The following is a 144179-nucleotide window of genomic DNA, read 5'->3' on the forward strand; positions in this document are numbered from 1 at the left end:
ATCTGATATTTGTTAACTGCAGTGAGCGCAAATTTCCGTCACCTCGCGTAGTGTAAGAAATTCTGTTGGGAAATATTAATTGGTAGTATCGCGAAGGATGCTGTCCATTATCTCGATTGTCTAAAGTCAATGTTGTGCATCAACAAGGCAAAGTCGGTGTCTTGGTTTGTTTCTGATTACCTCATTAAGACTAAAGAATATAAGAGTGGGATAATGTAGAAATGCGTAATGCAAGCAGTCAGATATTTATACAGTGACTTTCTTCATTAATATTTGCCTGTGTAATGGGTGAATTTTTACTTGTGAACTGTTATGACTGCTTGCTTATAACAGACACAAGTTCTTCTTCAGTGTTTGAGAGCTTTAGAGCTGCCTATTGTTAAACATATGTACATAATTTCGTCAGTGTCATTCCAACAAATCTTATCGTACTTTAATGTCTGTTAGATATCAGTTTTGACAGCAGTTGGCCACAACAGTCAAGATTAGGTACATTGTGTATGATAACTTTATTGAGAGTGCATATCTATGTTTCATTTTGACAGTATTACACAAACTGCTAAGAAGTACTAACAGCACAACACTGCTAGTATGAACAACCGCGGTGAAACAAAAAACGAGCAAAAAAAAAACACGACAGCGACGAGAACTACCGAAGATCATATTGATGCGCTCTTGGTTGGTGTGGCGGGGGGTAGGTGTGGAGGGGGGTAAATGGTCGGGGCTTGTGCAAATGTCCGGGGCTGTCGCTAACGTTTCCTGCAAAACTGCAACGATATGTCATTTTGTTCCAAAGCTATTAACTATCAAAGAGTGTCAACATTTTTCTGTACCCCTGTGTATTAGTAAAAGGGACATCTGTCTGTGTTACAACTGGCCACTTCCTAACCAACCCTTCGACGTGGGCGGCGTCAACTCTGAATTTTCAACCCACCATTTTTATCGCATATTCGGAGTCTACGCCAAAAACTACCTACGGTTTACTGAAACCATTGTTTACATTCGTGGTAGATGGCGCTGTAATCGACAAATATCAAGTGTATATGTTCTTGCAATTACGAACCGACACATTTGATTCTACTGTTAATTTATGATTTAAATGTAAACCTTTGTGTTCTAACGTTTGGTACTGATATTCAAACTTTACTTTAGTGCTGCAAATGTGATTGTACAGTACATATAGTATGCTATACATTGACTTTTTGGCAAATAAGCTACTTGTATGGTAATGAAGTTTTCTGTTCCTTACGGCGTTGGTTGTGGTGAGCCACCAGACCATCGGAATGCCTGATTTCGCTCTCGAACCCCGTCATCAGGGTGACTGATTTCGATGTGTGTTTACATCCAGTCGCCGTAACTCTCGCGCTGGCCGCTACGCGTCTACCAGCGAAATGAAAACCACAACCGTTGTAAAAGAAAGGAAGATTGGGTTTGACGTCCCGTTGACATCGAGGTCATTAGAGACAGAGCACAGGCGCGGATTGTATCAAGGATCGGGAACGAAATCGGCCGTGCCTTTTCAAAGAACGCATCGCGGCATTTGCCTGGAGTGATTTAGGGAAATCAAGGAAAACCTAAATCTGGATGACGCGATGCGGGTTTGAACTGTCGTCCTCCCAAATGCGAGTCCAGTGTGCTAACCACTGCACCACTTCGCTCGGTACAATCGTTGTGATAAGGTAAAATTCCCATGAAGTGATAGTGACAGCCGCACCTGCCATGGATACTCACAGAAATGAAGCACCTCAGTAGTGAGAGGCAAGGGGACTCGCCGAAATCAATTATCCACATGAGACAAGAAAACTTATTACATGTCACATAGTTGTTTCTGGATCACGCTGAACGTAGTTTCTGACCAGACACTGAAACGGTAACATGTTATACTACACAGTCGAATTAGAAACATAACAGTAAATTTCGAACTTAAATGTCGAATTGTAGAACACATTTACATCATAAATGAAGTGTAGAATCAAATGCGTCGTTCTTGATTGCGAAAACAGGCACACCTGATATATGTCGATTACAGCGTCATTGTCCACGAATGGAAAACAATGGTTTGAGTAAACGGTCAACATTTTTTGGCGTAGAATGAGAAATGCGATAAAAATTGGGATTTCCCATTTGAAAATAAAAAATGTTGACCCTGCCCACGCAAGAGAGGTGTAGTACAGACAGATGTCTGCTTTACTAATATAATAACTTTCCACCTAGAACATCTACTTTTGTAAGATGCATCGTTTTCGAGATATTTAGTTGTCTCAAGTTAAAACTAACATCCTGTAGTTCCAAGTGTCAAATAAAAGGTCGTCGTGTCCAATCATTTCAAAAAGAACATGCATCTCTATCATTACAAATTTGCTGCTGGGCAAGAGTTAAAACGTCTAGTGAACTTTCCCGTGTTGAGTTCTGCCGGTGGTTTCTCAGCGAAGTGGAATCAAGACTTTCGGATTGTCAGTATTTCATAACTTCAGGTAAGGGTTGGTTCAACTTGTAAGGGTACATAAATAAATGTGTGACTTGGGCCTTCTGTCGGGTAGACCGTTCGCCGGGTACAAGTCTTTCGATTTGACGCCACTTCGGCGACTTGCGCGTCGGTGGGAACGAAATTATGATGATTAGGACAACACAACACCCAGTCCCTGAGCGGAGAAAATCTCCAACCCAGCCAGGAATCGAACCCGGGCCCTTAGGATTGACATTCTGTCGCGCTGGCCACTCAGTTACTGGGGGCGGACGAAGGGCACGTGAACCGACAGAACATTTATCATTATGCGTAAGAAAATATTCCTCAGACCTATTCCATAATGTTAAGATTGATGTTTGATGCATAATGTCTAATGTCTGCATCGGAACACGATTCTTTCACCAAACTGTTAATGTTGATCGTTAAGTCCAAGAACTGTTTAATCCATATGTCGATCAACTTACAGATGATGAATAACTTCATGAATATTTTCAGCTCGACAGAGCAACAGCACGCACCGCCTAGACAACAATCTCTCTCCCTGTGATTTTTGCCTGTGGGGCATATTGAAGGGTCATGTGCATCAAACAATCCACGCGCACTGGAAGAGCTACTGCAGAACAGTGAATACGCCATTGCTGGTATCCCTCAGACAGAGCTGTTATGAGTGTCTCACAGTTTGATAAATCAAGCAAAGCCCTGCATCGTCGTCAACGGTGGCCGTTTCCAGCATCTTCTGTGATGTTCATTAAAAATGGCCAATCTAGCGACATTTTTGCTGTAAACATTTCCTCCACGACGGTTTTATTTTACCTGCCCTGTACAGTAACTGTCTGAGAAATTTCTAGAGGTAAGTTGGGCATGGAAACTCTGCAATGTGGTGAGAAGTTTCAGTTGAACCTGTAGAAATTTCAACTGCGCTTGGTACCTAGAGTAAGTGGTCTACATTCTTTCACTTTTTTTTCATGACAGGAGTGAATGTGCCACTTTAGTCTGGCCTTGCGTTTCGCCTTGAAAACTTATTGCCTCATGCGGGACTCTGTTGCTTTCTTCAGTTTGTAATTTACGACAAACTGATAACATTTATCTCAGTACAAATGAAATTGTTTGGACACGTAATGTGTTATTAATTTCTTTATTAAAACCTGAGGTTAGTCCACTACAATGACCAAAACTAGTAGTGTTTCACTAGAGAGGGGACACACGCCTACTATGTGAGCAGTAGGGCTATGCTGACTTTTGCACATTGACACTGCCAGGAAATTCAAGAATGCAAGATGGCAGTACTAACCTAATTATGCTTGCAGGAAATTAAAAACAAAAAATACGAGAAAGCGGATCTATCTAACATGTACAAGCAGCGATTATGGTGCTATGTTCCGAAGTATCCATATGATCTGAAATTTGCATCATGTTCAAAAGTATATGAATGACTTTTAACATAAAAACCATGTGCATATATCGACAATACTACAATATTTCCATCTCAAAAAAAGTCAGCTTCACCTGAATTTCGCGTAACTTACAAGTTAAGCAGCATTTGTCAAAGAGCTTAGTTCGATTAATGGTCCACACTTGTTGTAAGACATGGTAGTTCCTAAAATTAAATACACATACACACACACACGCTCACACACACACATACATGCTTCTGAATTTTACACCGTGTTCAAAACTATCCAAACAACTTGTATTAGTTATCAAAAATATACAGTACGTATTTCTACGTCTAAAACCTATGTGAAAACACATCAGCAACACAGTGTTTATGTCAAATGTCACAACATTATTTGTATGTGTAAAACTTCTATCTCAGTATGTAAAGGGTGCAAATTACAGTATTTTCACATTTAAATTATTCTATAACTGTACAAAACACATGGTATCTGCTCAAATAACGTGCTAAGTAGGCATTCAACATTCCATCCTAAGCCTGAATGAGACTACGTACAAAAACAATCCTGAAGAAACACCCCTTTTTGAAACACCTCTTTAGGGGGGGGGGGGGGGGGGGGCAGACGATAACCACACACACAATGTTTATTTCAAATGTCACAATCTTATTTTCATGTTTAAATTGTCCATAAAAACACATAAATGCCTTAACTTAGAGCACTTCCATGTCTAAACTGTATGTGAAACTCTTATGTCGGGAACACACACAATATGAACGAATAACTAATCTAATATAATCTAAATACAATTGTATGGCTTCTGTAGCCAGATCTACTTAACATAAAATTTTTCTGTGTATGTAAAACATAGTAATGGAAAACCAATGTTTTGGCCATGGTTACAGTGGACTTCTTCTGGGTCTACTACACTCCTGGAAATTGAAATAAGAACACCGTGAATTCATTGTCCCAGGAAGGGGAAACTTTATTGACACATTCCTGGGGTCAGATACATCACATGATCACACTGACAGAACCACAGACACATAGACACAGGCAACAGAGCATGCACAATGTCGGCACTAGTACAGTGTATATCCACCTTCCGCAGCAATGCAGGCTGCTATTCTCCCATGGAGACGATCGTAGAGATGCTGGATGTAGTCCTGTGGAACGGCTTGCCATGCCATTTCCACCTGGCGCCTCAGTTGGACCAGCGTTCGTGCTGGACGTGCAGACCGCGTGAGACGCCGCTTCATCCAGTCCCAAACATGCTCAATGGGGGACAGATCCGGAGATCTTGCTGGCCAGGGTAGTTGACTTACACCTTCTAGAGCACGTTGGGTGGCACGGGATACATGTGGACGTGCATTGTCCTGTTGGAACAGCAAGTTCCCTTGCCGGTCTAGGAATGGTAGAACGATGGGTTCGATGACGGTTTGGATGTACCGTGCACTATTCAGTGTCCCCTCGACGATCACCAGTGGTGTACGGCCAGTGTAGGAGATCGCTCCCCACACCATGATGCCGGGTGTTGGCCCTGTGTGCCTCGGTCGTATGCAGTCCTGATTGTGGCGCTCACCTGCACGGCGCCAAACACGCATACGACCATCACTGGCACCAAGGCAGAAGCGACTCTCATCGCTGAAGACGACACGTCTCCATTCGTCCCTCCATTCACGCCTGTCGCGACACCACTGGAGGCGGGCTGCACGATGTTGGGGCGTGAGCGGAAGATGGCCTAACGGTGTGCGGGACCGTAGCCCAGCTTCATGGAGACGGTTGCGAATGGTCCTCGCCGATACCCCAGGAGCAACAGTGTCCCTAATTTGCTGGGAAGTGGCGGTGCGGTCCCCTACGGCACTGCGTAGGATCCTACGGTCTTGGCGTGCATCCGTGCGTCGCGGCGGTCCGGTCCCAGGTCGACGGGCACGTGCGCCTTCCGCCGACCACTGGCGACAACATCGATGTACTGTGGAGACCTCACGCCCCACGTGTTGAGCAATTCGGCGGTACGTCCACCCGGCCTCCCGCATGCCCACTATACGCCCTCGCTCAAAGTCCGTCAACTGCACATACGGTTCACGTCCACGCTGTCGCGGCATGCTACCAGTGTTAAAGACTGCGATGGAGCTCCGTATGCCACGGCAAACTGGCTGACACTGACGGCGGCGGTGCACAAATGCTGCGCAGCTAGCGCCATTCGACGGCCAACACCGCGGTTCCTGGTGTGTCCGCTGTGCCGTGCGTGTGATCATTGCTTGTACAGCCCTGTCGCAGTGTCCGGAGCAAGTATGGTGGGTCTGACACACCGGTGTCAATGTGTTCTTTTTTCCATTTCCAGGAGTGTATATGATGTGGTGCTGTACCCAGAAAACAGCACACATCACCTTTATGTCCAGGTCTACAATGATATCTGCATACCTAAAACGTCTGTCAAGATATGTAAAGAGTGTTGACATTTCGATCACAGTCTTACTTGAGGCTGTGTTACTCACAGTACAAAAGTCAAACTAGTAGCACCTGACATTTTAAAGAGTTTTTCAGCAAAGCTTCTCTTCAGCAAGCACCGTTTAGGGGGGGAAGAATGCATCATCTTCTATACTAGAAAAATGTAATCGATATTTAGTGACAGATTGATGCTGGTTTTTATTATGCCTGATGTAGGCGTATTCGACGTTACATACAAAAACAATCTTTCAAAGAAGGACGGCGCCAAGGCTCTCTTAACATTTACAGATTGAATTTCCTTTCCATAATCAACTACTATATAACATCAAATTTTAATACAAGGGTAAACACACAACATAGCCAAAGATAAACATAATGACCGAGCTTCATTTTGAGGGGAAGAAGGTGTTTTGATGAGACATTTTTTTTTTGTATCACTTAAATTGCATATTTTCGTAAGGTGCAAATATGACTTCATAATGCTCTGAATACAGGGTACAAACCCAGAACATGGGCAAGGAAATTGATGGACAAGGTTCAACACACACAGAGAGAAATTTGATACCACAAAAAAAGATCTTCGCACCACAAAACGTTACTGATCAAATGTGTAATGATTTTGACTGTATAATTATTTATCAAAGATTTAAAGATTTTGACTACAAAATATGTGCAGGTTGCTTATTGTACTACACAAGTACAATTTATTACGGATTTCTGAATGCAAATGAACATTGATCTTGCATCAAAATAATATTATTTATCAAAATACATAAGACCTTCGAGTGGAAAACACACTTGGTAGAATCATCATAGCCTGACTGTTCTGTAACATAAAACGGTTTCCATAATAGCGCTACTGACAAAAATTACAAGTTAAGCAGCACTTGGTGATGACTGAATTTCGGTATCAGTTCCACACTTTTTATGGCACAACGGACCCTTAAGTTAAATATTTCCACGTCTAAATTGTCTGTAATAATGCACACAGCTCACTTATTGTCATTACTGATATGACTTGCAGGTTAGATCTTTGTTACCACACTTTAATGAAAAGTTGTGCTTTTTTTACCAAAATAAGTAAAGATTTGGTCTATAGCATTAAAAAACGGTCTAACTGACAGGTTTAAATGCACTTTTTGATGAGAACAGTTAGACCGTTGTACCAAAGTAAACAATGTCATTCCCACTTCTAAATCGTCTGTTTTATTTGTCAGAAACTCATCTTAGTTTGACTAAAAGCAATATCTATGTTAGCTAAACATAGTACTGACCCTCTCATGTTAGGGTATTAATTTTATCTTGCGCTGCAAAACATTGTCATCATCAGCTGATAATGTTAACTTACACTATCGTTCAGTGGAAAGTACATGACACATCGATGAAATAGCATACTAAAAAGTAGTATATAAGAAATAACATTTGTTATGATTTCATTACCAACTTTCAAAGTCAAACAAACATTATAGCGACTTCATCCTAGGGTTCTAACTTTATCTTGCAATAGCAAATGTTTATCATCTTCTGCTGATAATGCTAATATATAATGCCACACAGTGGAGACTATATGACACTTCATCTCCCATACTCCGTCATTTTATGGCAAAATAATAACAAACTGTCCTGTACCTTATCATGTTATAGCAAAAATATAACAAATTGTTCCATGAATCGGTATGTTATAACAAAATCGTAACAAATCGTCCTATACAACTAAATGCTACAGCCAGACTGTAACAGATTCCCCCAGACATCATTATGATACAGCAAAATTATAACAAACTGCCTTATACATCACCTTGTTGCAGCGAAACTGTAAGCCTGTCCCATGCAAAATCATGTTAGAGCAAAATTGTAACCAACTGCCTTATACATCGATATCTTACAGTAAAATTTAATTGAATTGCCACATACATCGTCACATTACAGTAAAATTGTAAAACATTGCCCCCTATTACACTGAAATTATAATAAATTACCCTATTTTATGCTACAGCAAAATTGCAAGAAATTGTCCGATACATCGCCATGTTACAGTAAAACTGTAACATATTCTCCTTGCATGACCATATTACGAGAAATATAACAAACTGACCCAGATATTGCGAACACATGGGCAATAATGATGAACTGACAGGGTGACTACTGTTACTCCAAATGTAGGTGAGACAACGATGGTCAGTTGACAAGCTTGACATGATTACCAGAAATGCAATTGCGGCATTGATGGTCAATTGGCATATGGTGGCTACAATTACTCTGAATACAGTTGGAGTTGACAAAGTGACTGCCATTACCCTGAATAAAACTGGGGCAATTATAGTCAGTTGACATGGTTACTGCCATCACTCCTGGATACTTTTAGTTGGGATCATGATGATCAATTGATATGGTGGCTACCATTACTCTTGAAGACTTAATAATAGTACATGTACCATAACCCGACAGTGGGGCTCAGGAACTGGATCTCAAATAATAGTGTAACACCAGAAGCTGAAAGTCTGTGTGAAGTAACTTGACATAGGGTGTCAGCCACTGCATCTTAAAACTGCATTGTAGCACCAGAAAGTGACAGTGTATGTACCATTAAGTGATTCTAATTAAATTCAAATAATTCTGATAATTACTTCTTCATACATTGATGGAAAAAATCCCACCACCAAGAAATAATTAATGTAGAGTGATGAAATTGCGGGAATACATTTGTCTAGGTAATATATTTAAGTAATTAACATTGCAAGTTTACAGGTTAATGTATGAGCAAGAAAAGCCATTGGAAATGTGACATGCTGGTACATTAATAAACGGTGCAACCGCTAGAATGTTGAATGCAAGCATCCAAGTGTGCATGCATTGAGTTGCACAGGTGTCGGATGTCAGTTTGTGTGGTGGGGTTCTATGCCTATTGCGCTCGGTCACTCGATATATGGATAGTTAATGCTGGTTGTGGATGATGCTGGTGTTGTTGTCTGATGATGTCGAATAGGTGCTCAATTGAAGATGGATAAGGTAATTAAGCAGGCCAAGGCAACATGTCGACACTACGTAGAATATGTTGGGTTACAACAACGGTATGTGGGCGAGCGTTATCTTGTTGGAAAACACCCACTGGAATGGTGATCATTAACGGTGGCGCAACAGGTCAAATCACCAGACTGACGTAAAAATTTGCGGCCAAAATGCGTGGGATAACCACGAGAGTGCTCCCGCTGCCACACGAAATCGCACCCCAAACTATAATTCCAGATGTATGTCCAAGGTGTCTAGGCTGCTGGTAGGTTGGTTGCAGGCACTCGTCTGGCCTCCTCCTAACCAATACACAATCATCACTGGCACCAATGCAGAACCAGCTTTCATCAGGAAACACAACTGACTTCTACTCCATGTTCCAATTAGTTCTCGTGTGACACTACTGAAGTCGCAAACGGCGGTTGTTTGTGGCCAGTGGAATCCATGCTACAAGGTGTCTGGCTCGGAGCTATCCTTGAAGTAATCTATTTGTAACAGTTTTTTGTGACACTATGGTGCCAATGGTTGCCCAAATTGCTGCTGCATATGCAGTACAATGCGCTAGAGCCGTATGCCGAGCACAATGTCTTCCCTCTTGGTAGCGCGATGGGGGCGACCAGAACGCATTCTTCTTGCGGCCGTGCCTTCCCGTGACCACCGCTGCCAGCAAACATGTACAGAGGCTACATTCTTGCAGATCTTTCTTCAGTATTGCGGAAAGAACATCCAGCTTCTTGTAGCCCTATTACCTATACGAACTCGTTCAAACGCTCTTGAGCTATTGATAATGGCGTCTTCGTCGTCTTAAAGGCATTATTGAGTATCACCAACTCACTATATCTAATCTCAAAAGCTCACGATTGTTACAGTGTGTATTTAAAGCAAATCTAATTTGCATCCTCATGATGGCTCTGCTGGCGCCACTCTTATGCCACTCGCCCGAAATCTGAATAGTTTCATCCTTTAGCTGTAGAAACACGCTTATCAACTTTCGTTTATTTTGGACAGTGTTGGGATTTTCTTCCGTCGGTTTAAGATACCAAAATTAAGAGAAAGTGCACTGTAACCAAACTGGAATATGTTCATTAAAGAAATTGTCCATTCTCAACAGGTGTCTCATTAAGGGACAAAGGTGAACAAAATTACTTATAAAGTGCAATCCAGATGAATATACTTGCATAAGGAGATGCTTACTGAAGAGGGGAGAGTTCTCATTATGAATCGAAGTTTTGGATTAAACAAATTCAGTGCACAGTGCAAAAGGACGATGAAGCTTGAAACGTCCCCTTTGAACAATTTATACATGACTGTGCTTAAACTGACATACAATATTTTTAGCGCAACGCAATCTGACTTTCAAAAATCCCTACAAAAGAATGGCCCTGACTAACATTAACCTATACGTTTCACAAATCACTCACCTCACAAAAATCTTCGTTACTCGAACTACTGCAGTACAGCGAGCGCCACTACTGCCAGCTAAATAAAAGATTCAAACTACGGAAGGCACTGACTACTGATAGGCATAGTTAGCAAATGAAAGATTTTAATAGAGAACAAACAATGTATTTACCTTAATAGTCATAATATATATAGCAGTTCATGACAAATTTCAAAACTCCGCCATCTCTCTCCCCACATCCACCACTACTGGCGGCTCACCTCCAACTGCGCAACGCTACGCGCTGTTCACATCCAGCTGCCGCTGCCCAACACTACAATGGCAGACAACAATGCGAACTAGCCACAGACTGCACACAGCACAGCCAGTGATTTTCATACAGAGCGCTACGTAACGTTGCCAACAAGAAAACATAAACAGCCTACTTACAAGCTGCTCAGGATCATTTAATTTCTGACGATGAGTTTCGGATGCAATTTGCTATTTTTCACTTTAGAGTTTCTAGTTTTTTTCGTTCAAGTAATTACTTTCTTTGTAACATTATTCCTACATGACTCTGCCAAACAGCATCAGCATTTTTCTCTCTATGCGTATGAAATTTAGAAATCGCAGTTTCACAGTGGCCTTCTCACAGCTCAGCTAACCACCTTGCAAAATGAGAAAGATGGCCTTAAAATACGGGAAGAAATCAACAAATTCCTCCATTTCTTCTCATATTTTGTTGCTACATGTTGTTTCCAAGGCCTCAGCTTATTCTGTCTCTCACAAACATGTGACAGGCAAATATTGATAAGTTAGCTACAAATAACTACATGAAGTGAAGTACAAACTTGACACCTGCGATGACTGTAACTGGGTGTCCTAAGACTTGAGCTAATGCATACTGATTGTGTGCAAAAAGCAGAAGATAATAAAATTTGTGTTCATGTGTGTGTGTTTGTGTGTGTGTGTGTGTGTGTGTGTGTTTTTGAGAGAGTAGAAGAACATGTGGCACAGAATTCTACACGAAAAATATTTTTCTCCAGAACGTTTCAACTATACAAATACCATTATCCTCTTCCTATAATGTTCCTCCTATCACATGTAATTCACTGAACATAAATGAACCGAAGACATGCCAATAAAATATGCTCACACTTGTACAATATACCCATACATGCATGGTCTGATGTGGCAGAATACACCCCATGGGATGTATGGAGAGAGTTAGCTATACAGGCCAATTCAAAGTGAATATACCGATGACAAAGGCTGTAACTATTTAATGCATAGCGATACATCGATACGTTTTACAGAGAATGTAAAAGAAAGTTCAAAATTACTATCCTTGCGCAAGTGCAATGAATCGGAAAGCATGCACATTTTTAAATCAACGTTTTCCGTAAGTATTAGATTGGCCATATTGGACATGATGACAATGTGTTATGCTCTTGGCCACATAGATCTCTGGACTTGATGCTAACTGACGTTTTTTATATGAGGTTATGTGAAAGACCTTGTGTATGTGCCTCCTTGGCTAAAAGCAATTCTATATCTCAAAATGCACATTCTATTACACTTGCCGTCGTTGACTCCACATATGGTTTCAGAATGTATGGAGTGAAATAGATTATCATTTACATCTTGTCGATGTGATCAAGGGCACTCACAGAGAGCAGCTATAAAGTACGTAATTTTTTAACTTTCTTTCACATTTTCTGTAATTCTTATTTACGTATCGCTAGAAATTAAATAGTTTTAGCCCTTTCTAACCGCTATATTCGTTTTGGATTTCACTGCATTGTACACCCTTCTCCAGTTCTTTCCCTTATGCACCAGCGCCAGTAAGAGATATCTGCTCTCCACTATACTGCTGCAGTAGTCCAGATGCTAGACTTGTTATTGGAAGAAGCGAGATTCAACTTACCCTTTAGCTATCCACGTTTTGGTATCTAGTGCTATCCAGAGACCACTAAGCGAAAGCAGACGCAAGTCTTTCTACAGTGCCACAGTCGGTTTCTCTCCACACTTAAGTCCATGACTCTCTGATGCCCTCCACATAGACAGGATATTAAACCCTAAACTTTCCTACTTAGTTTCCTTCTACTCATTCTTTGCAGTTCCATATGACTGTGACACCTACATATCCTCTCTGTCAACAGCTTTCTCACCATCCTTAGCTTATGCAACTTTGCCACTGCTAGCAGCTTCTACCAAAGTTAACTCCAAAGAAACTAGACTAGTATCACAATATACAGTGGACAACAGAAATACGTCGGTCGCGAATACATTCATCACATTGCCATCATTGCCTTTTAAAATGTATGCAGCTCTTATACTAACATTCTTTGAAATGACGTGATTTAACCAAGAAATCATTTGGCTGTTGCTGGCCCACCCCATCCTAGGCTTGGGATGAAAAGTAACGAACACAAAAGAAAAACAGTCATCCGCCCTTTCCATTACACTGAGTGCTGGCACGGAGAAAAATGGTTCAAATGGCTCTGAGCACTATGGGACTTAACATCTGTGGTCATCAGTCCCCTAGAACTGCGAACTACTTACACCTAACTAACCTAAGGACATTATACACATCCATGCCCGAGGCAGGATTCGAACCTGCTACCGTAGCAGTCGCGCGGTTCCGGACTGAGCGCCTAGAACCGCTCGGCCACCACGGCCGGCTGGCACGGAGAGTACTGTGATGGCTACTCATTGCAAAACAGAGTATGCAAACAAAAAAGGGAGCGCAGTGGCTCCGGCACTGGCCTATCCTGGAAGTTCGAAGTTCAAATCCATGTCCGTTATTATAACGGTAGAGTTGCTCCTGGTCTCCCAATTCCGGCGACTGCTGGAATGGTTCTTTCGAAAAAGCTGGATTCTATTTCTTTCCCCACTCTTCTCAAATTCGAACGTGTGTAGTCCAGTCAATGAAGACCGAGAATGGTCGAATAGGGAAAAAGTATTTAGCCAGTGATAGCAGAGACAATAAAATCGCCATAGTCAAATACATATTGACCATGTTACACTTGCGGTGGGCTCTTGAGTGTGGTAGACAGTTTACAATTCCAGATGTTCAGCTTTTTTTTACGTAATGGCTCACTTAACAATTAATAATAAATATTCATTTAATAAACTGAAAATAACTCCACTATATCAACACGAGCTCAGAGAAGTTATTTTGTCTACTCATATAAGAGAACTGGACAAGAAATGCTGCGCAGGTTTAGTCTGCCTGTAAACTGAAAAGCGAGCACCTCTCGTAAGAGGGGGTGGGGGGGGGGGAGATATCTTTCCCGTAAGAACGCTGGAGCTGTCGTACAAGATGAATTGTAAAATTCGATTTCCCCTCTACCAGCGTAGCACTATGTGCTGAGATCTGTGTAGATTCTTTCCATAAGCGTTTCTTGCTTTGGTATTATTAGTAACTCATACGTATTCCGTGTAGTGTTACTGCACTTTGTGGAAAATAAACCACCCTTCCCCGGGCGTATCTACGTAGTGCATCGCCAGTGACTCATAAGGCGTGCTATGGAAGGGTTGGTACAGTTCTGCGAAACTCCCTGTAGTTGCTTCTTGTGGCGTAGTGCTTGCTCGCTCTTCAGTTTTCAGACCTATTAACGAGGGAAATGGGTGATCCACAATCCGGCGACCTCCCTCTCACCTCTTGTTTCTGCTCCTTCAGAAGACAATATATCCCGTGAAATGCCTCTACTACAATTAAGACATGGTACACATATTTAATATTTGCTTTTAATCCACTTCATTCAATAATAAACATTAATTCTTTACCATTAAAACACTATTTTTAATAGCCTGCGAGTTAATCCTAAACGACAAATTAGTCGGACAATTTCTGTAGGAAATTTAATGGAGTTTAATTTTGTACTATTTATAGAAACAGTAATTTTCGAATTATTTAAAGTAAACAAAAAAAGTCACCTTTAAACGCCCCCCCCCTCCGCCCTCACCCCTCGCTGGTCATAGCACACTGGTCAGAATTTTTAGTATGTTGTTCATGGCGTCCCACCCCACCACCGTACAAAAACTTGCAACTACCCTTTTCTCCCCATAATTTTACTTCGTTGACTAGACTTCTAAAGATCTTTTCTTCGACGGGAAGTTAAATCCTTATCGCCCATCCTTCACGTAACAAAAACTCGCCGTACTGTCGGAGTCGAGCAACGGTATTTATGCCTAGGCTAAGATACCGGCTACTTCAGCTTTTACTCAACTACCGACAGAAGGGTCAATGTGGAGGCTGGCCGGCTGGCCTCGCCCGTTCATCCTGTCAGTGGGCCCGAGCAGGCACACGGGGGCAAAGGCTTGCTGGTTATTGGGAGCTCCAACATTAGGCGGGTGATGGAGCCCCTTAGGGAAATCAGCGTACAGGGCTGGAAAGAATTCCAACGTGCACTCGGTTTGTCTGCCGGGGGGCCTCATCCAAGATGTGGAGGCGGCCTTGCCTGCGGTTATCGAGCGTACAGGGTGCAGTCGTCTGCAAGCAGTTGCTCACGTCGGCACCAATGATGCCTGTCACTTGGGTTCTGAGGCGATCCTCAGTTCGTACAGGCGGCTGGCGGATTTGGTGAAGATCGCTGGCCTTGCACGTGGGGTGCAAGCAGAGCTCTCTATTTGCAGCATTGTTCCCAGAGTGGATAGGGGTCCTTTGGTTTGGAGCCGAGTGGAGGGTCTCAGCCAGAGGCTTCGTCGACTCTGTGACCGTCTTGGCTGCAGATTTCTAGACTTGCGCTATTGGGTGGGGAATTGTCGGACGCCCCTAGATAGGTCACGGATGCACTACACAAAGTAAGCGGCTACTCGGGTAGCAGAGTACTTGTGGCGTGCACATGGGGTTTTTTTAGGCTAGGCAGTAGTGCGAGGTGTCCTGATGAACACTCACCAGTCGACATGCAGGCAGGGAAATCAGGACGTGCTCAGTGTAAAGACACTTCAGCTATCAAGATATTAGCAGTAAATTTTCAGAGTGTTCAGAATAAAGTTTCTTAATCTACTGCCCTCCAGGAAACGTGTGGCGCGCAAATTATTCTCGGGACTGAGACCTGGCTGAACCCTGAGATAGGAAGTTCTGAAATATTTAGTGAGGGTTGGAACGTGTATCGGAAAGACAGATTAGACACCGTAGGGGGTGGTGTCTTCATTGCAGTTGACAAAAATATTGTGTCTACTGAGGTCGAAGTAGAGCGTGATTGTGAAGTTATCTGGACACGTTTAACAGGGCTGGGAGAAATAAAGTTAATTGTTGGATGTTATTACCGGCCACCAGGTTCCACCGCGACAGTTCTAGAATCATTCAAAGGGAGTCTACACTCTGTATGGCAGAAGTACCCGGACCATGTTGTATTAGTCGGAGGCGACTTCAACCTACCTAGTATAGACTGGGATGTCTATGGATTCATTACAGGTGGTACAGACAAGCCGTCGTGTGAATTACTTTTGAAAACATTATCCGAAAACTGTCTCGAGCAGCTAAATCGACAGCCAACGCGTAATGGAAATATTTTAGATCTGGTAGCCATGAACAGACTAGCCCTCATCGACAGTATCAGTGTTGAGACAGGGATTAGTGATCATGATGTTGTCATTACGACTATGGTTACGAAAGTTAAAAAGTCGGTCAAGAAGGCTAGGAGAGTATTCTTACTAGAAAGAGTAGATAAGCAGTTGTTAGCATCCCACTTAGTAAATGAATCGACTTCATTTACTTCCGGTGCGATGGACGTGGAAGAATTATGGGCACATTTACACAAATCACGCATTGGAGAAGTATGTGCCGAAAAAGTGGATTACGGACGGAAAAGACCCACCGTGGTTTAGCAGCGCAATTCGGAGAATGCTCAGGAAGCAAAGACAGTTGCACTCGCGGTACAAGAAAGACCAGGAGAATGAGGACATGAAAAAGTAAGTAGAGATTCGTGCTGCTGTAAAAAGAGCTATGCGTGAAGTATACAACCACTACCACCGTGGTAGTGAAAGGAAATTCTGGTCTTACGTAAAATCGGTAAGCGGGTCGAAGGCTTCCATCCAGTCACTCACTGATCATTCTGGCCTGGCAACGGAAGACAGCAAAACGAAAGCTGAAATTTTAAATTAAAATCTTTCACGCACGAGGATCGTACAAACATACCGCCGTTTGTGTCTCGTACAGATTCCCGTGTGGAGGACATAGTGAAGCAGCTGAATGGGTTGAAAATAAATAAATCGCCAGGTCCTGATGGGATTCCAATTCGATTTTACAGAGAGTACTCTACTGCATTGGCTCCTTACTTAGCTTGCATTTATCACGAATGTCTTGCCTAACGTTAAGTCCCGAGCGACTGGAAAAAAGTGCAGGTGACACCTGTATTAAGAAGGGTAGAAGGACGGATCCTCAAAATTACAGACCAATATCCTTAACATCGGTTTGTTGCAGGATTCTCGAACATATTCTCAGTTCGAATATAATGAATTTCCTTGAGACAGAGAAGTTGCTGTCCATGCATCAGCACGGCTTTAGAAAGCATCGCTTCTGTGAAAGGCAACTCGTCCTTTTTTCACATGATATCTTGCGAACCATGGATGAAGGGTATCAGACGGATGCCGTATTCCTTGACTTCCGGAAAGCGTTTGACTCGGTGCCCCACTGCAGACTCCTAACTAAGGTAGGAGCATATGGGATTGGTTCCCAAATATGTGAGTGGCTCGTAGACTTCTTAAGTAACAGAACCCAGTACGTTGTCCTCGATGGTGAGTGTTCATCGGAGGTGAGGGTATCATCTGGAGTGCCCCAGGGAAGTGTGGTAGGTCCGCTGTTGTTTTCTATCTACATAAATGATCTTTTGGATAGGGTGGATAGCAATGTGCGGCTGTTTGCTGATGATGCTATGGTGTACGGGAAGGTGTCGTCGTTGAGTGACTGTAGGAGGATACAAAATGACTTGGACAGGATTTGTGATTGGTGTAAAGAATGGCAGCTAACTCTAAATATAGATAAATGTAAATTAATGCAGATGTATAGGAAAAAGAATCCCGTAATGTTTGAATACTCCATTAGTAGTGTAACGCTTGACACAGTTACGTCGATTAAATATTTGGGCGTAACATTGCAGAGCGATATGAAGTGGTACAAGCATGTAATGGCAGTTGTGGGGAAGGCGGATAGTCGTCTTCGGTTCATTGGTAGAATTTTGGGAAGATGTGGGTCATCTGTAAAGGAGACCGCTTATAAAACACTAATACGACCTATTCTTGAGTACTGCTCGAGTTTGGGATCCCTATCAGGTCGGCTTAACGGAGGACACAGAAGCAATTCAGAGGCGGGCTGCTAGATTTGTTACTGGTAGGTTTGATCATCACGCGAGTGTTACGGAAATGCTTCAGGAACTCGGGTGGGAGTCTCTGGAGGAAAGGAGACATTCTTTTCGTGAATAGCTACTGAGAAAATGTAGAGAACCAGCATTTGAGGCTGACTGCAGTACAATTTTACTGCCGCCAACTTATATTTCGCGGAAAGACCACAAAGATAAGATAAAAGAGATTAGGGTTCGTACAGAGGCATATAGGCAGTCATTTTTCCCTCGTTCTGTTTGGGAGTGAAACAGCGAGAGAAGATGCTAGTTGTGGTACGAGGTACCCTCCGCCACGCACCGTATGGTGGATTGCGGAGTATGTATGTAGATGTAGATGTAGAAGATGAACAAACGTGCGTATTTCGTCAATTAACTACGACTTCATATAGTCTCGGGAGTACCGCGTATTCGGCTCCAATCTCATTATGCAATTATTTTTCTTTTGTTGCCGTATATACAAATGTAGGCAACAGTCGACTTCAGATTCCCATCATCGTTCAGCTTCAACCGAAAAAAGGAAAAAAAAAACGAAACATTCCACAGATTACTCGCAGAGACGGCACTTGACGCACGTTCCTTCTTGAGAAGGTCAGAGTACTGCCTACCGTTATCTCCTGGCCGTAATATCTCTTACACTGACCGATGAGCCTAGTCATCAAAACAGTTACTCAATGGATTCTAAGCTGAATTGCCGATAACCAAGAGACTCGATCTTCAGGGATTCTCATTTGCGTTCTCGGAGTATCTTATAACATTTGCGTGTTATTTGAACCTACTGGTAACAAATCTAGCAGCCAGCCTCTGAACTGCGTAGATGTCTTCCTTTAATCGACTTGCTGCGAGCAGTCCTCAAGAATAGGTAGCACTAGTGCCATCTATGTGGTCTTCTTTGCATCTGAAACGCACTTCCCAAAAATACTCCCAATAAACCATTCACCTCCCCTACTACAGTCCTTACATGCTCGATCCATTTCATATTACTTTGCAATTCGCCTAGATATTGGGTCAAAGATCATACTATTAACGCTGCATTCGAACATTACTGATCTGTTTTTCCTAATCAACTGCAATAACTTACGCTTTCCTACATTTAGAGACAGCTGCCGATCGTCACACCACTAGAAACTTTATCTAACTCATCTGGTGCCCTCCTACAGTCACTCAACGACGACACCTTCAACTGCACCACAGCGCCATCAGGAAACAGTCGCAGATTACTGCCCACCCTATATGCTAGATCATTTACGTATGCAAAAAACAACAGCGGTCCGATCACGCTTCTCTTGAGTCACTCCTGACGATACCCTTGTCTCTGATGAACACTCGCCGCCGAGTACAAAGTACAGGGTTCTATCACTTAAGAGGTGTTCCTCCCACTCACGTATCTGGGAACCTAAACCGTACTCTCGTACCTTCGTTAAGAGTCTACAGTGGGACACCACCTTCAGAAATCTAGAAATATGGACTGTTCCTGTTGCCCTTCATCCATCATTACAGATTTAGGATGTTGTAGGCTGTGCAGACTGGTAAAATAGGGCAGGGGGGCAAACTGTGGCAGAACTAACACCAGACTTTAATTCTGGGCAGGGTAAAAGTGTGTCTGAACACACTGTGCAGTGAACTCTCTAACGATGAGCCCTCGTAACTGACGACCCATGCATGTGCCAATGTTTACACTGTAACATCAGCAACTACAGCTGAAATGGATATGTGACCATCACCAGTGGATGTTTGCACAGTGGCATAGTGTCACATAGTCTGATGAATCCTGATATCTTCTTCACCAAGCAAATGGGAGGGCACGAATCCGTTGTCTTCAAGGGAAACAGCTCCTTGATACCTGTACTGCGGAGCGAAGGTAATATGGTGGCGACTCCATTATGCTCTGGAGAGCATCACCTGGGCATCCATGGGTCCAGTGGAGCTCGTGCAAGGCATCATGACAGCCAAGTAGCATCCTACACATCCTACACATCTCTTCATGACGATCACATTTTCCAAAGGCATTGACCGGCTGATGTGGCCGAGCGGTTCTAGGCGTTTCAGTCCCGAACCACGCTGCTGCTACGGTCGCAGGTTCGAGCCCTGCCTCGGGCATGGATTTGTGTGATATCCTTAGGTTAATTAGGTTTAAGTAGTTCTAAGTTGAGGGGACTGATGGCCTCAGATGTTAAGTCCCATAGTGCTTAGAGCCATTTTGAACCATAGGCATTGGCATTTTTCAACAAGATAATGTTCCATGTCACAATGCCAGGAATGTAATGGTGTGGTTCGATTTGAGGAACACAGTGGTAAGTTCCAATTGATGTGCTGGCCCCCCAACTCGCCATATCTTGAAAGGTGGCTACACTGTGCCACTGCGCCAGAGAGTGCGCCAAAGAGTACTATTAAGCCGCCTCCACAGTGCTTGTTATGAGATTGTAGAAGTCAGTGGTTGTCGAGAGTTCATAGCAGTCAGTGCTAGCAGAGAGCTCGTAGAGGACAGTGCGTGTTAAGAGTTCGTGGCAGTCAGTGCTTGTGATGAGATTGTAGAAGTCAGTGCTAGCAGAGAGCTCGTAGAGGACAGTGTGTGTTAAGAGCTCGTGGTTGTCGTGAAGTCGGAGTAAGATGTTGTAGTAAAGAGTGTTGTTCCTTGTCTTATGCAGTGATTTGATGGGAGAGATAGCAGATGTTATTGTAATGAGTGCATTTCGTCAATATATATGAAGGTAAAATTTATAATGTTTTTTTTTATTAATTGTCTATCTGAAATAATGTGTCACTACAGGTTCAGTCAACAAAGCATCTGGCTTGTGTTCTTGGATTAGAGTGGAATTCTGGTTTTCTTGCGTAATTATAGTTTTCTAATTTTCTTTTGTCACGTCTGTATAGTTGGTATTTAAAAATTCTTGTCTTGTTGGAAAAGAACCGTGCCAGATGCATACGTTGAGTCACACTCCCACATACAGAACAGTTACTTTTGTGCTCATTGGTTTCGTAGATTTTTATAGTTGCTGGGGTCTTAATTAATTAACTGTGTTTACGAAAATTTTCTTACATTGTTCTTTGCAGTCAGATTGCGTAATAATACTAGTCAGGGCCAACCGATTACGAGACACTGCGTAATCGGACATACAGCTATTAAAAACTAAAAATCATTTTCAATTATATATTTAATTAAGCCCCCATGCAATCTGAACCCGATTGAACACATCTGTGATGTGATAGAACATGGTGTTGGGGCTCATCGTCCCCCCACCCCAGAATTTACTGAAAGTAGGTGACTTCGGTATGCAAATGTGGTGCCAACTCTCTCCAGCGACCTACCAAGGCCTCATTGCTCCCATGCCATGACATGTCGCCGCTGTAATCCGTGGCATAGATGGACATACTGGCTATTAGGTAGGTGGCCATGTTCTTCTGGCTGATCATTGTGTACCTTAGTCTGTTCTGCTAAGAAATTCGTGGGTGGAGTAGAAAGAGTTGGCCATCAACAAATCCTTTATGCTTCTCTTAGAATGAAATTTATTGGTAATTTTTATGGCTGCTGGAATGTTATTGAAAATGAGTGCGCTTACTAGGTGTAAAGGGGCTGCAGAGAGGACCCAGGTGAGGATACTCCACGTAAAACGACTGAGGCCAATTGTCTGTAATAACACACCTTATTACTTGGCAGCAATACACATAACACGTGACATACTTCAAAGACTCAAAATTAAATGACTCCAAAAACAGTCATGCAGCACCACTGTGCCACTCACCAAGGAGTTTCCCCTATGTTAGCTGATGCAGACGCTGCTGAGTCTCTGCAGAGCTCCCTACCCAGTAATGTGCATCGCTCAGGGGGAGAGGGATTTGGTTGATGACACTGCCATTGACCTACTCTTCACGCAAGCACGCATGAGCAACCATGCTTTGGCTGGATTTCTAAGATGGGCAGGGCTGTACCGTTTCTCAGCATATTGAGTGGTTGTTATTGGTCAGTAGACATGGTATTGTGGAAGTGAAGGAGAAACCATTGTGGTCGTCCTAAAGGGATTGCTGATTAGCATTGGAGTGGGGGTAGGGGTAGCTGTGACTGGTGGAGGTGCTGAAACTGTGGTTACAGGTGTAACCTGTTTCGTTTGGCAGTGCTGTGGCTATGGTTTTTCTTAGTGGCTGTGAGGGTGAAGATTCTGTCAGCTGACACAACCGATAATAAATGGTGTCTATGTTGACATCCTGTGGAAGTCTGTAATGGTGAGTGTGTATTTCCATAGGTGTGCCTTCATTACTCTGCCATTCATTGTGTTGTCCTTCCACTATGAGAATGTGAGTGATGAGTCTAACTGAGATCTCTTCAGGCTGAAATTGTTGCTTTTCTAATCATACTATAAATATATCATCATCCTGATCGATGTGAGTAATGTTTGTTTGTGTAGTTGGTGCTATTTACCATCACGCTGGAGGTATCCTCAGGACTCACACAGGTTTGAGTCTATTGACAGTAACATTCGTCGGTTTCCCCTGTAACTCGGTACCGATTGCACCAACTTCTGTAAACTTGTTGAAATCCCATCTAATCACTTTGTGTGGAACTGATTACGGTACTTGCAATGTCAGATGGAAAGTATGGACTCTCGTTACTACAGTACATAACCACAGTTCTTTAGGGCTCGATGGACGAAGATTTTATGTGAGCTGTGTGCTTTGAGGGGGGAGGGGGGGCAGCATATCTTGAGACGAGCAATTTGCTACTTCACCGTATAGATGAACATAGTGAGTTCCTTCTCTGTTGGAAGAAGGGATGGCTCTGTGAAGTCTGCCATTAGAGTTAGTGGTTCCCCGTAAAGGATTTCTGCTAGAGATGTGTGGAGATCATCTTTATAACGGAAAGCATGCATAAAATCACCCATGGTGGAGCTTGTGTCCACACCCCTCAATGTCACATGTCACATGAAGACCGTTTATAGTGTGCAGTGCCAGCACTCCACTAGTCAATTACTTGGAGTGTGGTAAGCTCGAAAGTGCTGAACAGTGCACAAATGACAAAGCTTGGTAAAAAAAGTGCTGATTCATATTGTCAGCCAGTTGTAATTAAGGCTGGCAAACCAAAACGGGAAATCCATAAATTGAACGGTTTTGCTGTTATTTCTATTGATGTAGCCATGATCCAGTGGGCTCCCTGTTGATTGCTCAAAAGATATAACAGAAACCATATGAGTCAGGAGGGGCCTGTCGAGGTCTACGTGGATATGCTGAAATTGGGCCTTAGAAATTGAGTAACAGGTTTGTTGCTGCTGTGTACGCCATCCTATTTTGGATTCTTATCTGTCAGTTGAAGCTTGTGTTCCAATTTTACAATCTTTTTTGACATTTAGGCAAATGAAGCAGTCTGTGACAAGTTTCATTGTTGTAAGGATCACCAGATGGGACAGCATATGTAGTTTATTGAAGAAGAGCCTCCACATGCTAAGATGTATTAGTGGTCGAAGACAGTCCTGTGAAACATCACACAGTACTTGTTTTGAGGAGCTGGGAACAGTGGGGCATTCTGTGAGGGAACTAGTTATGGTGTCATGTAAGACTTCACATCGATGAGTGTCCTTCTGCTAGTTTGTTGTAGCCAGTACGCACTGAGAGTGCATTGATCCTAAAGAGAGATAATCTGCTATGATGTTGTCAATACCATGAAGATGTGTTGTGAAACGTGCAACATAATCTAAACGGCGAAGCCGCTCTGGGTAACAATCTTTTACTGAATTGTGAATGGGATCTGCCAAAGGCTGTGATCAGTGTAGATGGTCAAAGGCCTGTCCTCCACATCGTCTTTAAAGTACCGTAATGCTTCGTACACCACCAAGAATTTCATGTCATAAGCCGACAGCTTATGCTGCGAGTCAGTCAACGTTTTGAAGAAGAAGGATGTGGTTATCGTGTTCGTGCTACTGACTTCTGGAGAACCATTCCAGTCGTGGAATTGCTCGTATCTGAAGTGATGGACGATTTTGCAGTTGCGGTCTGAGAAAGCCAATCTTTAATTTGCTCAAATGCCTGTTGCATTTGTGGAGTCGATTAAAATGTCTCTTTTGCCTGTTTTTTTGTTTGCTTGCTAATGCGTTTGTCAGTGTTATCTGGATGGCAGTTGCACAAGGTAGGTGTTCGTGGTAAAAATTTAACATGTCAAGGAATCAGCATGTTTCTTAAATGTGATGTGGCCATTGAGGTTGCCTGATGATCTCAGTCTTTTGTATTGTAAGCTGTATACCTTCACTGCTAACTGAATAACGAAGAAAGGCATCTACTTATTGTCACAGGTTGACATTTGTCATCATTGACTTCCAAGTTTATGTAAGGCATCAGAAACAAGTTTGAGATGCTCACTGCATTTGTTTTGAGGTGTAGAGAAGACTAAAATATCACCTAAGTAGGTGTAGCAAAAGGAAAACAGTAAAAGTAGTAGTCTATGAACCTTTACCAAGTCTGTACCGCATTTTCGTGTCCGTATAGCTTGTAACGGATTAATGAAGTCCAAAGGGTGTGATAATAGCTGTATGTGGTATGTCCCCTTCGTTCATGGGAATCTGTTAATAAGTCTTTTTGCAGACCAATACATTAAACACACGGATGCCTGCTAAATTATGAGTATATTCCTGAATATTCAGAACTGTGGGACAGTCAGGAATAGTGCAGGCGTTGAGAGCCTGATAGTCACGCACAGTCTATGTATTCCATCTTTAGGTACATGATACATGGGTAAGGCCCAAGGATTATCAGACTGTCTGATAACACCGGCTTTTAATAATTCATACATAGCCAAGGTGGCTGTGCAAAGCTTATCTGGGGCTAATCTACATGTCTTATGTCAGAGATGAGGGACTGCCATAGTGTTGATTTTATTAACGGTTCTGTCATGGAGAGCACGTTGTCTGAACTGCATAGCTGACTCTGTTGAGGCTGGGGAGACACAAAATAGCAGCATGGGTACCGGAAGAAGGATACACTGGGCTGACCTGTGGCAGTTCTGGTGTAGATGATGCAGGCTGCTTCGATGGTGCATGTCTGACTGTTGCCCACTACCCCATGCTCGCTGACTTGTTCAAGGTGGTAATGTTAGAAAGATGGGGTCGTTCTCTAGTGAGCTGCTCCAAGTATGCAAGAGAAGTTGTGAGCTCGTCTGTGGATGCACGATTTTCATCAAGCACAGTGTGTTTCTGTGCAGGCAAAGTGTTTCTTGTTTAATGTCAAGTACGGACTGAGGTGTTGCTACTTCAACATTGACGCCAGACAGTGTCGAAGTGTTTGCTGGTCCCGTTTGTGTGTGTCGACAGGAAGAAGAGTTAGTGAGTTGGAGTCCATGAAGTTGGAAGTATGGATGGCAGTAGACTGCCAAAGATTCCACTTCAAGAATGTCAGCTGCTATAATGCAGAAGAGTTCCATTTGCCAAATCTGGGAAGAGATGAAAATACTGTACTGTTGTGCAGTGTCTGCGTTGTATTATATAGTCCGAAATAATGTTCCTTCAGACAGGAACAGTTACTGCATTGACAGTCAACAGCCACATTTAAATTAAGAAATGATTCACAAATTGCGATTATGGTTTTACAGCAGCTGTAGAATAGTTAGGAAGAAATTAAAATCTTTGCTGAACTGGTACTTGAACCCGGATTTCCTGCTTGGCGAGAGCAGCTCTTTAACCCCTTTGACCGCATGGAGTGGCCGCGTGGTTTAAGGCGCCATGTCACGGACTGCACGGCCACTCCCCCCGGAGGTTCGAGTCCTCCCTCTGGCATGGGAGTGTGTGTTGTTCTTAGCATAATTTAGTGTAAGTAATGTGTAAGTGTAGGGACCGATGGCCTCAGCAGTTTGGTCCCTTAGGAATTCACACACATTTGAACATTTTAACCCCTTTGGCTATCCAACCACGCTTTCAAAAGTAGCCTAAATCTTCATTGCAAATCTCCATACTTGACCAAAGGAACATTGATTCAGACTATATAGTATAACACAGGCATTGCCCTACAGTACAGTATTTCAGAATCTTGGTAATATAGTTCGAGTTCTAGAGAATGTAGGCAACGGGAGAAATGGCGATTTGAGTCACTTCTGGAGGTGTGCTCAGATAGCTGAAGTGCTTAAATGACCACTTGTGACAAGTAGGAAATCTGTATTCGAGTCCCAGTATAGCACAGATTTTCATTTGTTCTCAACTGCAGTTGATATGGAACCATATCGCAGTTTGTAAAGTATTTCTTAAGATACGGAAATATCTTAGAAAGTCAGTCCCCAGTATGGGTTCCCTGACGTCAGCGATGAAAAACTGCCATGTCTTCCAAACCCAGCTCCAAGGTTCGAGATATGGTTACATATACTAAATTATGCGAACTTTTCACCACCGAGATTTTTGAAGGAAGATAAAAGTTTCTTCCAAAGGTGGTCTCTCACTTGGCATGGCGCTCACTTCAGTCCCAGTAACAACAAGAAAGTGTTGGTTGCGAATAAGATCCAGGACATAGAGTTACCGCCCTCACTTGGGGACATTGTACATCTGGATTGGCTCACGTGTTGAGTAGCTAAGCGACTTTTGGCAGTGAACGATCTGGAGCACCTTCTGCGGAGCGTTCTTTCTGTTTTAGTGATTGCAAGGTGCTGCGCGGTTGCATGTTTTACGGCCGAAATGCGCCTGAAACCAACAAAAGCGTGGCTGCATCTTGTTGTTGGCATCTGGGGTGTTTGTTATGACTGGCTGGAGGTCGCTGCCCATGTAGGTGCGAGTGATATCATCCTTGGCTGCAATCGTGCAGGCTCGGATCTACTTGTCTGCGTTATATCATCCTTCACGGACTGGTCCCTGAGCGAGGGGGGTGGGGGGTGGGGGTGGGGGTGGATGGGTGGGTGGGTGGGTAGGGGGGGGGGGGCACCTGGTCATTATTGTCTGCTGCATTAAAGCATTTTCGAATTTTCGATGTAACAGTCAGAAGTCTGTCTGCCAAAATTACTTCTCTTTCTAATGACTCTTGCTTATGTGAGATCATTTTATGTTCTGACTGAGGAGATAACTTCACTATCCATGATGTTCACAAGGTGTGATCTAGCATGAGTATGACGTCGATTAACATTTGAAGGCATCTCCAGAGATGGGAAGGTGTTTTGATTCCTAAATATCCATCATAAACAACTTGGCATTACTGCTGTTCCTCTGTTCTGCTGAGCTGTGGGAGGATTGCTGTCTTCACTATGTCATATTTGATGGAACCTAGGGGCGACAAAACAGTCACTAATAGTGTCAGGATGCTCAATTAGATGGCTCAGGAACGTGACAAACAAGGAACTGTCATAAGAAATTCCGTGGTTGTAGAGGATGCACTCGGTGAGAGCATACCACACAGCCAGTAGATCAGGGTGAAAGGGTGACAGTTTGGGCTGTGGACTGAGGTGAACAGTACTATTATCAGAATTCTGGTATGCATGTGGTATCACAGTTGGCAGGAGAACGACATGGGATGGCCATGAAGCAGAAGGGAGTCCTGTGTATGTGTTTGTCCATGGCCCACCTGGTGGTGCAAACGGATTCAGCAGAATTTAAGTGGCCCGGCGATAGAATCGAGGTAAATTCCTCTGTGTCTGTCTGTGATAGTTTGTTTAACAGCAGATTGTTCATATGCAAAAGAGATGCATTTGTTAACAAAGTCAACCAAAAGACTGGTAATCAGGACACATTGTGTGGATGCATGATGTGGCATTGTTGATAGCATCAGCACTTCACAAGAAAGTCGTATTTTCACATTTTAAAAAAGGCGAAGGTTGTTCCTGTTGAAACAAAGCACTAAACTGAACACTGCATAAGTCACTATTTGTATAAGTATTTCTCCAGACTAAAGTTGCAAAATGGTTCCACTGTGGTTGCATACAAGATGAAATTGAGAACACAGGACAATTTGTACTGTAGTAGGTGCGAACAATCGCTGCTGAGACATCAGTTGTAGAGTAGACCCAGGTGAGGATACTCCAGGTAAAAAGACTGAGACCGCAGGTACTTTATAGAGCACTTTATTGCTTGTCAGCAATACACAAAACGCAAGCACATACCATAAAGGCTCAGGTCGAACCTACACTAACGAAGGTGATAAAAGTCATGCGATACCTCCTAATGTCGTGTCAGAACTCCTTTTGCCTGGTGTAGTGAAGCAACTCGAATTGGCATGGACTCAAGGAGTCGTTGGAAGTCCTCTGCAGGAATACTGAGCTATGCTACCTCTACAGCCATCCATAACTGCGAAAGTGTTGCCAGTACAGGATTTTGTGCACGAACTGACTTCTCGATTATATCCCACAAATGTTCAGTGGGATTCATGACGGGCGATCCGGGTAGCCAAACTATTCACTCAAATTGCTCAGAATGTTCTTCAAACCAGTCGACCAACTGTGGCCCACTGACATGGCGCATTGTCATCCATAAAAATTCCATTTTTGTCTGGCAACATGAAGTCCATATACCATTGCAAAAGGTCTCCAAAAAGTTGAATATAACCAGTTCCAGTTAACAATCGGTTCAGTTGGGCCAGACAGCCCATTCCATTCCATGTAAGCACAACCTATGCCACTATGGAGCCACCACCAGCTTGCACAGTGACTTGTTGACAACTTGGGTTCATGGCTTCATGGGATCTGCACCACACTCAAACCCTACCATCAGCTCTTAACAGCTGATATCGAGTCTCGTCTGACCAGGATACACTTTTCTATTCATGTAGGGTCCAACATGTCATGTCCGGCCATCCTCATTAGGTTTTCAGTGATTTCCCTAAGTCACTTCAGGGAGGTGCCAGGATGGTACCTTTGAAAGTACATGGCCGACTTCCTCCCCTGTCCTTCCCTAATCCAATGGGACCAATGGCCTCGCTGTTTGGACCCCTCCCCAAACCAACCAATCACGGCCCTACCCATATGGTCACAACCCTAGGAAAATGCTTCAGGCGAAGTCGTGCTGTTAGCAAGGACACTCTGACGGTCATATTCTCCTATAGCCCATTAACGCCAAATTTCGCCACACTGTCCTAACGAATACGTTCGTAGTACGTTCCACATTGCTTTCTGCGGTTGTTTCACGCAGTGTTGATTGTCTGCTAGCACTGACAACTCTATGGAAACGCCGCTGTTCTTGGTCGTTAATCAAAGACCTTCGGCTACTGCATTGTCCATAGTGAGGGGTAATGTCTGTAATTTGGTATTTTCGGCACACTCTTGATACTGTGGATCTCAGAATATTGAATTCCCTAACTATTTTCGAAATGGAATGTCCCATGAGTGTAGCTCCAACTAACTTTCCGCGTTTAAAATCTGTAAATTACCGTCGTGCGGCCATAATTACGTCGGAAATCCTTTCATATTAATCAGCTGGGTACAAATGACAGCTCCGACAGTGCATTGCCCTTTTATACCTTGTGTTCGCGATTCTACCGCCATCTGTATGAATACATACAGCTACCCCCTGACTTTTGTCACCTCAGTGTACACCAAAGATAGTCCTGCGACATCACTCCGCCACTAAACATTGAGTTTTCCGTATGTTCGCAGATGCAGTCGTTGCCGAGGCACTACAGAGTCTACATGCGTCAGGCACGTAACTGAAAAGTATGATTCGTTTAAAGTAGCTTGTAATTTTCAAAAATTCCCTACTATTTTCGAGGCTGTTTTCATGGTACTTTAATTTCCGAAAATTAAACGAGAAAGTTGAAAATTGATAGGTGTATGTAAACATAAAAATGTTTTTAGCACCCTCATCCCCCGCCGTTTGCATCCGCGCCTGTCTCATCCCGCAGAATGACAGTAAAGCAACAGTGTTAATTGTTTTTCTTCCCAACAATGTCAATGTTTTGATTTGATGTACAGTGTTAACGCACCACGGTTTTCACTGTACGAGGTGCAATCATAAATTTGTTATCATCACCACAAAATTATAAAGTTATCTAATTAATTTTTTGTTTGGTAATAGGTACATGTCTGGAGTCTTGATAAAACATTGAAATATCCGCGCCGCAGCACGCTGCTAGAGCAACCAAAACAAAGTGACACAGCCCATGAAAAGAAAAAAATGGAGTTTCGAGCCTTAATTCATTTTCGACAGCTGCGGAAATGTTGTAGCTGTTTCAGGACAATCCTAAGGTCCAAAGCAGTCATCTAGATTAGCCTGCTATTGAATTCAACAACGTAGCTTAATGTCCATTGGCTCGTTGCTGTAGGAGTGATAGGACTGTATGTGTGTACACTTAAGTGCATGATTACTTGGGCCTATGTTACCTCCTACCATTACAGCTCATGGATAATGGCTTATGTCTATGTATTTAGTTCTACTTTTAAATTTCTCCTAGTTAGTTCACTTTTAACAACCTCGACAGTTCGTGTAGGCATTCAGCTGTCAAATATCTTGATAAATGTAAGGCCGTATTCGTGGGCTTGAAATTCACAGAAACCACATCTTGTCAAAGTTGCATTGAACATGTTGTTGAAAAGAAATTATATACTTGAACATAACAAAAAGGAAATAATTTCGTTTTAACTACACGTCGCAATTTTTTTTAGTAGAATGTACTGAGCTATCGTCCCATTGCCCCTGAGCTATCGTCCCATTGCCCCGCGGAAAATAATGTTCGTAAACTTTCGTGTCCTGCCATGCCATACATACAGACATATAAATTCAGTGTCATCTTGAAGAAAACTAGAACATCTAATGAATACTAGCTAGTAGCAAGTCTACGATCTGAATATAAGTGTACAACCCCCCCGCCCCCTTCCGGTCCTTGTTCGAATTTTGAGAATAGTATTTTTATTTTTTTTTTACACTGTTGAGAAAAATCTCGAGGTATACGGTGATCATTGCGTGGTTCATTCTACGTGAAAGTGATGGTTTACAGATGCCGCATGTGGGATACGTAATTAAGTAAATAATGTGAATACCGGGAAGAAATTAAACAGTAAACGAAACACAGATAATCTAGCAATGTTTCTGTCGGACATTATGTAAATGACTGAAGTTGTCAACTTTTCTACAGTCGTTATAAAAGTACGTTTTTAGCTGTCGACGGACATTTCTCTTACGTAAGTGGCAGTTCAGAGTCAGCACTAGTAATTATCGTATCTGTTGGTCATTGAGAAGCTATTAGAACTTCGCGCTCCAAAGGTCTTGGGCTGCCAACATCATAAATGTTAGCTCGTAGAATGCTTAGTTTCGACGGTGAGGGCATCATCGTAGTAGTAGCGTCTTACTGATATTTTGAAACGTTTCGAGTGTAAAAGTTTCTGATTGTACACAATAAAATGCTTAGTACGCGATTTGGAAAGAGTCACGAACGACAACAACAAATGAAAACCTTTGGTTTTTAAAGGGTTGTCAGCGTGCATCCTTGTTGGGGACGAGAAGTGCAAATCATATTAACAGAGAAGCGGTATGAGGGTGGGTGTAAGTGCAGGGAAAGGATTTAAGAGATAGTTTTTTCGAATGAGCCGAAAAGAATTTCGGGCGAGTTTTCTTCATGAGATGTGTAAAGTTAAAAAAGGGTCTTTTTTGTGAAAAAGTTCGGTGTTGAATTGTACCGGCAGTATTAAAATAACTTTTGGTTTAATTGATACTGGTGTAAATTTACTAATTATGAGTGACCGTAGCAGGAATTTATTTACGTACGAGACACTTGTCCATGCTATGGCAGGTGCAGCTGTAAGTATGAATATTTACACATCAGTGTTACAAATACAGTGGCAAAAAACTGTGTTATTGGCAGCTGTGTTTAACTGTGCCAAAATGCAAAGTGGAGAGGAACACAAACATCAAATAACAAATTTGGCAATATTTTATATACCGGTACAATTATAGAGTATGCAGTGGCCGGTAGCTGCCACTGCCGCAGGAAGTAGTGAATTTGTATAAGGAAAAACCACTGTTTGTATTCTGAGTTTTCGTTATTATAAACTAACAAATGGTGAATTGATATTATCGTGTGTCGAACAGTTTGTTGCTGCAACTTTTTTCCAAGTTAACGATTGAGTTTTTGAAATGAAGACCTAATCGTGGCATATTTAAGTTGCCGAAGTAGAAAGCCTCAGTTCCATACATCAGTTGCAAATCTAAAAGAAAACTACGAAATTGTAGTAGTATTGCACACACAAATAGATTTTCTTGCCCTTTGCTGTTGGTTCAAAGTAACTTTTAGTTTGTTGCTTGCCATTAACATTTTACTTGGTAGCATAGCCAAATAAATACTAGCCAATTACATTTCTGTTTCTGGTTTACAGGGCAGCGTTGTTGCGATGGGGACATTTTACCCATTGGACACAGTGAGAGCAAGGTTACAGTGTGAGTACACTTTGGCTACAGTATTTGGTGAGCATTAATGTGCTGGGTGTTTGACTGATAGATTTGTTTATTTCCAGTGGAGGACACACGAGAAGCAAAGAATACACTTTCTGTATTGCGTGAATTGGTAGCAGAAGAAGGCTTGTGAGTAAATTGTGCAATTTTGTAAACAGTTGAGATAACGATAAATAATATTCTACTCTTATTTCACTTTAATTGGATCAGTTACTGTAGTGCATCATTGTATCATTCAGTTGCATTGTATGCATGTTTCAGTTTCATGTCATATGGGTAAAAGATTTCACAAGCAGCAACATAGTTAGAAATACAGAAATTTCTTTGTTTATTTCCACTCACTTGTTTGTCAATATCATGTTGATGAAATTCTGCATTTTAAGATGTTGCCAGCATTCCATTTTGTTTTCAGATTTAAGGATAGCCAATATTGCCAGAAATCAATAGTCTAAATACAATATTTCTTGACCATAGACAGAAAATGTAGAAATAAATTTTTATAGATGATTGTTTTTGCATTTAAATACTGGATTATTATTATTTATTTATTTATTTTACAAATAACTTACAATTGTGCCACTGACTTCATTAAGAAATTTTGGAGGTAGCATGATAGCTTATGTCTTATTGTCACTAGATTATTCACCAATGGGCTGCTTAGTTTTTTGTTGACAGAAGTGACAATTTCAGGGACACATCTAATGTAATCAGCAGCGCCTTTCTGTGTGGCAGCCCTGGTTTCCAAACTCTCTATTGTAGTCGTTCCAAAGCTATTTGTAGTAGCACATATACAAAAGTGCACTCCACAAATGCATATCACAGTCATCCACTGGTAAAGTTTCACATTTAAATACTGGATTATTATTATTTATTTCTTTATTTTACAAATAACTTACAATTGTGCCACTGACTGACATATGTTGCAGTGGTAAATCATGTCCAGTAAGACCTTGTTAATTAATAAATGTGAAATTCCTGCACTTCCCACCATTGTGAAACATGAGAATTTCCTTCTGGAAAGTGGGAAGTAAGGAATTGGATGAAGTCTATGATCAAACACAGCCATTATTTAATTATTTTCTGAGAAACTAAAGACTTGTGAATATTATTATTACTGGTGCTGTATTATCTTTTTATGTGCTATTACATCGAACTGTGTGAATTCTCTTTAACATTATTCGTTTAGCAGACACATTTGCTATAAACCATAAACAATTATTTTTACGTGTTAAACATGTGGTAAAGCCTTGTTGCTCTACTTCATCAATAAATGTATATATTTCACATCTACATCTATACTCTGCAAACCACCGTGAGGTGCATGGGAGAGGGTATGTACTGTTATTAGGGTCTCTTCCTGTTCCATTAACGTATGGGGCACTGAAATAATGATTGTTTGAATGCCTCTGTGTGTGCCATGATTAGAATAATCTTATCCTCACAAACCCTATGTGAGTGATTTATAGGGGGTTGTAGTATATTCCTCGAGATAGACTTTTTTGGGATAGTTTACATCTATCTCCATAGTCTTCCAATTCAGTTCCTTCAGCATCTGTGACACTCTCCCACAGATCAGGTAGTTCACACGGTAGAGGTGTTGGCCAACTGTTGCAGGATGAACTAGGGTTAGGTTACTTGGTCACAACCTTTTTAAACCTAGAGTAGGTCTGGGTCAGGTGATGGAGGATGTATGAGGAGTAAGTAGGTTCACTTTGCAAAGACTTCACCCTAATTATTCAGTTGAGAGTGACCTGGTAAAGAAAGATAGCTTCAGCAATGAGACACACTGGTGTTGGGCTTATGTCTGTTCTGAGGTACCATGACCAGCCTCAATTAAACTCTTCTGCTAAGAGAGTTAATTTAGAGGTGGAATAGCTGCGTGGATGAGGTATGGGGTCTCATATCAGTGTGGTTCCTGTTGACTGTAACAGCAAATGGGACTATACTAGACATGGCCTTCATCCCAACAGGAAAGTGAAAGAAAAACTGTCTGGGCTAATAGCAAATAACTTGGGGGGGGGGGGGGGGGGCACTATCACAAGTAGTGAAGTACTAGTGGTTACAAGTGACAGAAAAGTTTTTTTTTTTTTTTTTTTTTTTCTTCAAAAGATGTTCCGATACAGTTTGAAAATGGCATTCACATTGATAAGTCAGTCAGTAAGCAAATTTTAATGTACACAATTCATGCAGACTGACTGTTATTGATTTATTGATACTAGTGATACTCAAAAATTGACAGGAAAATGAGTTTAATCCAGTTGTAATTCAGCCAGGGCAAAAAATCAGTTATCTTCATTGTATCAGAATATCCGAGGTCTAAGGGGTAAGCTTAATGAGTTGCTTATTTGTGTTGAAGAATTAGAGCTGAGCAAACCAGTTGATATAATCTGCCTCTCTAAACATCATGTGATCACTGGTATAGATACGTTAAATGTTACAGGATTCAAGTTAGCTTCTTATCTGTAGAGAAAATATGGAGAAAGGAGGGGTTGCCACATTTGTCAGAACCTGTTATGATTTCAAGGATATTGATATTAATAAATTTTGCTCAAAGCAGCACTTAGAAGCTTGTGCAACAGAATTACTATTTCATAATAAGTCCTTTATAATAGTAAGTATATACAGATCACGTTGTTGTTGTTGTTGTTGTGGTGGTGGTGGTGGTGGTGGTGGTGGTGGTGGTGGTCTTCAGTCCTGAGACTGGTTTGATGCAGCTCTCCATGCTACTCTATCTTGTGCAAGCCTCTTCATCTCCCAGTACCTATTGCAGCCTACATCCTTCTGAACCTGCTTAGTGTATTCAACTCTTGGTCTCCCTCTACAATTTTTACTCTCCACGCTGCCCTCCAGTACTAAATTGGTGATCCCTTGATGCCTCAGAACATGTCCTACCAACCGATCCCTTTTTCTAGTCAAGTTGTGTCACAGACTCCTCTTCTCCCCAATTCTATTCAATACCTCCTCATTAGTTATGTGATCTACCCATCTAATCTTCAGCATTCTTCTGTAGCACCACATTTTGAAAGCTTCTATTCTCTTCTTGTCTAAACTATTTATCGTCCATGTTTCACTTCCATACATGACTACACTCCATACAAATACTTTCAGAAACGACTTCCTGACACTTAAATCAATACTGGATGTTAACAAATTTCTCTTCTTCAGAAACGCTTTCCTTGCCATTGCCAGTCTACATTTTATATCCTCCCTACTTCGACCATCATCAGTTATTTTGCTCCCCAAATAGCAAAACTCCTTTACTACTTTAAGTGTCTCATTTCCTAATTTAATTCCCTCAGCATCACCTTACTTAATTAGACTACATTCCATTATCCTCGTTTTGCTTTTGTTGATGTTCATCTTATATCCTCCTTTCAAGTTACTGTCCATTCCATTCAACTGCTCTTCCAAGTCCTTTACTGTCTCTGACAGAATTACATTGTCATCGGCGAACCTCAAAGTTTTTATTTCTTCTCCATGGATTTTAATACCTACTCCAAACTTTTCTTTTGTTTCCTTTACTGCTTGCTCAATATACAGATTGAATAGCATCGGGGAGAGGCTACAACCCTGTCTCACTCCCTTCCCAACTACTGCTTCCCTTTCATGTCCCTCGACTCTTATAACTGCCATCAGGTTTCTGTACAAATTGTAAATAACCTTTTGCTCCCTGTATTTTACCCCTGCCACCTTCAGAATGTGAAAGAGAGTATTCCAGTCAACATTGTCAAAAGCTTTCTCTAAGTCTACAAATGCTAGAAACGTAGGTTTGCCTTTCCTTAATCTTTCTTCTAAGATAAGTCATAGGGTCAGTATTGCCTCACGTGTTCCAATATTTCTACGGAATCCAAACTGATCTTCCCCGAGGTCGGCTTCTACCAGTTTTTCCATTCGTCTGTAAAGAATTGGCATTAGTATTTTGTAGCTGTGACTTATTAAACTGATAATTCAGTAATTTTCACATCTGTCATCACCTGCTTTCTTTGGGATTGACGGATCACCTTAGGGAATTTTAATCTCTTCATAAAAAATCTGGAGTCTCTGTTGTCCCATCTCACAGTAAAAAGCAGTGGTTGCTGGTGATTTTAATGTGAATGTATTGAAAAGCTCTGTCAGTGAACAATTATTACAATCAGTAACACTATCATACGGTTTAGTTCCTACTGTGAACTTTGCAGCTAGGATATGTAAATGCTCTGAGACAGCTATTAATAATATCTTCATATACAAATCTTGGGGGGAAAAGACATATCACAAAACCAATAGTAAATCGGCTATCTGATCATGGCATGCAGCGTCTTGTGTTAAATGTTAAAACTTGTCAGGATACAAAAAATCTATTAAATCTGATTACATGAACATAATAAATCAGTCAAAAATTGAGGAATTCAGGAAACTACTCAACGACATCAACTGTATAGGTGTTTACAATACTTCTGACTCAAATGGAAAATGCAAAGTATTCAGTAATAAAGTTACTTTCAGTTTTGAAAATTGTTTTTCACTAAAGGTAACTCAAATCATGCAAGGAATAAAGATATCATGTGGGGCAAAAGGAGACTGTATCTACTATCTAGGAACAGCTCTGATGATAGCATTGTAATGCATTACAAAGAATACTGCAAAATATTGAAGCAAGTAATTCAGACATCGAAGCAGCTTTGTTACGAGAAAAAGATAATTGCATCAGGCAACAAAATGTATGGGATGTAGTGAAGACAGAGACAGGTGGAACCAAAAAGGAAGAGGAACAGATAGCTCTAAAAATAAAAAAATAAAATGAGACTTTGGTAACAAGTGCACATAGTGTTGCAAACTTTTTAAACAATTACTTAATTTCTGTTACTGACAGCTTGGGGTTAACAGGTTTGGTAAACAGTGCGATGGATTATCTGAGACCAGTCTTTAAAAATAACTTCAGTAAAATGTGAATGACACTCACGTCTCCCAAAGAATTAGCATCCATCGTAAAATCCTTGAAATCTAAGTATTCTAGTGAGTATGATAACATATCAACGAAGTTAATAAAAGAGTGCTCATGTGGGTTGAGTTCTACCTTAAGTTATTTGTGTAATCAATTTCTTATCAGCAGAACATTTCCAGACTGCCTAAAGTATGCCAAAGTTAAGGCTCTTTACAAGAAGGGGGATAAAAAGGTACCGTTACACTATCGACCAATTTGGCTTTTGCTGGCTTTCTCAAAAATATTATGTTCATGTGTCTCTGTAAGCATCTGACTACATATATATGTTGTCCAAGTCACAGTTTGTGTTTCTTAAGGGTTCTGATATAGAGGAACTATTTACACGTACAGTGAGAATGTACTTAATTCATTAGCTAATAAGTTGGAGGCTACTGACATTTTCTGTGACCTGTCAAAAACCTTTGACTGTGTGAACAACAGTATTCTCTTAAGTACATTGGAATGTTATGGTGCCACCAGCAATGCTGCAAAATGGTTTGAATCTTACGTAACAGGAGAACAGCAGCAGTCCTATTACACTTCCCTGGGGCACTCCTGTCGATACCCTTGTCTCTGACGAACACTCGCTGTCGAGGACAACTTTCCGGGTTCTATTGTTGAAGAAGTCTTCAAGCCACTCACATATCTGTGGACTTATTCCATATGCTTGTACTCATTAACAGCCGGCAGCAGGGCACCGTGTCAAATGTGTTCCAGAAATCTAGAAATATGGAATGTACCTGTTGCCCTTCCTCCATAGTTCTAAGTATACCGTGAGAAAAGGGCAAGCTGAGTTTCACATGAATGAAGCTTTCTAAAACCATACTGATTCATGGACATAAGCTGCTTAGCTTCAAGAAAGTTCATTATATTCCAGCTGAGATTGTGTTCAAGGATTCTGAGGCAAACAGAACTTAGGGATATTGGTCTGTAATTTTACAGGTCCGTTCTTTTACATTTCTTATATACTGGAGTCATCTGCGTTTTCTTCCAGTCCCTTGGGACTTTGTGCTTGGCAAGAGTGCCATGATAAATTCAAGGTAGGTAAGGGGCCAGTCCCACAGAGTACTCTTTGTAAAATGGAAACGGGATTCCATCTGGATCTGGTGAGTTATTTGTTTCCACATTTTTAGGTCACTTCTCTACACCAGGTATGGTTACTTCTATGTCGTCCATACGGGAGTGTGTCCAATGGTCAAATGACGGTGTGTTTGTACATTTCTTGTGCATGAATGAGTTCTTGAATGTGAAATTTAAAACATGGAAGCTTTAAACCCGTGTAGCGAATTTATATACAACTAGAATTTTCTCTGGTTCCCTGCCAGATCTTTTGCTAAGGTGTGACGGTAGTAGTTGTTGTATGCTTCGCACATAGACCTTTCCACAGACACACAAATCTCTACAAACCTTCACTTGTCATCATTTGTGTGTCCTCTTTTGAACCTAGAGTGCAACAGCCTCTGCTTTCTCAGCATCTTACAAATTTCTATATTAAACCATGGTGGACCTTTTCCATTCTTTATCCAGTTACTAGGCACGTAACTCTCCAGGCCATGATTTTCGATGTGGTTCAACTTTGCCCATAAATCCTCTGCATCCATCTTACAGGTACTAAGTGATGCCAATTCACTGTCTAAGTAAGATGTTAATAACTTATTATCTACTCTCTCTAGCAGTAAAACTCTCCAAGCCTGAAACTTCCTTGTAGATTAAAACTGTGTGCCAGACCGAGACTCGAACTCGGGACCTTTGCCTTTCGCGGGTAAGTGCTTTCAGTCCAGCACACAGTTTTGATCTGCAGGAAGTTTCATTTCAGCACATTCTCCGGTGCAGAGTGAAAATCTCATTCTGGCCCCCCTCTAGCCTATCAACTCTGGGAACGATGCTGCAAATTGTGAGCTCTCCTTGCACCCTGTAGGCGAGGCTTGCAGTCTTCACCACCTCCGCCAGCTACCTGTACGAACTGAGGATTGCGTCAGAACTCATGTATGACAGGTGGTGTTGGTGCCGATGTGAGGCACAACTTCAACACGACTGCACCTGCATGTTCAGTAGGCACCAACACATCTCAGATGAGGCCCCCTGGCAGACATATTGGCTTTCTTTCCAGCCCTGAACACTGTCTGCCTAAGGGGCTCTATAATGTGCCTAACCACCTGTTTTACCCAGAACTTACGGGTAGTCACTGTAGAGAGAATAGTTGAGTGTAGACTACTTTCAAGTCTAGGAGGATACGCTAGCAAAGCTGTTTTGAAGTCCTAAAAGAATGCTGTTACATATTGGTAGTAGTTTACTGATGCTAATTAGCTCAGTAACTGACAGAATAGGTTTTTTAATTAAAAATCTTTTTACTTTAACCACTGTATTGTGCCACAGTCCTAGGTTGTGTTCATTTTAAGGTTCAGAGCAAGTATATTGATAACTGATCATTGCTTGTATCTGGGCACCGTGCCCAGATTTACATCTTATTATCCAAAAACAGTAGTGAAGTGTATGGCAGAGAGAACTTTGCATCGTACCAGATGGAGGGGCTTCTTCTCCTTCCATTCACGAATAGAATGCAAGAAGAATGACGACTTAAATTCCTCTGGTTGTAGTATATCCCTATTTTTCTCACTTGAAAGAGGGCTATTCCATGTCTAGTGGTCTAATTTTGGAAAAAAGTTCCCACATGACCATCATGGACTTTGGATTTTGCTGGACTTTTGTATGAACATTCACACATGTTGCCAATGAATACTGGTAAAGATTTACTTTTGCCAATTTAATACTTGCAGAAATATAGTCATTTGTTTGCCCCATGTGCAGCTATCAACAGTGCACCTGTGAGTTCTCGCCAACTTTGAGACATGATACATAGGTTGGAACTTAGTGGCAACACTGCTCTGGAGACACTATGCAGTGGAATCTACTATTGTCACTGATAGCATACGTTGTTGACCTTACCTCAAAGCAAATGGACTCGCCTGTCCCACATCACCGATGAACAGAGTTGGATCAATATTGAATGTGCCAGAGGCCGTACAGCACAACAGTGTCATCAAGGTCTTCAAGAGGCATGCGGGGAATCGGCATTGCTGTACAGAACACTGGCATGTTGGGTAAAGGGTTCAACACAGGTTGGCAAACTGTGGCAGACATGCATTGGGCAGGTCGTCCTAGCGTCTCAAGAAGTGCATACTGTTGCCGCGTTAGTGGACAATGATCGACGCCATGTGATTCATGAGCTTGCCCACGAAACTGGATTATCGCATACGACTGTGCTTCGCATCCTGAAGAAATGCCTGGCATGTGAAAAATTACATCCCCATGGGTTCAGCATGACTTGATGGAAATGCATGAGTGGATGCATTACAACGCTGCTCAGGCGCACTTGGAGCACTATGAGTGTGAAGGAGAGGCTTTTTTATGCCATATCGTAACACTGGATGAGACATGGACCACATCGTACAATCCAAAACTGAAATGCCAATCCAACGAATGGCGTCATTACAAGTTGCCGCGAAAGTTGAAAGTGCGTAAGAGCCCCAGTATGGTGAAAGTTATGCTAATTCTCGTGTAAGAATGTGTCATGGTGTTATCCTAATGCATTACGTTCCTCCACGGCAGACCATCAGTGCACAGTATTACTGTTCATTTGTGGAGCACCACCTGTGACCAGCTTTGCGAAAGAAGTGTCGACACTTTCTGTGCAATCCACCCATCATTTTGCATGACATTGTGCGGGCGCATACAGCGCAAGCTGTGGCTGCTCTGTTCGGTCTATGGGATTGGAGAGTACTGTACCATCCACCTACTCCCCGGACTTGCGTCCTTGTGACTTTGATTTGATTCCAAAGATGAAGGAACCACTTCGTGGCATTAGTTTCAGAACTGTTCCAGAGATTAGACAGGCAGTAGACTGCTCCATTCGCACCATCAACAGAACAGGCTCTGCTAACAGTATAGTACTATGCCTTCCACATTGCTGGCAATAGGTTCTACACAATGCTGGTGACTACTTTGAAGGACAGTAACAGGTGCAAACATATAACACTTTTGTATCGGTTGTGAATAAATAGTTGCCACTATTTAAGTTCCAACCCTCATATATCCGGTAACACTTTCTGGAAAGAAACAAAACTAGTCAATCTTGTCCAACTTTTTGCTCTATTAAGTGAAATAATAACAAAAAAAAATTGCTCAGTGGTTTACATATGATTTGAAGCAAAGTTGATAAAAAAATAGATGCTCAAAAAATGTGAAGTTTAGCTTTTTATATCTCTGGGAGTAATGCAGGAAGCATCTGAAACTTTGCACAGAACAACTTGCCAAAACAGGGTCATAGAATATAAAATTTAGTTCTCCTAGTGCTTTCCAGTAGTTCATAAAATGAGGGCAAAGTTAACGATTTTTCTAAAACCACCAAAAATAGCTATTTTTTTACCCACTTTTACAAAAATATGTATTCTGCAAACTCATTTTAAATGTTTTAATTAAAATGACCATGTTCTTAACCACCTAACAAACTATATTTGGTTTTACACCTTGTTGGTCTTTTTTAGGGCCTTATATGCAAGCATATAAGGCCCTAAAAAAGAATGACAAGGTGAAGGAGCATTGCAAATGAGCCCGGTGGTACTCAAATTAAATCTGACATTGGTTATTATGTTCTACAATTGTTTAGTACTCCCTATAGAAGATAATATCAATAGTCTTGATGACTTGGAAATGAGCACGAGTCAGAAAAACTGCAAGTAAGTAGTCTTTATTGACATCTGTACATCATTCAGCTCAACAAAATCCATTGTATAAAAATAAATGAAATGGAATATGGAATCCAATAAAAAGAATAGTTTTCCCTTTTTTGTGGCTCTTATAATTTGAGGGACATCATCTGGCTGGTAGTATATGTTTCCTCATGACAGTCTACAGCAAATTAATGAACCAGTAAAAAATTCAAGTAGCTTAAGATAAACATAAGTTTAGGATCGTAAGAGAGACCTTTTCTAGAACTTAAAGCTATATTGACCTCCCCTGTGGGTCCGGGGTTTAGAATATGCCCAAGGTCGTAAGAGGCAACTAAAAGTAGTCTCACACTTTTCAGCCCTATGAGTTCAGGTTCCAGTGTATGGTTTGACCTTCCACTTTCAAAATTCTACAGAAGTGCGGACCATATGGGGAAGGATGCCTTAGGTGGTGCACGAGTGCCCTTAGATTCAATCTCCTGAATCACTTGTCGTGGCTTTGCATCTCCACCTGCGATTCAACTCTTTGGGCGAGGACACTTTCTGGGGTATGTCATCATCTTCCGTTGTCTCCTGGGTATGCCACCGTTTAACGTCCTGTCCGAATTTTAATACACTGGGCATTGATCTTGGCCTGCCATGTACTCTGGATGAAATTTTAGTGGATGACCCAGGAGCAGCTGCTCGCATTCTTAGTTTTATCCACTTGACAAACCTGTCTAAGGACATTTGATTATGCTGTTTTCTTTTAATCCCTTGTCTATTAATGTGCCTTTTATAGTGTTGTCCTATTTAGTTGCTTTTTTAACATTGTGCCTTGCAGTGCATTCATAATTTAGTCTGGGTGCTAATGACCACTGTAGTTGTGCACCCTAAAACCAAAAAACAGAACGTTGTCTCCTGTCCTCTTCCGCCCCCATGACAATATTGGATTTCTCTGCACCCAATATCCAGCTCAGTAGCCAGTCTGTTGTGGTGGGGCCATCATGTATCCATTTGGTGGTAGCCCCCTGACAACACATTGATCGCACTACTGATGCCTGAGCTGTAAACTCCCCCACATATGCCTAGGAGTAGATGCCTGTCTTCCTGGGGAATCAGGACTCCCATCAACGGCCATCATGCCAGTTGGCCTTTGCTGTGGCTGGGTGGCGCCCGTGGGGAGAGCCCGTGATCGGAGTGGGTGGCATCAGGGCAGACGACCTGCAATGAAGTGGACAAAGTCATCTCTTGCTGGTGACCGTATGGCACCAGTAGTCTCTAAGAAGGGCAAGATAGAATACAGTGCCAACAGGTATGACCCTAAATCGTTTCCCTCCATCAGTACACCATGGGAGGAACATAGAGCTACAGAACGGAGAGAGCCACATTCACCTTGGATTTTAGTCTGTAGAAGAACTGATGGGGACTCTTTTCTACCGACAAAGCCTCTGTTTTTTGTTTAGCACCTTGAGGATAAGTTTGGAGAAGTGACAGTGCTGTTCAAGATGTGAAGTGGCGCAGTCTTGAGTCACAGTATCCCCAGTCCAATCCCGAGTGTTACTCGTCTGTGACAAGCTGGGTGATATTCCTGTTTGTCACTCCCCATAAAAGCCTCAAAATGGTCCAGGGGATTATTTTCCATCATGACCTCCTCTTGCAGTCTGATGACGAGCTCTGTGCCAATTTAGAATGGCAGGTGTTCATTTCATCCGGCGCATTTACAGGGGACCCAAAAACAACAGGGTTGCTACCAGTGCCTTCATCTTGGCCTTGGAGGGTGATTTATTGCCTGAAAAGGTTTACCGCTGTGGCATTAAACCATACATCCCTCCCCCTACGCGGTGCTCTACGTGCTGGAAGTTTGGGCACATGTCTTCCCGCTGCACTTCCAGCGCCACATGTCGAGACTGCAGACGTCCGCTGCACCCAGATACTCCATGTGTGCCCCCTCCCACGTGCATCAACTGTGGAGAGCACCACTCCCCCTGCTCACTAGACTGCCCAGTACACCAAAAGGAGCAGAAAGTTATGGAATAAGAGACCCTGGACCAGTTGATTTACACAGAGGCTAAACGCAAATTTGGAAGATTACACCCCATTCGGTTGACATCGAAATACGCTGCAGCTACATCACTGTCACCATCGCCGTCCCAAGTGCCTGTGGTTCCCCACTCTGTGCCACGAATACATCTGCCCCCTTGGTGGTAAGGGGCAAATTTTCCTCCATTGCTCCCAAAGCAGCTACGTCGGTAGCAAGGCCCCCTCCAAACACATGGGACATTAGTCCCCTCTCCCCCCCCAGCCGGAGAAGCAACAGCCTCCTCCAGTTCCTCTTGTTTGGAAGGGATCTCTTGGGGCCCTCTCTTCCAAGGTCTCCTCTAATGCCATGGAGGACACTCGCCATGGCTCAAGGAGCCAAAAGCTGCTGGACGGAGAGCTTCATGGTCTTCCTCCGTGCCTGAAGCTGCTTCGGAGAAATCTTCCCAGCAAACCCCTAAAGTGAAGCGAGGGAGCAAGCAAACTAAGAAGAAGTCTGTTAAGAAACAGGACCCTCTGGTGGCCCTAAGAAAGAGGACCCTCTGGTGGCCCAACACCACCACTCCCTATTAGTTCTGCACCTGAGGATGCAGTGGAGATCTTAGCGTCCCCTGCAGACCCGGATGTCACTGATGCCTCATCCACCATAGAAATGGCTACAAGTACTCAATCGGTGGAAGCAGGTGAACCTGAGGCATAACCCACCTTTTTGCGCGCTTCATGCCTTCCCAGCCTCACGATAACTTCAGTCTCCAGTGGAATTGCGGTGGTTTTCACTACCACCTGGCTGATCTACAGCAACTATTAAGCTTTACACCTACTTTCGGCATTGCTCTCCAGGAAACCTGGTTCCCGGCAATGCGGACTCCTGCCCTTCGTGGCTGTAGGGGATGTTACAGTAACTGTAGCAACTATAATAGTGTGTCAGATGGAGTTTGTGTCTATGTCCTGAACTCAGTATGCAGTGAACCTGTGCCCATTCAAACCCCTCTTGAAGCTGTGGCTGTCAGGGTAAGGACGACGCAAGAAATAACTGTCAGCAACGTATATCTTCCTCCAGATGGTGCAGAACCCCTAAACCTTTCCTACTTTTGGGAGATATTAACGCTCATAACCTCTTGCCGGGTGGCACAGTTCTTACTGGCCGAGGCTGAGATGTCGAAAATGTAGTCGCAATTCGACCTCTGCCTCTTAAATACAGGTGGCCTCACATGTTTCTGTATGGCCCATATTCGGCCATTGATCCCATTGATCTCTCGGTTTGCAGTCCTGGCTTTCTCCCATCTATCCACTGGAGAGCACATGACGACCTGTGTTCCTGTCACCGTTGAATCTCCCCCACACGGTAACATCGATTTTGGTATTAGAGCAGGTAACTACAATGATCATTTCTGCGGCAGGTAACTACAATGATCATTTCTGCGGCGGAAAACGCAATCCCTCGTTCTTTAGGGTGCCCCTGGCAAAAGACAGTCCCTTGATGGTCGCCGGGAGTCGCTGAGGCAATTAAGGAGCGTCGGCGAGCTCTACAGCAGCATAAGCAGCACCCTTCCCTGGAGCACTTCATAGCCTTTAAACGGCTATTTGCCTGTGATCGCCAGCATATCAAAAGGCAGAAACAGGAGTGTTGCGAGAGGTATGTGTCAACCATTGGGTGCCATACGTCACCTTCTCAAGTCTGGGCAAAGATCAAACGAGTTTTTGGGTACCAGACCCCAACAGGAGTTCCCAGTGTTAACATAAACGGCGTGTTACCTACCGACGCAAATACGATTACTGAGCACTTTGCTCGCACTTCTGCATCGGAGAATTACCCCCCAGCCTTCCACACTCTCAAACGGCGGATGAAAGAGAAAGTCCTCTCGCTCACTACACGCTACAGTGAACCCTATAATGCCCCCTTTACAGAGTGGGAGCTCCTCAGTGCCCTTGCACATACCCCGTCACAGCTCCTGGACCTGGTCAGATCCACAGTCAGATGATTAAACATCTCTCTCCTGACTATAAGCAACATCTCCTCATGATGTTCAACCGGATCTGGTGCTTTGACATCTTTCCATCGCACTGGCGGGAGAGCACCATTATACTAGTGATCAAACATGGCAAATACCCACTTGATGTGGATAGCTATCAGCCAATCAGCCTTTCCAAAATTCTTTGTAAGCTGCTGGAACATACGGTGTGTCGGCGGTTGGGTTGGGTCCTGAAGTCATGTGGCCTACTGGCTCCGTGCCATGGCGGCTTCCGCCTGGGCCACTCTACCACTCATAATCTCATGTCCCTCGAGTCTGCCATCCAAATAGCCTTTTCCAGACACCAACACCTTGTGTGTTTTTTTTTTACTAAATCTGTATGACACTGCCTGGCATCATCATATCCTTGGCACAGTATCAGAGTGGGGTTTGTGAGGCCCACTCCCGATTTTTATCCAGAATTTACTGTCTCTTCGTACTTTCCATGTCCAGGTTGGTGCCTCCTGTAGTTCTCCCATATACAGGAGAATGGGCTCCCGCAGGGCTCTGTTTTGAGTGTATCTCTATTTTTAGTGGCTATTAACGGTTTAGTAGAAGCTGTAGGACCATCCGTCTCACCCTCTCTTTATGCTGACAACTTCTGCTGCTCCACCAGTACTGGTGTTGCTGAGTGGTGCCTACATGGAGCCATCCACAAGGCACAGTCGTGGGCTCTAGCCCATGGCTTTCAGTTTTTGTCAGCAAAGTCGTGTGTTATGCACTTCTGTCGGAGTCGTGCTGTTCGTCCGGAACCAGAACTTTACCTTACTGATAATCCCCTCATTGTAGTGAAGATGTATTGATTTTTATGACTAGTTTTCAACGCCCGATTGACTTGGGTTCCTCATCTTCGTCAGCTTAAGCGGAAGTGCTGGCAGCACCTCAAGCCCTCCGCTGCTTGAGCAACACCAACTGGGATGCAGATTGCTCTATGCTGCAGCAACTATACAGAGCCCTTGTACAATCCCACCTTGACTATGGGAGTGTGGTTTATGGTTCAGCGGCACCCTCAGCATAGCGTTTACTCTACCCAGTGCACCACTATGGCATTTAACTTTTGACGGGAGCTTTTAGGACGAGTCCAGTGACCAGCATCCTTGCGGAGACTGGAGTTCCTCCATTGCAGGTCAGGCGTGCACCACTGCTTGGCATTTATGTTGCACACATTCGTAGTTCCCCTGCGCATCCAAATTACTGTCTCCTTTTTTTCCCACCCAAGGTGGTTCATCCCCACATCGCCGGCTCAGGTCAGGGCTTACAATTGCACTTCACGTCCGATCCCTTCTATCTGAACTGGAGTCCTGGCCTTTACCACCTATACTTGAGGTCTAATCGCGTACACCTCCATGGTGTACACCTAGGCCGCAGCTTCACCTGGACCTTTCACATGGCCCAAAGGACTCGGTTCACTCCGCAGCTCTCCACTGTCGCTTCATTTCGATTCTTGACATGTACCGAGCCCATGAAGCGATGTACAACAACGGCTCGATGGCTGATGGTCACATCGGCTTCGCGTATGTCCATGGAGGACATACTGAACAGCATTCCTTGTCTAATGGCTGCAGTATTTTCACTGCAGAGCTGGTGGTTATATCTCTTGCTCTTGAGCACATCCGTTCGTGCCCTGGGGAGTCGTTTCTTCTGTGTACTGAGTCTTTGAGCAGCCTACAAGCTATCAACCAATGCTACCCTAGTCATCCTTTGGTAGCGACCATCCAGGAGCCCATGTATGCCCTGGAACAGTCTGGTCGTTCAGTGGTGTTTGTGTGGTCCCCAGGACACAGCAGAATCCCAGGCAACGAACTCGCTGACAGGCTGGCCAAACGGGCTACACGGAAACCGCTTATGGAGATCGGCATTCCAATAACTGACCTGCGTTCATTTTTGCGTCGCCAGGTTTTTCGCCTTTGGGAGACGGAAGGGCGTATTCTCGGTACGCACAACAAACTGCATGCCATTAAGGAGACTACGAATGTGCGGCAGTTCTCCATGCGGGCCTCTCGCAAGGACTCTGTGGTTTTCTGCTGGCTCCACATTGGCCACGCTTGGGCGACCCATGGCTACCTTCCGTGTTGTGAAGACCAGCCTCAGTGTCGATGCGGTGTCCAGTTGACAGTGGACCTTATTCTGGTGCACTGCCCCACTTTGACTGCCCTGCGACGAAATCTTCAATTACTGGACTCATTGCTGCTAATTTTATCTGACAATACCTCATCGGCTGATTTAGTTTTATGTTTTATTTGTGAGGGTAGGTTTTATCATTTGATCTTAATTTTAGCACATGTCCTTTGTCCCTCTGTGTCTTCCACTCTAGTGCTTTTAGGGTGGAGGTTTTAATGTGTTGCAGAGTGGCTTGCTTCTCCTTTTTATTCTCATGGTTAGCCAGCCATGGTAATCTGTTTTGTCATTTTAATCTCTTCTAACTGTGTCTTGCGTCTCTGTGGTTATCTTCTCCCCTTTTTTTCCTTTTAAGCGTTTGTTGCCCCTCAGTCATTCTTGTGGGTTTTCCTTTCTCTTCATTTTGTGTTGTCAGTCTTGCTTGTTTTATTCTCACGCTTGTGGCATTGTTTTATTCAGAACAAGGGACCGATGACCTAGCTGTTTGGTCCCTCCCCCCCTCTTTTAAACCAATCAACCAACCAACCTATATTGACCATTCACTCTTTTAAACCAAGCAACCAACCAACCTATAATGGCCATTCAGAAATATGAAAAGGTTCTCAAGTACCACTACCAGTCACGAAATTTGTTAACTACTAAATTATTTATTTAATGACATGTTTTGATGTGATACCTCATCGTCAGACTGTAGTGACATTACAAAAACATTAAACATAAGTGTATACAGATATCAAAGTTTCTTTACATGACTGCTGCAATCATCCTGTGAAGAGAAAGGAGGATAGTCTAGAAAGAGGCAATTTCACTCTGTATATTGGTCACCTCGAAACATGCCACTAAATAAATAATTTAGTAATCAGCAAATTTTCTGACTGGTAATGGTATTTGAAAAGCTTTGAAGACCTCTTCTAGATTTGGCCCCTAACATAGAAATGTATCATCGGCTCGGGATTCTGTGTAAAGAAATCCTTATAAGTTTTGGGAACATGTGGCAGAGAAACTCGCTCATGGCTGCTGTTGCACAGCTATCGTACATGGCTCCGGTGGCGTTGGTGGGGACGCTAATTTTTTTCACAAATTTTTATATCTACACTAATGTTCTGCCGTAATTGTAAACTATGTTAACACAAAGTATGCTATACCCTAAACAAGAATTAAAGTACCCATCACTCAATCGAAAGATATACTAATAAGCCTCCTATAACATGAATCCATTCCATAAAATGTCAGAAAGACTGCTGTGAACTTAACCAAAATTTTCACAATGTGACAGTAGTGTAAATCTGCAGGCTGTTTGTACAGTGTGTCATCAGCTGTTATGAAACAATTTTACTGCCACGATCTCTATTGGCTTGGCAATACACAGCTAAACTGTGAAGTTGATAACCTTTTGAGTCTGTGATTGTAGCAGAAAAACAGCCTGAAATATGTTACGATGAGTTGTGACACATGACAGCCTTTTTTTTTTTTTTTTTTTTTTTTTTTTTTTTTTTTTTTTTTTTTTTTTTTTTTTAGTTACTTAGACTTCATCTCAGGTCTAGTCGTAAAGACTTTTGATATTGCCCACCACAGAGAGTGCTAAACAATAATAGAAAATAATAAAAGATGTCGGATTTAATATGAGTGCCAGCAGAATGTGGGCCCATTTTAAACGAGTCTCCACTTTGTTTTAGGGCCTTATAAGCTTGCATTTCAAAACCAAATATAGTTTTAAGGTAGTTTAGAATATGGTTTTAGTAATGAAAATGGTTTGAAAGAGCTTATAGAAGTCACTTTTTCTGTAAAAGTGGGCCAAAAGTAGCTATTTTTGGCATTTCTTAGAAAAATCATCAACTTTCCCCTCGAATTGTAACCTATTAGAAGGCAGTAGGACAGTGAAATTTATTTGAAGACATTGCGTTGATGAGTTATTCTGTGCTATCTTTCAGGTTTATCCTGCAGTTACATTCATTGATATAAAAAGCTGAACATCACATTTTTTCAAGCGTCTATTGTTTTTTCAGCTGCAGAGGCCCATCATTAGGAGTGTTCAATGCACTATGTGTTCCGACACAATTGTACTCTGCCTAGCATTAAAGTTATTTCCACCATAGTTCGCTGCCTATCCTGTTTTACCAGTTTGCCCAGCCTGCAACGTCAACATCTGTAATGAGGTATGGCCGCCCAGTTCCATGATGTCTGGACTTTGTTTCAACTTGGTTTGGCCACAAGTTGAAGATACCCGTCACAGCAGTCCTCAACCACCCGAAAAGTTGAGCAGTTACCAAAATGCTTGTGCTGAGTCTCCAGGCCATCGCAATCAAATTCAGATAAATCATGCCTTCCCCATACTACACACAGACAGAATGCTCACTAATACTGCATGCCCCATGCGTGTGTCTGACTAGCAGTCATTCCTTGCCAGATGATGGTGCTATCGCTTAGATGGCTTTATATCGATAGTAGGTTGGTGGTTGTATTGCTCTGGTTGATCAATGTATGTCCGATATTTGACAACCTCTGTCTCTGATTATTTTTTATTAGGTTTATTATTCGTTATTGTGTGTACTGATCATTAAGAGCAAGTATCTTTTGATTCCTCCCTCAAAAGTGCAGTGTCTGTGAAAGAGTTACATTGTTGTTGTTGTTGTTGTGGTATTTGGTCCAAAGACTGGTTTGATGCTGCTCTTCATGTGTCTATCCTGTGTGATACTGTTCATCACTGAATAACTAGTGCAATCTATATCCGTTTGAATCTGCTTATTGTAATCATGCATAGGTCTCTCTCTAAAAAATTTTAGCCTTAGACTTACATGCAGTACCAAATTAACAGTTCCTTGATAACTTGACCAGTTCCTTCTTTGAGTCAAGCTGTACTATAAATTTATTTTCTCCCCTATTCATGTTGGTACCTACTCATCAGTTATTTGATCTACCTGTTCCGTCCTCAGTATTAAGAGTATTACACAAATTGTAAAAATGCATATAACTGAAGTGAATTAACGGTAAAGGAAAGATAGGGGTAAAGTCAGGTATAGACATAAATAGAAATGACAAAATTGCATTCAAAATATGAGGTTCCTTGATCTGACATAAGAGGAGAAAGAATTGCAGGAAATAATGTTGGTTTAAGGGATTAACCCATTATATCCCAGAATTACTTTTTTTTTTAGATTTTGATAAAATTTAACATCCACCACCCACATGGGTTAATTATCACATTATGAATGTTAATTTGTGATGGTAGCCTTAAATTCATAATTTTTTTACATATGATATATCATACGATGGGCAGTAAGGGGTAGAATTCCTTACACAATTTTATGACAAGTAATATGCTGAATTTTTCGTGATTATCATTCATTACATTAATAAATGAATAAAAAGTACAATAATAATTTCCAGGTATTGTAATGTTCATTGTATTTATATTTTAAAGTTACATTATTTATTTATACATTAAATATACATGGCAAAATCATATAGTAGAATCAACAAAATAACTGTACTGCATTACATGAAAAAAGTAAGACATTACAATAATAAAGGACAAATGGCAAAAATTATAGTTTATTGGACAACTTAGTCTTCTTAGTGCCAGTGATACTAAATGAAACTCCACTTTGGATGGAGTCCCACATCGAATTTTACACAGTGAAATTTTGTGCATTTACCACATTGCCCACATCTTCTTTGTGTGTTGTGCTCATCAATCATGTGTCCAGCATTATCAAATCTTATGTCTTCTTGCACCTGTGACAGAAATCTTGGCCTCACACCTTTTGACTTTTCAATGTTGGGTGAAGTCAGAATTGAAAATACAATATGTCTGGTAAATTACATGAAGCTTGCATTATTTAGCTGCCAGTATAGGATCCACATATTCACAACAGCACCATTTAGGAGGAACCTGATCATTGGCCAGTACCACTTTCGTGATCTTATACGAATGCAATATAGACTTCGTAGATTGTCAAAAAGATCTACCCCTCCTATGAGGTGATTATATTCCTGTACGAGGGAAGACTGTAGTATGAAAACCTTCTTTCTTGAGTCTCTATTCCACCTCAAGCATTAACTTTAACCTAATATACCTTCATCCAGTGCATTTGTCCCCAGAGTCACTTGACTATTGTCGTTCCATCTTACAAGTGTGATAGAATTTTCTGTATCACATAACACATGAATAGCGTCTTCTTTATATCTGGCATGTGTGCCTTCTCCAAGTGGTCATTTCTCAGGGTTCGTATGCATTTGGTTCCATTTGAAGTAAGAGATTCAAGTAGGGGCACGTTAAAGTAATTATCAATGTACACTGTGCTGTTCTGATGAATGTAGTCCACAAAGAGCTTTTGAACTACAGAATGTCCCATTGGCTTATGGGGATCTCTTTGACTTGTTCCAACATATGGCTCACTTTAGATGACCTATCCATTAGATGTAGCTAAACACCCCATTTGAAACCATAGCAAATTGGTTTGCCTCTTACAAACTGTTTCACAAAGTGGTGGCCATAATAAGGCTCAAAGGCCTCATCCAAGGAGAAGTTGACCCTAGAGACTCTATGATGTCTTGAAATTTCTTGTTTAGATGTGAAATTAATGGCCAAACCTTATAAATTTTTTCTTCTTTTTCGGTGCTGTCATTATCATTGTCATCGAAGAATCTGTGAATTTTGTCAAAAGTATTTCTGGAGATAGAATTCGAAACAAGGACATTGTTTGTGTCAGGTATGGTCTCCCAGTACATATGTCTATGCATGACAATACAATCTCCAGATAACAGCAAAATAGCAATGTATTTGTAGATATCATGATTAGATTAGATTAGATTTACTTTCATTCCAATTGATCCGTAGTGAGGAGGTCCTCCTGGATGTGGAACATGTCAGAAAAACAACAATACATGACAAATATTTACAACTAAAACAAATAAGCTAATGTACCATTCCACAGGTCCCAAGTGGAATGATCGTCATTTTTAATGAACACTAAGAGTCATTTTACAAATACTAATGCACTGAATTTAAAATAAAAAACGTTTTTTATTTATTTATAAGGTAATAAACATGTAATACAACTACTGTAATACTTATTTACAATGAACACATTACTGCACTGAAATGGTGCAGAAGTTAGATTATACTTACACACACACACACACACACACACACACACACACACACACACACAAATTTTCAGTGAACACATTACTGCACTGAAATTGTGCAGAAGTTATGTTGTACTTATATACAAATCAGTTGGTTTTACTAAGAAATTCATCAATGGAGTAGAAGGAGTTGGCCACCAATAAATCCTTTAGGCTTCTCTTAAACTGAATTTCATTGGTTGTTAAGCTTTTTATGGCTGCTGGCAAGTTATTGAAAATGTGTGTTCCTGAATAATGCACACCTTTTTGTACAAGACTAAGTGACTTTAAATTCTTGTGAAGATTATTCTTATTTCTAGTATTGACTTATTTGTATGTTGTGTCCCTTTTGAGCAGCATATTTTACTGTCTCTCTCATCAGAATCTCAACCAAATCAGCATCAAAAACTCTACGAAAAAGATCTATTGGAGTCAAGTTTGATGTGTGGAGATGTATTACATCAGGTGTAGGATCACGAGATACCTCAAATTTTTGTGAAGAGTCTAGTCTTTCTTCTATCCAGTGTCTTGCTTTCCTAACTCAAAACCGTGATCGTTATTTGAAACAGCAGGTATTTTTCTCTTGGGTGGATACAGATGTAACATTTTCAACAAGGCTGTCAGTATTTACTGATCTTATCTCTGCAATGTGTCCCAGAACCTTCTTAACCTTCTTCTCTAAACCAGCAACAGTGGCAGGTTGTCTTTATGCGTCACTACCTGCATCATCTTTATCAGTCCTCGCCAACATTCGGCAGAACAAGTACAAATTCAAGCTCCTGACATGTATCAAATGTGTCAGACAAAGTTTCATCATCTTCTTCTGTGGAGAACAGGATATTTAGAACCTCTTCGTAGTCCCTAGCTCCTTTTCCATATTATATCTGAAATAAATCAGACCAACTGCCCACCCCACTGTATGATATTTCATACATAAAGATATAAGCTAGTACCACAACAAAGCAATTCCAATTTGTCTTGTATATTGCATTTAAGTATTCAAATTACTAATCTGTAATAATATGAGCAAAATTATGAACCTGGACATCATAATTTTATTATTATGAGGGTGATCCCAAAAGTAAGGTCTCCTATTTTTTATAAGTACATAGACCTGTTTATTTCTACAATGGTTTACATCAATTTACAGCTTGAACATTTAGCTATTTTTCAACATAATCACCAATTCTGTCAATGCATTTTTGTAGACGCTGTGGCAGTTTTCATATGCCCCTACCATACCAGCTCGCCGCCATGCTGTTCAGAAAGTTATGAACCTCTTCTTTCACCTTGTCATCAGAGCTGAATCACTGGGACCACAAATAACCCTGACGGGTACTGTGAGACTCTGAAAAAACTCAAACACGCAATTCAGAACCGGAGAAGAGGAATGTTGAGCAAGGGTGTACACATTCTCCGTGACAACGCTCGCGCACACATCGCTCGGCAAACTGTTGCTCTCCTGCAACAGTTTCAGTGGAACATAATCACCCACCTAACTTATGGTTCTGACTTCTTGGCGCCCCATGACTATCATCTGTTCCGTAGGTTAAAAGAACATTTGGCCGGAAAGAGATTCAGCTCTGACAATGAGGTGAAAGAAGAGGTTCATAACTTTCTGAACAGCATGGCGATGAGCTGGTATGACATGAGCATACAAAAACTGCCACAACGTCTAAAAAAATGCATCAACAGAAATGGTGATTATGTAGAAAAATAGCTAAATGTTCAAGCTGTAAACTGAAACTGTACATGACAGGAGCAACAGTATACTGTAGGTGATGGGAGTAAGGTAGTGGAATGAGGCAGGGAGGGTGAGGGATAGCAGAGTAGGGGTGGGGGAAGGCCTTGTGTTGCATGTGAGAATGTGCAGGAACTTGTTGGGAGCAGGGTAGAACTGCTAGGTGCACACGAGAAGTTTGGGGGATTGGTGAGGGAGGGAGTAAGGGGAGTGGAAAAGGAGAGCAGTAGAGAAGGGACTAGTGGTGCATTGGTGAAATAGAAGACCATTTAGTGCTAAAGTGTGAGCAGGGAAGCGTATTGGTGGCTTGAGGATATGGACCAGTGAAGTTTTAGGCCAGAGGATTTAAGACAATGTAGGATATACTGCATGGAGAGTTCCCGCATGCATAATTCAGGAAATCTGGTGGTGGTAGGAAGTATCCAGATGGTACAGACTGTGAAGCAGTCACTGACGTGAAACACATGGTGTTGGGCAGCATGTTCAGCAACTGGGTAGTCCAGCTGTCTCTTGGCCAGTTTGCAAGTGGCCATTCATGCTGACAGACATCTAGTTAGTCATGATGCTCATGTAGAAAGCAGTGTTTGCAGAAAAAATTCACAACTGAAGCCATGTTTTAGGATCCAAGACCCTTTTTTGTTACAATAAGTAGACAAACACAGTCTGGATCACAACTTCTTATTTACCAAGACTGTGCTGCTGACCATCTTCAGGTCTAGATTGGAACAGAAAGGCAATAACAATAATGCTTTTACAGAAATATGATCTTACGAGCAGTTGTCTCATGGATAGTACAAATGGCCATAAAATATTGCGAACTCACACATACTTGGCACCGCAAATTGCAGTTTGTGAACATAGTGTGAAATGAACGTGAAACACCATGATGTGATGGGAAGAAAATTTTTTGTGTAGTCATGGGATGTGCGTAAATCATAGATGAGTACCTTAAAATAATATAAAACTATTTATCCTTATGTAATGAAATTAAAAAACAATCAAACTTAAAGGACACGTTAATGTAGTATGCTTCTACATCTACGTGATTACTCTGCAATTCACGGTTGAGTGCTTGGCAGAGGATTCATCAAACCATATTTAAGCTGTTTCCCTACCATTCCACTCTTGAATGGTGCAAGGGGAAATCGAGCACTTAAATATTTCTGTATGAGCTCTGATTTCTCTTATTTTATCATGATGATTCTTTCTCCCTATTTTGCAATGATGCAAAAGGAGCTGCCTTTCTTTGAACTTTTTCGGTGTCTTCTGTCAGTCCCATCTGATAAGGATCTCATACCACACAGCAATAGTCCAGAAGAGGGCAGACAAGTAAGGCATAAACAGTCACTTCAGTAGACCTGTTTCACTTTCTAAGTGCTCTTCCATTAAATTGCAACCTTTGTTTTACTTTACCCACAACAATGTGTAAGTGATCTTTCCAATTTAAGTTATTTGTATTTGCAATCCCTAAGTACTTTGTTGAATTTACAACCTTTAGACTTGCGTGATTTATCGTGTAACCAAAATTTTGTGATTTCTTTTAGAACTCGTGTGGATGATTTCACGCTTCTTATGATTTACAATCAGTTGTCACATTTTGCATCATATGGGTATCTTATCTAGATCATTTTGCAGTTGGTTTTGATCATCAGATGACTTAATTAGATGACAAATGGTAGCATCACCTGAAAACAGTCTGAAAGGGCTGCTCAGATTGTCTCCTATATTATTTATGGGGAACAGGAATATCAGAGGGCTTATAACACTATTTTGGGGAATGCCAGATAATTCTTTTGTTTTACTTGATGACTTACCGTTGGTTACTATTTCAGCAGGAGTTATTCATTACACAATAGCAGATTAAAAGAAATGTAAGCATACTGACAGGACACAGTGCATCGAAGATTTTAGTTCTTGTTTACATATTTAAAAAAAAAATTAAAAAGCCAGTGCAGAATTACCGAACACAACCTAAGATTTTATTTCATAATTAGACTCCTTTTTGTTCCCCGTTTTTTAAATTAAAGTGAGAACTCTCAGGCTGTTTCTATTTCTGTCCATTAAAATGAAGTCTCAGATAAATTTTGGCAATTTTGCATTGATTTTTTAAATTTTTTAAAAATTGTATAAACAAGAACAAAAATGCAGTGTCCTGTGAGTATTTTTATAACATTTGTTTTTGATCTACTGTTGTGTAACATACCATTCCAGGCGAAATTTGCTACATTAACATGTCCATTAAGTCTGATTATGTATTAATTTTTTATATAATTTCCTATTAAGAAATCGTTTTACACTGTTTTAATGTAATCAGCAATGACTTATGCACATGTCATGTGATATAAAATTTTTCTACGCACCACATCATTGTTTTTTATGTTTGTTTTACACAATGTTGATAAGCTGCACTTTGCAGGACAATCAGGTGAAGCGAATGAGGGAGAATCTGTTGAGGTTCTGGAGGAACTTGGAATGTGTAAAAGACAGCTACCATTTCCTGCAGCGACTCTCCACAGTGCCTGTTCCTTTACCACATGGTGCCTTACTCGTCACTGTTGATACCACCTCCCTCTACTCTAACTTCCCCATGTACATGACCTTGCTGCTGTTGCACACTGTCTTTCCCAACACCCTGCTCACTCCAAACCTACAACCTCCTTCCTGGTCACCATGACCAACTGTATCTCGTCCACAATTACTTCTTAGAAGGCATCACCTAACAAACAGATCCATGGTATTCTAATGAGCATTCACGTAGCACCATCCTATGCCGACCTATTCATGGACCAGCTAGAGGAATCCTTACTAACCACCCAAAATCCCAAACTCCTCACTGTATTCAGATTCATTGAAGACATCCTCGTGATTTGGAGGGGGGATGGGGATACCATATCATCCAGTCATCTGGTCCTCCTCAACCGAATAAGTGCCTTTCTCAACATTGAAATCCAGCTCAAAGTTGGCTGTGTGAGTACCTCTGTCCATATCAAACCTACCAACTACCAACAATACCTCCACTTCAACAGCTGCCACCCATTCAGCACCAAGTACTCCCTTCCATAAAGACTAGCAACCTGTGGTCATCGCATCTGCAGAGATGAACAGTCCCTCTCCAAATATACCAAGGCTCTCACTGATACCTTCACAGACATAAATTACCCTTCCAAATGTACAGAAACAGATTTCCTGTGTTGTGGCTGTCCAGTCATCTAGAATCTCTCACATACCCACCATCCAGATACAAAGGAGCACTCTTCTAATTTCTCACTGCCACCCAAGACTGGAGCAACGGAATCACATTTTGTATCAGCATGTCAACTACCTCTCCTTGTGCCCTAAAATGAGGAATATTGTATCCGTTATCCTTCCCACCCCTCCCACAGTGGTCTTCCACTGCTCTTCAAACCTATGGAATACCCTTGGCTGTCCCTGTTCTGACCCTGCTCCCATTTCCTTGCTCCGTATCACTGCAATAGACCTCTAGATGCAAGACCTGTCAAATACATTCTGTCAGCACCACCTACTCCAGTCTGGCCACAGGTGTCTCCTATCACATCAGAGGAAGGGCTACCTGTGAAAGCAGCCCTGTGATGTACAAACTAAGTTACAGCTAATGTGTGGCTTTCTACGTGGGCATTGCAACATGCTGTCTGGCCACGTGGATGACCAGCAACAAACTGGTGCCAAGAGAAGGTGGACCACCTAGTTGCTGAACATTCTGCCCAGTACCATGTGCTTCACTTCAGTGATTGCTTCAGAGTTTCCACCATCTGGATAAATCCTACCATAACCAGCTTTTCTGAATTGCGCAAGTGGTTATTATCCATGCTATATACCTTATGTTCCCATACCCTCCTCCGACTGAATCTTGTAGCCCTATTCTGTCTCCACTGCATCATTGTATAGCAGTCTATTCATTGTGTCTGTCCGCATCTCAGTGTCTCATCTATATCGTGAGCAGCAATCTACACTTTTCATAATATTGTAATTTCATTCTTAATGTTCCATTGTTCAACAATATTTGGCCAAACTGAAAATTCCTGTCCCCTTCTGTTTCCCCATTTTCTCACACAATGAAAGTATTATCTTCGCATAGCATATTGTTCACACTAGACTGTTCTGTTTATGTATTTCAGTGACAAATTGGTTTGGCTGGTAAAACTATGTACCTGTGACACAGAAGTAAAAATAATTTCCTGTTTGTAACGAATAGTCTTGTTCGTTATTGTTAGCATGCAATGCTACATCATCCACAACAAATCATAAGAATATTTCAAAATAATGTTCAAAATTGTATGGTAATAAGTGTTATAACGTCAACCTTTCAAAGTTCATTAAATAATTCTTGAATAGTAAGTAAAAAGAAATTCAAGTGAGAAATGTAGGAAGGAAATTTTAATATGAGGACTGGCTGCGGGAATGAGTGGCGAAGGAAGAGGTTTATAGAATACTGTGGCTCAACAGCAGAGATTCAAATTTCAGTGTCCTGCTACTAACTGTTGTTAGTAGAAATCTAAATTTTGAATCTTGAGTCTTCCACCCTCTTAACTACTCATCATGTGTTGCACAGTGTCTGTCTAACTAGAATTTGCTTTGGCTTTTACTTCCTGCAGCAAGTGCTGCCGCAAGGCCATGCCCACTTTGCCGTCCTATCAGTGCCTGCGACGGCCCTTTAAAGCCAGCAGTGCAGCAGCTCTGCAGTTAGTCATTGGATTGTATTGAGATCTCACTACACTTTGTTGTCTTGGTCTGAATTCGCTATGTCTTATGTTTCAATCTTGGTTGACTTGCTGGACCTGTTATTCTTCTGTATCAGTCTTACACAGTATCAATACTTTTAATTTCCATTATGATAAAACCAATCAAAACAGTAGGAAAAATTATTCAGAAAAATAGGCAACAAATAGTAACTGCTCTAACTGTGTTAGATTTTGCACATGACTGGCAAAAGTAAAGAAACTACCTCTCATATCGGTATAAGAGCATAAAGTCATAGTCAGTGTGACATTTGATTGCCGGTGATTTTGAAGGCCTGCCGGAAGGTATGGAACTTGATGACAGCCGCTAGACGGTGCTGCTTCATGTGTGGGAATCAGTGTCCCTGCAGCAAGGGCTGCCACAAGGCCATGCCCACTCTGCCATCCTATCAGTGCCTGCGACGGCCCTTTAAAGCCAGCAGTGCAGCAGCTCCGCAGTTAGTCGTGATTTCCCTGTGTATTGTATTGATCTCGCTACACCTTGTTGTCTTGGTCTGAATTCGCTATGTCTTATGTTTCAATCTTGGTTGACTTGCTGTACCTGGTATTCTTCTGTACCACCTCTGTCGTGTGTCTTCCTCTTGTTGTTGTCCACCTATTTACTCTCCAGTGACTCTGTGATGTCCTTGGCCAGTCAGCCAGTCTCCACCGATTCTTGACTCATTCCCAGCCTAGTTTGATTCTGGTCAGTACAGTATCTCTCAACAGTTTGTGTATTACTGCATCATCACAAAGTATCTGAATATGTCAAATACTCAGAGGGACTGTAATACATGTTATGTTACTTTGTGAACTTTAATATTGCACATGCAGTAACATCTGGTGCCCTTGTGGTCTGTCTGTCTGGGTAAGCATAGCTTGTGATGTATCAGCGCAACAAGAAGTGATGAAGAATGGAAAGTGTTTCAGGTTGTCTTTATTGGGGAAGCAACAAAGATCTGTGGGAAGACAAGCACTAGAGTGAGAGAACAGGGAACACCGTTGTGGAACAAAAGGGTAAAGAATGAAATACATGTGAGAAACCAAAGTAAAAAATATGAGAGAGAGAGAGAGAGAGAGAGAGAGAGAGAGAGAGAGAGAGAGAGAGAGAGTGGGGGGGGGGGGGGGGGGGGGGGTGTTAGAGGAGTGTAGGGATGACGAAGACATCAAAAATTGATCCAAGAATACAGACAGCAAAAACTAACTGTAAAACAAGTAGTAACTGAGGAGGAAAACAAATATTGGTAGTAATTTACAGATGCCCAAAGAAGACTACTGTAGCAATAAGAAACTTCTGTATAAAGAAATAACGAATAAAAGGAAATGCTAAGACACCATAAAAGTTATCGAGGGAGGTCTAGTTAGAGACACGGCAGGTATTCAATTAATAATGGAGATTTATTTCAGCAAACCCTCGTATGAAGGCATGAAAGCAGCTTGAATGATAATGAGATGCAGACTGAGTATTATGAGAAGAATGGAAGTGACAAAGAAGAATCATGACTAAGTTGGTTGGAAGCAGTGGAAGCTCTGAAAAGCATGAACATAAAAAGTCTAGAGGAGTTGGTGAATTAAAGGCAGTTATGATCAAGGCGGCAGAAACATACTTGATCCATTGGCTGTCCAGACTGTTAAACACAATCTGGAGGTAGAATAAGATCCCTGAGAGAGAATCAGATCTGATGTTTGGACTAAATGTGTGACTATACCATTGTTCAAAAAAGGTAATAGGAAACTACCTCAATATTACAGAGGTGTAACAATGCTTTCACAGGGATAAAAAATTTTGGAGAAGGTCTAGAAAACATACTTTGAAGGATAATTGAAATTCTCCTGGCAGAAGAACAGCAAGAGTTTAAGAAAAGCAGGAGTACAATAGAACTGATCTTTCTGACGGGAACACTATTTGCCATGCGGTTTGGCCATGTGGTTAGAGGTGCCATGTCACAAATTGCGCGACTGCTCCCGCCGGAGGTCCGAGTCCTCCCTCGGGTATTGGTGTGTGTGTGTGTGTGTGTGTGTGTGTGTGTGTGTGTGTGTGTGTGTGTGTGTTTTGTCCTTAGCATAAGTTAGTTTAAGTAGTGCGCAAGTCTAGGGACCGATGACCTCAGCAGTTTGGTTCTTGGGTATTCACACACATTTGAATATTTTTTGAACACTACTCAAAAAGTATCTGAAAAAAAGAAGCATCATGCTATTCTTCTTAGACATCAAGAAAGCCTGCAACATTGTTCCGAGATCCAAATCTTGGAATGTATTTATAGAAGAAATGTACTTAATCCACTGATTGAGAAGGTGAAGATGCTCTGCGGAAGAGGTCAGTTGTAGAGTAGGAAGCGGAGAGTGAACATATAATGAAAAGGAATAAGGAGTGCTATGTATCTGAATCGAAAGCAATTGTTTTCACTGAAAATGTTATGACCCGGGGATATAAAACGAAGTCCGAGAAAAACTGAGTATATAGAACAATTACTTTTGAGGATTTTGCTCTGTCAGTGAATTGAAGAACAGCTATGAAGGTAAGTAGACAAGGACAACCTGAGTTTCCAATATTTGGGCATTGTGACAGATTGTAAAAACTTAACTTGAAGTAAAGTTCTAATCTCCACAAATAAAGCTGTCCAGTTTTACAATCAAATAATCAAGTCTGGACTTTTTTCTTTGGGGATGCATTAAAGATGTCTATCGTGATATTCCAACAACTCCAGAGGACATGCAGGAATGTATTGTGCTTGCTTGTAATTCTCCGCAGCAGGCAGCACTGGAAGTAGTAAATAATTCTTTCATTCGACGAGTGCACCGTGTATTGGTGTCCAGTGTCACCACTTTTAGCACCTTTGCATGTTCTACTTCTGGGCAATGGTACAGGAGAGTCAAAGTCAATGTCATGTTATGTTTTTACTTGGTTTTAATTTGTTTTCTGACAACTCTAGCAAGTGGACGAGTTTGTGATCCCGGGCACAAAGTCAGTATGTGTTATGTAATTAATAATGTTGTGTTTCAGTGAATGGTACACTGTGATACATTTTTGAATAGGTCTTTAGGGGAGGAAATGAAATACTGAATAAAAAATACAGGGTGCCATTTAAAAAAGTCATACCGCTGTTCATATCTTTGTAAAAAGACAAAGCTAAAACAAAGGCAATCATGCTGATTAATGTCCCCCTGACGGCTAATAAACATTTGCTTGAAATATTTTGTAATTTGCTCTGGACTAACAGTTATTTAGGGTGGTCAAGATAAATGGGACACCCTATGTATAAGACCATGACAATAATTTTCTTACAGATATCACCAGGGATTTGATAGAATGTGCTTCCTTAAGTTCCTGATTTTTATGGGTAGTTTGGAGGTTGTTTGTTTATGACAGTTTAAACTGGTTTAGTTGAGTGTTTATCATGTTCAATTTTTATCCTCTTAGATCAAGCCAAAATTCTAAGCTGTTTAGGGTGCTGGTGACTCAGGATAATTCGTTCTTTGGTTTTGCTTTCCAATTAGGAAGATATCATCTACAAATGAAACAGAGTAGAAAGCAATATTCAGGAGTAAATTATTTATAGAGGATGTCCCAGGATGAATGGTCAGTATTGGAGGATATGACAGACATAATCATTCAAAGCAAAACGGATGCTGTAAAATATATACCTTAAGAGCTGTGAGTATCTGTTCACCTTCAATAGTGTGATACTAATCTCTTCCACTGCAATCTCTTTGCTTTTCATATTTTGTAAGGTGGTAGTATGTGTTGTTGTTGTAGTCTTCAGTCCTGAGACTGGTTTGATGCAGCTTTCCATGATGCTACCCTAACCTGTGCAAGCTTCATCATCTCCCAGTACTTACTGCAACCTACACCCTTCTGACTCTGCTTAGTGTATTCATCTCTTGATCTCCCTCTACGATTTTTACCCTCCATGCTGCCCTCCAATGCTAAATTTGTGATCCCTTGATGCCCCAGAACATGTCCTACCAACCGGTCCCTTCTTCTTGTCAAGTTGTGCCACAAACTCCTCTTCTCCCCAGTGTATGGTAGTATGAACTGAAAAAAAAAGTTCAGTAAATATGGGCACTGAAGTGCTTACCTTGAGAGCTGTGAACACTCGTTCATATTCGCAACTGTGAAATACATCTCTTCTACTGAGCAAGTGCTCATAGATCGTAACATTTTGCCATCCACACGTCTCATACAAATTAATTCGCCTGGCGCCGGCAGCGCTAATTTGGATTACTTGGCTTGTTGCCAGCATTCTTGACATTATCAGGAGATTATAAATTGTTAAGTGTTACTAATCTCATCCTTAGTTCTCATAAGTTCTCAACCCTGTTTCCCCACTTTTGTGGAATTTGGAAGATACACATACGTAAATATATATACAAAATTTGTTTGTTTCAAATATTTGTTTATTTAAACTTTTTGGAAAAATAATCAATTACGAATTGCACTTTGAAAAGCCAGTCGGAATTATCTGGCTTATTGTTGTTGTCGGAAAAATGTAAAAATGATGATATTTGCGTAAATCGGTTGTGGGACATCGATTTGCAAAATATCCGTGTGTCTATCAACAGATTCATTGACCAATAATCATCGATCCTTGCCTCCTTTTAGAATTCTCATAAGGATAGCAAGCCCAAACCATTTATTATTGGGCCTCGGTAAATCAAAGTCTGACCACTGTGAACTGTCTTCTTCATCTGATTCATTCGAATCAGTTGGCAACCGTAGAGTTCGCCGAATTCTTCTTGGATAAATTTCACTATCTTCTGAGGCTTCTGCTTCACTTTCATTTTTTCTATATCCAATGTCTTCTTCCCAATCGGCCAAGTCGTCCGGAACATCAGACAAGATGTCCACACATTCATCATAAATAATCGTATCGTCTCTTTCGTCTGCCATGATGAAACGGCACAAGTACTTATAAAAACAAAAAACTTGTTCACATGTGTAACTTACTGTTACCCAAAAAGACACCAACAGAATGCAAAAGATACCAAAGTGCTGTCGTTGGCCACTGCGCGATACTATGCTCACAACACCACTCTGGTGTCACCATCCACTGAGCGATACCATGCACGTGACACCACTGTTGTGTCACCGGCTGTTGACCGCTATTTCGCATGCAGCACCACTATGGTGTCGCTGGATGGCAGTGTTAAGATATGCATTTTAAACCCAATGTATACTAGGCTTTGTACTTTGAATGATAATTCTTGTCAAATCCCTTCGTATTGACCATTCCTCCTGGGACACTGTGTATAAAATAAAAACAGGATTGGGCCTAAAATAGAACCTGTGAGATTCTCTGAGAAATAATTTTCCAGTCTGAGAGCAGGATTTTTTCCCTGTGAAATATGATTTGAACCACTTGGCAGCACAACCCCATGATGCTACATGTTTCTCATGTGTGTCGAAGTAGTATGTGGTCACTGGGCCGAAGACTTGCTATCCAGAAGCTTTCTTCATCTTCCTTTGAAACTTTTTTGATTAATGGATTTAGCACGGAATACTTCAGAGCATTTGGGAAGCATTCTTTTTCGAGTAACTGATTTAATTATTGTGAATCAATGTCCCAATATCATATTAGAATCATTTTTAATTACTCCAGTTTGATTTCTTGTTACACTCAGTTGATTTCTTGTTACACTCAGTTGAATTTTATTTTTTAAAGATAATGTTACCTCCCCTATATACTTAGCTGTAATTATATGTTCAGAATTTAAAACTGCTCATCCTGTTTATTTCTATGGTTCAGAATGAATTTTAGTGCAGTATTTCATGTGCCTTCATCATGCTTCTAAATGTAGTTTCATATCATTTGACATGATTTATAAAGTTTACATCTGTATTGCTTTCCATTTAATTGTCTAACATTTTTAAAAAAAATTCATTTGGTACTTTTATAGCAGCCTTAGCCCATTTCCATATGATTACAGTTTTTTATGGTAGACTCTTAAGAGGAAGTATTAGTGTAAAATATGTGAAAAAATTCAATACATTGTCATAATTTTTAGAACTGTGACACAGTGATTCACTGGCTAATTTACTTCTTCCTGTCTCAACCGAAAAAAATCACATTTTTGTTGCTAAAATGCCATTTGATACATTTTTCCTAGTGCCTGGATAATTTATTTTTGGTAATTCCAGAAACAAAGCATAGTGGCCACAATTTCCGTGTCAAAACAGTACTATCTTGTAAAGGCAAAAATGTAATTTACAGGATGTTAACCTGTATCAGATGAAGTATGCTCATTCTGTGAAGTTTTAAGTCAAAGCCATTATATTTTTAAAGCTTATAGCTTCTCCTGTATTCGTTACATCTTTCCCAGAGCTTCAGTCGACAACCACTTGCCCAAAGTTTTTCAGTTCATTCAAAATGAAGTGAATTATGCGGAGAATTGTTTAAAATTTCAATTGATCCTATTGTGAACTATTTCTATAATGGGTATGATTTTCTTTTTTTATGTGGAAAATGGTAGTGTAAGTGCAGCAGGTGAAGAGATAGTACATTTGCTTGGTAATGACTGATCAGTAGCTGTAGATTGAAGAAAAATTGGTGTTTGATCATTGTGTTTATATTAAACATATCTTTCAGACCTCTTTTTTATTATTAGTAACCCCTATTACTATCTGATTAATAAGAATACACACCTTCCTATTACTTTTATGTTGTGTCGTTATTAGTCATCGTATTTGTGTATGGTACTTTGTTTAGCTGTACGTTGTATCGTGGCATGGTTCCTGTCTTGGAGAGCCTGTGTGCCTCAAATTTTGTGTATTTTTACACATTCCATGGCCTTAAGGGAACAAAAGTTCATCCTGTACAGCACAGTGCGGTGAGAGACTTGCTTCTTGGATCCGTAGCTGGTGAGTAAATAACTAGTGATGTTCATACTGGTGTGGTGGGTTCACTAATACTTTTATCTGCAGTAGTGAAATGTGAATACATTTGTGTTAATGTCTTTATCAATAAATATATCATTCCTGTTGTCCATATTTTTATTGACAGTTTTGCTAAGCCCAAGTGCTTACCGAAATTGGAAAACTGTAGGACCCAGTAGTTTCTCCTAGTTTCTGTGGGCTGTTCTGTTGATTGTTACTTGTTTTTGATGCCATTTGACACAGGGATTTAAAAAATGGTAACTTTACACATACTCAGCATACTATAGTCTGTATTTTCCCAACAGAATGCTAAAAAAAAATATTAAAAAAATAGATGTTTATAGACAGCCACAGAGAAGGGAAGTCAGAGCTGAAATAACTGAAAAACACACTTGCGAGTCTTTGATGCTGAAGGAACTTGTATCATTTGTCAGCCAATGCAACACTTAGTGTAGTTGTTGGTAGTGGGGAGGAAATCTACACTCAGTGCTTTGTTCCTGCATAACGTCAAATTGAGGGATATCAGAGAGGTGTTGAGGTTCCTTATGTTTCTTATTCATTTCCAGATATGACACATCAGTTCATAGAAATGGTTAGGCTTAACAGGTCCACTTGGAGTACATACATTTATGTAAATAATCTCAAGAGACGTTTCACAGGAATTCTAAAATTCAAAGAATGTCCCTACAATTCCATCACATTTATTGTAACTATTTCTCATTAAAATATAAAAATTAAAAATAGTGTACTAATAAGTGATCTGTTGGGAATGAAATAGCACTCGAAAACTGTGCAGAAAGAAGCTGAATTGTAATCTGAGGGATAGTCACTGCTCAGTTGTGGAATTTCACCACAGAAAATGTTTAAGAGTGCTGAGGGATGTCTTCAGACAGGTTAAAACTGTGCATTTTACCAGGAGAATAGGGCACTCTTGGATACAAATGTCACTCTATAGTCTTTTGTGATGAAAGCAGTTTTCTGCACCACACAAGAGTGCTTTGTACTGGCACTTTTTTTGTTTCAAAAAGTGTTTGTTTTATTTAGAGCAAAATGTATTATAAATATCCCAGTAGATGGCACTTTCTTTGCAAATGAAATTTCCTGTTTTGTTCTGTACTAGCTGGCACCACACCTTTTTGTTTTATATGTTGGTATTGGAAACAGGGAACTGTGCTCAAGAAAATGAATTACCAGATATACTATTTCTTCTGAAGTACATTTTGGGCATAGTTGCAATATTTTTCAGCGAATGTAAAATGAATTTCTCTGGAATGAATTTTATAACAACTTCAACTTGTATAGACAACTTCTGCATTGCTGTTCATCGGGATGGTAGGGCCCTCTCCTCAGTTCAGACCTAATAAATATGTAGGCTCATGGCTCTTCCAAGTTCATTATTCTGCAGTTGATATCAGAAGCAAGAAGTGGTCTAGAAACAACGAATGTACATCAGAGGACTGTGGAAGCTGCTAGAATAACATCTTCTTTGTGGGTACCAGCACCTTTTTCCCACAAAAAAGCACTGTATAAAAATATTAAGAATGGAAAGATTATGGACAAAATAACACGTTTCTGCTGCAGAGAACTGAAACTGGCGATTCACCAGATTCCTGAAAAGTACACAATGATTACTTCCTGTCAATAGCTAACTAGTTAAGTCCAAATTTTGCTAGTACAGATAAGTGTGTAACAATTTTCAGAGTCCAGACAGATTAAAATAGCCAATGGGTAAACCACCTTATAAAAAATGCAGAAAGTAGATAGTTAAGAACAAGTTTTGTATTATGAGCATATTTGGAGTTTTTGTGAAGGCCTTTTGTAAAAGAATAGTATTAATTTTCAGAAACAATTTATCACACTTGCTACGTAGTTTCAGGAAAAGATTGCTTACGGAAAATGCTATTTATTACTTTGTATATGATGTACTTATAGGAACAACCAAGCATTTGAGGACAATGAGCATAATCAAGGAGAAATTACAAAAAGGAATTAAAGTTCAGGGAAGAGAAATAAAAGCTTCAGGATTTGCCGATGGCATTGCAATTCTGCCAGAGATGGCAAAGGACTGGGAAGAGCAGTTGGTCAAAGCAGGTGGTGTCTCGAAAAGAGATTATTACACTGAACTGTAAAATGAGGTGAATCAAATTTTCAACATGTGGATATCTGAGTGTGGCATCTTAACAAGAACACCGCAGTTGACAAATGTCAATTCTTGACCAATTTGTCTATAACAGTGGCATATCTGAGTGCGAGATACCAACAAATGGCACTGTAAGGAGACAGTAACTATGTGCTGGACTTACGAAGTAAATGCATCAGTACTAAAACTTCTACTGGCATCAGGTACTTCCTGTGTGTAATTGGTAAGTTGTAATATTACTACTTGCATAGGAACATCTTGAGTGCTACTGTTTAATTTTTGTTCTTTGTTAATACTGCTTTGATGGTATGCGTAACTATCCCTATCTCTAGAACATCTAACAGTGATGTAGAACAGCACTGGTCAAATGAAAATGAAGGAATGGACAAGGAGAAGAATGAAAATGGCCAAGAATTCAATAAAAACAATTTCACCTTAGTGAAATTTCCTATGAAAAGATGATTTGGTTTTTTATTGGTAAAGAGATAGCCCATAATATTAAAAATGTTGTGCCAGAAAATTGGTGAAGTGCATATATATTTGAAGGGATAGATGATCATGATATTGAGTAAATATCTTTCATGTTGATAGTTTCACAGAATTACTGAGACTGAAATTTGTATTTTAGCTTTTTTTCAATGCAAGTGTCTTTATAATAGGAATGTAGAATTTAATGTATCTATGTAAACTTGTTTGTGTTAGGAAATGGAATATGTTGTTGTGAGTACACCAATATTTTGTTTTTAAATTCAAGAGAGTGATCAGACTCACTACATTTTTGCTGTACGATATAAATGAGTGATTGGATTTATCCCACTTCGTGAGGTGAATGCAATCAACAATCAAATTAAAATAATAAGTGCATTTATGAATTATAAATAAATTAATATGTGAATATACCATCTTCAAGGTTGTACAGTTAAAACTTCAAATTGGCATTAAAAAACTGCACTTCTTGATCAGATTCACCTCAGTTTATGGAACATAAACAAAAATAAAACAATGGTAATGGTGTGTAAGCGAATTAAATCGGGTGATGGTGATGGTATTGGATCAAGAAATGGTGCACCAAAAGTAGTTGAGGAGTTTTGCTACTTAGGCAGTAAAATAACTAATCAATGACTGAAGAAAAAGTAATTAAAATGTAGGTACGCAGTAGCAAGAAAAAAATTTATGAAAAATAGAAGTTTTTCAACAAAATGTAAAGTTAAGTGTTAGGAAGTCTTGTCTAAAGGTTCTTATCTGGGATGTAGCCTCATATTATAGGTAGTCAATACAGGCAAGAGGAGAAATGAAACTTAAACATGTTGTTACAGGGGAATGCTGAACATTAGATGGGTAAGTCGAGTAACTACTGAAAGGACACTGCATGGAATTGGGGAGAAAGAGCTTTAGGGCACACTTGAAAAGAAATAATTTGAGATTTTGGAGGACAAATTATCGGGCATTGAGGTATATTTAATATGGTAACAGAGGAAAATTGGGAAAGGGTAGGGCATGGGCGGGGGGGGGGGGGGGGGGGGGATGAAAGGGAGGTGAAAATTGTAGAGGGAGACCAAGTCCTAACTGTAGTGTGAAATACAAATAAAACAGTTTTCCGAATCATTCACTTATTTATCTTGCCACTACACGTTTTGGTGGTTCACACAATCAGCTTCAGGTTGAGAATCGTTTAATTACATCACTGATTTTAGTGAAGAGCACAGGTGCCTCTTCACAATAGCCAACCAAGGGCACTGTAGGTTATGTTGCATCTTTTGTTGATGGTAAAAGTTGTCTCTTGGAGAAAGCACTTCAGTTAAAGAACATGAGTTTGTAACATTAAATTGTACTTACAGGAACAAGAGGGTTGTAATTTGTCTCCATAATGCTACTTATTGTATATCTTCTTCACTACACAATTTCAGTGGGCAGCAATTTATTTAAACACTGCCATTCATTTCCCAATAAGTTCAACCTGCAATATATATGCTTGATTTATTGTAATCTTTTTTTGTATACATAAGCATTTAATAAAATAATAGAATTGTGCAGATGTCCATTTTCTGTTGCAGCCAATTCATACATTTAATGCAAAGAAAAATATTTATGTTGATAGCTGTATAATATAATAATTGAATTGTAATGTAGAGTATTGAATAACCAAGTTCCAGCTATTGCACTTTCAGTCAGGTTTGTATCCACTATAAGACAGTATATATGTAATATGTACGAGGTGTGATCAAAAAGTAATGAGGTTTTTGTTTCTTAAAGGATCTTAATTTATACACTAATATCAACTTTCTCTCCTTCAAGGTAATCCCCATCAGATATAATACACTTGTGTCAGCACTTTTTCCCATCTTGCAGGCCACTGCTGGAACTCACTTTTCATTGTGGTGTTCAGCTCCTTCAGCAAATCAGCATCTCATCAGTGGTGGCAAAACGACATACTTTTATGGTTCTCTTCTGCCTCAGTAACAGAAAGAAGGGTAGGAATACAGTTGTTGAGGTAATTTAGTGGTTTTATATTTTGCCGAAAAAATAAATAAATAACGAGCAAGTGAGATGTGAGTGGGAGTATTATCATGACGCAATTTCAATGAGTGGTTTTGCCACAATTGCAATCATTTTCTTCAGATTGCCACATGCAAACAGTGCATAAGTTCCAGATAGTGTTCTTTATTGACCATATGACCACAAGGCATGAACTCACAATGCACTACCCCATTATAACTGAAGAAAACATTGCGAAGAACCTTCACATGTGATTGAACTTGTTGGATTATTTTGGCCTCAGCTCTTCATGCAGGTTCCATTGGGATGATTGGGCCTTGGTTTCTACATCATATCTGTATAGCCATATTTTGCCAACTGTTTATAATCTTCTTTAGAAGTACTGGGTCGTTGACTTCAGTCAGCAATTCCTGAGCAGCATCTACGTGATGTATGTTTTGGTCAAAATTCAACGATTTCAGAACAAACTTTGCTGCTAAACATTTCATGCCCAAAACATGTGAAAAAATTGCTTGGTATGAGCCAGAGGATACGTCAACATCATCAGCACCCTCTCTGATGGTGATTTGGCAATTTTCCAGAACTATTTTCTTTAGTTGTTCCATTTTGTCATCAACAATTGACGTGATAGGGCATCCAGGGTGGTCGTCATCGTCAGTGTCTTTTTGACCCTCTTTGAAACGTGTATACCACTTCTGAACTCTTGTGTTACTTGTAGTAGATTCATCAAATGCCGCAGTCAACATTTGCAGATGTGGTGCTCAAGTTAATGTAAATTCTTTGATCCATCTTTTTCGAAAGTAAAAATTTGCTGAACACTTGAAAACCCACGTAACCTTTTCAGGTGTCAACAATAAACCAAATATTCAAAAGAGCTAAAAATACAAACATACATCAGGAACATGTGTACCAACAAGATAAAAAAAAATGAAAATTCAATGTATAAAGCCCACAAAATGAAAAAATTCCCATTACTTTTTGATCACACCCAGTACATCATCTTTGGAGTAACAGTGTATACGCAAAGTAAAGTGAAGAGGACATAAAAGAAATATCAGTATTCAGACTTCTCACTACTCTGCTGTCCCTGTAAGTACAATTTACTATCAAATTCGTGTTCTTTAACTTTAAAAGTGCCTTCTCTAAAAGTAAATTTTTACCATCAGCAAAAGATGCAACATAACCTACACTGCCCTTGGTCTGCTGTTGTGAAAAGCATCTGTGCCCTTCAGTAAAATTAATTATGTAATTAAACGATTCCCAACCTGAAATTGATTGTGTGAACCATCAAAAAGTGTAGTGGAATAATAAATAAGTGATTGACACAGAAAACTAATTTGTTTGTAGGTATCAATTGTTGCAACCCTCATAATTCCATCCTTTGTGAATGAAATAACCGTCTGTAGTAACAAAGTTTAAGTGGATGGAAGGTTGCCCGTATTTACACAGAGATAAAGATATTTGGATAAGACAGACTAGCATGGAGAGCTGCATCAAACCAGTCTTCAGACTGAAGACCACAGACCATAATCTTTGATTTAACAAAGTTTAGATTGTGTTATGTTACATAAGCAAAAAAAGAATGTTTTGAATTTGGCTGGGAACGGGAAGCTCATCACTGGTTCCCATTCTTATCTATAAAACAGTGGTGCTTCGATGGAGACATGTATCATATTTTTGATTACCACTAAGTGTCTTCAGAATTACACTATTTTAACTGGAGCGTGTACACTTCATAATTGGTTATTATCACATGCATATTGCATAATCGTTGTTTTTTAACTTGTAATGTAGTAAGCTATTATAAAACTGGTACTATTTAAGGAAAGTTGCTGTAGACATGTATATTAAGTTTTCCCTTATAATCATTTGATAGTTTCTTTCCTCCCTGTCTTGTGATAACTTCTTTCCTCCAACTTTTCCCTTTTTTCTGACAAAATGGGGTAACTTCTTGATCCAGATTTGGTTGTTTTTGTCAGCTGTGTAATGTGTGTATGTGAGGAGAGGGGGGGGGGAGGGGGGGTTGCGCTGGCGGGCGGGCTGGCTGGCTTGTGTGCACTCCATACAAATACGAGGGTGGTTTGAAAAGTTCTCAGAACAGAATAGAAAAAAAGGACTTACATCACTGAAACTTTCTTTATTTTTCAATGTAGTCTCCTCATAGATTGATGCACTTGGTCCAACGATGTTCCAGTGCCTTGATCCCATCTCGAAAATGAGTTTCCTCCAGACCTGCAAAATAGTTGTCATCTCCGGCTATCAATTCTTCGTTTGAAGTGAATCTTTGTCCACCAAGAAAAATTTTCAGTTTTCGGAAGAAATGGAAGTCTGACAGAGCCATATCAGGTGAATAAGGCGGGTGTGGCAACAATTCATACCTTAGTTTGTGTAATTTTGCCATGGCAAAAGCACATGTATGCAGGCACACGTCAAGAGTTGCGGCACCCATCTTGCAGGTAATTTTTTCGTTTCTAATTCTTCAGTTAAAATGTGATATACCCTTTCAGATGACGTCTGACAAGCGTGAGCAGTTTCACGCACTTTCAATTGGCGATCCTTGGCATCAATTTTGTGCACTTCTGCAATGATTTCTGGAGTAGTGACACATCTTGGTTGACCATTGCGCGGATCATCGTATAAGCTCTCCCAACAAAATATAAATTCCTGTCCACTTGGCAACAGTCGAATATGAAGGAGCAGAGTCCCCAGTGTATTCTGGAAACCACCATGAATGTCTTTTGATTTCGTACCTTTCTTTACGAAGTGCTTAATCACTGCTCGAATCTCAATTTTTTTCGATCTTTGCAAGTCACTATGTGGGAACAACAACAGAGCCACGTCACCGTCACAGTTCTCTTCCAAGAGCACTGATGTGGCACATGTTTACAGGCAACAGTTCAATGAATATCACGTGAACAACACATTGCGCTAGTGCTGACCTCTAGTGGTGATACCAAGAACGTTCCAAACCACCCTCATAGTTTTTCCACTTTTATCTATGTGTAATTCCTGTTCCTCTGTAATCAATTACAGTTTTCTATGTGAATGCTCTTAAACAATTTCCTAAATGCTTTTCAGGTGTTGTTAATGTTCTTCTGACAACTCCATTATGGGTTGTTAACACACGACTGAAAATGAAAGGTGTACAGCCAAAGAAGTCACATGAAAGTAACGGTGTTGAATACACTGGCCTCATTGGTGAGTAGACAGATGTATCATAATTTTGTGAAATTAGTCAGTGATTAGGCTATTTGCCATAGTTTGTGTTTAAATTTTGCTGCATGTTCACATGAAGATAAGTAAATGTGATTGGTTTGCAAATGGGTGTGTGTGTGTGTGTGTGTGTGTGTGTGTGTGTGTGTGTGTGTGTGTGTGTGTGTGGAGAGGGGGGGGGGGTTGTGGAATATTAGTTTTTGTGAGGCAGAATATGCTTTTTAGGCCAGGCAAAACATATGGAGCGTAAAAGTACATTCTGTTTTTGTGGTTAGTTGAATGATCCACCACTAGGTAGACTATTGCACGTTTGATGGAAGAATGCCTTGCTGAAATAGAGATACTTTATCAGTTCAGAAGATTGCTGGAAAGTATACTGAAATTAGTTAACAGTAAAACATCTAAGTCTTTGTATTTGGTGACAGCTGAATTGCTAATTATTATTTTTTTTTTTTTTTTTTTTTTTTTTTTTTTTTTTTTTTTTTTTTTTTCATCAGGCTGAATTGCAAGAATCAGTGTTGCTACAGTATCATTGGCAGCATTCTTACATCAGATAACTTTTCTTGAGGCAGAGCTGCCAGTGTTGTGAACAATTTTGACAGTATTGATGAAAGAAAGATGAGCTGTACAGATTTACTCACTGTTCTGCTGCATTTTGTTGGCATTCTCCAGTAGTTCAGTGTTGCATTAACAAATTCATGTCGGAGATGGTCCAGATGACCAGTATAATGGTCACAGGTTAATGTTTTATCATTTGCTAGGTAATCATTAAGAATAATTCCTTTCATATTTCAGAAACTTTTGTCATCTTCCTGGCAAATAAAATCTGCTTCAGGGTCATTCCATGAAAAGTGAAGATTTTGTTATGTCTAGGTTGCATATTTCAACCTTTGCTATGTAAGGTCTATTAGGATTTTTCTTTTTAATGTTAATACTTCAGTGTAATTTTTAGAAATATTATCTTTCTGTTGATGAGGAATACCTACAGTGGACCCAGTGTTGATTTGTGTGTTCTGTTTTGTGTAAATGTTCTTCAGTGCTTTTGTCATTAATGGCGATGAGTGTTTATTTTCTCTTGGTGACCATTTTACCCTTTTAAATGTGCTGATGTACTGCATATAAGTTTTTAAGAGTCTAGTTGCCATTGTTCAAATTGTTCTACAGTGTTCAGGTAAGTATTTTTTAATTGTATGTGTAATTAGATTGCACTCCCGCAGCAACCACTTGAAAATGGCTAAATTGGAACTGTGCGAAATAAATATATTCAGAGTTACAGGTAAAAACATTATCATTTAATCCAGTGAATCTGTGAAACCAGTTCAAAAGAAATTAACTTATCACCACCACATTTTCCAAGCCAGACCTTTTCATCTTTCCATTGTACAGAGACACTGATTCTTTTGTAAACCCTTATCGCCAGTTTTGTAAAGGCCTCATTGCTACTGCTGAGGAGGCCGAGTTGCCGCTGTTACAGTAGGCCGAGATTGTGAAATGGCTTCTGGTACAGTACACCACTATTACACAGCTATGTCTGGGTCAGGTAACAGGATAGGAGAATGAAGGTTCTACAACACTCCAACAAATTAGTAACGTAGTCTCAGAAATGAGTTAAAAGTTTTACTTTTCTTTGTGACTAGTTGATTATTGAAGTCTGTAACACTGCTTGTGATGTAACACTAAAAAGGCCCTCAATGGCCGAGTGAAAATAATCGTAGGTAAACTTCACAGTACATAGTAATTGCAATTACAACTACTGTCTGTCCGATTCTAAGAGTTCAGTAAATAACATTCCCTGTCAAAGTCAGCCCTGGACGATGATATATAACCAAGTGGGAGAGAGCTGCTCTTCTATCTTCTGAGTAGGCTTCTGTCTGTTGCCGTCCAGTCATTGGCAGATTGTACTCAGCCAGCAATTGGCTGAGGCAAAGTCGATATCTTCATCCCCAGCGCCACCCGTGGTGCTGATGGAACTCACGCAAGTGGCGAGTCTCTATGGCATTGGCACCTGCTTGCATCATTGCGCCTGTGGTGCTCTTGCCCTGGCTGTGTCTCGTTCAGATGACACAGAAAATTCCATTGCACTTCATTCAAATACTCCAGAGATCAATACGCTTCTTATCCACCATCTCGTGTCTTGGTAAAACTTTTTGGCATTGAGAGTAGCATACCTTCCATGCTGTGTCTCATGTGTCCCACAACAAGGAAAACATAAAATCCCTGTTCTAAAAGCAATATTTCTCTGTAATGTATGAGGCATAATAAGTGTAAATCTGTTTTTTTAAGAAATTAATTATCTGGAGCCAAAATACAGAGTAGTTACACATGAGGAAAAAAACAGGTGTAATGTTCTTTGTTGGTTATTAATTAAGTTACAAAAACACATTGATTCTAATTAATTATTGTATGAATCTGTGGTGTCGCTAGTTCGTATCGACCATGAAACTTAATATCTGTGAATTCTAAGTGCTCTGTCGACCCTCTATCTTAACTTTACTTTAGTCAGTTCTTTGTTACACTTCATTCTGTACGGACGCAGTTTCAAGTGTAAATATATACGAGCTAAGACACATATGGGAATTAAGTTTCCTATATCCCGATTATCAGTCTCGTTGCCATAGTGGTGACCCCGCAGTTCGTTCTTGTTTCGCATCTTCCGCGCCAGTGTTTATGCAACAGGTTACATGCACTACACAATAACCACACCAAACAATGCCTTGTTTGAAGATGTGGTAGCACAACTCCGCTCACAGAGTTTCGTCGTTTCTTTGCCAACGGCGTATTCATCATTTAATCATTTACGCACAGTGATTCACGTTCTCCACCAACGCCATGTGCTAACCTCATTAGTTTTCAATGGTCGACAACTATGCTGTTAGAGCGAACAATGGACTCAGGCTTCGTGTCAGTGGATTATGCCCATCCAACAGTGAATTGTGAACTGAACAATATTTCGAATTGTGTCTCTTCAAATTGAGTGTTTCAGGAACAAAGTGATCTCCATTCAAACACGTGTTTAGCCACCCACTGGCATGCTACATCAGTTACTGTCGGGCAGTGTGCAACGCCGCCATTACTACAACCCGTGCTGGATCCGTTCCGTGCACATGGTGTTCCAGTTGTGTCCAATTTACATGCACAATTCAGTGTTTCACTTAACATGGACCCCTTACCTCACCTCAGTGGTCCGCCACATACACTACAGGCATGTTACGCATCAGATAGTTTCCACATGGGTGGCATTCTCAACCCCCCACCCCCACACTCCCCCCTCACTTGCGGTGGGTCCTCGTTTCCGGTCGCTCAACCACCTGCAGCTCCCACAGTACGGCCTGTGTCTGCCACGCCGGTTTCTCGCCTTGTTCCGGAAGCGGGTCGTTTCCATCCAGCACTCGTCACTCATGGTCCAGTTTCCGGGCCCTCCTTGTGTGCCATCTGCCCATTTCCACGGTATGTTTTCGTGACACACAGTCAACTATACCAGCTGCCGCAACTACACATTCACTCGCCTGGTTTAAATCCAGGCCTACTGCGCCAGTCTCTGACTTAACCTCAGATCAGCCGCTTCCCCAGGACACACCGAAGCCGCCATTGTCACCCCCTCCTGGCCGCTTGCCGAAGCTACCGCCCTTATATGAGGAGAACCCGGCATTGTGGGTCGCGCTCATCAAACATCTGTTCAAGTTACATCATGTGTCTGATGAAAACTCAAAGATTCTCTGCCTCGTCGCACACCTCCACGACCACTCAGATTTGATTTGTGACCTGCTCCTTTCGCCGCCGCCTGCTGCACCAAAATATGAGTTCGCAAAGAAGACTATAATGGAACGACTTGCCTGCTCGCCACAAGAGTTAATAATCAAGATTCTCTACGAGGAGCATCTGGGGGAATGCACCCCCTCACAATTCTGGCGTTGTCTTCGATTGCTTGTGAACGAGCATACCATGCCTGATGCCACACTATGGGCTGTGTAGTCTGCCAAACTGTCTACCGATCTACAGATCCATCAGTTACCACTCTCGTTAGAGTCCATCGGCTCCTGCCTATGCATTGCTGACCAGTTGTATTCACTGCTGTGGCAACATCAGCCAGTTCATTCCACACTGTTCATCGGCACAGCCACCCCCACGTACTGGCCTTCGGCTGGCAGAGGCAGGGCTTGCTCCGCCATCACCTCGTCTACTTCTCCTGGCAGCGTCTCTCCGCTGTCCGAGCACTCCAGGATCGCCCATGCACCTTACGTACTGGTCTATTTACCAGAACAAATCAACGAGGACAAGCCGCTCCCGCTGTCGTAGTCTCCACCTCCTCCTCACCCAGCTCACCCTTTCTGCTGAAGTGTTCAGCGACGATGCGAAGAAGTGCAGGTTGCCATGCCAACACCCAAATGCTGACCGCAGGAACTAAGAGACGCTGAGTCCTACGGGGAACCTAACGGGCGTCCTCTTACATTACACTCCGTTCACTCGTCCACCCGGTCGAGTGATTGTCTCTATGTGACTGACATTGCATCAGGTCTAGCTTTTCTGGTCGACACTGGTGTTGATGTGTCGATCATACCTACTTTGATGGCTCCACCCTCTTCTTCACAGACAGTCACTTCTACGAGCTGTCAACTCAACAATGTTACCTACCTCGGGCTCAGTAAAGGTACGGTGACCCCATCTCCTTCTCTACGTTTTCCGTGGAAGTTCTAATTTGCCGACATCAATGAACTGATCCTCTGTATGGATTTTGTTCTCATTACGAACTATCTCTGAATGTCATACAGGATTCAGTGCTCCATCATCTTACGAACACTCACATACCGTGCACCCGCACCTATGTCCAACTCTCTATTTCCACCGCAACATACGATATACGCGAATGCTGTGCCCTCGTGGGTAACATTGTGACCTGCATTACTGATCTACTGTCAGAATATGACTCGGCGACGCAACTCCACCAGGACAATGAGAAGTTGACACAACGCATCACATCCACTGACAGCGAGCTCATCGCGGCTCGTACCTCACTTCTGCAACTGCAGTCCACGGCACAGCCACCTAAACAAAGTTGCTCAGCCAAGCCTAGCTTGAACTCTCACCAGGTTAGTCCACAAACTTTACTTGCGTGTGAATTTCCAATCCCCCCATCGCGCTCACCTCATCCAGTGCCATGTGTTTCAAACAGTGCAGCTAATGACAGTCGTGCACGTTGTGACCAGGCCCACCTCTCTGACAGCTACCGTGCGTGTTGATAAAAACTCCCCCTCTCTCACTAACCGGCCACATGACCCAGCGGTCACTGTGGCCCCATGTGCGACGCCAGCGCTGCTCTCGCCCATGCCGGTTGTCCAGTGCAAGGTTAACAGCGGACAGTTGCTGCCCGTTCCCCTTCACTCGGCGCTGAGCATGCATGCACCCCCTCCACACAAGCGCATGCCATGCTCCTGTAAGAGACATGTGACTTTTGTGCTACCTTTCCCCACTTACACCATCGGCTATACCTCGTCACACCCTACTCGTCCGAAGACTCGGTGCCAGGGCATTAACCAATCTTATGTGCAGTTCTCAGTTTCTTCCGTCACAGACTGAATGACACTCTAGATAGTTACCACTGCCAGCCCTCCTATTAGGCGTAAGGTCCGACGCCTCAACCCTATCAAGTTGCACGTGGCCCGGCAGCAAATTAATAAACTTTTGGCGACAGGTATTCTGCAACCTTCAGACAGGAACTGGTCTTCACCAATCCACCTCGTCCCCAAACACGATGGATCTTTTCGAATGTGCAGCGATTACAGACGCTTAAACGCTTGTACCATCGTGGACAATTGCCCAATGCCGAACATCAATGACTTCACTCACGTTATCGGGTGCCACAATTTTCAGTGTTATTGAATTTAAACGCACCTACCACCAGATTCCTGTAGTGCCGGAAGACATTCCTAAGACGGTTATTGTCGCGCCGCTCAGTTTATTCCAATACCACTTCATACCATTCGGCCTAAAGAACGCAGCGCAAAAGTGGCAATGTTTCATTGAATCTATCTTGCGACAGTTTGAGTTTTGCTTTGCTTATCTGGACGACATTCTTGTTTTCAGCAGCTCAGTGGAGGAACTTGAAAATCGTCTGTCTACAGTCCTCCAGACCTTGAACTCCAATGGTGTTAAGGTCAACAAAGACAAGTTTCAGTTGCACCAGGCATCAGTCTCCTTCCTAGGTTACACCGTCTCCGCTGATGGTATACAGCCTCCCAGATCTCGTGTGCAGGCTATCACGTCTCTGCTGCCACTGGCTACTTACAAAGAGTTATGCTGTTTCCTCGGCACCATCAATTACAATCGTCGCCTTCTGCCGCCGCACTTCAGGCACCCCTGATGGATGCGCTATCAGGCAAACAAACTTTTGGTATCAAACCCATCTCTTGGACTGCTCTGATTCTAGAGGCCTTCAAGGCTCTGAAGACTTCTTTTGCTCGTGCTGTGACACTCACTCCCCCCTACCGCTCGGCCAAGTTATTCATCACTACAGACGCCAGCGACATCGCGTTGGGGGCAATGTTGCAACAACGCAAGGGCGACACGGTTTCTTCCCTTCATTTCTTGAAACTATGTATGGCTCAGAGAAAATATTCTGCTTTCGATAAAGAGCTCCTTGCTGTTTATGAGGCAATCAAACATTTCCACCCCGATGTCGAGGGACATTCATTTTTCGTCCTCACTAATCACAAACCACTGGCACAAGCGTTCTGAAACCCACCTGAGGACCCACCCCCTCATTGTTACCGCCTCCTTGACCTGGTTTGTCAATTCACAATGGACTTCCGTTACATCAAGGGTGCAGATGACATCGCTGCGGATTTCTTCTCGCGGATCTGCTGTTTCCTGCATCGTTGATGTTTCCGATCTGGTCTCCCTCCAAGCTTCTGACGAAGCTTCTCAGGCTCTTCTACGAGACCCACAAACATCACTTGTTTTCACAAAGGCTAAATTTCCTGGCGTTTCCGACGAGGTGTGATGTGATTCTTCGACTGGCACCCTACGCCCTATGCTTCCACCTGGGCTGAGCCGACAGGTTTTTGATGCCCTGCATAACATAGCCCACCCGGGCATTCAAGCCGCCACACATCTCATGTCAGAACGTTTTGTTTGGAAGAATATCAAATGGGACGGTCAAACCTGGGTACGCAGCTGCGTCACTTGCTAGCGCAACAAGATCATTCGCCAACCTGCCCGCCTCTTGGCAAGTTCTACTTTCCCACAGGACGATTCCGTCACGTACATATTGATCTGATCAGGCCTCTTCCTCCTTTGGAGAGCCATAGATATGTCTTATCAACTATCAAACGTTTGTCTCGCTGGGTCGAGGCTGTCCCTCTCCCTAACATTACTGCTGAGACAGTAGCCAAGGCTTTAATTGGCTCGTGGATTGCTCATTTCGGGTGCCCGACCACTATCACCACCAATCAGGGTCAACAGTTCGAATCCTCCCTTTTCACCTTCCTCTGCAATATCTGCGGTATTAAAAAAGTACACACTACCGCCAATCAGCCACAAAGCAATGGGTTGATGGAGGGATGGCACCACACCCTCAAGATGGCCCTTCGATGTCACGATTGTCTCTGGTCGGAAGCTCTCCCATGGGGGCTACTTGGTCTATGCTCGACCTATAAACCTGACCTACAGGGGACTATATCCGAATTTGTTTTCGGCGAGAATCCGGCCCTACCAGGGGAACTTACTCTTTCCCCAGGTTAGCGAGGATCTTCCCCCCCCTCGCCAGATTTCATTAGCTGGATGCGCACGCATTTTCAACAAATGCTTTTGCACCTGCCCATCAGTTTCTCACCACCCGAGACTTACGTTCCCACCACACTCTCCAACTGCTCCCATGTCATGCTGTGTGATGATGCGGTTAGGCAGCCTCTTCAACCTCCTTATCTTGGCCACTACAACATCCTGTGCCTGGGGGACATGACTTTTGATATCATGATTAAAGACCGCACACAGACAGTTTCTCTGCATCACCTGTAACCGGCTTTCGTTGACCCTGATGGTCTCACACTGCCGTTGTCGGACTCTGCAGACGATCCATCCTTGATCGCGCGCACACCTCTTCCGCCGAAGACTGTTCACCACCATTCGCTGGTTTCCCGACCTCGCCCCCTGTTTCACCTTGCGCAGGTTTCGCGCACTCATCTCCAATGTCAGAGACACACACACACACACACACACACACACACCCCTCCTATCAGTTTGTCCTGCAATGTGCTGCCGCACCAAGTGAACGACGTTTCTGTAGTGACGTTCAACAACTGAGGGCTCATTCTTTTGACAGATACTGTGGCCCCCACCATCGGACGGTCCCTTACACATCAATATTGCACACAACCTCACACTCCCATGCGCGAGTGTGACCGAGCATATCTACGTGCTTTCATTTCTGCAGATGGCTCAATCCGCTTATGGGCCCCACACGCCTCCACCGCACCATCGAACACCTCACGCACTTACTCCTGGGCCGGCCGCCATCTCATCTGGCCTCGGTGGTTGACTGACTATGGAGTGGACCTGCCTCTTGCCACTTTGCCAGCACAACCCACCTCGTTAGAGATGGAAGTAGTTGTGGTGTGCTTGCCTACACATACGATTTCCATGTAGGCCCACACGCAATCACCCTTGGACATCTGTAGTTCTTCGTACCGCGGGTGGGGGGGGGGGGGGCGGCGGCTGTGTGGCAGGGGGGGGGCTGTGTGGCATCGATAGTTCGTATCGACCACGAAACTTTATATCTGTGAACTCTAAGTGCTATGTCGAACCTCCATCTTAACTTTACTTTAGTCAGTTCTTTGTTATGCTTCATTCTGTACACACGCAGTGTCAAGTGTAAATATGTATGAGCTATGAATATAATAGAGGGAAACATTCCACGTGGGAAAAATATATCTAAAAACAAAGATGATGAGACTTACCAAACAAAAGCGCTGGCAGGTCAATAGACACACAAACATACACACAAAATTCAAGCTTTCGCAACAAACGGTTGCTTCATCAGGAAAGAGGGAAGGAGAGGGAAAGACGAAAGGATGTGCGTTTTAAGGGAGAGGGTAAGGAGTCATTCCAATCCCAGGAGCGGAAAGACTTACCTAAGGGGGGGGAAAAAGGACAGGTATACACTCGCGCGCGCACACACACACATATCCATCCGCACATACACACATACAAGCAGACATTTGTAAAGGCCTTTACAAATGTCTGCTTGTGTCTGTGCGGATGTGTGTGTGTGTGTGTGTGTGTGTGTGTGTGTGTGTGTGTGTGAGCGCGCGCGCGCGCGTGCGCGAGTGTATACCTGTCCTTTTTCCCCCCTAAGGTAAGTCTTTCCACTCCCGGGATTGGAGTGACTCCTTACCCTCTCCCTTAAAACCTACATCCTTTCGTCTTTCCCTCTCCTTCCCTCTTTCCTGATGAAGCAACCGTTTGTTGCGAAAGCTTGAATTTTGTGTGTATGTTTGTGTTTGTTTGTGTGTCTATCGACCTGCCAGCGCTTTTGTTTGGTAAGTCTCATCATCTTTGTTTTTAGATATATGGATGAGCTATGACATATATGGGAATTAAGTTTTCTATATCCTGATTACCAATCCCGTTCCCATAAACCCCTTGCAACTGGTCATTGGACTGGAAATAATTTTCATTATTAGAGGTGGAAAATTTATATGGACCACCTAGTATATTACACCACTCACACAGGATTATAACAGTAAAAGGACCTATACTTTACCAAACCTGTGAAATTCCTTTCACTATGTAGGCTATAAATTTCTAAATAAAAATTCATCTGTGGAGCAAAAGAAGCAGTCCAGAATATTGAGTTTCTTCATAAGTTTAATTTAGTAGTTCATCAAAGATCTTACATTAAATAACTAAAGACCAAAGATTTTGGAAAACTTTCTAAGCTTAAGCTAGTTTCCATGAAGAAAAATTAGATCATTTTCACTCTAGGTAGTGAACAACCATTTAATACCATATCATTAGTAAGTAAAACATATTACAAGTCAATAAACAAGTATTAATTTGGCTGTTAACATATTTGGATCATAGGAAATTTCATGGAACAACACAGATTTTAAAATAACAAATAAGTCAATCCACTTAAGAAATCATTAATTTAATGATAAGCTATGCATCAGACGTGCATGAAGGAAAAATGTTTTCGTGCGCGCGCGCACACACACACACACACACACACACACACACACACACACACACACACACACACACACACACAGAGAGAGAGAGAGAGAGAGAGAGAGAGAGAGAGAGAGAGAGAGAGAGAGAGAGAGATCAGTTCTTCTAGAGGTGGTGTGTTAAACAGTATGGACTTCTTAATTGTTGTGAAGTTAGTTTGGATAAGTTGGTGATGACTTATCTACATTGTTCTTGTTCATCATGAGTTATCTGTATCATATAGAGCAGTACTAACTATTTTTTTCTGTTTATATAGATGGCCTCATGAGAGTAGCTCGCAATGAAGGTCTGGGGTCGTTATGGAGTGGTACTCTGCCTTCATTATTACTTGTTGTGAACCCTGCTCTTCAGTTTATGGTGTACGAGTCATTGAAGAGGCACATGAGAGCTGTGTACGGACCAACAGAAACAAGTGGTTGGGTCTATTTTCTTATGGGAGCAGTGGCAAAAGCTGTAGCTACAATATTGACTTACCCACTTCAGATTGTGCAGACGAAACTTAGGGTAAAGTGTTAATATTGTTATTAGAATAATAATAATTATTATTATAAAACAGGTTAACAAGTAAAAAGTTTCTGATGGTACTGAACCATAGTCATACAGTATTTTTTGAAAGAACACACCGCCATTTGGCTTAATATTACTGCGTTTTTCTTCTGTACAATCTAGATTATGGCTCTTATGCCACTGTTGAGTACAGTGCTAAAAGTTCTTAGACCATTAACATGTCATATCTGGTACAATGAAATCAGTTGGCTTTGGGCTGACTTTACAAGATATTACTTGTTAACGGTCTAAGAACTTTTAGCTTTGTACTCGATAATGGCATAAAAGCCGAAATCTAGATTGTACAGAAGAAAAATTCAGTAATTTACTGTCAAATGGTGGTGTATTCTTTCGAAAACAAATGGTTACTAAGACAATATTTTTCATATTTTCTAGATATTTTCCATAAATAGTCTTGAACCAATTAAAATTATCTGACTGTAACATGCATAATTTAAAAATATTAGAATCAGAGCATTAAGAATCTGCCATCTGTGTCTTTTGAAACATTTTAAGGAAATACCATTCTGCTAGACATTGGGACACACAGTAAACCAAGGAGATAAATTTGTTAATACTGCACCATATGTGGTTTGTAGAACATATCCTGAAACATAACTTTTAATCAGCTTGTTTGCCATTACACACTGCTGACAATTAGTTATACATTAGTGAGAGGATGTGGAAGTGGGAGTAATAGATGAATACTACTAGCAGCTGATTGACAAGATTGTAATAAATTGAATGTCAGCTTCAATCTTTGTGTAACTTGAAACCTCTGATCCTGTTTGAGTTTTTTCCACCATTTTTATTTCAATAGAATCTGTAATTATTCTGAGCCAGATATTTGGACAATGTGCCATGATAGCAGCTTCATATTTCGTATTGATACTTCAGGCATTTTTCCTTGACATTCAGTTTGTTCGGCCATTTCAGTTGGATATGCTGTTGATTTTCTTTGCACCTCTTCTCAGTTGTGCTGAACTCTTTCATACCTGATGTCCCACAATGGCATGGAATGTGCTATGAGCCTGGTTTTCGGGTCTCTAGATCATTCTTAATGTAATGTCACAATACATTCATTTCAGTGGGAGTGAAATGAATGAACAAGGACAGAGGTCTAAGGTTCGGCACTAAATTTACTAATATGTCATTGGTCAATTCATCCTGAAGACATCAACAAAATGAGCATCTCACAGAAAAATGGCTCTGGCAGGAGAAAGCAAATGTGGATCAAAGGACAGACAGGGTACTGGAATCAGACTTGGCTGTCAGTAAGGGTGTGACCTCAATATCGCCTCACATATGGTCATAGTTTAGGCAGCAAGGCTGAATAAGACTAGTTTCAGGAGTGCCTGAAGAAGATTGGGCCACTCAAAGAAATATTATGCACATAAAGTAATCAGTTCTATTAGAGATCTGAAAACACCAACAGTCACAACACAAAAACTTTTGGAAATTGGTACATTGCCATTATCCATCTGAGCAGCTGCCTTTACAGGATTAAAGTGCAGTTGTCCAACTTGTAATGCAGTACTCTTCTATGATTCAGGCTTTCTCCTCTGAGAGATGCGGCAGTTGACAGTTTTGGTGTATAGTTAATTCCCATCATCGCTTATCCTGCATTGTGTTTCTTTCCCTAAAATTCTTCGTTTTTTTTTCCTATCAAATTGTGAAAGAGTTTGTGTCTCACTTATTTTGTTCTTTCCCCTCTCTATGCTAGTAAAGAAAATCTGAGGCCAATTACCTTTACTTTGTGTGACATCTGAATGCTACACCGCCTTGCTTCCAGATTTTGCTGTGTGTCCTCTCATTCTCATATCTACTATCTAAAATCGTGTTGTAGCACTACAATGATCATAATGTTTTAAAGGTTAAACAGTTATACTGACTAAAAATAATTAGCTATAAATATCCCTTCTGCTTACTACGTTTATTATTTTCTCATCCAGATCTTAATTTCTGAAGTCAGATGTATTTCCAGACCCTATGTGTAGGTTAATTACTGCTGCACTTACTACCTTATTATTCATGGTAGTGGTTGGTAGAAAGTCATTGTAGGGATCGGCAACAGTTATGAATCATTTATGCAAATCTAACTATCTAGATTACACTTCATTTATCCATGTAGATTACATATTTCAGCAGACTGCACTTGTCAGATCAACACACAAGGGAAAAATAAATACAATGTATCAAGTCAAATAGTACTTTAATGTACAATGTGTAAGTTCATGCTGGCAATTTTTACCTTGTGTTTTGATCCAATGATATCAGTAGGCTGAAATGGATAATCTGTGTGGATAAATAAAGTATGATCCAGACAGATATTTTTGTGTAAGCTATTATTCTTTATAATACTAACTTTTTTCTGTACCTTATTCATAGCAGCTTGGTGAATATCCACTTCTTTCCTTTCCATCATTTTTGATCTAACATTACTAAATATATGGCGTGGTGTGTGACAGGCTGCACACTACAGGGTCCTTAACACTGTCATTGTTTGGCCCTAGGACTTTTTCTGTATCTTATTGTTTCTTTCACGTCTGGCAACAATCATGATTTGAAGTCTAGATTATAGTGTAAGACTGCCTGTAACCTAGTTCAGAGGTTGGAGAAATGCAAAAGTAACACACGTCCAATAGGGCCACGTCTAGTAAAGCACTATGATGTTTGAACCAACCTTCAGTTGGAGGACAGCTTCAGCTTTATTACCCATATATTTTATTTGTATTACTTGGCATTTTTCTGATCAGTGTACCTAATTTGTCTAGCTTTTTAGTATTCTCAGTTGTATATTTGCCCTATGTTATTAAATCTTGTTAAACTGAAACGAAACGAGGTAAATGTTTGTTTCTGTGGTTCTTTCTTTCTCTAGGACTGGGGATAGAGTGATCAACAATAAAATAGTTTATTAATAACTGTACTGGTCAACTTCAATCCCCCCTCCCACTTCACCAGTAATTATTAGCCTTTTATCAGTTTCCTTAGATAAGTAGACTGTTTGCGGAGTTTGCACAGTAATGTTAGAATCGTTTAAATTTTTCTTATTGCAGATATCTGAAGCTAGATGATGGATTAAATAAATTTTAGTATGCAAGTGATACAGTATACTAAATCATTGGAATCTGGCCACTGTGTGCTGCTCCTTGCCACCAAGGCAAATACATTCCAATCTCCTCTTAAGTGATTTAGGGAAACTGTGGGCCAGACAAGGATTCCTATGCTGGGATGGCCACTTAAATAACATCAAAATGATTTCCTGTCACATTTTTGTCCAGTAAGAACGAGTGCCTTGTCTTTCAAAATTTGTTTTCACATGCAGAGTAGAAAATTCAATTTGTATTTGTCTGCAATTAAAAATGTAGAATCATTTGTAATAAAGTGTAAACTGTTCACCAGATCATCATTTGCAGTAGTGTGTTCATGCCCAACAGTTGCACCTGTTGTTGCACAAATTCTAAAAGATGATGTATTTTCAGAGTTGTATAGCACTAAAGTTCCACAATCTGATCAGTGGATTATTGAATATTACGACAAAGCTGATTTGTGAGCTCTGATGCTGAATGGCATTCCAAATAAGATTGCAATCAGAATATCTTGGGGATGAAGATATTATTCAAAATTCCTCAGGCCAATACAGCTTATTCTGTTCTTGTGCTTAGATGATTCTTACCCCCAGTAAGAAAGTAATTAGCTGTAAATAGATATGGGTGGTCAGAAATAATAGTGACAATGCTTACATCAACCATAGGTCTCAGGAAAACTTAAGTGACTATCCCGTTAAGAATGTCTGCATAGTTGTCTGCCTGACAGGTGTATAGAAAATAGTCTGTTGGAGTTTATTTATTGTTGTTTATTTGAAAATTTACTTGTAGTAAGAAACTAGCCTTTCCTTTGTTCTGATACTTCAAAGAAGAGTGTGACTGGGCAGCAGGAAATGTTGAAGTTTGAAAAAAATTGTGATTGCAGTGGCTCTTCAAAGGAATTCACTTTTTTTTTTAAATTTCATTTTGCAGCATGGGCACAATTTCAAAGATTTGACTTCTGATGCTGGGATGATTGAAATGACTTTATACTTACTCAGGTAAGAATTATGCTTCTTGTTACCACAGTTAATGCAACTCTACTGTCCTATGCTCCTATATAAGAACTGAGAACAGCCAAGAAAGAGACTTCAAAGGTGCTCTGGAAGCAATATTGTCAGCAATTTCAAATGAGTTATGAAATGTGAATAGTAAACTGTTTGGAGCTGAAAACACATCATACCGAACATATGACTAGATAGGATGCTGATGCACATTTCTGTGACTTTAATAAATTAAAAGCAGTAATATTTAAGAAGCTTTAATTTGGTAACTTGGTGGGGATTTTTTGGAACTTGATATTTCTGTGGTGTATGGAATGGGAAAAGTGACTATATGACTTTCAGTCTACACTATTCAAGGAGCAAGGTGGTGGTTGAAATTGGCATGCAGCCTTCTCAAGGATATAAAACATTAATCATCTGATCATTCAAATATCATTACCTCTTGTACTTCTCACTTGTAATGTATCAATATTACAAAGCCAATAGAGCAGTAGTTCCAGCAAGTGATCAGCCTTTTTCCCCCAAATAATGTTATTGAAACATCGTTGAAATGTTTTACAGAATTGCACTTGCCCAGAGATAAATTCAAACACATTTTCTTGGACAGTTCAACTGTTATTTTTCGGTGTATTTAGTATTCTTTATGTAGCAAATTATCTAAAAGTTTGTGTTACACTGGTTTGTGGTATTATTGTCACTAAACAGTTAGCTGTAGCATGCACAATGTACACAATGAAACAAATACTGTAACAGAAACTTTATTTTACAATACCAGAAGTAATTTTCTTAATTAAAAAAGTGTGTGTGTGTGTGTGTGTGTGTGTGTGTGTGTGTATATCCTTAATAAAAGTCCTCAATCTTTCCTCTCCCACATCCACACCGGCTGTTCAAAGCATCCTCCTACAGGCCAACTGCAAATTATAACAGCATGCCACCCTTCACCTCAAAAAACTATCCAATCTCCTGGTTTCCCACCTCCGGAAAGGCAACTCACTCACCCTTCACAACCTTTCCAGCAAACCTCAACCTCCTCTCATTGCACACAAACCCAGTCTCTCCCATCTACTCAATCTCCCACTTCCAGCTCCACTCCCTCCAAAACCTCAAAATTCCAATCAACACAATCTGGAACCACAACACCCTAATTCAGTAGTTAACCTTTCCTCCAAACCTCTCTCCCAATCCAAACCTCTGTCCTATCCAAAGGCCTCACCTTCAGCCCCACTCCCAGATTCAACCAAACAGCCCTCGTCAAAGATTTACTGTCCTACACTCGTAGTCTCTGCTGGAAGTATCACTTTGCCACGAAGAAAAATGATCCTAATCCTACTCCTAATGATCCAACTCCCCAAGACACTATCCAAATTGAACCCTGCCTGGAACAGTTCCGTCCTCCGTCACAGCGGGACCCACCTCCTCTTCCTCAAAATCACCCTCTCCAACCTTCCAGGAATTTCTGACTTTCAGCCTTGCCTCTCAATCCTTCTTAAAAAACTTTAATCCTACTCCCAACATCACCACTGCTGAAGCCCAGGCTATCCATGATCTGAAGGCTGACCGGTCCATCGTCATCCTTCTGGCGGACAAGGGTTCCACGACCGTGGTACTTGATCGTCGGGAGTATGTGGCTGAGGGACTGCGTCAGCTTTCAGACAACACCACGTACAAAGTTTGCCAAGGTAATCCCATTCCTGATGTCCAGGCGGAGCTGTGTGTGTGCGCGCGAGTGTATACCCGTCCTTTTTTCCCCCTAAGGTAAGTCTTTCCGCTCCCGGGATTGGAATGACTCCTTACCCTCTCCCTTAAAACTCTAATCCTTTCGTCTTTCCCTCTCCTTCCCTCTTTCCTGACGAAGCAACCGTTGGTTGCGAAAGCTAGAATTTTGTGTGTATGTTTGTGTGTCTATCGACGTGCCAGCGCTTTCGTTTGGTAAGTCACATAATCTTTGTTTATATATATATATAGGAAAACATTACACGTAGGAAATATATATCTAAAAACAAAGATGATGTGACTTACCAAATGAAAGTGCTGGCAGGTCGACAGACACACAAACATACACACAAAATTCAAGCTTTCGCAACAAACTGTTGCATCATCAGGAAAGAGGGAAGGAGAGGGAAAGACGAAAGGAAGTGGGTTTTAAGGGAGAGGGTAAGGAGTCATTCCAATCCCGGGAGCGGAAAGACTTACCTTAGGGGGAAAAAAGGACGGGTATACACTTGCTCGCGCGCGCGCGCGCGCCCACACATATATACAGACACAAGTGAGGCACATTTTACAGCATTGTTACTAATGTCTCTTTCCACTGTTTATCTTTTGGTAGGAAACATGGGGTTGGTGGACTCTTCAAGGGAATGGAATCTAAACTGCTTCAGACTGTTTTAACTGCTGCACTTATGTTTGCAACATATGAGAAGATTGCAGCATTTGTCTTCAAGTTGATGTTAAGTCATCAACAAACAGTAATTAAGAGAAATCATTAGGAAAATGGTTTATAAAGAGTAGAATTCGGTGTAGATACTAGTCTGTCTTACCTAAGAATACCAAAGGCCAGTAATCTTTAGAATGAATAACACTCAAAGAGTAGGCATTTCACGTAAGACATCCTCTTGTATGTATGACAGTGCTAAGCAGTCTTTATTTCTTTTGGTGGTGTATGAGTGTAGTGATCAGAAAAGTATTTGTGACACTTGCCAATGAAATTGTAATGATTTATATTTCTTATAGATAATATTGTGATCATTGAAAGTTGCAGTATTTCCATGTCATTAGCTCTCTTATTGTTTGTGCCATACTGTGTTTTTGTCTCTGTCTTTTCACTGCACACTCTTACTGTATGTCATACAATTCTCTTGCCTATCTGTTCACTGGAGGATTTTGTATTGGTTATATTAATTTTGTATATGAATTTCCTTTTTACCTCTGTCATTAAGAGAAATCAAAGAAAGTAGAACGTCCTCTTCTGTCGAAAATTAAGTATTATTCTCACAAGTACAACCCAGTAGCATAGACATGAGATCATTTTCAAGAAGTGCGTTACAAAAAACAAGAAAATGTCAGAGATAAAGTTATAAAAATGATTAACATGAAATTAATTCCTCAGTAATGACAAATACTAAGGTTAACCTCGTTAGTGTTCTCCATGTCTGTGTTGGCCAAATCAGACTAGGGGTGTTTCATTTCTCATTCTACACTGCAGTGCAGAATATTGCTGTTGATTTTGTTAGAATAATACATGCATTCCCTACACATGAAATGGAGGTAAAAATCCAAAATGTCAAATGTTCATTCACTTACTTGCAGAAAAAAAAAAAAAAAAAAAAAAAAAAAACTAATGTGGTAGACGGAGAGCTTGGAGCTATGTAGTTAACAAGGAAGGCTTCAAAGATCTGAAGGGACTTGCTGATGCCATAAGTAGAATATTTGTGATGGGGAACAGAGATTGAGGTGAAGCCTGTGTAATTCAACATTTTGTTATTTCCAGTGACACTTGAAGCTCACACAAACCATATAATTAACCATTCAACATGCCCTGCATCATACATTTTAATGCCTGCCAAAGTTTCATCTCTGTATAATCATTCCATAATAGATGAAAAGTTGGTATTTGTGTCTCTATTACAGATATATAATCTATTTTTAGCATAAATGTGCACTAATGTACATTCAGAACCACTCATTCTTAAAAAGCCACATTATATATAGCAATGCTTCCTCCTTACAGCAGATGAAGATTGCTCTCTAAAAAATTCCCATTCCCACTGGTATTTCAGATGCTTTATGTGATCAAAACTACCTTGGTTTTTACTCCTCAAATTGAATGTGTAATCTATTACTGAAAAAGAAAAGTGACTGTGAGTCATTGAAGTACTGGCTGTCTGTCTTACAGCTTATTGCTCCAGATTTAGCACTGCCCTTTGTGGTGATTTGTGGGTACTACTATTTTTATGTGGAAATTTAAGAAATATTGTTACTACTCGATTGACGACTTATTACATGAATATTCTCTGGTGGTCTCAGGGAAACAAAATGGAAATTCAACACAACATTATACAGAACAGCACAAAAGTCATTTCATATATGACAAAGTAGGAAATAGTTTAACATTTTTAAGCCTATAGTTATTTCTTCTCATCAGTATGCACACCTTCGGAATCAGTCTGAAATTCCAAAAGTAATTCTCAGTGTTACGTAAAAATTATTTCCTTCCTTATTTTATCAATGAGAGGCAACTCTTGTGCCACTAAGTATGTCACTATGATTCATCACATTAGTATAACTCTTATATTGAACATATGTTAGTTTCACAAGGTCTTATTAGTTTCCATATTTCGAAACTGGAACATTGTGAAACCAGATGTATATTTTAATCTTTTTGTGTCATGGTACATATTAAATAAGGAATATAACAGTTCTCTGTGTTTAGTATTGACACTGGATCAAAAATAATGAATATGTAAGACAATACTGCTTTTAGTAGATTAAGTTTTTTATATTTCCTTATATTACAGTGATGAAAGAAGCTACTATTTAATGTCAGCTAAATAGAGGGTGGACTGTATCTTGTGTAACTTAAAACTATCCCTGTAAAAGCATTATTGTATGTATTGAACCTTTGCAGACATCCATTTATTTTGTCTCTGTTTAATTAGGAGACTATAAAACTGTGATTGTGTTGCCATTGAGCATATTTCTGTGATTTTTACTTTGCTTTAATTTACTGTAATTAAAAATATTTGTGAATAATGTTTCATGTAATAATTATCTCACCATATCACACTACAGCTGCAGAAAAAACAGCAGCCGACACTCTGCCATGTATAAATATTTTTTTGTACAGATAAATTTGTTCATTAAAATATTTGTTCCTTGAAACCAATAATCTCACAGTGCGTCCTAGACTCGGATGATATATTACACAATCAGCAACAACTAAATGATGGAGGGGGGTAAAGAGAATCTGCTTCCCAGAGACACAGTAAGTCTACACAGGATATTTACTCTATATGAAGGAAGGTGGTTCAATTAATGCACTAAACTCACTCGCTCAAGACCAGGGTTCAAGATTCCACAGGTTTGCTGAGATTTCCCTAAATCAATAAAAGTGGCTGCAGGGATGCTGGTTTTCAAAAGTACATTTCTCTTCAGCCTTGTCCTATTAAGAGTTTCTGCCCATTCTTGTCAATAAAATGTTAATCTTCCTTCCAAATTACTAAGCAGAAATTGGTCCAAATGACATCAATGTTAAGAGGTTCTGACCAGACATACCATTCATATTTTGGAGAGTAAAATGACACGGGACTGGTGTTATGCCTTACATATGACAAGGTTAGATACAGCATTTCTGTTTATAAGGTATAATACAAGGTGTAAAACTTTGCTTCTGGCGTTTGCGGATAGGTGGCGACAACGGTAAGTAGTGGTCGAAAGAAACAGATTGCAGATGTCAGGCAGTTTGCTTGGACCTCGGTCAACATAACCTCATTCAAACATTAGTTGATTTGTGTCTGCATCATGAAGTTGTTCTTGACTGAAAATGTCAGGTTACGAGCCTAATTTTTGTTATTTGCGAGAGGTAGTACTGTGCTGTTTCAATATGGAGAAAATAGCGATTGAGTCTCATCGAATGCTCTCAAGTATGGTAAGGACGCTATTAGTGAAAGTGTGTGTCGTGAGTGGTTTCAACGTCGTAGACTGGCACTGTGGTGGAAGAGAGAATGTTTTCGAAGATGCAGAATTGGAGACATTGCTGAGTGAAGACTCGCATCATACTCAATAAGAATTGACACAATTAGTGGGAGTGACACAGCAAGCCATTTAAAAATGTCTTGAGGCTATGGGCATGATTAAGAAAGCAGGAACTTGGGTTCCGTGTGAGCTGAAACCAAGAGACGTTGAACGGCGTTTGCGTGTTTGTGAACAGTTGCTTCAGAGGAAAAAATGGAAGGGATTTCTGCATTGCATTGTGACTGGGGACGAAAAATGGGTTCACTACGACAACCCCAAATGCAAATGTCGTATCGGCCGCTGCACAGCAGCCGTCAACTCGGCGCGGCACACAGCGAGTACCGCTGGCGCCGCACACGATGTCAACAACTGGTGCAAGTGAACGGGTCGTCGCGGGGTTAGCGGCAGCGTACACACCACTATCGATACAGATTACCCTGGCAGCGCTGCCCTTGCCACCAGAGTGAGCAACCATATAAGAGCGCCATCTACCAACACTCTGATTGGCTGGACCTGTGGATTTAAGCGAGCTCCCTGAGCCCATTTAACCAGTTCAATCTTTGCCGATGACTGTGTTACTAGCCGGCTGCTGGATTCACGACAGTCGAACCATACTGTGGCCTCCCTGGCTGGAAACTTGTGACGCGTCGGTATCGACTGGTTGGCAGTGGTTTGGACTTCTATTCTCTACTAGTGACTCTGATTTCTCCTTGGTGCTACAGCCAGCGAAGTGTTGTGTAGTCGAACTTAAGTTTTGTTTTGAGTGACAGAAGGTCAAATAAATTTGGTTATCATGGAATATTTGTTGTGTTATAGTGCAGACATAACAGCAAAAAATCTCGGGGATAGCCCGGTCATGCTTCCACGTCAACGGCCAAACTGAATATTCATGGCTCGAAGATCACGCTCTGCATTTGGTGGGACCTGCTTGGCGTCGTGTACTATGAGGTGTTAAAACCAAGTGAAACAATCACAGGTGCTCGTTATCGAATGCAATTATTGTGTTTGAGCAGAGCATTAAAAGACAAATGGCCGCAATACAGCGAGAGCCATGATAAAGTGATTTTGCAGCACAAAACACTCAACCTCACATTGCAAAAGAGGTCGAAACGTATTTGGAAACATTTAAATGGGAAGTCCCACCCCACCCATCATATTCTCCAGACATTGCTCCCTCTGCCTAACACCTGTTTAGATCAATGACACACTGCCTGACTGACCAACACTTCCAACCTCATGAAGAAGTCACAAATTGGATCGCTTCAAAAGATGAACAATTTTGGATTCGCACACTGCCCGAAAGATGGGAGAAAGTAGTGGCCAACAATGGAAAATACTTTGCACTAAAAACAATAATCCAAAGGGTTTACAATCTTTCTTGACAAATGAATTTGTATTATTATTATTATTATTATTATTATTATTATTATTATTATTTTACAAATGAATCCAGAAATAAATGTAATAAACAGTAGTATTAAATTGTGTAATTAAAAATAGAAATTTTAAGTGTGCTAAATATTTTGTAATTGCAAATATTTAAAGTACATATCGATTGTAACAACCAAAATAAAGTAATTCCTTTTTATAGATTTTGGCTTGAAAAATAACACATTGTGTATAAAATTATATGAAATTTTTCAGATAAACAGCTGGGACAATATTGACCTGTCTAAAATTTGAAAACTATTTCTGGTATCTACTACTTCTGTTCAGGAAAGGTAATGCTAGAGGAGGATGCCCCTTTACAATATCCCCCTCACAAAATTTGGAAACAATGTGTTTACAACATTTTGTGAACGACTATAAGGTGTATGAAATGATGCCAATGGATAGAATACCAATGTATTGAAGTATCCGATTATAACATAGTACAGGAAACGTAACATATGAGAACATGGTATTCAGATCTGCAGAACATTGTCACAAGACAAATGATAGAAAGTCAAAACTACAACACTAAACTATATGAATTAGTCCAGAGACAATGTAAATTAGTAAAATTACAAATTGCAAGTTTACATCTATAAAGTCACAATTTCAAAATCTTCAAAAAGAGAGAGAGAGAGAAAATTTAGGGTCTAAGTGTATGATTAAGTGAGCTGACTCGAAAAACTCAAGACAGGTACAGACCAGAAGAATATATTTAGTCGTGAGTACGAATATAGGATATGTTGACTCGTGGAAAGGAGAAAATAATGAAAAAAATATTAGGACCTAAGCTTAAATGATGTGGGGACCAACCCAAGAATCTAAACCACACCAGCATTCACTAGCAAAAATGTTTCGACACAACAAAATGAATAAAGTTCATAATCATATAACAGTAAGTTATGTGATACAATATTGCAGTACTCACAAGGGGAAGGCCTCAGACACAGCCAACCGATTCGGCAGGTCGCTTGTGTACAATCTAAAATGAAGGACTCTTAAGATATTTTGGGTCGACACCCCCGCGTTTTTGAGAAAATCACTCCTAAAGGTTATGACGAGCGATCGACTCAAAATTGGCGGGATCGATAGATAATTGTAAATAGAGCATTTTTCATCATCAGGTATGGGGTCCGAAAAAGCAGGCTTTTCCAGATATCGAGGTAAGAAACTTTTATAACAGCCGCTTCTGTACCCACATGGTCAATGCTTTTCGCTGACAGCACCGATAGCGCAATGGCCAAGGTAAAGGGCTGCGAATCTCGAAGAAACATAGTGGATATTATCATTTTGGTTTGTATTTTTCCATATCTCAATTGATATGGATAGGAGGGTTAATAAGGTGGGCAAATAAATTTCTCAAATCTCTTGGGATAGTAAACAACTAAAATGTTACTCCAGGTCACTTTACAATGGCTCTTCCAGTCACTGTTACGTGTCCTCACTTTTCTTCGAACAACTAGATGGATGGTACTTGTCATATAAACATTCCAAACAAATATACTCATGGCACCAAGAGCATCTAATGAATGCAATCTTTCGACAGCTACACTGTTCCTTCTCTATGATATGACGAAGAGGCAACGGGGACAACATAACTCTCCCCGCATGCATTCTATCCCATGCCTCGCTGTAAACAAGCGTCGCACGGTTGGCTATCTGTGATCCCTCATGAGGAAGTGGCAGCACTTTTACTCGAAGTTGTTTTCATGTTACAAGGCTTAAAAGTTTGATACTTTAGTAACTCACGCGTTTGGGAAATTAGTTTGCCTTCCTTATTATCATCATTCCTTATTGATTTACTTACACTATTAACCCTCCTATCCCTATCAATTGAGATATGGAGGCTCTGGCTCTGAGCACTATGGGACTTAACAGCTGTGGTCATCAGTCCCCTAGAACTTAGAACTACTTAAACCTAACTAACCTAAGGACATCACACACATCCATGCCCGAGGCAGGATTCGAACCTGCGACCGTATCAGCCGCGCGGTTCCGGACTGCGCGCCTAGAACCGCGAGACCACCGCGGCCGGCTTGAGATATGGAAAAATACAAACGAAAACAATAACATCCACTAGGTTTCTTCAGGATTCGAACCCGGGTTTTCCCATTCCCAGCCAGTTAACTTTTTTGTTTGTTTTTTTTTTGCATTTTGTTCATTATTGATCGTTGTGGACATCGCAAGACATCCTGTTCAAGTTCGGTGGTTGATCCTTCCACTCAGTTTTGTTATTACAGAGGCCAACTGGCTCTCTGAGCGAACACGCTGAGCTACCGTGCCGGCTTACCTAGGCCGCTGCGCTATCGGCACTGTTTATGAGAGGCGTTAACCATGTGGTTACAGAAGCGGCAGTTGTAAAAGTTTCTCACCTCGATTTCTGGAAAAGTCTGCGTTTTCGGACCGCATACCTGATGATGAAAAATACTCTATTTACAATTATCTATCGATCCCGCCAATTTTGAGTCGATCGCTCGTCATAACCTTTCGGCGTGATTTTCTCAAAAACGCAGGGGTGTCGACCCAAAATATCTTAGATTCCTTCATTTTAGGTTGTACACAAGCGACCTACTAAATCTGAGCCGAATCGGTTGGCCGTCTCTGAGGCCTTCTTCTTGTCAGGATAAATACAGGTAATCAGAGTCATAAATAGCTTTGAATGGGGACATAATTGAGTAACTTGAAGACCAAATCCAGTGTGTGGAATCAGAAATGTATACATCTTTTATACTGTCTATACTTGTAAATGTCTTCCACACTATTTGCTAATAGTTCATACAAACTAACCTACATACATAGAAGATTCATTTACAGTTGATAAAAAAAATACATATTGTTTTAAAGTTACATAATGTACTGGGAAGTTAATCCCCATACTGGAAAAAAACGAACATTTATGTGGAATAACACTGTCCATAGCAGTGACTTCTTTTCTGAACAAATAGTTCCAGGAATTCTTCATATAGTATAATTTCTTGACTAACAATTTACAAATTTCAGACACAACACATTTAGTTGACAGATGTACATAACCCAGCACCTCTGATCTCTTGTAAGTCGACTGCACCAGCAAGGGTGCAGCCATACAGGAGTGTGGGGAGTGGACCACCCACATCTTTCGGTTTCCTCCCTTGATTTCTCATCACATGCTCCAACGGGTAGGTTACTTCCTGTCTAGCATTCACATTAAATCCTGCAATATTTTTCTGTGTATAAGTATGCTGTTCAATACTTCCTTCATATCACACAGCATATGCTTTGCCTATTTGTATTGAAAAAACAAATATACAGGGTTTACGTCACAATGGATTAAAAAGTGTTCACATATGAAACTGATAAACAGAGCTAATGCAATGAAAAAGTGAACTATTAAGGTGATACACACAGATATACTAAGATATTATTCCTAATTTTTAACAGTATAAAATGAGTCTTCACTCAAAATTGTAAGAGGGTCTACTCATATAGTATCATGGCATATATGTATCAAATTCTAAAGCACAAATCCATTACAAAACATAATTATATAGTTGTCTGAACCTGCAAATATAGTATGGCATAGATTTAAAGTCATTCAGTGGATAAGACAGAACTTCAGAAATCACATTTTACATACTACATTCCTGACAAACATAGTGTATATTTTCTTCCAGGTTAGGGATCATCATGCATCCATGATCAAAGGTCTTGTCTTCTATACTAAGAGTTAACAGCACTTGAGATTTCACGAACTTGCATTGCTTGCCTGTAGCTCCTCTTATATTTACACCTACAATGGGCATTTCCACAAAATTCTTACTATACTTGATCTTGTCCCTAAATTGTTCAGATACACCACAACTTGTGCTATCTGTATCAATCAAACAGTTACCTCCCCACTGATCAGCTTTAATTTTAATGTAAGGTTGCCCAAAATCTAAAACATCTTTTCTGTTGTCAGATACTTCCTGCAAAAGATCACTTTCAATTTCATCAAATGCTACATCCACACTGTCTTTACAGGGTTTTATCAACTTTACTGGCACCGTTGCGTTACGTTGTTTACTCATGTTGTCAGGTAAACATTGAACACTATGAATGGATTCCATGGCACAACTAACATCACTTGTTACAGAAGGAACACTAAACACATTATTGTCAAAATTACGGATACAAATTCTGACTAACCACAGATAAGTTATTCCAGAATGCACATTTATCTATGTCATCATCAATCTCGTACCAGACAATTTCAAAAAGTTTTCAGCTTTATTCTCTAGGCACACAGGTAACTCACCTTTACTGTTTGGATCATTATTCTGCATGACCTTAATGAAAAACTGTTTTGACTAGACTGGTATTCCATGACTCTCACTTATATCATCATATGCATAAAAAATATCACTTAATTCAGATCCAATACAGTCATCACCTGATTACATACATCAATAACACTGTTTGCCAACCAAGAGAAGAAATCATTAGTACATACTACTTCAAAATTCTCACTACTTTCATATTTTGGTTTGTGATTAGCACGTACATCCCCATAATTAAACAGAATCCCAAAACTTTTGATCAAAACATAAATGAGAACTCTTATATTCCTTCTGTTCAATTTCAGATACATGTGCCATATCATTAACCCTATCATTATTGTCTAATTGCAAATGTAACTTGGGGGTTTTGTGCTCATTACGTTTCTCTCCCCAAAACTGTGGACCTCCATTGAGGCAAACTGCAGTTTCCAGATTTGTTACTTCTATGATTGTTTCTTCTATTAAAATGCCCATGGTTATCCCCATTATTCCTATTCCGCTGCTGATCAAAATGTGTGCCTCTATTGGCACTTTGATCCTGATAGAAGTTACCATTATCTCTGTTTCTGCAATTACTCCCATTGTTTTTCCTATCATTTCAATTATTATGATACACACTTCTTCCTAATGCCCTATCCAGCATTGTAAAAAGTGTTTAAGACAATTGTCAGGTCCTTGTACTAGATCGCACTACAATCTTTCTGGTTATCTCCTTTTAAGTGGCATCAATCGAGGTGATTTTGTCAAATGGTTTGTCAAGGTGTGATATTTTTTAAGTTGGCTCTTAAAAATTCTTTCAAAGTGCCATCCCTATTCCTGTAATTAGGACCATTCAAAAATGCACTTTTGATACTCTCCTGTTCAGCTTTGGAACAAAATTTATTTAAAAAACTTTTCTCGAAACTGATAAGTTTCCCACTGACTTAAATTTAAGTTTACCCGTGACAGAGCTTCACCTTCAAGACATCTTTTAACAAATTTAATGTGTTGATTGTCATTCATATCTGACACAAAACTATCTCCACAGAGGTGCAGAAAATCCACTGGATGTAAATTTTCTGATGGGAAACTTTTGATAGGAGTGTTGGACCGTGCAATATCACTGTTTGCAAACAGACTTTGGCTCATAAATTTCCTGAACTGCTGAATTTTTTTTTTTTTTTTATCTAAAACAGTTACATTAGTTTGCATATTGTTTTCAACATTTAAATTTTTTTGGTTTAAACTGGTGAATTTTGTTCCTTTTTTTCCGCTACAGCCTTCTGTTCAACTCTTACATCATCAACATTCTTTGATTGTCTCGCTGTCTCAACTTCCAACTCATTTTCCAAAACAATAAATTTATTTTCTAAAACATCAACTTTTTCATTCACACTTTTTAACCTCTCAGACAACCTATTTTTTAGTGCTGAAACTTTATTGTTAAATTAGTCCATCTGATCTTGCACTTTGTCTAATTTGCTATTGTTATCTGTCTTAATTTCTTCTATTTTTGCTAAAATTAACTGCAAAAATATCAGCTTTTACTGTTTCTTTACTGACTACGATTTTACTCGGCTCAGACATGTCCTGACTGGATCCTACAGTTTTCATTTCTACATCACAACCCTCATCCCTATTCATTTTGTTAACAAGCACATGAGTCCACAAACAAGTTAACTTCACAGATAGTTTGTACTTATCTTTTATTTTTGATGTCACTGGTTGTACTTGTAAAGTCTTCTTTCATTTGACCCAGTTTGTCATTATTGGTAGTACATCATCACTGTTGGTATGATTTGCTTTGTTCGGCAGCTTTCAGTTTTCTTGCTTTGTGTGATCAGAAATTTATTCATACATATGTTGTTAATGACATAAGCTTTCATTTCTGCAACAGACAAAACTTCATTATTAGTAAATTGATCCTGGATGACATCCACACCTGTAACCTGCCCTCCCTCCTTGGTCTTCACAACTGTCTTTATGGTTAAGACTTTTCATAAGATTCGAGATGAGTAAAATTTACAATAAACATTTTACTTATCCGCTTTTCTCACACAGCTGGCTCCAGTTCTTCATGTCTAGGGGTCTGATTCTTGAAGCTGAAATTTTCACATTTTATGTCCTCATGGTCCAATTGATCTAAATAAATTTGAAGAATGTCTGTACAGATTTTTTTTTTTTTTTTCGGTGTTTATTTGCGTCACATTTTACTACATCAGACTGTCTTTTGAATTTTCGTATTAACAAAACTGAAATTACATTGTTTGTCCAAAATACAAAAACACGTCCCATCACATTAGAGACATGCCCACTGCTACCTCACTCTGCTGCAATAACAATATTCCAAAGGGTTTACAATCTTTCTTGACCAGTGAATTTGTATTAGTTTATTATTACTATATAAATGAATCCAGAAATAAACAGTACTAGATTGTGTAATTAATAATAGAAATTTTAAGTGTGCCAAGTATTTTGTAATACAAATACTAACAAAGAGATAGAGGGGCTGGCCAGTACTTACCTCAGCTCAGTACAGCCGATAGATACACATAAAACAGAACCGAAAATTTACGTTCCTAGCTTTCGGAAGAAATGTTCCTTCATCAGGGAGGAGAGAGGGGAAAGAAAGGGAAGAAGGGAAAGGAGATTCAGTTACTCACAACCCAGGTTATGAAGCAACAGGGAAAGGAAAATAGGGAGGGTAGCAAGGATGGAGGCATGGTTGTCAGAGGGAAGCCAAAGATATTCTACTGTAAGTACTGTGCCAGCTTCAAACCAAAGAGGATGCATACAGAAGTAAAGAGGTATATAGTATAAACACAACTATGTAGGATGAAAAGATGCGTGAATGGCTAAAGAGGAAAGGGAAAGAGTAGAAGACTGAAGAGTAAATGGGAGTGAGGTTGTTTAACGTAGGTTCAGTCCAGGGGGATGGCGGGATGAAAGGATGTGTTGGAGTGCAAGTTCCCATCTCTGCAGTTCAGAGGGACTGGTGTTGGGTGGGAGAAGCCAAATGGCACATATGGTGTAGCAGGTTCCTAGGTCCCTAGAATTATGCTGGAGGGCATGCTCCGCTACTGGGTATTGGGCATCTCCTAGGCGGACAGTTCGTCTGTGTCCGTTCATGCGCTCAGCCAGTTTAGCAGTTGTCATGCCGATGTAAAAGGCTGTGCAGTGCAGGCATGTCAGTTGATAAATGACGTGTAGTTTCACACGTGGCCCTGCCTTGAATTGTGTATGTTCTACCAGTAGCGGGGCTGGAGTAGGTGGTTGCGGGGGGATGCATGGGGCAGGTTTTGCAGCGGGGTCGGTTACAGGGGTAGGAACCGCTGGGTAGAGAAGGTAGTCTGGGAATATTGTAGGGTTTAACAAGGATGTTACGGAAGTTAGGGGGGCGACGAAAGGCAACTCTAGGTGGTGTGGGGAGAATTTTGTCAAGGGATGATCTCATTTCAGGGGTTGACTTGAGAAAGTCATATCCCTGGCGGAGTAATTTGTTGATGTTTTCGAGGCCAGGATAATATTGGGTGACAAGGGGGATGCTTCTGTGTGGTCTGGGGATAGGAACATTGTTGTTGGACGGGGAGGAATGTATTGCTCGGGAAATCTGTTTATGGACAAGGTCTGCAGGATAGTTGCGGGAGAGGAAAGCACTGGTAAGGTTATTGGTGTAATTGTTGAGGGATTCGTCACCTCCAACCTATCACCCACAGACTCCCATCCTACATCAAAGACACAAACCACTTCCTAGAACGCCTCAAATCCATTCCCACCCCTCTCCCACCTGAAACCTTTCTTGTCACCATAGATGTTACATCCCTTTACACAAACATCCCACATACCCTTGGTCTCTCTGCCCTTGAGCACTACCTCTCCCAACGCCCACCCGAAGATCTTCCAAAAACCTCATTCCTTATCACACTTACCAACTTCATCCTCACCCATAATTACTTCACTTTTGAAGGCCAGACCTACAAACAAATCAGGGGAACGGCCATGGGAACCAGGATGGCTCCGTCCTATGCCAACCTCTTCATGGGCCGCATGGAGGAGGCTTTCCTGAAGACCCAACAGCTGCTTCCCCTGGCCTGCTATAGGTTTATAGATGACATCTTTGTGGTCTGGACTCATGGTGAAGAAACACTCCTTAATTTCCTCCATAACCTCAACTCCTTTTCGAATCTGAATTTCACCTGGTCCTTCTCCAAAACCCAAGCCACCTTCCTGGATGTTGACCTTCATCTTGTTGAAGCTCACATCCACACCTCTGTCCATATCAAACCCACAAACAAACAACAGTACCTTCACTTTGATAGCTGCCATCCTTTCCACATCAAACGCTCCCTTCCCTACAGCCTAGGTATTCGTGGCAAACGTATCTGCTCCAGTGACGAATCCCTCAACAATTACACCAATAACCTTACCAGTGCTTTCCTCTCCCGCAACTATCCTGCAGACCTTGTCCACAAACAGATTTCCCGAGCAATACATTCCTCCCCGTCCAACAACAATGTTCCTACCCCCAGACCACACAGAAGCATCCCCCTTGTCACCCAATATTATCCTGGCCTCGAAAACATCAACAAATTACTCCGCCAGGGATATGACTTTCTCAAGTCAACCCCTGAAATGAGATCATCCCTTGACAAAATTCTCCCCACACCACCCAGAGTTGCCTTTCGTCGCCCCCCTAACTTCCGTAACATCCTTGTTAAACCCTACAATATTCCCAGACTACCTTCTCTACCCAGCGGTTCCTACCCCTGTAACCGACCCCGCTGCAAAACCTGCCCCCATGCATCCCCCCACAACCACCTACTCCAGCCCCGCTACTGGTAAAACATACACAATTCAAGGCAGGGCCACGTGTGAAACTACACATGTCATTTATCAACTGACATGCCTGCACTGCACAGCCTTTTACATCGGCATGACAACAACTAAACTGGCTGAGCGCATGAACGGACACAGACGAACTGTCTGCCTAGGAGATGCCCAATACCCAGTAGCGGAGCATGCCCTCCAGCATAATTCTAGGGACCTAGGAACCTGCTACACCGTATGTGCCATTTGGCTTCTCCCACCCAACACCAGTCCCTCTGAACTGCGGAGATGGGAACTTGCACTCCAACACATCCTTTCATCCCGCCATCCCCCTGGACTGAACCTACGTTAAACAGCCTCACTCCCATTTACTCTTCAGTCTTCTACTCTTTCCCTTTCCTCTTTAGCCATTCACGCATCTTTTCATCCTACATAGTTGTGTTTATCTTTATACTATATACCTCTTTACTTCTGTATGCATCGTCTTTGGTTTGAAGCTGGCACAGTACTTACAGTAGAATATCTTTGGCTTCCCTCTGACAACCATGCCTCCATCCTTGCTACCCTCCCTATTTTCATTTCCCTGTTGCTTCATAACCTGGGTTGTGAGTAACTGAATCTCCTTTCCCTTCTTCCCTTTCTTTCCCCTCTCTCCTCCCCGGTGAAGGAACATTTCTTCTGAAAGCTAGGAACGTAAATTTTCGGTTCTGTTTTTTGTGTATCTATCGGCTGTACTGAGCTGAGGTAAGTACTGGCCAGCCCCTCTATCTCTTTGTTAGTATTTGTTTCACATCTTTATATGAGATTTTCCATTAATCATTTAAATATTTTGTAATTTCAAATATATCTAAAAAAAGTTTACTGCACATTCAGAGCTAGTACACATTGATTGTAACAACGAAAATAAAGCAATCCCCTTTCATAGTATTTAGTTTGAAATATAACATAGTGTGTATAAAATTATATTAAACAGCTGAGATAATACTGACCTGTCCAAAATTTGAAAAATATTTCTGGTATTGACAACTTCGGTTGAGGAAAAGTAATGCTAGAGGAGCTTGTAACTTTACAACCTGGTACTCACGTTGTGAGGGTACTGGTGTGTAGTATCTGTAAGTGGTTGTTCTTTGGAGGGCGACAATGCCCAGTGGTGCAGAGTGTCGCCAGGAGAGACAGTTGTTGAGAGGCTGTGGAAGGTATAGGCTGCGTGAGCCAAAGGGGGTTGCATAGCGAAGGTTTTATCTGTATGTTTGATAGTAGTGGCACACAGTTTGAATAATAGTGTGTTTATATTTGTGCAGTATGATAAAGGAAATAAATCAAATTTTACCAGTTCTTAATGCGTCTCGTCAGTTAGTGCCACACCATTGCATTTAACAATGAAAAAAAAGTCTCCAAATACATGGTCAACTACAACAAGAGGATTGTAACATAATAATCATTAATTAACCCATATAATCTCCATGGAGAAAGGAGCTTATAACGTGAATGTTTTTTGCTTCAGTTTGATGAAAGTGTGACATTCTAATATTGGAAAGTTGTGTGTTTGTATTACTATGATCTTTCATGATTTTATGGTTGAGCAGGAGTTCATGAAAGTGCTGACACTATAGGAGAAGACGTATTTACTGCATTCCTGAAATTTGTGAAGGGTACTGACTTTGCACACTCAAAGGTTGTTACTATTACAGATCAATGAGTGAAAAGGTAATGGGTTTCTTGCTCTTTGTGCCAAATAGGATTCATTTCCAAAATCTGTGTGTTATCCACTAGGAAGCTTTACATGCAAAGTTTTTGAAGTTTGGCCAATTTGTAACTTGCCTGCCAACAATGAACAAGTTTTCTGAAGCCGTCACGGAAGAAGTTGACACTCTTGTGACGAATAAGCTGGGATAATTTTAATTCCCATCTTGTTTTGCCATCTGCCTCCTTAAATTTGTTTTGTTACTTTTAACTATTTACCATTAGCAAAATGAGTATAATCTGTATTTTCAAAATAGAGAAAGATTGGCCCTCAGTTTTAAAGTAAATAACACCAGATCTAAATTAGTGCTTAGTTTTATGTATGTAAATGATTTTCTAATTTATTTAGACTATTCCTAGTTAGTATCTTTTGTTATAGGGTGAAATCAGTTTCATAACTTAAGTTCTATTGTTGACACATAAACAAATATAAATTCTGTACTAATTATAAACATTTGGAGGAGCAAATACTAGTAATCTTAAAGTATTGATTTGGCCCTATTCGAAAACATATTAGCAAAGCAAGCCCTCAATTCCAATGTGATTAACAGTTCTGTCAAAAGTACTGTTTGCGTAACGATATTTGTTAATTTAATCATTTAAACAAATAATTTGGCCTAACTCTTGTGGTAGAAGAAACTGTTAAAAAGATGTAATTTTTCAATGTATTCAGTTAATTTAACGAGTTAAGTTTTAATTGTAATTTCTGTAATGGCCATATGTATATAACTATGTATTATTGGGGGAGGGGGCGGGGGGAGGGTTGTGCAAAGTGAAAGTACACTACGGTGAAACGCGAATGTGTACTTGTTGGCTACATTATTTACAGTAGTCAGTGTTGGAATCCACAACCCATTTTTCAGCCAGTGTAGCAACACAGTACATTGACACCAAGGGCAACAAACAAAGAAATAAATAAAGCAGGCAGATCCGCTACACTCTGTTTCCGCAACCACAGTCTCACAGTTACTTCAACGTCTTCATCAGAAGCATAATGATGTCCTCGCAGGTCATCTTTCATTATCGGGAACAGTTGGATGTCAGATGGTGCTAAATCTGTACTGTATGGAGGTTGCCGTATCATGGTGAGATTCAGTGTCTGAAGTTCTGCTGTGATGGCACATGGAGTCTGTGGTTTGGCATTGTCATGCTGCAGGAAAACATTCCCCTTTTCCTTTCGGACCCTTGTTAGCCATTGTTTCAGAGTTCGCAGTGTTGTGATATAATGCCCTGAATTTCTTGTTGTTCCACAATCAAGGAAATCAACATGGATAACACCATCTGCGTCCCAGGACACTGTAGCCATGATTTTTCCAGCTGAGGACTGCATCTTTAATTTCTTTTTCTGGGGCGAGTCTGTGTCAAAATTCCATAGACTGAAGTTTCGTCTACAGGTCGTAATGGTGTACCCATGTTTTTCCTCCTTTCACAGTTGAATGGAGAAAGGTGTCACCTTCATTCTCGCAACGCGAGAGGAGTTCCTGGCAAATTTCAAGTCTTTGCACTCTCATTTAAGGAGTCAGAATCTAGGGTACCCGTCGTGCACAGATCTTCTGATAGCCAAGCAAAGCAATAATGTGACCCACACATTCTTGTGAAATGCCAATTGCGCTTGCAGTTTCTCTCCGAGTGATATGACGAACGTCCGGAATCAATCTGTCAGTAGTTTGCTTGTGAAACTTGGTGGCTGCTGTCACAGGATGTCCAACTCATTGTTTGTCACACAGGTCAGACGTTCCCGCTTGAACATCTTTAAACTTACTCACCCAACAATGCACAGTACTCACAATAACACAATCACCATAAACTGCTTTCAATCTCAGATGAATCTCCTTTGGGGTGTCACCTTCTGCTGTCAAGAACTCTGACTGCACATTGCTTAAATTGCACTGACCAACTGTCTGCTCAGGTTTCCATACTTTACACTGTAACAACTCAACCGTTCAGTGCTAAGGCTTCCCACCAACTGGAGCTGTATAGAAGAGGCTACAGAACAAGCCAGTACCTGCCACATACCAGTGCTGCCAACTGTTGAAGAGTTACGGAAGGTAGAGGTATTACTTTTCAGTCAACCCTCATAAATTAAATCCGATCATCTACATCTCATAGATTCTTCAGAAATCTTTGGAATACATCAGATTTGAGCATAGTGACATAATTCTTCATGCAGACAAAGTGGCTTAGTAGAGGGAACACTCTGGAACAATTGTAAATCTATGTAATTTTAATTTTTTGAAGTACATTTGCAGTGTTATGTGGTGGTGGTGGTGGTGGTGGTGGTGGTGGTAGCAGTAGTAAAATAGTGATTGTGACGGAAGCGGAAAATTCACCATCTTAGGTACGAGTTAAATGTTCCTGAGCACATAAAGTTGGACAGCACTGGTGTAGACTATGATGGCTTGGCTGGGTAAGGGCAGATTTGATGTACATTAGCTACAATAATAAAATTTTATTCTGAATCTCGGAATGTTTTTTGATAAAATATGTTTTTTGACACAAGCTGGTAAGGGCTGCAACATTATGTTGAACTATTTGTATGTACATCAGTTTAGAAACTTTATTGTACTTATCTATACATATTCTAAATTAAATTCCCACCATTTTTTCTATCTGTACGTGATGGCTGATCTCAGGAACTGCTGTAGCGATCTTGATGTGATTTTCACTAACAGTCAGAATGACTCCCAAGAAAGGTTTGTGTAAAATTTATTGTCACTATGCTAGTCAAGTCGACCAGCCAACAGATAATTCGTACTGGCAGTATTTTATAATTTTAAGTTGATAAGAGGGTGGTTTGAAAAATTCTTAAAACGGAATAGGAAAAAAAGTACTTACATTACTGAAACTTTTTTTAAAATTTCTCAATGTAGTCTCCTTGTAGATTAATGCACTTGGTCCAGCGATCTTCCAGTGCATTGATTCCATCTTGAAAATGAGTTTCCTCCAGGCCTGCAAAATAGTTATCAACTCCTACTATCAATTCTTCGTTTGAAGTGAATCTTCGTCCACCAAGAAAAATCTTCAGTTTTGGGAAGAGGTGGAAGTTGGATGGAGCCATATCAGGTGGATGTGGCAACAATTCATATCTTAGTTCGTGTAATTTTGCCATGGCAATGGCACATGTGTGCGGGCACGTGTCAAGAGTCGCAGCACCCATCTTGCAGATATTTTTTTTCATTTCTAATTCTTCCATTAAAATGTAATATACGCTTTCAGATGACATCTGGCAAGTGAGCAATTTCACGCCATTTCAATCGGTGATCCTCCATGACCATTTTGTGCACTTTTGCAATGATTTCTGGAGTAGTGACACATCTTGGCTGACCACTGTGCTGATCATCTCCTAAGCTCCCCTGACCAAATTTAAATTCCTTTGTCCACTTGGCAACAGACGAATATGAAGGAGCAGAGTCCCGCCGTGTATTCTGGAAATCGGCATGAACGTCCTTTGCTTTCATACCTTTCTTTACGGAGTACTTAATCACTGTCGAATCTCGAGTTCTTCCATCTTTGCAAATTGCTACATGGGAACAACAACAGAGCCACGTCGCCGCCACACCTCTCTTCCAAGAGCACTGACATGGCTCGTGTTTACAAGCAACAGTCCAATGAATATCATGTGAACAACTCGCGCTAGTGCTGATCTCTCATGGTGATTCCGAGAACTTTTCAAACCACCCTCGTACATACATATTAAATAAAATAGTATTATTCTGAACTAATTTCCCTTATTCCCTGTGGGTTCTATCTGAATGTCAATATATTTTGCCATGCTCGGAGAGAAAGCAGTATGAATGAAATCTTGTGTAAAAACCTGTTTGCTTATTCAAGAATTCCCTGGAAGAAGGAAAAAAAATTCTTGTCACAAGTTCATGTGAAGATTCTAAGAACTGAATACTATGGTATAACTTTGACAGTAATATGTAGGGATCTCATATCTTTATTAAGATGGCTATTAAATGTAAAAAACTGACCCCCCCCCCTCCCCCCCCCCACACACACACACACACACACACACACACACACACACACACACACACACACGCACGCACGGGGTTTCTAGGTCAGGTAGTGTTGCTTCTCTTGTATGCACTTTACAGTTTAACACAAAATACTTTATTGTCAAGATAAGCAACTTCAAATATTTATGCAGTATCACCTTCTGGACAAGCTCTTCGTTCTGTTGAAAATATTCTGACCCCCCCCCCCCCCACCCACCCACACACCACCCACATTTGTGGTGAGTTTATACTTGTATCCGAATTTTCATTTTTCCCTCATATTTCCTTTATAGAATCACAGTTCAGGTGTGGAGATGCCTTCGATGGTTTAGCAGACTAATCCTGGCATGAAATGTGGCCTCATAGATAACACATAATAGAAGATGGAGGGCATGTCTGGGTCTGGCGAAGTTTGGTTTTTGCTCTGTGATGTTTCTCTCATTTTCCAGTTTTTAGCATTACCACTCAGAGTGTATGATGTTCTGCTGTGGTGCACCAGTTACTCAGGTCAGTGTTTAAACACTCTAGGATTTTCTCAAATCGATTCATATAGCACTTCACAGAAGCACCATGGGGCCTTCTACCTGTTCTCACTCCACTACATGAAATTTGTGGGGAAAGTCTGTCATTTCTATATGCTGAATACGCCCAAACCATTTGACCTGACGACCAATGATGTGATTTGTATACTGTAAATCTTCACCTTCTATATGAAGTCAACCTAAATAATGATCATAATGTATCTAAAGCTACTGTTGCTTGAACTATTGTAGTTTCTTAAGATCACAGAAGCATCTAGGTTTCACAACCAGAGAGCAGGGTAGAAACCACCACTGCTTGATACAGCATCAGTTTGGTGCATTGTGTCGGACCCCTATTCTGGAAGATGTCCAAAAGCAACATGTGCAGCACATATTATATTCTCCACACTGACTTCCAATGAGCGGTTAGTTGATAATATATTTCCCAAATAGAAGAAGTTACTTTCTTTTCCAAAGGTGTGCTGAAATCCGAAAAGCCAGTTCCAGGACCTGGCTGTGTGACTATCTTTGTTTTTGGGATGTTTATGTTCAGGCCAAACTGTTCACTTGTACCACTGAAACAATTCCAGATATACAGGTGTACGAACTGGAGCAGCACTGTTACCTGCATATTGCAGTTCAGTAATGTGGTGAGACTTAAGAACTTTTATAATGTAGTCTGGGCTCATTAGTCTTCCATCAAATTTGTTTTTAAGTTCTACACCTGCATTGTTTACACACAATGTCTCACAATGCATGGATGCAAGGTACAGGGCAAACTATGTTGACACAAGTACTCATCCTTTCTTGAGCCCTTTAGTAACAGGGGGATTTATCAGATGTTTCATTCTAATTTAGCACATGCCCAAAGATCTTGAATCAGTTCGACAGAGTTCAGGGCAGCCGAAACATGTTAATAACTTCCACAAAGTTTCTCTGCGTATAGAATCAAAGGCCTTTTGTAGGTCGCAGAACACTAATAGTAAAGGTTCTTGTTGTTCCTTGCACTTCTCTTGTGATTGTCTGGCACATGTCATATCAATAGTGTCTCTGGAGGGGCAAAATCCGCACTGTGATTTGGGAAGTATTGTTTCTGAAAGAGTCTGTAGGCAATTTCATGTAACTAGCAAAAATTTTACTAGCCACAAAGACTAATGATATGCCATAGCAATCACCACAGATGCCTCAGTTGCCATTTTCAAAGATAGTAACAGTTGTGGAGTTCATGTCATCTGACACCCTACAGGTTCCATCACCAGAAGAAACAGGGAGAAGAGCCTGATTTTTAGAGTCAAGCCACCATCTCCCGGGGGATATTTGTCAGATCCAGGTGTCTTCCTCAGTTTCATACTACCTAGAGCCTTGCTAAATTCATGAATCACTAGCAGGACTGCCATCCAAGTTGTAGGACATACTTCATAAATTTGTCAGCAACAGAGAGGTACACAGTTTGAAAGTAAAGTGAAGTGCCCTTTCTAGCTACGTAAGATATCCTGAGTCACTGAGGATGGCCGTACTGTCGGCAGCGTTCAGGGTTCCTAATTAGGGATGAACAGATCCATATATCTTATTCCAGACTAAAAACTCTGCAAGTTTCTTAGTTTTTTGTTGCCAACTGTTACTGATCGTTATTTGAGTCTGAAATTTCTGCTTGGGCTCATGAAAATGAGTTTTCTTTTCCATGGAAGGTGGATCTTAAGCAAGAGTTGGGTAAGCATCCAGCTGGAAACTTTTCAGATTCTTAATCACTTCATCATCATGAAACCACTCACTTTTCTTCTTGCATGAAAACAAGTGACCTCTACTGCAGTCTCTTTGATGATATTTTTTTAAAGTGGTCTATTCCTGTTCAACACCTGGTGTGCAGCTAACTCAGTTTAAAAGTGTCTTGCAAGAGAGCACAGTTCTATCCTGCAGGTTGTCGATATTGATTTCCCCCTGGAAGGATCTGGGAAGCAAAATTATAGTTTATGATGAACGAGAATCATCAGCTAGCAGTTTGTGATCAGTTGCAGTCATTGATGTCCTAAGCTGTTTTTGTAATCAGAAGCTCTTTCTTGTCATGCTGCTGAGTCAATAATGAATGAGATGCATGTGTTTTGAGTGTGACTGCATTCATGTAGTCTTACAAAGTTTAGGTAAGCTGTCAAGTAAAAAGAGTTTATCTTTGGTATGTATCTTGATAAGACTATTGTTCAGTCGATCATCGGAACTGACTCATTGCAATCTAAAGTGGGAGCACTTCCAGCAAGAGGAATTTGAACAGTCAGAATTATTTCATTGACAGAAATAGGAGTTAATCAATGTTCTTTAACTGTTTTTGTTTTTACCACAAAACCTACATCATGGATGTGTGGTTCTCCTGCATCTTTTCCTTTCCAGAAGATGGCATACTGTGAGCTAGTCTCATCAATGTGTTCTTCACATAATAGTCTGGTTTCACTTAAGGCAGCATTTGCATCTAGGGATGGGAAAACAACACAAATTAGCAGTTTTTAGAAAAATAACATGAAATTGATGACTTTTATTATGTACTGCAAAATCTGTGATTTTGCAATGTATAAAAATGCTATAAAAATAAACATAGCAAATTGCTGATGTTTGTAACTAATAAGGCTGATCTGGAAAAAAAAAGTTAATTTCCTGCATAACAAACTTTGATTTTACAATGTAAATAGTGCCAAAGTCAACAAAAACCCCACTGAATGTGACCACAGACACCACCGAACTGGACAAAAAGCAACACGAAATTTGGTATAAAAAAGGCACCACCAAATTATGCAAGAAAGAGCTCTGAATTTGGTAAAACCACCACCACCAAATCTGGCAAAAACATAAAAACAACACTGAATTTGACAAGAAGCATAGCATTTGCCAAAAAACATGAAATTCAGTGAAAAAACATTAAATCTGGCAGAAAGTAACACCGAAATTTGCCATGGAATGAAACGATTTTTTTCCTGTCCCTGTCTAATCTACCTAGCTCACAGTGACGGGAGCTGCCCTTCTTTCTGATCTGTTACCATTTAAGTCTGGAGGGGTACTGACACACTGTGTTTCAACAGTCATAATCATATTGGGCTTTCTCCACAGGTAAGGAGTGATCTTCTGAGTGCATATTCTCAGTCAGGCGCAAATGTGAGCACTAATGTTTAGACCACCTTTTCTAGAGCCATCCCCCTTCAGGGTGGGCAGCAGTTACCCCAAATAGGCCTGTCCAGTCACAGATGCAGGACTGGATGCATAAGTAGTCACAGGGGTTCTCAAGAAGGTGATTATCACACACTTGCTGTCAATGTGCAGGTACAGACTTACCAGCTTCCAGCCTCACTCAAGCCTGCTACCACTATCCTCATCCCATTACCATTGGACTTAAGGAAAACGGCAGGAGAAATTGCCATTCATGTGATTTTGTTTAAGGTGGATTTCAACTTGAGGAAGTAACCCAGTCTCTATGATTCTGGAACCATTCATCACGGCACATAGGCACGAAACATGCCTTTACAGTCAGTTTATCTGGCATGACCTCTTTCGCATATGCAACTTTTGGGAATCTCAAACGTGAAATGTGCCAGGTCCTAGAATGTTGGGGGAAAAAGACTATGGAAAAAGATGTGGGAAGAGATGGAGTGTTGTGGAATGTACTTTGTCAGGTTAATTCACTGAGATCTGTCCAGCTTGGAATACCCTGAGAGTAGCTACACTACCATCGGCATAGCCCCCAACATCACATGAACACACAAAGCACTCTAGCCAATCAATCAAGGCTACAAGGTGGTCTCCCTGTATTCCACATTTGAATAGACCACAATACGAGTTTAACTCAATGACTGCTGTATATCACAAGGTAAGCGTATGTTGAACATTTTAGTAATAACAATTTTGTTGATGCTTATTTAATACTCAGTCACAGAGATATCCCATCTGATGGCAGCAAGAGAGGGGAAGAAAACCAATGTACACTCCGCGTGCATACCGGGGGGAGTCATTCCAGATGTGGAAAGGGTCCTTCTGGATGCCATGAAGGGTACAGGGTGCTCCCATCTGCAGGTGGTGGCTCATGCCGGCACCAATGATGTGTGTCACTATGGATCGGAGGAAATCCTCTCTGGCTTCCGGCAGCTATCTGATTTGGTGAAGACTGCCAGTCTCGCTAGCAGGATGAAAGCAGAGCTCACCATCTGCAGCATCGACGACAGGACTGACTTCGGGCCTTTGGTACAGAGCCGAGTGGAGGGTCTGAATCAGAGGCTGAGACGGTTCTGTGACCGTGTGGGCTGCAGATTCCTTGACTTGCGCCATAGGGTGGTGGGGTTTCAGGTTCCGCTGGATAGGTCAGGAGTCCACTAGACGCACCAAGCAGCTACACAGGTAGCAGGGGTTGTGTGGTGTGGACTGGGCGGTTTTTTAGGTTAGATGGCCTCAGGCAAGTACAGAAAGGGCAACAGCCTCAAAGGGTGCGGGGCAAAGTCAGGACATGCGGGGACCAAGTAGCAATCAGTATTGTAATTGTAAACTGTCGTAGCTGCATTGGTAAAGTACCGGAACTTCAAGCGCTGATAGAAAGCACCAAAGCTGAAATCGTTATAGGTACAGAAAGCTGGCTGAAGCCAGAGATAAATTCTGCCGAAATTTTTACAAAGGCACAGACGGTGTTTAGAAAGGATAGATTGCATGCAACCGGTGGTGGCGTGTTTGTCGCTGTTAGTAGTAGTTTATCCTGTAGTGAAGTAGAAGTGGATAGTCCCTGTGAATTATTATGGGTGGAGGTTACACTCAACAACCGAGCTAGGTTAATAATTGGCTCCTTTTACCGACCTCCCGACTCAGCAGCATTAGTGGCAGAACAACTGAGAGAAAATTTGGAATACATTTCACATAAATTTTCTCAGCATGTTATAGTCTTAGGTGGAGATTTCAATGTACCAGATATAGACTGGGACCCTCAGATGTTTAGGACAGGTGGTACGGACAGAGCATCGAGTGACATTACACTGCGTGCACTATCCGAAAATTACCTGGAGCAATTAAACAGAAAACCGACTCATGGAGATAACATCTTGGACCTGCTGATAACAAACAGACCCGAACTTTTCAACTCTGTATGTGCAGAACAGGGAATCAGTGATCATAAGGCCATTGCAGCATCCCTGAATATGGAAGTTAATGGGAATATAAAAAAAGGGAGGAAGGTTTATCTGTTTAGCAAGAGTAATAGAAGGCAGATTTCAGACTACCTAACAGATCAAAACGAAAATTTCTGTTCTGACACTGACGATGTTGAGTGTTTATGGAAAAAGTTCAAGGCAATCATAAAATGCGTTTTAGACAGGTGAGGGACGGGATAAACCCACTGTGGTTCAACAACAAAGTTAGGAAACTACTGCGAAAGCAAAGAGAGCTTCACTCCAAGTTTAAACGCAGCCAAAACCTCTCAGACAAACAGAAGCTAAACGATGTCAAAGTTAGCGTAAGGAGGGCTATGCGTGAAGCGTTAAGTGAATTCGAAAGTAAAATTCTATGTATCAACTTGACAGAAAATCCTAGGAAGCTCTGGTCTTACGTTAAATCAGTAAGTGGCTCGAAACAGCATATCCAGGCACTCTGGGATGATGATGGCATTGAAACAGAGGATGACACGCGTAAAGCTGAAATACTAAACACCCTTTTCCAAAGCTGTTTCACAGAGGAAGACCGCACTGCAGTTCCTTCTCTAAATCCTCGCACAAACGAAAAAAATGGCTGACATCGAAATAAGTGTCCAAGGAACAGAAAAGCAACTGGAATCACTCAATAGAGGAAAGTCCACTGGACCTGACGGGATACCAATTCGATTCTACACAGAGTATGCGAAAGAACTTGCCCCCCTTTTAACAGCCGTGTACCGCAAGTCTCTAGAGGAACGGAAGGTTCCAAATGATTGGAAAAGAGCACAGGTAGTCCCAGTCTTCAAGAAGGGTCGTCGAGCAGATGCGCAAAACTGTAGACCTATATCTCTGAGGTTGATCTGTTGTAGAATTTTAGAACATGTTTTTTGCTCGCGTATCATGTCGTTTTTGGAAACCCAGAATCTACTCTGTAGGAATCAACATGGATTCCGGAAACAGCAATTGTGTGAGACCCAACTCGCTTTATTTGTTCATGAGACCCAGAAAATATTTGATACAGGCTCCCAGATACATGCTATTTTCCTTGACTTCCGGAAGGCGTTCGATACAGTTCCGCACTGTCGCCTGATAAACAAAGTAAGAGCCTACGGAATATCAGACCAGCTGTGCGGCTGGATTGAAGATTTTTTAGCAAACAGAACACAGCATGCTGTTATCAATGGAGAGACGTCTACAGACGTTAAAGTAACCTCTGGCGTGCCACAGGGGAGTGTTATGGGACCATTGCATTTCACAATATATATAAATGACCTAGTAGATAGTGTCGGAAGTTCCATGCAGCTTTTCGTGGTTGATGCTGTAGTATACAGAGAAGTTGCAGCATTAGAAAATTGTAGGAAAATGCAGGAAGATCTGCAGTGGATAGGCACTTGGTGCAGGGAGTGGCAACTGACCCTTAACATAGACAAATGTAATGTATTGCGAATACATAGAAAGAAGGATCCTTTATTGTCTGATTATATGATAGCGGAACAAACACTGGTAGCAGTTACTTCTGTAAAATATCTGGGAGTATGCGTACGGAACGATCTAAAGTGGAATGATTATATAAAATTAATTGCTTGTAAGTCGGGTACCAGGTTGAGATTCATTGGGAGAGTCCTTAGAAAATGTAGTCCATCAACAAAGGAGGTGGATTACAAAACACTCGTTCGACCTATACTTGAGTATTGCTCATCAGTGTGGGATCCGTACCAGGTCGGATTGACAGAGGAGATAGAGAAGATCCAAAGAAGAGTGGCGCGTTTCGTCACAGGGTTATTTGGTAACCGTGATAGTGTTACGGAGCAAACTGAAGTGGCAGACTCTGCAAGAGAGGCGCTGTGCATCGCGGTGTAGCTTGCTCGCCAGGTTTCGAGGGGGTGCGTTTCTGGATGAGGTGTCGAATATATTGCTTCCCCCTACTTATACCATCAGAGGAGATCACGAATGTAAAATTAAAGAGATTCGAGCGTGCATGGAGGCTTTCAGACAGTCGTTCTTCCTGCGAACCATACGCGACTGGAACAGGAAAGAGGTAATGACAGTGGCATGTAAAGTGCCCTCCGCCACACACCGTTGGGTGGCTTGCGGAGTATAAATGTAGATGTAGATGTCAGGTCTCTTCTGTTAACTTTGGCACCTGGAATATGTGATTGGGCAGCTATAATGGTCAAGTATAAAACAGAATAAAGGTTTAGAAATATGTACTAGTAATTAATTTCTTGAGGTTTTTTGTCTTTGTTGTTCCAAATTAAAGTTTTTTTGAACAAGTTGCCACCCAATTATTTCTCTATTTATGTAGGCATTCATTATTGCCACAATCTGCATTCCCTTACCTGTTAAAATATGCTGGTTTGAAAGTAACTCCACATTTTAGAGGACAAGATGGATAGCAGACTCATAACTAAATGTGGTTTGAGTACTTTGTTTTTCACAAATAAGAATTCATTTTCACTCTAGATTAAAAAGTGTGTTTTAGCTTGTGTTAAAAATAAAACGGAGTTAGGATTATTGCACCAGCCACAAGAGGGTTCACCCCTTCAAATTTGGGTAGGGAAGATGTGTTAGGTGATGGCAAACTGCAGCATCGAAGTGAGCACATGCACTGTCAAGTTGCAGCAAATTGCTTAAGAAACTCCTGATACATTTGTTATTGGGGTGAGAGGAGGTAAAGTTCAATCTGATAGAGGATTCTGCTTTTTAGCTAGGATCTTTCTGTTTGCTTTCCTAACCGAAAGTGTTCAGTTTTGATTCCTCCATCAGTTGCATGATTTTGAATTTGGGTTGGGAAAACACCTTTTACATGGTTGCAGACATTGCAATTTTAAATTTATGTATGCAGGTGTTTTTCTCGGTTGAATGTTATGATGGAGGGCATAGTGCACTGTTCATAGCAATCCATTTATTCTGTTGTATTCATTTCGATGGAAAAAAAAATCATAAATGGTAGTGTGACATTCTGTCACAAAGGATTGAATTGTTTTCATCGGCCGGTGTGGTCAAGCGGTTCTAGGCGCTCGAGTCTGGAACCGTGTGACCGCTACGGTCGCAGGTTCGAATTCTGGCTCGGGCATGGATGAGTGTTATGTCCTTAGGTTAGTTATGTTTAAGTAGTTTGAAGTTCTAGGGGACTGATGACCTCAGATGTTAAGTCCCATTGTGCTCAGAGCCATTTGAACCTCTTTTTTTTTTTTTTTTTTAATTGCTTTCTTAGAGATGATTAGCAGTGTAAGTTTGGAGGTAGAGAAGGAAGGGAAGTTACCATTTTTAGATGTGTTGGTGGAGCGAAAGCCGGATGGACGACTGGGCCATTGTGTGTACAGGAAGCCAACCCATACAGACATATCTGCATAGCCACAGCTTCCATTATCCGTCTCAGAAGAGAGCTATGCTGAATACTTTAGTACACAGAGCCAGGACTATTTCCGACAAGGACCACCTCGGCGCCGAGATTAACCATTTGACGACTGTTTTGAAGAGGAATGGTTATTCTGCCAGTGAAATTAAATCAGTATTGTCCAAGAAAGTAAGACACAATGCCGGCCATATACAAGAAGAGGACCAACACATAGCACGGCTTCCTTTTTGCGGTGCTACAACAAGCAAGATAGGCAGAGTCCTAAAAAAGCAAGGAATAAAACCAGTTTTCCGACCACCTAGGAAAATTAAGGAAATGTTGAGACCAGTCAAAGATAGTCTCGGCTTAAGAGTGCCGGGAATCTATACTATTCCTTGCGAATGCGGCAAGAATTACGTGGGCCAGTCTCTAAGAACCGTTGCTGACCGCTGCATCGAGCACCAGCGCCACCTGAAATACAGGTATTTGGAAAAATCTGCGGCGGCTGAACATAGCCTGCTTAACAAGCATAAGATTTTATTCGAAGAAACCAGAGTAATAGCCCATGCATCGAATTACTGGGACTCTGTGATCCGGGAAGCAGTCGAAATTAGACTTAACGATAGTAACTTTAATGGAGACAATGGCTATGCACTTAGCAATACTTGGAAGAGTGCAATGGATAAAGAAAAATCACAGAGAAAAACTTCCCGCACTTTACCTCCTGATTCAAGGGATGGCGGTGCAAGCAACGCGGGAGAGAAACTACATCTATGGAAGTAGAGGGCACCACTTCACTACACGCCATATCGCTGTTGCTATGACGTATTCCAGCCAGTCAGAAGCCGTCCTTTGCATATAAAAGTGGGAGCCTCACTAGCTCACGACAGTCAGTTTTAGCCCTGACGACGACCATGGAGGTAGTGGTCGAAAGCTTGGAGTTTTATCCTGAATTGATGCGGCATGTACACCGAGAGATTTTTATTCAATGTAAGATGGTTTTCTGAATGTTTCTTATTACTACATTTACAAAAGTAGTAGCTTGTCAGGCATGAGGTTGTAATTAAAAATAAATTGTAATGTTCCTGACCTTCCCTGTGCCTTATATGGTGACTTCCTATAGCTCAGTTGATGAATAAGTAGATAGCTGTAAGAAATCAAGTAATGTAGCACTGTCTGTATTTATATTGCAGTCAATGTAGGTTTATTTCCAGGCATCAACTCACAATCTCCAGTCCATTACTCATATGGACTCAAAGAGTCAAGCCTAATTACGAATAACAGTTTATAGCAATTACTGTAACACTATTTTGAAAATTTGGCAACATTTGACTTAAAATATTTGAGATTAAATGCTTAGTGATCACTATTGTTGGTCAAATGCAACATAAGTTTCAATAACAATTGACTGGCTTTACTATGACTTAACAGTGACTCACCTTGGAACTGTCCATATATCTAAAGACTCACCAAGAAAACTTACTACAAACTTTTAATATAAAAACAAGTTACACATTAATACCAACATAAAGACAGATTGTAAACAATACCTTCACACATTTGGTAATGAATTTATTTTATTAACTGCTGGCTGTATATTCTTTATTTGGTTTAAACATTGGGTTATTTTATGACTGGATTCTTAAGCACCCAAATTTCCCCCAAGCATTCTAATAAACACTGCCACAATTATTGTGGCAATCAAAATTTTATATCTGAGATATTTCACTTCATATCCATAGTTGGATCCCAGATAAAATAACTGGCTAACTAATTCAGTGCAGTGAAAGGGCTGTGCTTTTTGTCACAGGGCCACCTCCACTCTTGGACCTATGAGATGCTACCTTCCCAAATTGCGGATTGGTCCCTCTGTCAAGTGTTTGGGAGGTGTGAACAATCACCTAAGACAGGTGTGCCCCCTTGTGAAGGCTGTCCCCAGTTGGATGCTGGGGGATTTTCATACAATGAGCCACTCTTCTTCACATTCAACGTCTACGAAACGTAAACAGAATGAGGCTAACGATTCAAAAACACTTCCAGCTGCACCACGCTTCCTCGTGTTTCACGTACTGAAGATGATCAGTCCTTCCCAATGGTAAATCTGCTCATTATTCAGAAAGGTGTTCATGCAGTTGCCGGCCCTGTGAGTTCCTGCTCTCGTTTGTGGAATGGCATTTTGCTTTTGGAGACTACTTGTGATTCTCAAACACAACAACTGCTTGCTGCTTTTGTTCTCCATGGCTACCCTGTTCATGTCAAGGTCCACAGAACTCTGATCTCTCTTTGTGGTGTTATTTACACTAGGCTGCGTGAAGGTCTGATCGAGGCCGAAATCCAATCATACCTCTCTGATCAGGGTGTCATTGCCATCCCATCGGGTGATGAAAAAGGCGGATTCCTCCTTAGTGCCCACATGCACTCTGTTTCTCACCTTTGATAGGGTGGTGCTTCTGTCCAAGATCAAAGCAGGCTATGAAATTATCACAGTCTGACCGTTCATTCCGACGCCGATGCCTTGCTACCAGTGTCATCGTTTTAACCACACTCGAATGTCATGTCGACACGCAGTCAAATGTGTAACTTGTGGTAGGGATGCACACGAGGGTGATTGTCTGCCTCCTCCTACACACTGTACCAACTGCAATGGTTGCCAAGCTGCCTTGTCTCGAGATTGTCCCATGTATCTCAATGAGCAAGTTGTCCAGGAGATCTGGGCCAAAGAAAAAGTTTCCTACCTGGTTGCTTGCAAGTTATTGGCTAGTCGCAAACCCTATGTTCTACTGTTGGGTACTTAAAGTATTGTTCTTGATACATCTCGCTCCTTGAAAGACATGGCTATGCAGATATGAGACCTCTAATTCAGCTCTGAGGTTGTGTAATTGCCCAGTGTCAAGATAGAATTACCGTCCCCTCACCCAGCTGTGCAACAATCATCAAACTCTCCCTCAAGGGGCGAAGTCACCATCTACAAAACTGGTAGACTGGAAAGGACAGACGGAGTACTCCCATGAGGAGTGCCTATGGCCCTCCAGCCAACCAACATCTGAGTCTTCCTCTGCTAACCGGAAAGGCTCGAAGAAGTCCAACAAAAGCAAATAGTCTCCTCCGTTGCTGAATCAAAGATCCTCTTTGATGGCCATGTGATACCTTCGCCCGGTTGGCCTCTATGTTGCCGTTGATAGGGTGGTGCTTCCGTCCAAGATCAAAGCAGGCTATGAAATTATCAAAGTCTGACCGTTCATTCCGACCCCGATGCCTTGCTACCAGTGTCACCGTTTTTCTGCATTCGACTCCGCAGACCAACAGCACAAGAAAGCCGATGATTCTGTGTACCTCATGGAATAGGATCCTCCTCTGCCTCTGTGCCCTGTAGTAACGAGGCTTTGCAGGCTGGCACTCGGCAGCTGCCCAGGTGGCACCACTCATCATGACTCCTCCAATGGAACGTTTGCGGCCTTCAATCCAACAAAGAGGATTTACGGCTGCTTTCAGAATCACAGTGTCCCCTTGTACTCTGCCTTCAGGAAACAAATCTGTGTTCTAATGACCGCTTTGAGTTTTCACATTTCTTCCTGGTCCGTTTTGGCCTTCCCCCCGAGGTCGTCATTCCATCTCATGGGGTAGTCATGCTGCTCTTATGGGATGACATTCATAGTCAACCCATTTCCCTGACTACCTGTCTTCAAGCTGTTGCAGTTCACCTTTTATTCCTCACCTGACGTTTTCCCTTTGTACCATTTTTATCCGTGTGTCATTTCATGTCACCAGGACATACTTCCTCCAGCTTATTGGACAGCTACCTAACCCATTTCTGCTGCTTGATGGCTTTAATGTGCATCATCCCCTTTGGGGTTCTCCCAGAACCTGCCAGAGAGGTGCCCTCTTGGCTGACCTTCTTAATTAACTTAACCTCTTCTGCCTTAACACAGGAGCACCTACGTTCCTTTCCAACTCCTCTCACACCTATTCCCATTTGGACCTTCCTTCTGCACTGCTGAGTTTGGCTATTGTCTTGAGTGGTCCGTTCTTTCCGACACATACTTGAGCAGCCATTTCCAGAGTGCTACCCGTTTGCTGACTCCTAGCCCACCTGCATGCACACCGGAATGGCAGCTTACTAAGGCTGACTGGTGGCTTCACTCCTCTCTGGCGACCTTTGAAGAACAGGATTTCCCCAGTTGTGATGCCCAGTCGGAATATCTTACGACCGTCATCCTTACAGCTGCAGTATGTTCCATTCCTTGCATTTCCTCTTTACCATGCTGTCTTAGTCCGTTGGTGGACTGAGGAATGCTGCGACAATTCATGTGCACAGATGTGCTCTCCGCATTTTTAACCATCATCTGATGATGGCAAACTGCATTCTTTGCAAACAGATGCGTGCACAGTGTCATTGCATTCTTCGAGATAGCAAAAAAGCTAGCTGGATTTCTTTCAGTAGTTCTTTTAACAATTTCACCCCCTCCTCTGTCTTGTGGGCTGACTTCCAACGGCACTCTGGAACCAAGATCCATTCCCCAGTTTTCGGCCTGACAGTAGCAGATGATGTCATTGTGGACCCTATTGCTATCTCCAACATCTTGGTCAGCCAATTTGTGGACAGTTCTAGCTCTTCCTACTATCACTCTGCCTTCCTCCATCGGAAATGAGTGCACGAGGCTCGGGCAATACCCTTCCGTTCTCGGAATCGTGAATGCTACAATGTCGCCTTTACTATGAGGGAGCCAGTTCGTGCTCTCAGTTCATCCCAATCCTGTGCCCCCAGAGCAAGATGCTGCTCACGTTCAGATGTTGCAGCATCTTTTTCTTGACGGCAAGCACTTTCTGCTCAACATGCACAACCACTCTTGGCAGAGGGCACTTTTCCCAGATGTTGGTGTGAAGCAACTGTCATATCCATACCTAAGCCTGACAAGGACAAACACCTTCCTTATAGCTATTGCTGCAGTTCCCTCACCAGCTGTTTCTGCATGGTGATGGAATGTACGATTCATGCCCGGCTAGTATGATGGCTAGAGTCTCGCAGTTTACTAACCACTGCACAGTATGGATTTAGAGTGCCCGCTGTTCCTAGGGCGCAAATCAAAACACCCTCATCCATTCAAAACTAGACTATGGGTGCTTTGTTTGTGCACCTGCACGTGCATACCTCTTACACTGTCTCAACGTTATCCATCATTGTGGCATCCGTTTGGCCACTGCGGCTTTTTGCTCTAGCCCAGGTGAGAGTCCGTATGCCAAAGATGCTGAACTACCACTGTCCTACCGCTGTGACTTTCTCCTCAGCAAGTATGCATGCTATTTGTCTGCCATGTGTGGCCACCCATCCTATGCCTCCTCCTTCGATGACTCCTTTGACCGCCAGTATGGGGCACGTCCCTCTTCTCTGTTACCTCCTGGAGTCCACTTTCGGTTTTTACTCCAACAGTTTAACTGCACATTATCTGCAACTTTCCCAGTGGGTGTGAACCCTTCACTACCATGGCTTCATGTGGCCCGTGTTCACCTTGGCCTTCATTCACTTTGTAAGGACACTACTCCAGGCTCACTCTATCGCCTTCAATTTCACGACTTCCAAATGGAACTTTGCGATAGTACTTTTATCTACACTGATGGCTCTCGGATTGACCATGTGTCGGGTGTACCTTCGTCATTGGCACTGATGTTTTTCAGTATCGGCTTCCAGCACACTGCTCAATATTTACAGCAGAACTCTTCACCCTGTAATAGGCCATGGAGCACATCTGGCAACACAGGCTTTTTAATTGTGTTCTCTGCTCAGACTCTTTCAGTGCCCTTCAAAGTATCTGTATGCTGTAAACCGCCCATCCCTTAGAGTAATGGGCCCAGGAAAACTGTCACTTGCTCACTCTTCATGGAGCCACTGTGCTGTGATGTTTATGTGGGTTCTTGATCATGTCGGTCTGCCAGGAAACAAAGCTGCTGACAAGGCTCCAGTCCTCGTACCCAAGCCCACTTGTTTCTATATTCTTTCTGATGATCTCTGTGTTATCGTCTGTCAGGAGGTGCTGTCACTTTGGCATCATCATTGGCGCTCCCTTCATTGGAATAAGCTCCAGATTATTAAGCCTCTCCCAGCGACTTGGAAGACCTCCTCTTGGCCGTCCTGCCGGCAGGTGGTCATTTTAACTAGGTTGTGTATTGAGCACTGCCTTTTTAGCCATCACCATTTGTAAAATGGTGCTGCCCATCACTGTGTGCACATTCGCCCAAGTTTTAACTGTCCACCATTTCTTGACAGAATGCCCATTTTTTAACCGTTTACGTTCCCGCTTGGGTTTGCTGTCTGAGTTAGCGAGTGACGTACGGGCTGTCGGCCGCGTTTTACCGTTTAACCATTGTTTTTGAGCTGTAAAACAAAACACAGCACTTGATCTCTTAACAGAATTTCAATAGATTATTCATCCAGCAGGTGTACTTGATCCCCTCTTCAAGCCATTCAACAGTGCACCTTATATGGACTACAGGTGGTCCATCCTCTTTTTCAGTCATGTGGTGATTACAGAACACTAAAAGAACAGATAATTTTGTGCGTCATCTTTCTAGATGTAATGTTTTTTTCACTGCTGGACTTTCTCAAGGCCTACAAGCAGCTCCCACGGGCCACATAGGCTATAGCAGTACACAAAATGACTACTAGAACTCTGAATTTCTCAACATGTTGCACAGAGTTTCCAAAAATTTGCTGATGGGGTGTTAAATATTCTATCTTACCAACACTGAAAATGTGCTGTCGGCACCATCTTCGCCAGAAAGACACAAATGTCATCTTTGAGAAGTTTTCCAAAGCTTTGTAGTGTTGTGATCTGGCCTATTCAGAATAGATGAAAGAAAATGGTGTAGGAGAGAGCCTACTCATGTCAGGGTGCACAGTGAAACAGTGGTAGCATTGCAAACTGTTTATTCCAGCAGCAGTGTACAGTGCAATGGCCATTCTCTAGGACCCTCAGCATGCACGCCATTGCAGCTGGTTGTGGAATATGCTGATGTCCTAATGGAGTCCAAGTGGCTTCTAATGTGACACCATGTGGGCTGCAAACTGGCGAAGAAATGGGCATGGCTCACTAAGGACCTCCAGAGATTTGTGAGCTACACACCCACATGCTTACTTGTAGTCACCCCATGTCATGAGCTTTAGTGTAATAGCCAATGTTCAATGCCCAGCAGTGATGGCCCTGGTCACCCACTGGTGTTTGACAAGGTGGCCGATGATGTCTAGATGACAAGGAGGCCATGAAGGCGAGCCTCCCCCAAGTGGACTGTAGATAGCCATAGAGCTCTCCATTGGCTGAGGTCCCTCAGAGGCCAAGGCTGGCCGCTCACCAGCATTTCACATCAGGAAGTTTCCAAGTCCAAAGCTGCTACGTCACGGATGTGGTGCAGCTTGGGCTGGCATTTAACAACCTGATCAGTGGGCAGTCAGCCGGCAGATCTCCATCACCGAAGTGTTAGTCGTGGTTTCTCTGAAACTCAGCCGACCATCACACTATCCAGTTTAGAATGCAAACAGGATGGCAGTACACTGAATGGTCTGAGCTTCTAGGCTCGGTTATTTATACACTTACTGCTACACTTCTGAAGTAATCTTACTGGTGGGAAAAATGGATCTGTTCCACATTGCTCATCCCATCAGCTTTTCCTAGCTTGCTCCAGGGCTCCACTTTGAGCACAGATGGCTAGGCACTGTCATATTTGCAATGCATGAGTTTCCAGCAGAATGCAGATGCTTCGAGTTACTCTTGGTCACACTGTGTTGCGGCGTTATCTATTCTACGCGCTTCGCCTGTGGCCAGTGTAATGAACCCATCCGGCCAGAGTGTTTGAAGTAATGTCAGCAGTACTGCCCAATGGCCTCCCTGATTACCTAGCAGCAGCTGGAATAAAGATTTAAAAAATTTTACAACTGGCACGCTGAAGTTTTTTGGGGCGCAGTACACCTTCCCCCTTTTGGAAGGTTCATCCTGAATCTTCCAGGACGAATCAATTGTTACAATTACTCTTAACCATAATACACTGTACTGTGTTGATGGTAACAAACCCACCTTTGACAATGAGCTGTCCCACATGGGTTCCTCCCTTACTGTGAGCTAACTCTTAAAAGTGTGGTTTCCAGAACTGTATTACAATGCAATCCTTTAACTAGTGCTTACATTACTTAAAACCTAGTGGTTTTGCTTCCATTAACCCCCCCTCCCCCTCCCGGCCTATGACAGCTAACCACTCGACTGGCAACTGATGCGTCAGTGGATCTGTAGACTGTGCATGTCTGCGGTTTTTTTAATTGAGATTTTCCTCTATATAAACGTTTTTTTCCAACGTAACAAATACCCAGAAATTATTACTTTTGTTACGTAAGATCTTAATTTCTCTCTTTAGGGTGTCCTTAACAACATAATCATTTGAGCTTCTTTATCGTCTGACATCGACAATACCTTGTGTGTCCTCATATGTATACATTTCTCAATTACCCTCATTTCAACAGATATGGGTGAATGGCATAACACTGAAATTTTACACAAACCCTTGCTATATGTAAGTGAGCCACTATATATACACTTCCTCCATCTGTTCTTACTCTTATCCTAGCCATATGGAAAAAACCTCTAAATTACTTTCCGTCAGTTCTGCTATATGTCTTAATTCTGCTAGGAGCTGGTTCTCTGTGAGGCCTATTCCTATTATGAATTACTGTGGTGGAATCAACACCAGACTGAGCCATCTGTTTACTGCACAATACACTACTTCCTACAATAAAGTCAATTCATTACTTGTGTCACCAAGCCAATCTGCCAATGCACACAATAATCTTGTGTGACTAATTTGTTATCTAGTATCTTCTCTAGATCGCTATTCAATACCTTCTGCATATCGTTGGTATATTGTGTTAGCTCCACCATTAATTCTAGTACCAACCTCCTATTATTCAGTACTCCCTGCTGCAAACTAAGACAGTCGTGTTGGCTGCTATTCAACGAAACTTTCCTCAGAGGTTGCCATTTGCTGGAACAGACCAAGTGTATGATTTAATTTCTGAGCATTCTCCTCATCTGTTGTCCCGAACACAATTTTTAGTAATTTCCCTCACACATTCAACCAACCTCTTTTCCTCTGAATTACAGTCTGTGGTACAATATCCACCACTGGTGACAACTGTACCCTTAACTTACCATACATAAACTGTAACCCATGGTACTCCCCTTGCATTTCCCTTTGCCTCTTCACATAATTCCGAAAAAAATAAAAAATAAAAATAAAAAACAACTTCCAACTTCCAATCTCCAAATTTCATTTCTAATTTCCAAATCTCTGCTGATTTTAACGTCCACCGAAGGCTCAAACTGCTCAGAGAACCACACACGTTACTCCAGCGGCTGAACGACAGTTAAGTGTTCTCTTGATGAAGCCTGGCCAAACCAAGACCATCAACCACCACCCAGGATCTCCCTACAAACATGAACTCACAACCTGAGGAAAGAAACTGTCCATCGTCCTCTTCCTCCTTGAGTACCAAGTAACTATCAACAAGTAGAAAACAAACACCACCAAAAAAACCTGACAATAAACTTACAATAATAAAAGCAGAATACACATGGCAATGATATACCCATAGCAATACAACATAAAATCCATCTGAACACAACACAATGTAAAACATGTCCATAAACAGCAAATATCAAGAGTAAATCCAACACCTCACAAAGAAGCATATCATGTGTGCCTTGCACTAACTGCTAAATGTCCTTTATTTCTGCCTATTGCACCTTTGTGTACTGGATCAGTTGCCATTAACTGTGGTACCATATCCACCTAACTGACATGAATGATAGATTTTCTGATGGGAAATTGTACTTTTACATTAACTGGTGAGGTCATCTTCATGAACTGAAACTGATATGGTTGTTTGTTCGAGAACAACTTCGTCTTTCCTTTCGGAGTACAGTGATTAGTGACCAGTACCCACTGCTTTATATGATGTTGTGGTAGTTTGCCCAAGGGCCTCTTTAGCTGTTCCTGGCTTTCCTGAGCCTTCGTGTTTGCTTTTTGCACTTATTTCATATTCCCATATTGTTCTCGCAAACTTCTTTACCAATTCACAATCCAGACCCAACTTGGGTCTTAAAACATCAAAGGGGACACCATCTTTCTCCCATACACCACCTCAAATGGTGACATGCCTGTTCCTGTATGAGCTTTTTAGATGAATGGGCAAACCGCATATAGAAGATATGTCTATCAGTAATCGCATCTAGCATTCACACAGAAGCTTGGCATTTTCAAAACAGTCTTATGGATATGCTTCGTTCTTCTGTTGGTCTGAAGATGGAACAGGCTCATTCATAACTTCCAAATATGTAACACGCAGCACAGCATTTTGTAGGTTCTGGAATGAAGTTTGACCCTGATCTGTAACTAATATATCAGATATTCCAAACTTCATTATCTGACTTAACTGATGCCTGTCACAGTATTGGCCTGTTGGTCTGGAACTGCTACAAACTGTGAAAAATGGTCAGTGATAATAAACACATACCTATTCCTCGAAGATGTTTCGTTGAACGGTCTGATGATGTCAAGTCCATGCATGAGAAATGGCTGTGGTAATTTCTGCAAAGGGATTTTCTGATGTGAAATATGTGCTCTCTGTGTGCATGGTAAACACTCCTTGACATACTGCTCCATGTCTATTTCTACACCAGAACCATTCCGCAGTACGTCTATCTGTTGTTCGTTGGCACCACGACCTAACATGACATGGTCATGAGCTTGGCATAACACTTCCTTTTGAAAAGCTGCTGGGACCACAACACATGGTCCTCATCTTGTGGCTCTGCACAACAAACGTCATGTAATCAACAGGGCTACTTTTCGACTCAATGCTGGGGTGTAACAGTGCCATTCTAATACTGTTCTGAGCCCAGAAGACTGGTTATCTTCCAAACAATCTGTCATCCTGATGCTACCAATGGTACTTTTTACCTTAACTTAATTCTTGCATGGTTGCCTTCCAAGAATCCTCTTGATGCAGTGGACCTGCTATGCAGTGTCACCAGCTTCTCCATCTGCAGAGAGCTGGAAGAGAGTTTTGTAATATTCAAGCTACGAAATGACATAACTGTTTTATAAAGAACTCTTGCGTATTTTGCAACAATAACAACATTACGTGAACAGATTTATTATTACTCACAATACCTCAGAACTGACTCTCAGAATAGAAATACCTTTCTCTTCATCTTCTTTCAACTGTTTCTGAGCATTGCCATTGTAGGGTTGGCGTTGGGTTGTTTTGCGGGAAGAGACCAGACAGCGAGGTCATCGATCTCATCGGTTTAGGGAAGGACGGGGAAGTAAGTCGGCCGTGCCCTTTCAAAGGAATCATCCTGGCATTTGCCTGGAGTGATTTAGACATTGTAGGCAGCACCTCATTCTCTGCCTTCCTAAACAACAACCAGCTATGACGCCAAAGCATAAGTGACCCCTTCACAACTGTAGACACATCCAATCGCTGTCACACCTTGTTGACATTCTGTACTCGCCCATCTCCCTCTGACTGTGTACATTCATCAAACCAGTATGTGCACAGTGGAAAGTTCTCTCCATGCTAATTACGTAAACAATGGCAACAAAGAGGTGGGAACATCATGTTACACCACAATGTGTTTGCATTTATGTTTTTCCTATCTGGCTTAAGAATGATATCATCACATTCAGTGAGCTTGACAGTCCAGCGTGTTAAGTGACTAGGTGGGCCTTTCTGCATCACCTCGGTTCTGCGAGTTCCCGGACCTGTACAGAAAATTGGAACAGAGATCAACATAAACTTCATTTCTGTCCTTTTTATTCCTCATGAAAACCACATGTTGCATGTTGTACCACCATACAGCAAGACCTTCAGAGGTGGTGGTCCAGATATTCATCGTGGCATACTATCCACAACTTCATCAAGGCACTGTTGGTCCAGATTGTCCCACTACTCAACGGCGATTAGGCGTAGATCAAGTGGTTGGTGGGTCACATCGTCCATAAACACCCTTTTTCAATCTATGCCAGGCATGTTCGATAGGGTTCATGTCTAGAGAACATGCTGGCCACTCTAGTCAAGTGATGTAATTATCCTGAAGGAAGTCATTCACAAGGTGTGCACGATGGGGGCGCGAATTGTCGTCCATAAGGCGAATGCCTTGCCCATATGCTGCCAATATGGTTGCACTATTGGTCGGAGGATGGCATTCACATACCTTACAGTCATACAGCGCCTTCCATGACCACCAGTGGCATATGTCGGCCCCACATAATGCCACCCCAAAATATAAGGGAACCTCCACCTTGCTGCATTCACTGGACAGTGTGTCTAAGGCGTTCTGCCCAACCAGGTTGCCTCCAAACACGTCTCCGATGATTGTCTAGTTGAAGGCATATGCGACACTCATCGGTGAAGAGAACGTGATGCAAATCCTGAGCAGTTCATTTGGCATGTTGTTGGCCCATCTGTACCGCGCTGCATGGTGTCATTGTTGCAGAGCTGGACCTTGCCATAGATGTCGGGAGTGAAGTTGCACATCATGGAGCCTACTGCACACAGTTTGAGTCGTAACATGACATCCTAAGGATGCACAAAAAGCATTATTCAACATGGTGGCATTTCCATCATGGTTCCTCCGAGCCTTTGTCCTTATGTAGTGGTCATCCACTGCAGTAGTAGCCCTTGGGCGGCCTGAGAAAGGCGTGTCATCAACAGTTCCTGTCTCTCTGTATCTCCTCCATGTCTGAACAACATCGCTTTGGTTCACTCAGAGACGTCTGGACACTTCCCTTGTTGAGAGCCCTTCCTGGCACAAAGTAACAATGCAGATGCGATCAAATCGCGGTATTGACCGTCTAGGCATGGTTGAACTACAGACAACACAAGCCGTGTACCTCCTTCCTGGTGGAATGACCGGAAATGATCAGCTGTCAGACCCTCTCCGTCTAATAGGCGCTGCTCATGCATGGTTTTTTACGTCTTTGGGCAGGTTTAGTGGCATCTCTGAACAGTCAAAGGGACTGTGTCTGTGATACAATATCCACAGTCAACGTCTTATCTTCAGGAGTTCTGCGAACCGGGGTGCTGCACAACTTTTTTTATGTGTGTATGTAATACCATACGTGACTGCTAACACCTCCTTTGCTGTTGTTGAGTAGTTAAGCTCCTTATTTAATTATCTTGAAGCATACAATATTAGATGCTCCTGTCCATTAACAGCATAACCCAAAATACATCTGACTGCTTCATTAGAAGCATTTCATTAGAGGATGACCTATCTATCAGAATTGGGGAAAACCAATACCAGATCCAAAATCAATGCCTCCATCAATTTTTCGAATGCTTGTTGACACTCCTGTGTTCACTGAAACTTCACACTTTTTTCCAAATGTTTAACTATTTTTGCGCAATCCTTGACAAATTTATGGTAGTAGTAACACAATGAATGACTGTATCTGTTGTTTGTTGTGTTGGAAAATTTTGAACTGCTTCTGAAAGACAAGGACTGGTCTGCACGCCATGTTCACTAATTATGTGTCCCGGATAGTTAACTCTAGTTTGGACAAAATGGCACTTGTTCCTGCTCAGCACCAAACATACTGACTGTGATCTACTAAAAATATCCTCACATTGTCTGGTAAGTCCTTTGAAAAAACTGTCATTTAAATAAACCAAAAAGGTTTTTGGCTTTAACCCCCCTAAAACTCAATCAAATAACAGCTGAAAGGTAGTTGGTATATTTTTTAAACTGCTTATACTGAGAATGTCCACATGATACTGTAAATGCTGTCTTTGGTCCATCCACATGTGCTACATCTGACTGAAGATTCACTGTTGTAAAGCAATGAGACTGACCCAAATTATCCAATGTTTCCATAATGTTAGGGATTTATTCAGATACCTATAATCACAGCAAAACTTATATTTCCTCATTACATCTAATGATTTCCGAGGCACAAAAACTATATTCGTGCTCCAGGAGCTGTCACTAGGTTCTATGATCCCATCTCTTAGCTGCTATCCAATGAACTCCTCCATTAAGGGCTGTAAATGTCTCGCTATGTGATCTGGTTTCCTATAAATCGGAGTGCTACCCACCTATCTGTACAAAACATGTCACTAAACTTCAGCAATATTTCCACCACAGCTGTGTGATCACTGCCTGTCAAGTGACCCACTTTCTCACATAAAGCTGCTGCACTGACTGTTTGTTTATGGTGAATATAGAGATTGGATCTTCTTCCTCCAATACTTCCAGAGTGGCTATCACCATACCCTTTGACAGTCTAACCTCACCTCTGCCAACTGGAACCATACAATCTCCATTATATTACTTCTGCATCCTATGCTTCTGCACACGAAACAATGTGAATCATCCATCTCTTCATTGCTTGAGTGGCTCAACCACATACAAAGACCCACAAGGCAAATCTGTACCCATTGAACCACGCAACTTCTCCCACTACCTTCTGGTATTTTATCCTGTTGATAAGTCAATAACAAACTCATCTGTAGTTTAACTGGCATCAGCTTCGTGACGTGTGAAAATTGCAATACTGCTTCAGTTGCAACTGTATCCCCCAACTAAAACGAAGTTTCACTGAGATCAATCAAGTGCTGCCAAAGATCAATCCTAGCACTAAGTTTGTGGAGAAAGTCTAGCATGAGAATCACTGAGTATCCTTCACCCATATGTGGCAAAACTTCCATATGTCCAGTAAACTTAGTTTCACAAATAGTGAAATGAAGTGTCATTGTACCCAATGACCTAACACTGTATGTGTTTGATCTGCATTACTCATCCTGTCTGCCTTTCCTGGCTTGCTGCAGGATCCCACATCAGGCACAGGTTGCTACGTGCTGTCATATTTGCAACATGTGGGTTTTCAGCAGTATGCAACTGTTCAGAGCTATAAGATGTTACTTCAAACCTGATCACATTGTGTGTCAGCGTTAGCTGTTCTATGCACTTTGCCCATGGTCAGTATTGCAAACCTGTCCAGCCATAGAGTGTTGTAATGTTAGCAATAGTGGCCAGTGGCCTACTTGATTAGTGCATCGGGTAAGCTGGTCTCTTTTGCCTGGCGGTGGTCAGAATAAAACTTTAACCCTTTATAGGGCATGGTACAATAATGTACCACCTTTCTTAAAAAAATGATGTTTCCCAAACGTCTGCAGTACAACAGTGTACCGCTTATTCAGTGCCTTCTACACACAATATAGTATCGATTTGACAACATTAAGTGCTCTTGGAAACGATAGTATAGGTAGCGCAATGATAATGTCTTTGATCAGCTGTTACTTCCGCTGCTCCTTTTTAACTGTTGTGAATTTTCCGGCAAAAACAAGAAGAGTGATTGCAGTTCAGCATCTGTAAGTACAATATAATAATGTGACAGTAAAATAAGTTGGCTTATGACCTTAATTTTAGACTATTTGATAGTCTTTCAAGAAAAATAAGTTTGTATCACAATGAGGTATATGAAAGTGGGGGTTTTTACTTGCATTTTTCACCAATTCCACTTTTTGTTTGAATGAAATTTCACATTTGCTGAGAGCTATAGTGTCTTGGCTTTGTACTTTGATAATGTGTTTCCCGAAAGATAATACTGAATTAGTTTTAATAACACCACGAAAATTTTGCACCATAACAGAAATCTCAGAAGCATGTATCCACTAGAATTTTTACTTTATTTTTATTTCATCTTTTCAATTATCTTTCAAACCATTTATTTCAGGTTATACAGTTTGATAAACAATTACAACAAAGAGTTTGACGCTTGATAATATTTGGTATTATCAACAATAGAACATAGTAACAAGTAGCTTTACAATCCTTTCAGATAATGAAGGGACTTTTGGATAAAGAAGTGGAAGATCTCAATTCTTTTACTGACTATCAAGTTTACAGAGGGAGGTGACGATGACGCCGAAGATTTACTGCCAGTGGCAGTGCATGGATCACCATGCAAGACCTGCACATAAGCATCTCCATCCACAGCAGCTGGGTATCCACAGCAACACGGAACATCTGCATGTCTATCGCACTTCACAGAAATTGTAAATGAAAGTGATGACGATATCTCGCCAGACCATTCAGTTACTGATCCCAATTATTTTTCACGAGATGAGTTAGTAAGTCAGGAAGAAATTTGAGGTTTTCAGAATAATTTTCCCAGTTCTGATTCAGACTCAGATTAAAATACTAACTGTTCTCTTGGTCCAAGCATATGTCTTTACCCACTAAATTTAGTACCATACAATTTCACAAACCTTATGGTCCAAAAATAAACACAGATAATAAAACACCAGGTGAAGTACCATATTTTTTTTTTTTTTTTATCTGATGTTTGGAAAGTTATCGTGGAATAATCCAATCTCTATGCCAGTCAAACAGTGGGTACAAATCTCTGTACGACAACAGAAGAGACGAAAGCTTTCTGTGGCATTCTTGTAATAAAGGGCTTTCACAAGTTACCAAGCATGATGCTCTATTGGTCAAATGATTCCAATTTTCATGTGGAAAGAGTTGCCAGTGTGACGCCAGTGAAACATTTTTTGAAACTTATTCGATATTATTCATCTAAACGATAATTCGAAAGCTCTAGCTTGTAACACACCATAATATGATAAATTGTTCAAAATAAGGCCCCTAATAAGCTTTTTACAGAAATCATTCCAAGGTTCATTCTATCCATCTAGACACATTTCTATAGACGAAAGCATGATCAGGATCAAAGGAAGAAGTACCCTAAATCAATACATGCATATGAAACCTATAAAGAGGGGCTTCAAAGTGTGGGTTGCTGCATGTACAGTTTCAGGTTATATGATGGGATTTTCAGTATATAATGGTAAATTGTACTCTGGGGAAATTACTGTTGGCTTAGGTGAAAGAGTAGTTCTTGATCTAGCAGAGCCATTTCAAAATTTGGGATATTGTATATACTTCGATAATTTTTTTACATCTATTCCTCTTCTAAAACACCTATTGGTGAAGAGCCTTTTCTCCTGTGGGACAATTAGGTCGAGTAGAAAATATTTTCAAAAATCACTGCCGAATGAAGACCATTTACTCAAACAATCCGAAAGTGATTTCACCCAGTCAGGTAATATATCAGTATGCAAGTGGATGGACAGGTGGAAGAAGGCAATATGTATAGCAAGTTCAATGCACAATCCCTCTGACGAGACAACTGTGCAGCGTACCAATCATCATGGTGTGAAACGAAGTTTTGTGTCCCGTCGTGTCATAATATGTATATGGGTCGTATTGATAAATTCGACCAATATATGGCCGTATACAGTGTGGGCTGGAAGTCACGAAGGTGGTGGATGAGAATATTTTATTACCTGTTTGATGCTACTATTGTTTACAGCTACATTATTTATCGGAAGAATATAGACTGCAGGATAAGAAATTGTGGATGACTCAACTAGAATTTTGTTCACAGTTGCCAAATGAGCTACTTGCAGATTTTATGTCCAGAAAAGTGGGTATTCACCAGGAAATTCATCCGTCTCCCAAAGAAAACTTCCTACTGGTAGGGAGACTTGTGAATGCTGTTCGTTTTGCTAATATTGGCATCCATTTGCTTGAAGTTGGTAGCAGACGACGGTGTGCTTAGTAAAAATTCTAAAACTTAATACACTGTGCTGCAATACTTGCAAAGTAGCACATTGTAAAGGGTATTTTGAACCTTCTCATGAAACAGTGCAAAAATAATTCAAGTTTTTTGTTATAGTTTCTGCAAATTATTGTTTGTAAGAACATGCACATATATGAATAAAACTATGTTTTTTGAAACCTGTTTTGTACCTTACTCCTACTGGAACATATATGTACCAATTCCCATTTACAGATTGTAGTTGTCGTCATAGGGCAATGATACACACATGTACCACCATATTAGTCAATCTAAAAATATGGAAAAAAATACCTTTTTTGGTTAGTGGGGACCAAAAATACCTGTTAGAAGTTTAAATAGAGAAAAAATACATTTTTATTTATTGCCCTATAAACGGTTAAAAAATTGTACAGTTTGAGTACTAAACTTTTTGGATGCAGCAATTGACTACTGAATCTTGTCAAATGCGTTGTCAGTGCTACAAAAGTTTGATAAGTGATTTACATGTCAGTTTTCTTCTGATCACTGCATTGTATTACAACAGTGTTAATTAATTTAATGCTCCCTGCTACAAATAAATACTGCATTTGAAGACTACCACCTCTATAACTCACATTCACGAATCCATATTACTTCCATGTCAAAATTTATACAAAAGCAGCTGATCAGACCGAGTTGCACATGACCATGAGTTGTCAGGAGCGGCAGACAATAAAACATTCACACTCTTCACATCTTCTAACTTCACATCTTCTAACTTCACAGTGGCCCGCTACTTAGCCCTCTGCTCCTGAGTTGAGCGGCCAACTTAAATCACGGTTGTGCTAACCAACATCAATTAAAATTAAGTACATCTTAAAGTATTACTGTCTCAGTAAGTTTTCATTCTTTTTGTTACTGAGCAGAACTACTACACTCTTATGAAGCACTTAATGTTAGCTGCCATTTCTGGATTCAGGTGTTGGTTGCTAGATGCATATTATTTTAAAATTTGGTTGAGAACCGCCGGCCACATGAATACTTCATTTAGGCTGCATGCAGCCCTCAGACCACAGTTTGATGACCACTGTATAACATAATCTGCTGTTTGGCTATATGTTTTATTTGTGTGCAAGTATCACGAGATGGATAGATGCAGCGTATCTGCACGCTGGGATGACAAACATCATACCACCTTCACAGTACCTGCTGGTGTGGCAGTTTATTGTGTTGTTGGTTCCTGACTTGGTGGCATGGTGCACACTATAGAGGAAGAGTGGACAGACAATACACGGGGATAAGGCAAAAGTTGTTATATAGATGCATTCAATTGACAGCTGAGAATGAAGACAGATCTTATTTTATTTTATTTTTTACTTAGTTTTGGCATAATGCACCAACTTCATAATGCACAGTTACTATAAACTAGAGTGCAATATATGAGAAATTGTTAATGAGAAGTCTTGCATTTATTTTGAGTGTCTGATTTATACTCTTAACTTCCAGCAGCAACTGCAGCTCTTTGAGAAAAAAAGTATGATCAAAAGAGGTTGGCGAGTGTTCTGATAAGATGAACAAATAACAGGAAGTGTTGGCTCCTGATCAGACTTTATTTTGCCACCTGGTATCACCATAGAGAACCAGTGGAACATCACAGGCGAAAAAATATTTCAGGTTTATGATTAAAGATCACAATATTTCATGTTTATGATCAAAGATCACATCTTAATCACATACACCAAATGTTGATCGCTGATGTTCGAAATTTCACAGCCCTTGAACAATAGCCCTCCAGTCGAGGTAGTGACATTTGGCACACTACTGGTAATGAAAAAATGGTTGCTGACACTGTCTAAACTCGGTACCACATCTCAACCAACAGATTTCAACAACACAAAACAATAACACAGGACTGAAGGACCTGCTGCGAGTAACATTAGAGAAGTCACAGGCCAGCAGCAGTCACACATATCCATATCATTGCAACACCATGAAATCGAGTCCTTGCACGGGCTAAGCTAATCAGACATATGCACCATGCTGTACCAGATGTCGAAGAGAAGAGGGTGCATCTGTTACAACACAATATGGATGACACGTGTGATTGCCTTGGGCCCCAAGGAAAATTTCATGAACTTTATCATTATTGGTTTTTCTGCATGGAAGAAGAGTGGTGTGGCATTTTCAGCCACTTCTATGCAGGGAACAGGCAACACCTAGGCAGGAATTTATGCAGAACAAATGGTTGTAAGAACGCCAGCTTGCATCTAGCCAGTGACCCAACCAGACAACTGTAGGCACTAATCTACATACAGTTATGCAAATAAAACACTGTGCTACCACATGCATGGAGTTGATTAAAAGAAAGTATTCCACATTTTGAAAGGTGACTTGTATGGACTGAAAAATAGCAAAAATGTCCAGTAAACATGGACTGCAAAATGTATACTTAAGAGCTATGAGCACTATACTTAAGAGCTATGAGCACTTTTTTTATCTTCATTACTATGAAACACTTCATCTCCGACAAGCTCTTTGCTAATACAAACAACCCACAGAATGTAGTAAACAAATGAGAACACATGCCTGTTATTATCCATGGAGTCAGCAAACATCTGTTAGCACTGATCCAGTAAACTGTATTCATAGTTCAGGGTTAAGTGCAGCATATACACTCCCATTCTAATCGAACCAGTCTGTGTTGCAATAATTTTGTGAAATGTTTTACATTGTAGTTAAATCTTTGCACATACCAGCATAGTAAGAACCAATTCTGCATGGGAAATGGTAGACATGATGATCTGATATGGTTGACAAATGGAAGCAAGCAGTGTGCCTTTATCCTGTATACTGAAAAATATCCAGAAACCAATCTGACAATTATTCAGCCGTCTTTTCCAGTGACTAGCAGACTCTGAAGATCCAACAACAGTGGAGTATGGCAAATATTGCACCATTTGTACTCCTGGTGTGGAAGAACAACTGTTGCAATGAATGGAAGAAGATCTTGGATCACCCAGCATCTATTAAGGTTAGCCATCCTCTAACCTGGGAGATCCTCTATGAATAGATGTTACACCCATATCATACACAGTGTGTCCAAGCCTTACTACCATAAGATCACCCTGCCAGAACACAGTTCTGCCAATGACTTAAGCAAAGATATGGTGCTTCACTTTTCACAAAAAGGATACTGTTCACAGATGAGGCTGATTTGATGCAAGATGGGTTTGTAAGTTTTTATAACCACCACATGTGGGATGATGCATGGGCAGGAACAGACTAGATAGGCCTTACATATTGCCAAACTGGTTGAGTGGTGCAAGGTATCATCAGTTCCTGTCAAATGGCTTGCGTATTCTGTTAGAGGTGGCATCATTCCAACGACAGCTGGAGTTGTAGATCATGCATGATGGAGCGCCAGCCCATTTTCTCCTAAAATTCTGAGAATACCTCAAGCAGACAAGTAATGGGTAATTGATTGGTCGGAGAGGGCCAGTATATAGGCCAGCTTGTTCCACTGATCTTAATCCCTTAGATTTTCAGTTGTGGGGATGCTCGAAATCTGTGGTGTATGCAAGCCTCATTAACGATGTACAAACACCATGGGAACATTTCATCAACACCTACCAACTCATTTGTGACCATCTGGAGTTTTCCAGAGTGTGCATGATTTCCTTAAGACAGGGCCAGTCATGGTCTGCCAAACTTCAAGCAAACAGCAAGTGTGGGCCAAGGCCCGGCCTGTCATTCGGCTTTGCTCGGCCCTTCTTGGAAGTACATGGAACAGTGCAAAATTTCATTCAGCACTGTGATGCAGAATTTTTTGGTTGGTACAACTTTCTGTGTTTGGCAGAATTGTGGCATCATTGCTGATTAACCTTCGCTATTTGTTCACAGGTCCAGTAGCTGTTTGCACAAAAAGAGGCAGTCTAGTGATATCTTGAATGGATTGCTGACTTCGCATTTTAAGAGACTTGACTGCACACTGCCCATATTAAGACATTGCAAAGTAACTTCTTCCTGATTTTGCATTGTAGAAGGGATACATTCGAACAAAACAGTCCAGTTCCCTAAGCTCTGTAGTGTTAAAGAAAACATGAGGTTTTAAGAATTCATTCTGGCCTTGAAAGAATTATGAGGATAGTTTTATAATGATTTTGGGAACCATTTTCAATCTTAAATCTTTTTCTGAACTGATTTCGAGACTGTTTGGCATTTCAGTTGAAAGTGTCCCTGTGTATGTGCAATTGTAACTGTTTGACCTGCAAGATACTTCCAGTTTGCTTGCGTCTGTCCGTATGCCAACAGTTTGTACCAGACAGAAATTATATTGTCTTAAGTGCATCAAAAATAATTAAGTAACACTGAAAATTTGTTTTGTTTGTGACCTATGTTGTCGATTAATGTGAAATATAAAACCACTGCACTGCCATTTAAATATGGTGCATGCACAGTTTTCCCCTTGTGCTCAGACAGCGTAGCATGATGGTGGAAGAAATGAGAAGTGAGGCTGTGCACTTTGGTACTCACACCTGGGCATGACCTACGAGTCACAATCTTTGCCACCCCACCTTGAGACATTGAACAGAAGCATGCGCTATTATTAATGGACACCATAATGAATATCTCCTTTAGCAATGTCTCAACTGCAGGTAGCATACAATAACAAGCGAATTAAATACCCGGTATACTTCCAGTCAAAGCATATTTGCACCCCATACATTCATTGTAGTTCTCATGGTGACAGCTTTTCTCATAGGAGTCAGTAGATTAAAAAACTAATTTAACAAGTAGCAGATCACAATCCCCTGTATCTGCAAAAAATATGAATTTCCAACCAATTAACTTCAGAAATTCAGCTACACAGTTGCAACAGCTGTGTAAGTATTTTTTAAAATTTCTCTCCATGGCTCTTATAAAGGTACCAATATCAGTATCCTCACTAAAGATCCACATTAGCAGCTCTTTTTCCAGTGACTGTGATATCGTGATGTTCTGTAAGGTTCTAGAAGTCAGTTACACACCAGCTGATAGGGAATGCCAGGTACACTGTGTACACTTTCAAGATACTGGAGTGAGTCCATCAGTGGATTACAGTGAAGATCGGGGCTGAGCCCAGAAGTACAGACAAAAGTTAATTTCAAAGTATAATGAGCTTAAAAGTGATAAGTAGAAGTGTTTAAGTCATGTTCATGATTGAGTATTCATGGGAAATAATTTTACGAAGCAGAAGTGTGTGGAATTGTTAGTTTTGGGCGGTTTGATGATGGCAGAATGATACGTCTATGGTTAAAGGCCATTAACAGCACATGGCAAATTTCTTAGGCAACAGCTGTTTATAGAAGTTGAATATAGGAAGTATTCTTAAAGACTTCCTTATGAAATAGCTAAGTAATTGAAATATTCGTACTGTGAAACAGTTAAGGAAACTGACTTATATGGCTACGCAGGATGAGTGAAGCTGGATTGAGAGAGAGGTAGATGAAGGACTATAAACTTGCCACAAAAATGAACTGTGGTAAAGTTGAGTAACTTTTTATCATGAAAATAGTTCCCTACATACAGGATCCAACGTGCATTTTGGTTTATGCATGCAGTTCAATTATATCCACCTGCTTGTCTGATAGAAAGAATACCTTTCACTCAACTGATTACCATAAAACTTGAGCGAACACTTCAATTATTAATAACCATAGGTGGGAGAGGCGCTTCAAACTTTTCATGCTGTACCAAAGATGCACTACTCTAGTGCTTAAACAATCTTTCAGTCACTAATGTTGGTTATCTCTCAACTTGTTACAGGCAAGCTATCTTTGCTTCAGCTTTTCTACTTACAGTGTATGTCTGCTGCACCTGTCATGGGTTTCATGCCTGTCAATGGTTTTTTTTCTGCTGGGATATGAACAGTAGTTTCTGATTCACAAACACATAAAAACCATAACTTGGTAACAATTGTTCAGTGGAATTTAATGTAACTTGGGTTAAAACTACACAAGGTCAAATAAAAAGTGTAGTAACCTATGAAACAAATCACACATAGGAGCATGAGTTGTACTCAGAAAATAACTAGAACTTTCAAATTTCATATAGTGAACTATTCCAATTT

The 144179-nt window shown here is 41.1% G+C and overlaps 1 protein-coding gene across 1 annotated transcript; it reads left to right on the forward strand.

The window, feature by feature from the left end:
* Positions 1-31269: 31269 nt before the first annotated feature.
* LOC124789360 (peroxisomal membrane protein PMP34-like) lies at positions 31270-94153 on the forward strand. The gene is made up of 8 exons (XM_047256686.1): positions 31270-31724; positions 32300-32360; positions 32438-32504; positions 66529-66680; positions 74410-74529; positions 85025-85272; positions 89334-89401; positions 91731-94153. Exons 1-8 carry the CDS (start codon positions 31659-31661, stop codon positions 91888-91890), a joined length of 942 nt encoding a protein of 313 aa, XP_047112642.1. The 5' UTR covers positions 31270-31658; the 3' UTR covers positions 91891-94153.
* Positions 94154-144179: the final 50026 nt, after the last annotated feature.

The sequence above is a fragment of the Schistocerca piceifrons genome, chromosome 3, assembly GCF_021461385.2.
Source record: "Schistocerca piceifrons isolate TAMUIC-IGC-003096 chromosome 3, iqSchPice1.1, whole genome shotgun sequence".
Classification (NCBI taxonomy): domain Eukaryota; kingdom Metazoa; phylum Arthropoda; class Insecta; order Orthoptera; family Acrididae; genus Schistocerca; species Schistocerca piceifrons.

Bases quoted from the DNA above. Each gene is read 5' to 3' on its own strand.
- LOC124789360 (XM_047256686.1), top strand. From the start codon at position 31,659: ATGAGTGACCGTAGCAGGAATTTATTTACGTACGAGACACTTGTCCAT. The intron at 66,681-74,409 runs GTGAGTAAATAA...AATGCTTTTCAG, and splicing joins GCTTCTTGGATCCGTAGCTG to GTGTTGTTAATGTTCTTCTG. The intron at 74,530-85,024 runs GTGAGTAGACAG...CTGTTTATATAG, and splicing joins TGAATACACTGGCCTCATTG to ATGGCCTCATGAGAGTAGCT.